General features: G+C 39.9%; 2 protein-coding genes, 3 long non-coding RNA genes and 1 other non-coding gene across 8 annotated transcripts; 2 read left to right on the forward strand and 4 right to left on the reverse strand.

Annotated features, from left to right (window-relative positions):
• Positions 1-6435: 6435 nt before the first annotated feature.
• On the reverse strand, positions 6436-14353 carry LOC144334849 (uncharacterized). The gene is made up of 2 exons (XR_013405089.1): positions 11288-14353; positions 6436-7880 (listed from the first exon to the last, which is right to left on the reverse strand). It is a non-coding gene; the product is annotated as an uncharacterized LOC144334849 (long non-coding RNA).
• LOC144334875 (uncharacterized) lies at positions 8647-10876 on the reverse strand. Its single transcript, XM_077966712.1, has 3 exons — positions 10832-10876; positions 9960-10134; positions 8647-9368 (listed from the first exon to the last, which is right to left on the reverse strand). The coding sequence occupies exons 1-3, from the start codon at positions 10874-10876 to the stop codon at positions 8719-8721; spliced, it is 870 nt and encodes a 289-aa protein (XP_077822838.1). The 3' UTR covers positions 8647-8718.
• A 21625-nt stretch (positions 14354-35978) lies between the features above and the next one.
• Positions 35979-103162, reverse strand: LOC106993624 (uncharacterized). The gene is made up of 5 exons (XR_013405090.1): positions 103008-103162; positions 96787-96864; positions 37685-37846; positions 37082-37144; positions 35979-36152 (listed from the first exon to the last, which is right to left on the reverse strand). It is a non-coding gene; the product is annotated as an uncharacterized LOC106993624 (long non-coding RNA).
• Positions 67239-73867, forward strand: LOC144334850 (uncharacterized). Its single transcript, XR_013405091.1, has 2 exons — positions 67239-67475; positions 73629-73867. It is a non-coding gene; the product is annotated as an uncharacterized LOC144334850 (long non-coding RNA).
• A 28899-nt stretch (positions 103163-132061) lies between the features above and the next one.
• Positions 132062-142760, reverse strand: TLR4 (toll like receptor 4). 3 transcript variants are annotated; one of them, XM_077964983.1, is made up of 3 exons: positions 142530-142760; positions 138347-138544; positions 132062-134718 (listed from the first exon to the last, which is right to left on the reverse strand). In XM_077964983.1, the coding sequence occupies exon 3, from the start codon at positions 134376-134378 to the stop codon at positions 132498-132500; it is 1881 nt and encodes a 626-aa protein (XP_077821109.1). In that variant the 5' UTR covers positions 134379-134718; positions 138347-138544; positions 142530-142760; the 3' UTR covers positions 132062-132497. The 3 variants fall into 3 exon arrangements, with proteins under 3 accessions (XP_077821109.1, XP_014972446.3, NP_001032169.1); XM_015116960.3 differs by lacking the exon at positions 142530-142760 and adding an exon at positions 138797-138918 and having other exon boundaries at positions 138378-138544; NM_001037092.1 differs by having other exon boundaries at positions 132498-134718; positions 138378-138544; positions 142530-142622.
• Positions 139010-139116, forward strand: LOC114672972 (U6 spliceosomal RNA). Its single transcript, XR_003723485.2, has one exon. It is a non-coding gene; the product is annotated as a U6 spliceosomal RNA (small nuclear RNA).
• Positions 142761-144179: the final 1419 nt, after the last annotated feature.

Here is a 144179-nt window from a genome sequence, read left to right on the forward strand (position 1 = left end):
CATAATCATTTTACAGATAAACCTCCACTCTCTTTGGGTTTCTGTATCTCCCAACTTGAGATACAATTGTGACAATCACGCTTCAGGAGGGAGTAAACCACTCCAGAAGAAGTTGAGTAAGACTGGAGGCCTGTTAACACTGTGAACTAGGGAAAGTTTCTTCATTAATGCTGGCAGTAGTGGGGGCCTTATATCTGGAAAGAGTCAATAATGCATTACACTACTTAAGCTGTAGAAAGAGTTCATCGACTATATCTTTTTAAAGGCTCTCTTCAAGGGACTTAACCTAGGGAGGCAAGAACTCCTTCAGTCCCAAATAGACTAAATAAGGTAGAATATTGGCTGTGGGGACCCTGTCCTAGAAAAAGCATAGGAAGGGGAACAGAACAAACACAGGGAGTTGAAGAAATTGTGTAAAATAAAAGAAGGTAAAAGTAGAAAGTGGGAGTATATGGCTACAGAAGAGGGGACAAAAGTAGACACTAATATGGACATCATCTTTGGACATCAAATGTGAGATGCTATTAATACAAACATATTAGAGTCTAAGACGTGGTAGTATCAGAAGAAAAAAACAGCCTGACGCAACTAACCTCCAGGAATAAATACTTATCATGTCTGACAAAGCCTGATTAACCCCAGCCCTGCCTACCTGCAGTCAAACTTTCCTTACTAGAATGTATATTCCATTAAAGCAAAAATAGTTGGTTCTCCATGTCTAGGATAGTTCTTGACACTCAATAAATATTTCTTGGGGGAATAAATAAAAAGATAAAAAACAGAAAAACAGATTTTTAGGAAAGTTAAATACAATTAGTCTTGTAATAAAGTACTTTACAGAGTCAACTGTCGATTACCCAAAGATCACCAGAAAAGTCTATTGATCAAGAAAAGCTCAGTTTATTAGATTTACTGCAGGAAAGGAGATAGTCTTAGTAGTGTTTCAAAATAGAAATGTATACGGTTTTGGGGTCAGGGGTGACTGAATTAAAGGAGAGTCTTACAAGATAGAAACTATTTGGGATTGAGCAGAGATTATGCCATGATAGCTTTGGATTGATGGTCACAGTGCGGAGGGTCTTGAAGTAATTCTGGATGAGTCAGGTGTTATTCATGATAAATAAGCTGTTTAGTTAGTTCCCATTCTTATCTTCCAGGAGCAGGTATTTCCTAGAGCAAGGAGCTAAATTATTTTTATTTATTCTCAGCATTGCTTAGCAAAGAAAGAGCTAGAATACATCATCCTAGAGTTGTTTAGCTCAGAGAAAGGGAAGTATGCCTGTTTCCAGTGTCGTCAAACACAGGGACAGAGAATTATTTTGGTTTGCATTCTTAGTCCACCTTTTAGTTGTACTGTAGCCTGAGCTTAGGAGTAGATTAAAATTGTCTTGAGATGTGATCAATCCAGATCTTCAGTGCTGTTTGATTGTTGTGTCATCTTATAGAGTGTCTGGTGATAGTCTTTTTGATATTGAAACGTATCAGATTATCTTTTTTTTTCCTTACTGGAAGTTTATTTGTCCTCTCATTTGATGGGACAGTGGCTTCATGTGAGCACAGTGACACAATTGTGAAGACAAAGATTATAGTTAGATGGTGCAGTTGAAACTAGGCCTCATAAAACTTAGAAACTAGGCCTCATATAGAGAAAAAATTAACACCAGGTGGCTCTGGATAGGGTCCCACCCTGCCTCGATAGGGTCCCACCCTGATAGGGTCCCACCCTGCCAATTCCGGGAAACAACCTCATAGGGTCCCACCCTGCCAATTCCGGGGGTCCCACCCTGCCTCGAAGTTCCCGGAATCAGCAACTCCAAGAAAAAAACCTCATAAGGTCCTGCTCTAACCAATTAGAACAAGACACCTTGCTCAGGTCATAGCTAGACCCAATTACCACGCGCCTAAAGCTTTGTTTGAATTTCACGCCTTAAGCTGTGTTTGAACTTGTGTTTGCCTATATAAACAACCTGTAACAAGCACTCGGGGTCCCAGGGCCAACTTAGAGCTTGGGACCCTAGCGCGCTAGTAATAAATAACTCTCTGCTGTGAATCTTGTGTCGGTGGTCCTTCGCGGCGACCCCTGCCCAGGAGGGAATCGACAGTTCGGTTCCAACACAGTCCACTTTTAAACCAGGAACAATGATGCCTGAATTAAACCAAGAGAACAGATCTCATCCCCATTTGAAAGAGCCCACAAAACTACATGTGGGGGATTTTGATAAATAATCTAATTTTAGCTTATTTGCTCCTCCAAATCCCACCTCCAATATATGACTATAAATACTCCAAAATCTTTTCTTTACATTGCCCGATTATTCATATTTAGATTCAATCCTGTAAGCCTTGAGGACTGTCCCTACAAGAAATACCCAGGGGAAGAAGTTAGAGAAAAAGGAAATTTGTCTTTTGAGAACCTACTATGTGCTGCCATAGCAACCCTGTTAGTTCTGACAATAAAAATTGAGGCATAGAAAAGGGAAAGAATTTTCTAGAAATGGGGAAGGTAATAAATATTGAATAATGGATATTAATCTGAGTCCCTCCAACTCCAGAGACTGTGTACGTCCCACTGTACCGTAAAATTTCCTTTGGAGGAATAACACCACAAGCCATTATCAGTTAACTCCATATTTTTTTTCCAATAATATAGTTATATCACTCTTGCTTGATATTTAAACAGTTTATCTTTTGAACGATAAATGGGGGCTTGGATTTTTCTTGGAAGCAATGGGAACCCACAAGAGGGGCTGAGACGGCATTCACAGGATCAGTTTTGCTCTTATTGTAGCCACAAGTGGGATGATAGCAAACAAAACTGGAGTCAAAGAGATCTCTAATTATGCCCATAGAGGGTTAAAAACAAACTTTTTCTCCTTAGAGAGAAGGGTATCAACATAGATTCATTGTCAGATGGGATGAGCCGTTGTTTCCCAACTTTAAGAAAGATGCATAATTTAGGCCAAGATAATCACCAGTGATGCATACAGCAGAGATTAATTTGAAAATTTAATATCAGAAGATTGGAGGACTTGCTTATGAAGCCACAGCTTCTAAATTATAGTGAGGCATTGGCTGGTAACAAGTGCTCAGGAGCCTCAATGTGCAGAAGAATATTAAAAGATACCACATGTCCTCTAATTAAAATCACGGCAAAATGGAGTAATGATTGCAGATATAATATTAGCAAAGGGTAGGGGGACGATTAGAAAGCAGTGCCAGGAAGGCAACAGGGGCTGGAAACCATGGCCTCCATGGGGAGAGGCCTTTTCCAAATTGCAGCCAAATCCCTGGAAATTAGTAAGAGCTAGAGGGAAAGCAAATGCGAGTTGCTGGCATTATAGGAAATAAAAATATTGCTCTATCACACATGATTTGGACAAAGGTTTGGTCTGTTTGTTCAGTGCAAAGTGACAATTGGGAATAATTAAAAATGGAGCCTGAGTTTGCAAGGGACTCACACACAATAATAGCAATCAGGATGGTCACATGGACCTGATGCTTTAGGAATGTTTGGCTGGTTGATGTAATGTCTTTTGTTGTTTTTGTTTGTTTGTTTTGTGATTTTTTGTTTAGTTTTATAAGGGGAGGTTAGTGGGAAAAAGCCAGTAAAATGGGAAAAGTTTCCATTCATTCTTAAAAAGACAGTATTGCGGCAAGTCAAGAGGACTGGCAGACTTTGTACATTTATATCTATCCTTTTATGAAGCTAGAATAAAAAGGTGTGTTATTAGAATGTGCCCAGAATTTTAGAGGCATGGGTTTGTAAGGCAGGGGAATGTATTTGGGCTGGCTGATGTCAGAGAATGAGGCGCGAGGCTTAGTCCTTCTTTTATTTATTTTTTTTGGAGGGGGGTGTTGTGTGTTTTTTGTTTGTTTTGATTGTTTCTCTACAAATTCATGAAACCTGATTGGAATTAGAATGAACAACAATGGCTAACGAGATAACATGAAGGCCTTTGAGAATAATCATTCCTCTCTTCATCAACCCACCCCTATTTAATCCTCCTAACTGAATGCTACTCTTCTACAGTTTGTACTTATCAGGGCCTAGCCAAAGAATGCCGTGAAGCCCAGAACAAGACCATACTTTGTGAGCAGGCTATATTGCCATTTGATGCTCACTGCAGATATTAACAATCCATTACAGCATGCTTTTCTACTGACTCCAAATAAATCCTCAGAATCCTTTTCAACAGAGGATCCCAGAAATCACTATCAGTATTCACATGTGGAATGCAAGATGCCAGCCTCTGCTAGGGAAATTCTGGAAGTTTGGGAGATTTCTGAAAACTTCACATCAACAGGAAAGGAAGACGGAGAGTAAGGTGTAGGGAAAAGAGCCCCACATTAGCTGTCAGAAGTCTGGAGCTTCTATTTCCTCTTCGGTTTACTATCCTTGTAATTTTGGACAAGTAATAGAACTTCTTTGATTGTTAATTGCTTCACCTATAAAACTGAAGTAATACGTACTAGTAATAGTTCTGAAAGTAATACAACAAAATGCAGTAATTCAGTAATATATCATGAGTCATGTGATGATAGGAGAGAGAGCTGTTGTTAGTATTAAACTGAAAATCACTAATTCTCAGTTGCTTGTCTCTTTTCTCAGTTGCAGCAGAGCAGCTGGCAGAAGCACCTTTAGCCAAACTTCTATTACTTTGCCTTAAACCACATTCCCTATTTCAGTTATCCTCAAACTTGAATGGCCAAAAGAATCACCTGGGGGCACTTGTTAAAACACAGATTGCTGGCCAGGTGGGTGGCTCACACCTGTAATCCCAGCACTTTGCAGGGGAGGCGGTGTCACCTGAGGTTGGGAGCTCAAGACCAGCCTGACTAACATGAAGAAACCCTGTCTCTACTAAAATTACAAAATTAGCTGGACATAGTGGCGCATGCCTGTAATCCCAGCTACTCCGAAGGCTGAGGCAGGAGAATCGCTTGAACCTGAGAGGCGGAGGTTGAGGTGAGCTGAGATCAAGCCAGTGCACTCCAGCCTGGGTGACACGAGCAAAACAAAACTCCGTCTCAAAAACAAACAAACAAACAAACAAACAAACACAAATTGCTGCCCCCGCCCCCACCCCTCAGAATTCTGATCCAGTAGAAATGAGGTGGAGCCCAAGAATTTGCAGTACTAACAAATTCCCCCGCAATGCTTATAGTTGCACTTTCAGGGACAATACTCTAGGAACCTCTGCATCACCTATATTCTACATTACAAGGTTGAGATCATTTTCCATATATTTTAGGAAGCGTCTGCAATAAACCCAACCCCAGTTCTCATTTCTCAGAACTACTATACCACCTACAGTTTTCTTCCATTCCTGTGAGGCTTAGCAGGCTTATGTTTTTTAGGAATCTTTTCATTTGTATTTGTCTTGCCTTCCCAGAGAGACTGGGAAGTTCCTCGAGGCTTCAGCTTTATGAATTTTTGTAGCTTTGTCTCTCACTAGTGACACTGATCCAAGCACTCATTTAAAGTACTTCTCTCAACACATCTCCTGGATGATTCTGAAGACCCCCTAGGCTGTTGCCTAAAGAGTGCAGAGCACAGCCCGCCACCCCCATCCTTTTTTAACCCCTGTCACTCCTGTCACCACACAGCTGCCAAGTCCTCAAGAAGTTATTCTTCCACTGGACATAGCTGCCCTTTGTTGGTGACCCTTCTGCTGCCATCACTCTGCTCTCAGTAGCACTGGTCCCGCAACTCCCAGTCTCCTTTACCTTGAGATCCCCATAATTAGGTCTGACCCTTTAAAAAATTTTCTTTAGTAGCAGATAGGAGGCTATTCTGACGTAAATGATTTATCTAAAGGGATAAAATATATACAAATAAGTAATTGCAAATGTGTTGGAACCGAACTGTCGATTCCTTCCTGGGCAGGGGTCGCCGCGAAGGATCACCGACACGAGATTCACAGCAGAGAGTTATTTATTACTAGCGTGCTAGGGTCCCAAGCTCTAAGTTGGCCCTGGGACCCTGACTGCTTGTTACAGGCTGTTTATATAGGCAAACACAAGTTCAAACACAGCTTAGGGCGCGAAATTCAAACAAAGCTTTAGGCGCGTGGTAATTGGGTCTGTCTATGGCCTGAGCAAGGTGTCTTGTTCTAATTGGTTAGAGCAGGACCTTATGAGGTTTTTTCCTGGAGTTGTTGATTCCGGGAACTTCGAGGCAGGGTGGGACCCCCGGAATTGGCAGGGTGGGACCCCATGAGGTTGTTTCCCGGAATTGGCATGGTATTGTTGGGTCAGAACCATAGCATGTACTATGTTTATTCTATTTTTAATAAGGGTGAGTAAGCGGTTGAGTATGCATGGCCTGAAAGTCAGGATGAGCGTGAGCAGGATGAGGGGTCTTAAGATGGTGGAGATTAGGGTGCTAAGCCAAGGGGATTGGTTGTACTAATTTTTAAACTAACTTTGTTGAGATTTTCTTTTTTTTTTTTTTTGTCTAATCTTTTTTTTAGTTTTGCCATAGAATCTTTAACTATTCTTGAATGATCTGCATAAAAACAACATTGCTCTTTTAGGGCTGCACAGAGCCTGCCCTCTTTCAGAAAGACAATTTCTAGTCTTCGTCGGTTTTGTAATACAACTTCAGAGAAGTCAAGGACTCTTCAAGTTTTGTGATAGATTGTTCTATGGCTCTAAGGTCTTTATCTATGGCTACTTTAAGTTGTTGCAGATGATGGTTACCATGCACTAGGGCTGCTGTCCTGGTCTTAACTCCAGCCGCTACCTTAATTCCTAACATGTCGGCGAGGGTGAGGGAGATTAAGGGCGGGGAAGTGCTTTGAGGAGTTTTTAGTTGGGGCTTCTCCGATATGGAAACCGGGGGCTTCTTAGCTTCTAATAAAATCTGGTCTGGCCTTACTGCAACAGGGGCAGTGTCTGGATTGACTAATAGTCTGATTTGGAGGGGAATTTTAGGTGGGTTGTGCTGGTATAAATAGAGACCTTATATTAACCTTGTTGTTATTTATCTGTTATCAGATTTTGCCGCATCTTCAAACTTGATGTGAACCAGGTTGCAATTTTCCGAATATCGGGTTGTGGTACAGGGCTGGACAAAGGACATGGTTATATACTAAGGTTTTGTGGCCTATTTCTACTCTCTATTATTAGTAGTCACACAGGACCAGCTTTTGCAATACAAGTGAGTCAGATCTCTACAAGTTTTTTTCATTTGTCCTGTCCTGAATCCGGGACAGGCATAAAACCCGTTCCAGCTGATGGACACCTTTCTAGCCTGTCCTTTCCATTCTTGTCTATCTTGAGGAGTTCCTAATAGGACTCCTGTGGGACCAGTAAACTGGGGGCCTGTGTCTTTTATCTTTTCTGCTATATTTTTTTTTTTAGGTTGAAATAGAGGTCCGGAAACCAAGTCTTTATAGGAGCATTCTCGGAGGTCTTATTTAAGACCTCTTGATTATTAAAATTAATTATCTGTCAGGTCAGGCTAAATGGCCGGTGGGGGTTAGCGTCAAAAACTACACTAGAGACGGCGCAGGGAAGAAGGGCAAACAATAAGCAAGGAGTTAGATACGAGAGAGTCTTATCTTGAGCGGGTCCACGGAGCGTCGGAGTTTCCATGTCTCAGGTGGTGTTGGTCTGGACGTCTCTGGAGCAGCCTTGGCGTGGGATGCGTGGATCTAAGTGGAGATTCCGTCAACCTTTATGGCTGTGGGCGTGGTCAGGAGAACAATGTAGGGTCCTTTCCACCGAGGCTTTAGTCCTTGAGTACGGTGCCGTCTAACGTAGACAGAGTCTCCCACCTGGAAGGGGTGACTGGTCTGTGGATGTCCTGGTTGGTACAGTTCTGCCAAGGGGGCCCAGATTTGGGCCTGTACTGCTTGGAGTCCTTTTAGCCGAGCCTGTAGGTCAGTTTTAGGATCGGAGGGGGAAAAGGAGTTAAGCAAGGTTGACAAAGGGGGAGGTCCTCCGTAGAGGATTTCACATGGAGTGAGCCCAAAACGGTTAGGTGTATTTTGGGCCTTTAACAGAGTTAAGGATAGGAAGCGTCTCCAATCTTTTAAACCAGTCTCTAAGGTCAATTTAGTAAGGGTCTCTTTTATTGTTCTATTCATTCTTTTTACCTGTCCTGAGCTCTGGGGTCTATAGGCACAATGTAATTTCCAATTAATCCCCAATATCCTGGCGAGCCCCTGACTTACCTGAGAAATGAAGGCCGGCCCATTATTTGACCTAATTACCTTGGGAAGTCTGAATCTAGGAAAGATTTCTTCTAAAATTTTCTTGGCTACTATGTGTGCCGTTTCTTGCCGGGTGGGGTAGGCTTTTACCCATCCTGAAAAGGTATCTACAAACACCAGTAAGTACTTATATCCAGCATAGTGAGGTTTTACTTCAGTGAAGTCTATTTCCTAATAGACTCCTGGGCGGTTACCACGAGTTCGTTTCCTTTCTGGCACTCGGGTAGCCCCAGCGTTTACCTGCTGACAGACCTTACAGGCAGATGTCACTTGTTCTACGAGGGTACTTGCCTTTGGGATTAGAAAGTCAGTTTTTTCAATCAGTAATTTTAGCTTTCGATTACTCAAGTGTGTCCAGGCATACATCTGCTGGATCATTGCCAGGGCCTCCTTTTGGGGAAGGACTATTTTTCCTCCTTTTTCCTAGTTTTTAGTGTCTTTGTTCTTTATAGCCCTTATGGCTTTTGCTTTTTCCTGGTCTTCTGGGGTATAAGTATGTTCAATAGTTATGTGGCTGGTTTCGTCCTACTGCGACTGGATCCTGTCCTTTCTGATGCCCGGGGCAGTGAATTATAGCCACTTCTTGAGGAAGAAAAAGGGCTTTTAATAAGGCAATTATTTCAACTTTGTTCTTGATTTCCTTTCTTTCTGAGGTTAGGAGACCTCTTCTTTCATAGATACTTCCATGAGTATGAGCCGTTGCAAAGGCATACCGGCTATCAGTATAAATGTTAGCTTTCTTTCCCTTGGACAGCTCTAGGGCCTTGGTTAGTGCTATTAACTCAGCCTTTTGTGCAGACGTGCCAGGAGGTAGTGATTGTGCCCAAATGGTGTTGTGGCCATTTACTACTGCCGCTCCCGCCCTCCGGGTACCTGAGTCAAGGTAACTGCTGCCGTCTGTGTACCAGGTGTGATCCGCATCTGGGAGTTCTTGGTCTTTAAGGTCTTCCCGTGTTCCATGGGTCTCAGCCAGTACTTGCTGACAATCGTGTGGGCTTGGTTGGTCTTCTGGTACCGGCAGCAGCGTAGCAGGGTTTAGGGTGACCGGAGGGCCAAACTGGACGTCGTCCGTGTCCAGTAGGAGGGCCTGGTAGTGGGTTAGGCGTGCGTTGGTTATCCACCGGTCCGGGGGCTGCCGCACTATGGCCTCTAGAGCATGTGGGGTAATAACAGTTAGTGGCTGCCCAAGGGTTAACTTAGCAGAGTCCTTGACCAGCATAGCGGTGGCTGCCATGATGCGAAGACACGGGGGCCAGCCGGCCGCCTCCGCTTCTCTCCCTCTCTCCCTGGTCCTTTCTCTCTCACAACTGCCGCCAGGATTTTTGTTAAATGCTTATCCTTCACTCGGTTCTTACGATCCTCTCGCTCTATCTGTTCCTTCGCTAACCTGGCTTCCCTTTCCTCAGGGGTTTCTCTCTTATTTTACGCTTTTTTTTGCCTCCTTAACCAATTCCTGTAATCCATAGGTTTGGATTCCATCTAGTCTTTGGAGTTTTCCTTTGATATTTAATGCAGCTTGGTCTATGAATGCCATAGCTACGGCAGCCTTATGTTCTAGGGCCTCTGGGTCTAATGGGGTATATATTTGGAACCCTTCCAGAAGCCTTTCCATGAAGGCTGCCGGGCTTTCATCCCTTTCCTGAGTTATGGTCCTTACCTTGGCCAAATTTGTGGGGTGCTTTCCTGCCCCTTTGAGACCCGCCAACAGAGCCTGGTGATAGATTTGGAGACTCTCCCTACCTGGTGCCGTTTCATAGTCCCAGTCTGGGCGGGTGAGGGGAAATCCCTCGTCTATTTTATTGGGAAGTTGGGTTGGGAGGCCTCCTGGTCCTGGCACATTTTTCCGGGCCTCTAAGAGGACCTGCTGCCTTTCTTCAGTGGTTAGGAGGACCTGCAAGAGTTGCTGGCAATCATCCTAAGTGGGCTGGTGAGTGAGGAGAATGGATTTTATTAACGAGGTTAGGGCGTGGGGGTCTTGGGAAAAGGAAGGGTTATGGGTTTTCTAGTTGTAGAGGTCAGAGGCAGAGAAGGGCCAGTACTGGACTGTGCGATTGACAGTACGGAGGGGAAAAAGGGAGGATTGCTAAGTGGAAGGGCCTTCTGGGTCCTCAGTCCGCTGCAAGCGGAGACGAGGAGGTGTCGGCGGCGGCGTCCAAGGGGTGATTTTGGGCGGGGCTGGAGAAGGAGACGGGGTGGAGGGAGGGGCTGAGGGAGAAGTTGGAGAAAGGGTAGGGGCCGAGGCGGTAGAGGAAAGAGCTGGGGACAAGACAGGGGGCAAGGGTGAAGCGTAAGGTGGAGGTCCCAGAAGGGGGTTTTGAGGTGGAGGAGGCAGGGGATCAAGAAGGAGAAGGTCCCTCTGGGGTTCATCTGGGAGGACTGGCTTATGCGGGTCCGGATTCCGATTCTTCGGGGCTTCTAAGGCAAGGAGGGTAGATTGGGATGGGGAAGGGGAATGGAGGAAGGGTTTCACCCAAGAGGGAGGGTTTTGGACCAGATCCTCCCAAGTAATTATGTAGGCCACCTGGTCTGGGTGTCCGTGTGGCCCAGGATCCATCACTGTTGCTTTAACCTGTAAGATAATTGGGAGGTCAAATGTTTCGTCCCGGGGCCACCCAACATGGAGGGTAGGCCACTCGGACGAGCAGAATTTTCGCCATCGTCCCTTACGGACTTCTATGGAGAGGTTGTAGGCTCGAGCCCGAACGTCAGGGAAGTGAGTCAGGGTCAGAGACAAAGAAGTCGTCAACGTCTGTCTTATTTCATCCACGTATAACAAGGACAAAACGAAAGTAACAAAAACAAAGACCAGACAAGTAAGGAGAAGCCGCGCGGCCAGAGAGTGGCGCCACAAGATCACAAAATATTCAGACGGCAGGGGCGGCCTGCCTACAGATTTGAAGAGGCTGACTGAATCGTTAGCCTTCTCCCAGACTACCGCCAGGGCGTCCCCCAGGGCGTAAGTGGGAAGGTGCCGGACACGTCTGTCCCCCTTCCCCACTTAATTCAGAAGGAGTACTCCCCAGAGTTCAGAGTTAGCCGGCAAGACAGACAGAACAAAACGAAAGTACCTGGTAGGTCCGTTCAGTCAGCAGTCCGTGGCCCGGGCCAGATGGGTCTCCGCCGGATGGGTCGGGGGTCCTCGGACGACCCCACTTCCCGGCCAACGCACCAAATGTTGGAACCGAACTGTCGATTCCCTCCTGGGCAGGGGTCGCCGCAAAGGATCACCGACACGAGATTCACAGCAGAGAGTTATTTATTACTAGCGTGCTAGGGTCCCAAGCTCTAAGTTGGCCCTGGGACCCTGACTGCTTGTTACAGGCTGTTTATATAGGCAAACACAAGTTCAAACACAGCTTAGGGCGCGAAATTCAAACAAAGCTTTAGGCGCGTGGTAATTGGGTCTGTCTATGGCCTGAGCAAGGTGTCTTGTTCTAATTGGTTAGAGCAGGACCTTATGAGGTTTTTTCCTGGAGTTTTGATTCCGGGAACTTCGAGGCAGGGTGGGACCCCCGGAATTGGCAGGGTGGGACCCCATGAGGTTGTTTCCCGGAATTGGCAGGGTGGGACCCTATCAGGGTGGGACCCTATTGAGGCAGGGTGGGACCCTATCCAGAGCCACCTGGTGTTAATTTTTTTTAAGTTCTTTTTTTTATGAGGCCTAGTTTCTAAGTTTTATGCGGCCTAGTTTCAAATGTTAATTTATAACTACAGCTCAGGCCCACACTATAATCTTGGCTGTCTGATTTGCTCCCTGTGAGTTTCCACTTGGCTAGGTCCTGCTACTCACAAGAAGTAATCCTATCTTCTTTGTAGCTTGGACTCCCAGATCCAGGGAACGAAACACCATCCCCCCTCACTACAGTCCTAGTCACCCTAAGTCCTGGTGTTCCAGCCGCTATCTCTTCCCAGGACTCTTTGAAAGTGGTAATAGCCCATTTCTACAGGGAAAGCCTTGCCTCTACCCAAAAGTAATAAATTGGCTCCATAGCCCTGCTGATGTAGTCATAATAGCTGGACATCAGTATATCAATACAGTTCCCAAATACCTATTATTGATTCTTAAAAACCACCACATATACCTCATAAATATGTATACAATTATTATGTATCAATGAAAACCTAAAAAAATAAAATATGCAAAACATTTTTTAAACTATATTTTTATTTAAAATATCAACGGCCATTCCTTTTTCAATTTCTCTTTACCCAGATTTAAAAAACAAAAAACAAACAAACAAAAAAAACCTTGGTGTTCAATTTCACCCAGAGTCACCTTATTACATGCATTGAATTGCATTGAGAATGTTTTAATGAATAAATGCATATACATAAATGCATATTAATTTGATCTATTTGTATTCTATAGGCCACTGTGTGTTGGGAAACAGATTTAAATAGCTAAAACAGAACTGTAGAATCTCCGGTCTTTCCTCTGCTCCTAATGTTCTTCCTCTTTACATGTAGCCAACTCCCACTGTATCAAGGTAGTTTTGTAGCAGATGAAAGTCCTTGAGCCCATTTGGTCACACAATAGGCCAGCCCTTTACCAATTCTACTACCCTACTGAATAATTCTCTGCTTTGCATGTGCCAGTGTTGTTACCCAGGCACCCGCAGGTCCTTGCTTGCAAGGCCCTGCCTTGAGCGAAGATTGCTGGTTTGAGCCAGAGCAGTTTGTCCCTGTTGCTTGTTTGTTAAGATGAACCTGTCCATCTGTCTGCATGCCACAGACCCTGGGTGGCAAAAAGCAATAAAAGGAAAGCACTCTTTGACAGCCCTCTCGGCATAATGCCGGCTTGAACAGAGGTTATTATCTTGTAATGCCACTGTTATTTCCAACAGCCCCCAATGGATCTGCTGACTGTGGCTAGACAAAAGGAGAGACACTGAACACAGCCCCTACACTTCCTAGGGGCAGCATTGTGCTGGGCTATCAGAGTGACTTTTACTGCCTATTGATTGGTGTATCGACTGCAATTAAGGGCCCCTTCTCCCATTGACGTTGTCACTGGTATATTTATTTAATAAATCCCAGCTTGGTCCATGACCACTGCAGGGCTGACCTAGCTAGCTTCTGTGCTTCTTGATACACTGGGGAGACAAGTGGACTAAAAATGTGAAGATGTCCTCTAGTCCCAGGCTTGCCACTAAATTGCTATATGACCTTGAATGAATCACTTCTCTCTGGGTCTAAAGTCCCTCCTCTATATCCCAGGTCTGACTGAAGAAGAGTCTACAATTCTGTGATTCTTATTTCAGACGTCTAGCTCCCATGGGTTGTGGCATGAACTGGTTGAGAAGGCCCCCAAAATAGCAACGAAGTAATTGCAATGTATATTCTAATAGCAGCAGCTGTAGTAACGGAGCTGCCTCCCTCCCTGGGCTTCCTCTTTAGGGGTGATATGCCAGAATGAGAAACAAAATTACTGTGTCTGTTCAGCAAATTCCTCCTGACAAAATCTTTAAGCGTTGACAAGAGTAATATACTGAAAATTAGTTTAGAAGTGTTTCAAGTTTCAAAAATCAATCAAAATCAAATTAGGTTCTGAAGATGCTGTCTGTTGAGTTTTAGGAAAAAATAAAGATTCGCTTCAGCAACTCAGGAAAGTGGCTTTGACCCCGAAAGAGGTGACTCTTTCACACAAAGTGATTGTTCTTCTTTACATCTTCCTTTAAGGCCTTTGCCAAGGACTTGACCAAGTATGTCCTTGTTCTATTCTCTCAGCCATTTGTAAATAACTTACCAGCTGACCTACATTTTAATCCCATTTCTCTCTCTTCTGTCTCCCAACCCCCAAGGCCCATCGAAAGCTAAATAAAGGAAAAAAATTAAAAAGTAAAAAACCTAGTCTTATTTCCAAGGATGGTAAAAAGGCCTGGAGGTGGTTGGGAAAAGGAATTAATAGCCCATGGCCTTTCTTAACTTGGTCTAATTGTCAAGTGCAAAAGAGCTATATTCAAGATGTAGGTATACATGCCTCTGTGGGGTTAAATGATTAACAGGAGTTTCAACTTTGGCTTCATTCTTTATCCCCATATGTAACTTAAAAATCAGGGTCTTTTATAGCCTGGGAGGATAATAATAATCACTTTGACATTTACACTTCAGTGACAGTGGCTTATTGTTTCCCACATACAATGACTTATCCCACCCGCCCTACTTCCCCTTCTTCTGTTCTTAGTGGTTTTGAGGCCTTTACAGAAGGCTTACTACATATCCACAAATCAGGCTGGCAGCCATAGTCACCACAAAGGGGCCCTTGTGTCTTTTTCTCTCCTGTTTATCAATGTCTATTATCTATGAAGCTGTCATACCTGACATACCTCTTGAAAGCTACCATTGCCTGGGCCAAAGGTGTCATTACCCAAAGTTTCCAAAGTCTTTTATCCTCTGGGTAGAGCTGAGAGAATGGCCTCCCCCTATTCTGTGCAATCTGGATCTCCAAGCATTTCTGTTTGGATCTAGAATCTCTTTGTTCCCAAATATTTTGTTAAAACAGTACATTTAGTTTCTAGCAAAACTCCTCTAACCATCAAGACTCAGACAAGGATTGACAGGATAGGTATATGTATGTAGAATGTGTATGTGTCTATGTGAGTGTGTGTGTGCACATGGGTATATGGTTGTGTGTGGACTGAGTGACTAGAATTGATATTCTGCCTTGCTATGACCACTTCATTCTCATCTAAGCTCAAAGCTTATTTTTGGATATATTAACATGGGCTATCTATAACCAATATAAATGGTTGGCAGTGGAGTTTTCTTTGTGTGTCATAATAAAGCTCTTTCAGCTGGTCACTTGAAAAAAGAGAACAGTCTGCTCCAGATAACAAACTTCTTCAACTATTGAGGAAAAAAACAAAAAAAAAAAAAAAAAAAAAGAAAGAAAGAAATGCTGCCTATTTGGAAATAATAGATTTCCAACTTTCAAAGTCCCAACAATCTTAGGTCTTTTAGAACCAAGTTTCAGATGTTGCCTCCATTATATATGAGATCTCTATGGTGGCCTCTTCATGGCCAAATCAGTAGTTTCTAACCTATTCATTCAGAGCTGCAGGCTCTGCCTACTCTCTATCCTACCCCAAAGGCGTACACCTACACACAAATGCACCTGCACACAGAAGGAGAGTTACATTGTCAGATTGGCATCTCAAACTACGGACCCATCATTTCAAATCATCCTCTCTCCCTCTCCTCTGCATAGTTGATATTTCTGAAGATTCCACTGATGTTTCAAGTTAGTGACAACTTCCCTTAGACTCACATAGTCCTCACGTTCAGTATGTATCTCAGTTTCTTGTAATTCAACACATATGTAGAATTAAATGAGTTGTAGCTTCTCTACTACACCAAAGACATTTACCCTACCTCTTCCCAAGACTACAGCTGTTACTTCAGATACATGTGGAGGACTTACCTGTTGGCACCTCCCATCTCTCCATAGCTAGCTCTATTTTTTGATAAATATCATGAGAGGCAAATGACCCTTCTTTTTGTCCTATTGTGCTTTCTTTCTTCAGCAAAATCTGGGGCCACTGTACTGCTTTATGCTGGTTCTCCATCAGTGCCTTCGCGGCTGACAGCACCTAGAGGGAGGACTCAATAATTTGCTATGTTCTGTCCCAGCTGCCTAGAAAAGAACTTGGCACACAATATATATTTGATCAATATTTCTTGATTAAACTAATGGAATGAAGGGAAGAAGGAAGGAAGGAAGGATAGAAAAGTGAATGACAAAATTAGTATGTATTTTCTGGCAATAACAATCATAATAGTATCATGTTAAACAAAAACCTGCCCTATTAAAAATACAATTTTGTCTGCTTAGTAAGCACCACACGGGCATTTGGGAAACTCAGATATACAGACAAAACTAAAAGTTGCAATTAATTCACTGTCCAAATAAAACTGCTGTTAAAATGTTGTGTTTTTATATGTCCATTTTTCTATAAGTATCAGCAACACGCTTTCCTTAACAAAATTCTTATTAATATATTTTGCTTTATAACCTCCCTTCTTTTTCTATGCTTAACTTACACATTGGGAGGTTTTTGTAATCTAATATGTTTTGAAGTTTTCTTGTAAAATATGATTTTTACTGCATAGCATTCTGCTCATTAATATACTCAGATTAATATACAAGGTATATTGAACTAATTTCTTGTTCTTTGATATTTTGATTTTTTATTTAAGTTTATACACTTGAGTGCATCTATGATAGTTTTTAAATAAAATATTAGGTCAAAAGTTCTAAAGGGTAGACAGATGTCATGCAGGTAAGTGCCAGTATTAGACATTGCCACTTTTCTCACATTTGGGTTCTCTTTGATTGCAATGGAAAAATGAAGACGACTTCAATTATAATAGATTTTTATAAATCAATTACTTAAACATTATATAAATAGAATGAGACCACAATTTCCCTGCAGTTTAGAAGCTGGGCATAATTTTGATTCCTCTATCTCCTTTCCTGACATATAATGAATCATTAAGTCCTTTCTGTTTCACTTTCATAGTGTGTTTTCAACCTTCCTTCTTCTCCAACCCATCTGACACTGTTATAATCCAGGTCCCATGTTTGTGTTCCTGAGTTTTCAATATTGCTCTTTGTTTAGGTTTTTTGTCTCTTACTTTCTTTTTACTGTAACATTTCCCAAGTGTTTTCCATGAGACACTGGTCCCATGAGATACGTGACCAAAGAAGTCCCATGACAAACTTATGCAATCTTACTTATTATCTTCCCTCCTGGGGATACACCAAGCATATCAGTTTGCTAGATTTTCTAGGAAGTCCTAGAGTTAAACAATCAAAACCAACAAAAATAGTAAGAACATTTTTATGTAGCTTGCTTGAACATAAAATATACTAATCCTGACTCACACATTCTTTCAACAAATCATCGTTTGTATGATTACCATGAGTGATGGCCAGTTGTGTGAGTGTGTGAGTGTGTAGGGGTGTGTGTGTGTGTGTGACATCTTTTAACCACCAGTTGAACCTGTGCCTTAAGCAAACACTTTGGGTGTCACTCTTACATTGCATTTCACACAGCTGATGAAGTCATTTTTTAAAGACTAGATAGAATTATATATTTTTGAAAAAATTATCCAGTAAAGTAGACATTCCAAATGACTACAATGGCATTCAAGATCCGTTGGACTTTCCCTTAATCATAATGTCTTAGTCTGAGGTCCCATTGTGCCCTTGCATCATCAGAAAATCAAAACATATCAAAGTTCTATCTCCTCTCCAAATATGTCATACTTTCCCAGCTTTTTATACCTGATTTCTGCTATTTCTTCTGTTGATCTTTTCCAGTGATGATATGTGGTTTATCACCAATAGCAAATATTAAAATCTTGCAAAATCATGCCTATCTTCTCCAGTGGTCACTTCACTCATATCCTTCAAATTCCAATGATGGCTTCTCTACAAAACATTTTCTAATGCCCTGAAAAAGCTGTCCCTCCTGTCTTAACAGCCTCCAGGTAGGCAGACTGGTGATGTTCACCTTCCTTTTATAGATGAGAAAACTGCATAATTGTGGGTTCTCTGCACATTCTGTGATCTTTGCTAACCACCTGGTTACATCTCAAAAGATAAGAGGTTAGAGAGTGAAGAGGATGGAGGGAGGGAGTGTCCAGGGACCTCTGGAATCTCAAAAGGGATGAACACTTAGCTAAGACACAAGAGGCCTTAACTAAATCCCAAGTTTGTTTATGGCCGTCAGAAATGTACCTGGCACGTTCAGTTCTGATTTTCAGGGATTTAAGTTTAGCTGGCAAAGGAAGTTGTATAAACTCAGGAAATGGGACAGGAAAAAATATGAAAGAAAGCCAGCTAATCAGAACCTATTAAATTCATAAAAATGTGTTGGCTTGAATTATAGTTTTGGGGGAGATATTAGTTATAGTTCACTATTCAGTAACTATTGGCATTATGAGTCCCTAAATTAGCTGTTTACTGACTTATTTAAGCCAATCGTTAAAATGTCCACATTCTGACAAACTGCGAGGATTTTAGGGCAAGCATTATGAGTACAATTATTAACAGCCTACATTTTATTGACGTGTAACACTATGTAGAATGGTTTTACATCTAGAATACTCACCATAATACCCATTTTATAGAATGGAAAGCTAAGACTAGCTTCTGATAATGTTAAGTGATTATTCAGAGCTAACAGAAATAGGAATGACAAAGTTAGGGCTTGAAGCCATATGTTATAAATCCTAGTGATGTCAAGAGGGCTCACATAGCATGGAGTGATTTAGTAAGCACCTACTTCTCAGTTTTTAGGACTGCCAGGCATTGAGGAAGCCGAGGCATCCATGAGACGGAGGGAAGTCAGATGGCATGAAGCCCTGCAGACATAACGTTGAGGGCAAGGATGGGAGCCAGAGCCTGTCTTCCTGGTTTGTACTTCCTGCTTCTGGCTCTTGTCTTTTATCAGGAATGAAAGTACTACCTGTGTTATCTGAACAATGGTCTAATCTCTTTCAGTACCTGGTACTGAGAAAGATTTGACTAGAACACTTTGGGAAGGGATTTATGTAAGACTTGAATATGTTATTAACTGTGGGTAGCTGGAGTTTTAGATAAATGATGATGAATACATGTTTATTATCTTGATCACTTATTTTATAATGTTTCTTGAAAGTTTACTCTGTGTCAGATATTATGCATAGCTCTCAGCTGTATGAAACAGGCGAAGCCCTTTGTATTTAAGGGGCACAGACTCCAACAGACATAGCAGTAAGGAAAATCTTAATCTTTCTGGGGCATCTGGAACATTTCAATAGACAAAAGTTATGGATATGTTTTCCTGGAAACATAGACACACACATATGTGGACTCACACTTTTACTTATGGGCATGAGATGAGAAATTCAGAATCTATTTAGACTTCTCTAAAGACCAAACATTTCCCTCCTAGACATCCATAAACCTCAGGTAAAGTATTCTAGGACAGAGCATCATTAATGTGAACAAATTTTTATTGCTTCCTACAGTATTCAGGGCAGTAGGAACAAAAGGGTAATGTCCAATTGACTGTTGTCAACTCACATCACTACCACATCCTTCTAAGTCTCCTTGACATTGTGGAAAGGCAAACAAATTACATTCCCAAGGATATTTTTGCCCACTGTGGTAGTGGTTCTAGGTTAGAGCTTGATAGTGAGAGACATTAGATCTGGAAAGCAGAAGGGAGTAAGAATCCATTATCAACTGAGATATTTCTAGCCAGTTACATAAGAAAGTCATGAAATTTACAATGACTTGCCAGGAAGCTTTTAAAAAAACACATATACTCAGTACCATGGACTGAGATGGATGGCAGGAGCTTCCCAGTGATTCTTTTGAATTCTAGTTGTGTTCTGGATAATGTCTGAGAACAAGCCACTTCTGTGTTTCAGGATGAGGTCTACAATGACAACTTTCTGATCCTTGCTCCCTTAGCTTCCAGTGGTTGGGTAAGCCATTAATTTCCTATTTAGTCCTTCTTACATGAAATACATCAAATTGTTTCTGTTTTCTTGACTGAACACTAACTGATACATGGAGTACGGTATGGTCTCTATTTTTGTTCTCCAAGGTGTAAACATTGTTTTCTGTAAAGAGATAAATAGCAAATATTTTTGGCTTTTCCTGGCAGACTATCCTTTTTGTAACTATTCAACTCTGCCATTGCATCAAAAAAGCAGCCATAGACAAGATGTAAACGAGTAAAAGCAACTGTGTTTCAATAAAATTTTATGTATCAAAATAAGTGCTGAACACCTACATCAAGAAGATAGAAAGATCTCAAATTAACAATCTAACGTCACACATAGAGGAATTGGAAAACAAGAATAAACTAACCCCACAGCTAGCAGAAGAAAAGAAATAACTAAAATCAGAGGAGAACTGAAGGAAACTGAGACTCAAATATTTGTACAAAGGATCAACAAAACCAAAAGTTGTTTTTGAAAGGATAAACAATATCGATAGACCGCTAATTAGATTAATAAAAAAGAGAGAAGATCCAAATATGCACAATCAAAAATGACAAAGTTGACATTACAACTGATTCCACAGAAATACAAAAGATCTTCAGAGACAATTATCAACACCTCTATGCACAAAACCAGAAAATCTAGAAGAAATGGATAAATTGCTAGAAACACACAGTATCCCAAAATTCAGTCAGGAGGAAATTGAAATACTAAACAGAACCAATGTTGAGTTCTAAAATTGAATCAGTAATAAAAGACCCACCAACCATAAAAGTCCTTGACCAGATGGATTCACAGCCAAATTATACTAGACATACAAAGAAGAGCTGGTTCCAATTCATCTGAAACTATTCCAAAAAATTGAGGAGGAGGGATGCCTCCCTAACTCATTCTATGAAGCCAGCATTACCCTGATACCAAAACCTGGCAAAGATGCAACAAAAGAAAAGTGCAAACAAATATCCCTGATGAACAGAGGTGCAAAAATCCTTAAACCAAATACAACAGTTCATCAAAATGTTAACTCACCACAATCAAGTAGGCTTTCTTCTTGGATAGTACAACATATACAAATCAATAAATGTGATTTATTACATAAGCAGAATTAAAAGCAAAAGCCATATGATTATTTCAGTAGACACAGAAAAAGTTTCAGATAAAATTCAATATCCGTTCATGATAAAACCCCTTAAAAAATCTGGGCATAGAAGGAACATACTCAAAATAATAAGAGCCATCCATGATAAGCCCACAGTCAACATCATATTGAATGGGCAAAAACTGGAAGCATTCTCCTTAAGCACAAGAACATAACGAGTATGCCCACTTTCAACACTCCTATTAAGATAGAATAGAATAGAATAGAATAGAATAGAATAGAATAGAATAGAATAGAATAGAATAATTATTTGGATTCAACAACCCAAATAAGAAAAGAAAATGTCAAATTATCTGTCTTCACTGATGATAGGATTTTATACCTAGAAACCCCAAGAAACTCCATCAAAAGTCTTCTAGAACTAAAAAATGCTTTTAGTAAAGATCTAGGATACAAAATCAATATATGAAAATTATTAGCATTTCTATACACCAATAACATTCAAACTGAAAGCCAAATCAAGAATGCAACCCCATTTACAATAGCCACAAAGAAAATAAAATGTCTAGGAATAAATTTAACCAAGGAGGTAAAAGATCTCTACAAGAACAATAACAAAACTCTGCTGAAATAAATTATAGATGGCACAAACAAATGGAAAGACACTCTATGCTCATGGATTGAAAGAATCAATATCATTAAAATGACCATACTGCCCAAAGAAATCTACAGATTCAATGCTATCCCTATCAAATTACCAATGTCATTTTTCAAAGAATTCGAAAAACAACTAAAATTCATATGGATCCAAAAGAAAAGCACAAATAGTGCTTTTTCTCAGCAAGAAGAACAAAGTCGGAGGCCTCACATTACTTGACCTCAAACTATACTATAAGGTTACAGCATGGTACTGTTACAAAAACAGGTACCTAGACCATTGGAACAGGTTGGAGAACCCAGAAATAAAACTGCACGCCTACAATCATTTGATCTTCAACAAAGTCAACAAAAATAAACAATAGAAAAAGGACTCCCTATTCAATAAATGGTACTGGGATCACTGGTTAGCCTTATGTAAAAGAATGAAACCAGATCCCTGCATTTCATCATATACAAAAATTAACTCAAGACAGATTAAATATTTAAATGTGAGACCTTAAACTACAAACTTCTTAGAAGAAAACTTGGACAATACCCTTTTTGACACAGGCCTTGGCAAATAATTTATGGCTAAGTCCTCAAAAGTGATGGCAACAATAACAAAAACTGACAAATGGCACCTAATTAAACTAAAGAGCTTTTGTACAGCAAAATCAACTATCAACAGAGTAAACAGACAGCCTCCACAATGGGAGAAAATATCAGCAAACTATGCATCTGACAAAGGTTTAATATCCAGGATCAGTAAGGAACTTGAGCAACTCAACAACCAAAATACAAACAACTCCATTAAAAAGTGGGCAAAGGACTTGACTAGACACTTCTCAACACACATGCAGCCAACAAACATGAAAAAATATTCAGCATCACTAATTATCATAGAAAATGCAAATCAAAACCTAGACCAATGGAATAGGTTAGAGAACCCAGAAATAAAGCTGCACACCTACAATCAAAACCACAATGAGATACCCTCTCACACCAATCTGAATGGTTATTACTAAAAAGTCAAAAAACAACAGATACTGGCAAGGCCCTGGAGAAAAGACAATGTTTACATACTGTTGGTAGGAATGCAAATTGCTTCAACCACTGTAGAAAGTAAGTGTGGAGATTTTGCAAAGAACTTAGAACTACCATTCAACCAGCAATTCCATTATTGGACCGATACCCAAAGAAAAATAAATTCTTCAACCAAAAATACACACGTATGTTCATGTGTATGTTCATCAGACCACTATTCACAATAGCAAAGACATGGACTCAACCTAGGTTCCCATCAACAGTAGACTGAAGAAAGAAAATGCGGTGCATAGATACCACAGAATACTATGCAACTATAAAATAGAATAAAATCATGGTTTTTGCAGCACATGGACAGAGCTGGTGGCCATTATCCTAAATGAATTAACACAAGAACAGAAAATCAAATACCTTATGTTCTCTCGTACAAGTGGGAGCTACACATTGGGTACACATTGGCATACAGATGGGAACAATAGGCACTGGTGACATTATAGAAGAAAGAGTGGGAGGAGGCAGTGGCTAAAAAGCTACCTATTGGGTAGTATGTTACTACCTGGGTGACAGGCTCACTCATACTCCAAACCTCAGCATCATGCAATAAACCCATGTTACAAACCTGCATGTGTACCTCCTAAATCTAAAATAAAAGTAGAAATTATTTAAAACAAAACAAAACGTGTTGTACTCTACCCAAAATAAATTTGGCATTGTTTGTTATCATAATTGTAGTTAGATTTTAGCTCTGCATCTTTTATATTTCATCATGTTTTGTTGAGTTTAATTATAAATCCATACATACTTGTTAAGAAAAGCTGGCTTGATATTTTCCAATGGCAATTACATTTTATCCAAAGGAATAAAATGTCTTAGAATAAAAACTGCAAGAAACTTTAAACAAAAACTTTATATATAAAAACAGTTAGCAGGCCAGATTTGGCAGGCAGGATACATTTTGCCAACTTCTACTTTAGAAGATTGAGTTAATCATAATTCTCACTACATGGCTTACAGTCCCATTGATCCATGAAAGCTCTCTCTTCAAATTTCCTCATTTGATTTTTTTTTTAATTTATATATTTCCTATATACCTATTCACCACTTTCATTCCCTTCCCCACTAGTCATTCTGAGATAGATAGATAGATGATAGATAGATAGATAGATAGATAGATAGATAGATAGACAGAGATAGACGGTCAGATACATACATACATACGTACGTACATACATACATAGGTAAAAGATAGATGATAGATATAAAATGGGTATATATTCATTTTAACATGTTCAGTATAGATTTTTTCTTAGTGTAGGTCTTTACAAAACATGTATAGGTATTTCATATATTTTAACTTTAAATGAAATTAACTTTAAATGAAATTAACTTTTATGTCATATTTTTTTTCATACAATGTCATGTTTTTAATAGTATATTATACAGTTATAATGTATTAATTTAGTAGGTTATCTCTAACTGATAAATAGGTAGGAGTGGTAGATGTTAGTATTATTCACCAATACCTAGTTCTCATTTCTGGAGTCATCAAAAGAAGTGATTGTTGACCCAGAATGTTTGTCTAGACACTCACTGGACTCTGCATCAGTGAAAACAAATATGTTAGTGTTCATTTATTACCATAGTATTACCTATCCTATCCTTGTATGTTGCTTTTATGTACTCCATAGTGTACGTCTAAAGCATCAAACCCATCTACTGTCTTAGGAATGGATCATTGGTTTGCTTAGGCAGCATAGCATAGTGGTTAAACTCACAGTCTCTGGAATTCAAGTGTTTGGTTAAAATCCTGGAGCCATCACTTACTAAATATGTAATTTAGGGCATGATTGCTTACATTTTTGGCTTCAGGTTCTTTGTCTGTTATATAGGGAAATTTATGATGCATACCATGTGGGGTTATCCTTAAGATTAAATTATTAGAATCATATTTTGAAACCTTAAAGTAATTTTTAGCATTTAAAAATTACACACTCTTTTAAATTTAAAAAACAAAATAAACTGCATGTCACCAACATTTTTAAACTTAGGATTTAATATGTAGGGCCCTTCTGTGGTAACTATTTCATGCTTGCAGGGGATGAGCAGGGTAGGTATTGTTGCCCACAATTTGCAGAAAAGAAAACTAAGATTCAGAGAAGTTAAGTCAGTTCTCTAATATCGTGCTGCTTGTAATAGCAGCAAGATTCGAACCTCTCTCCCTGGCTCTAAAAGAGTAACTCCTGAGTTTCTTTGGTCTATAGTAACAGGGGACACTATGTATGGAAAAGTCATTCAGCAGAACCTCTTATGATGGATATTAATGCAAGAGCTCCAAGTGGAAGACTTGCTGAATTCTAACCAGGCGGTGGTGGAGGTGGGGAAGTGAAGGGAGGGAGAATGAAAGACAGGCGTGTGGGAGGGCAGAAGCTGCCAGTGAGGTGAGGAGAGATGTTTCCCCAAGGATAGAGGGAAGGAAGGTTAAAGGCATATTGATCTTGAGTGGGAAAACATTCTCCTGACTTTTTATCCTGCCTTCAGATCATCTGGGATCAAAAAAGGGTCTGTTACCAAGCTCAGCTTTGGAGATGGGGCAAAAGATACAACAGAAGAACAACCATTTACTGACATGGAGGGCACCAATGTGGTTTTTGATGATATGAGCTAAGCTGCAAGGTAGAGGCGATGTGGAACCTGTTAAAATATGCTTCAAGTGGCGGGCAGGCAGCTGCCAAGCTCAGGCATCATCTCAAAAAGAACCCATTTCCTGACCTAAATATGGGTCTGGCTTTCTTTTCAAAAGAAGTTGCAAAACCACCCAGGTCAAACCCGCAGGGGCAACAGAGCATGTTATAATTTCCAAGGTGCTTCCCCAACAATTACCTTCTAGAATTCTCAGAGCTATCCTGTGATAGTAGGTTGGGCTCTGTTTATTGTTCTCGTTTTACAGATGATGAAACTGAGGATGAGAAAAGACAAGGACGCAGGACTACAGAGACAGTGGGAGAAGTAGGAGCAGATCACGGCTTCCTTATAATTGCCCGATAATCTTCGCACCAGAGCACATTATATCCGGCCAAATTGACTTTTCACAAGGTAGGGTGATGGTGTCCCTGTATGAATATATATGAATATACCTATCAACCTAACTCAATTATATATATGTGTCTTCATTTCCCATTCATCTTTATAATCTATCGCTTATGATCAATTCCCATTACCTGTTAATATTTTCATAATTATCTGTATCCAAGTAGCTGTAAATTATCTGTCTATTACATCTCCTGATTGGTCATCTTTACATAGTTTTTACACTGACTCATGTGTTGTATGTATGATTAATCACACCATGAAGGAAAGCACAAGAGCATTGAAAACATCAATCTATGGTTATAACCCTTGTATTCTTAACATTGTCTCACTGATTTACTTAACCTCCCTGAGTCTCAGTTTTCTTCCTTGCCAAATAGAGACAGAAATGCCCCTCTCGTGGGGCTGGGAAGATCTCCTAAGATAGTGGTTCTAAGATGCTGGGCATAGTGTCTGGATCAGAGTAGACTCCCAGATGTAGTTCTTCCTTTCTGCTTGCCTCGACCAGAACCTTGTTTTCTCTTCTGTTTATTTAGCTTTTCTATTGTTTCCAGTTGGTCTTCACTGGTCTTATCTCTGAACCTCAATGTCACATATCATATGAGTGGATTATTTCAGCATTTGTCACACAGTTTTGAGAATTACCCATTTTAGGTCCAATGCCATGACTTGGCAACTGGCTGTAAGCTTCTTAAGGGTAGAGCTTCCCATTTACCATTTAGAAAACCAAGAAGTCATCCTGAATTCCCTACTTTGAATCAGGGCTTCACTCCTAATCAGTGTCAAGTGAATATTTAATAAATTAGATAAAGAATATTCTCAAGGAGCATATTTGAACTCAGGAGAAGACAATGTAGGAGTATAGGCATGCCGGGGTTGATTCTCCACATACATACAAGAACTGGGACGGCAGAGTCCTCAAAAGTTTTCCCAGAATAATTATTTAATGAATTCCTCCAGTCTGTATTTCTTGACCAACTAATCTATGCTGGGTCCTGTGATATGTGCTGGGGTTATAAAGCTAAACCAGACACACGTCTGCAACGTGAACAATAACGAAACAATTCCATTCCAATGTGATGAGGGCTGGGATAGACGGATGCATGGGGAACATTAGAAGCAGAAAGAGAAAGAGGGCATGATGTTGGGCATCTGATATTTTTCTGCCAGTACTTTTTTTCTCCCTTCACCTTGTAAGACCACATCTTTATTTTGAAGAGCTAAGGATCCACCATTTAATAGTATTCCTGGCATTCTTGTGGCCACAGGCTAATTGTAAACTCCTCCTCTTGGCTACAATCATTGGCTCAAACATTGGTGTGTGATCCAACATGGTCCAATAAGAGTCCTTCCCTGGAAATTTATAAGCAGATACTAACAGAAGCTCTTTCTTTCCTCTGGATGACAAAAGTCACTTAACAAACCAGGAGGTATGTGCTGCTTGACCCACCACTCTAGCCATTGCATGGAAAGCCTCTTCATTATATAAGAAAATGAAATCAATCCATAAGGTGAAGCAGGTAATTGTGATAAAGAATAAACAAGTTCTGGATAATTTTTAAGTGTCTAGAACTCCCTGAGGTCATTCTATCTTTGTATTTCCCAATTACATCAGCCAGTATACTCTCATATTGGTTCAAAATTTGAATTTCTTCAAACTTCTACTTCAAATATGTATAGTATTGTGTACCATTATCTTGTTTTAATCCCAAGACAATATTGTGAGATCAGTTGGTATTACATCGTAATACTATTTTCATAAGAAAACTGAAATCAGAAAAGTAATGATGCAGCTGAGTTTGGTGAAGGTAATTGTACCTGAATCTGAGAGATAAATAAAACTTTCTGGTATTTAGGGCAGGATTCTAATCTTATTCATCCTGAGGTATGATTACCAGACCACACATTTTAGTGTTTTTTCCTGGCATTAATATGAAGCTTATCACAATATCCTACTATTTCTTATCCAGAAATATTGGTTGGAGTTCAGTTAATACTTCTACATTGCTAACAATATGTGGGATTAATGTTGCTCTCTCTCTGTTTTTCTCATATATATGAGATATTTATAAGATATGCACACTTGTATGAGAAAGCCAGAGAGATGGCATATATGTACATGAGATACATATAAACACATATGTATATGTATAAATTACATATATAATATATAACAAAATAACACACATGTAAAATACATATATACTGTATACATATATGTATAGTGTGTATTATTTGTGCACATACTATATTTACCATTCTGACTCAGAGAATTTCATTAAGAAACATGCATTAGAGGTGTTGATCAGAATTCCCTAGATAAGGTCCATTGCAAATGCCACTTGATAATGATGCATTTATTTTGTTTCCAAAATGTGAACTGTCAGCCTTAAATTGAAACAGGTTGATGCAATGTGATCACATTACATCAGTTTGACTTTAGATAAAGTGGTATGTTTGAAATGTAAACATGTGATTGGTTTTAGCAATGCCTTTTAAAAGCTTGTGATCACTTGTTTTGTACAACCCAGTTTTAGCATGTCTTTTAAAAGCTTGTAGTCACTTGTTTTGGACAACCCAGTTTCTGACTTACTGGATATGCTTGAAGTACCTGGTCAGCCCATCACTGACCATTGTTGAAAGAGGCCAATTACTTGATTGCAAATGATGTCAAAAGGCTTTCAACTGACCTCAGTCCTGGGAAGAAGCTAGTTTAAAAAGTTGTTATTGATTTCTTCTTCCAAATATTCTATCTTTGAATTTTTATTAATTAGACTGTCAGAATCTTACTAATTTAGAGAGCATCCATATAAATTGATGCTGTCTTTTACAGTTTTAAAAATATGCATGTATCTATTAAGATTTTAATACCAATATCTGCATTATCGCTGTTGCTACTGTTATGTGGCTGTGCGGATGGGAGTTCCTTGTTGGTTTGTTTGTTAATGTAAGGCAAGAGTATGAGAAAAACACACTCCTAGAAGACTGATTTTTTTTTTCCAGTCAAAGCCTTGTCTAAGGCATAATTTAAAGTGCTGTTCATTGACCCTTGTGAAACACCCAAGTGATAACGTCTATCTAATGTTGCGTATCAGAAAATAATTATATCAGGAATGGATATGCTTACTCTGTCAAGTCAAGCTTTACCTCTTCTATACTACATTACTTGAAGATGAAATACACATTTAATGCTAAATAGTAGGTTTTTTTCCCCAAACTAATTTACTCAACAATTACTATATCACAACCAGCACTCATCGAATGATGACTGTCTGCTAAGCACTTTGCTGATTTCTTCCATTCATTATCTCATTTACCTCCCTGATGGAAATTTGTTTGGATTTTTATTGTAAGTTAATCCAAATATATACATACCCATGGTTTGAAAAAGTGATCAGAATGGTTTATGACGAAAAAGAGTATTGCCATACCACATTCTTTATTCCTGCTACTCAAAAGGAATCTCATTTCTCAAAGTCAATGCTGGCATTATTTTCTAGTATTTAGCAGCATACTTCTAAAAGTTTATGTGCCTGGTAATATTGTTTGACTTATCAACCTTAGGCGTGTTTTTCTCCACACTTAACATCTTTCCACAAAGTAAGCATAATTATAATACAGTTTTATTTAAAATAAAATATATATGTTCATATTGTCATATTTACATAAATGAACATAAAATTTGCTTTTTGTTCCTCGAATATTTTTGAGTATTTTAGTGGAGTTAGTAATTGCCTATCTTTACTTTCACAGTATTTTATAGGCTAACATCATTTTTCTTTTTGTTTATTTTGAGATGGAGTCTTGCTCTGTCACCTAGGCTGGAGTGCGATGGCGCGATCTCGGCTCACTTCAACCTCCACCTCCTGGGTTCAAGAGATTTTCCTGCCTCAGCCTCCCAAGTAGTTGGGATTAGAGGTGCCTGCCACCATGTCTGGCTAATTCTTTGTGTTTTTAGGAGAAATGTGGTTTCACCATGTTGCCAGGCTGGTCTTGAACTCCTGACCTCAAGTGATCCGCCCACCTTGGCCTCCCAAAGTGCTGGTATTACAGGCGTGAGCCCCTGGTCCCAGCCGCATCATTTTTTAATACATCATCACATATACTAAGTACTAAATGATCATTTCACATCATCTATAGTTTTTTTGTTGTTGTTATTTTTTTAACTCCGTGTGTCAGACCTATCTTACCTTGTTCTTTTGCTCCATTTTGAAAAGTTTGTTCCCTGAGCCTGATATAAAACGATCCATCTAGAACTTCCTTCCAATATAACTGTAGGATTTCCTTATGAGATTTTTCTAAAATGGAAGATGTGTTTCATGGATCTTATTACTCCCACTTTAATATTTAGTCCTTCAACCTTATAGGAGCATATCTCCCAATAGCTTACTAAACAAAGATATGGGAAGTAGTACTTACAAACCTTTACTTACCTGAAGTTATTCTTTCATGTTTACTGTATGTTTATAATTCAGCTGGTTGGAAATGTTGTCTGTCAAATTTTTAAAAACATTATTCTTTGTCTTCTAACAATTCTGCATAGTCTTTGAGAGGATTGATATATCCTGATTATTTTTTCTTTTTAAAGATGGTCTTCCCCATCCAAACTGGAAGTTTTTAGACATTTCTATTTACCCTTTCATTTCAAGTCATGAAAATGTATGATGCTGTGGCCTTTTCAGGATCTTTTCTTTTCCCTTTCTTTCTGTAATCTGGCCACTTACTGGAAAATTTCAATCTGGAAACTCTTTTCTCTTTCAGTTCAAGGAATTTTATTTATTTGTATTTTAGAAATACCTGTAATACCTATTACCTATAATCATTCTTTCTAAATTGGTTCTTTAATATGCTTGTCTTTTATCTCCCACCACAACCATTAGGTCCAGCCAAGAGGCAGTACCCACACAGTAATTTTAACAGGGAACATTTAATATGAAGATTATTAATTAAAATGGGATATTGTAGTAATGAGGAATTAGCTAGTAAAAGGTAAAGATAACACGAGAGAATATAAGAATAGCAGGCATAGGTAAGGGCCACAGTCCCTAAGGTTATAATAGAACACTAAGGGAAAATCCCTCCCCTATTTCTAAGGTGGATCTCGATTCCACTGGAAAGGATGTGATCATGGATAACTGAATTACCATTCACCTCAGAGAAGTTCACTGAGGTGCTTCACCAGCAGGACTTACCACAGTCTGTGCTCTGCACTGCCATGACGTAGCCTTCCACAGAGAGGTTCCATACCCAAGAACACAACATAAAATGACACAAGAGAGTTCTGGGGAAGTGAAGCAGGTCCCATGTACTGCTGACCACTGGGCTACTACACTCTACAGGGGCTGGGTGCTGTAGAAGCTGTGTGCACTACAGGAACCTAGGGAGAAGAGCAAACTAGAGCCTGGAGGAAAAGACCCTTCATTCTCTAGTTTTCCTCCAGTTTCATGCCAACTGGCAAAGAAGAAACATTCATAAGGCCCATCTCCCTTGTCTTAGAGAAGGCTATAAATGGTGCATGTAGAGCTTACAGGCAATACTTGGAAAACTGTCCCACATGCTTTTTATCTTTTTGTCATTTTCTCTGTCTGAATATTTTCTTAACTTTGTCTTGCAACTTTTTATTGGAGTTAAAATTTCAGTCAATGCATGTATAGGTACATATATACATATATACACACACGTAATTGATAAGAATTATTTTCTGTTTTTTATTATCTTTTATACCAGCCTCTTCGTTTTTTTCAGATACAACGTCTAGGCTTACATTATTAATAGCTTTGGTTCAGAAGTTTTATTTCACTCCCTGTCATATCTGTGTTCTTCCAGCTTTTCCTTTCATATTTATTGGTTTAGAATTTTCCCAGTCATTTTGGATGCCTGTAAACTATCAGTTGATCCTTTACTGCTTTTTCACCTTCTAGGTACAAAAAAACTAATTTGACGCTTTGAGCAGATTGGACGGGTTTATCACTGGGCTTTATTATCAAAGTGAAGGGGTGGGAAATCACTACTTTCACTGACTGACCACCATAACCATATTTGAAAGTCCTTTTTCTAGGGCCATTCAGATTTTTCCATCCTCCTGCCTCTGGTCTCTGGGCACAACTGCTCTGTGGTTTACGAGAACTCAGGAGATGGAGTGATGTTCAACTCCTTCATACATAGACATTCAATCAGCCCCCAAATTTTTACCATCCTCGTATATCTGTTATTCTATATTGACTTCTTAGGATAAGTTGGTTTGTTTTTCATCAGTATCTCCCTCTGCAGACATTTATTTTGTGGTTCTGCCTCTGTTTGTTGAATCTTCCGTCTTCAATTCCTAAAACTTGTTGAAGTTTCTTATGTAGTGCCCTTTCTTCTTCCATTTTTTTTGGTTCTTGTAGATTTATACAATTTTTTATTTCTTTACTATCACTTGAGAGATGCATTCAGAAAGGAAAAGATAAATGTGTTCTATTGCATTTATTTTCTAATTTAACAGCCTTATTGAACAATTGTTTATTGAAGTCAAAAATTCTTCTTAGAAATAATCTAGTCACAAATAATAAATAGTTTTAAAAATTAACCTTGAGAAAATGATAATGTGGGACAGTGAGAGAATACATGAAGAAGAAAAAAGTTGGGTGAGTGAATGAGAAAAGGAATGAAAGCAGAAATAAACAATTGTATATCGGTGGAGAGCAGGGTGTAGTAGAAAGGACAGTGAGCTGGCGGAATCTGAGTCCTCGGTTTGTGTCTCACTTGCTGTAAAGCTGTAAAGCCCTGCGCAAGTCAGCTCTTCAAATGATCTGAATCTTCTCATCTGCACAGTGGGTCAGAGAAGGTTGAGACGAGAAATATGAAGGATCACTTCAGGACTTACAGTCATCTCTGCTCGCTCCTTATCTTATCTTCGTTTTTTTAAAAAAAAATAATAATAATAACAAATACATTTAAGAATAAGGGATCCCAGGATTTTCTTAAAGCACTGGTTACCAGGGTGCCACAGGCCCCAGTGAGAAGCTGATAAATCTGATGTGGTCTTTAGGAATATGTACATATACAAGGAAATACTTGGTTGAGAATTTCAGAGAGTTCTCAGGCATCTGAAGGCTCACAAGAGGATTGCCATTGCCGTGAGGGAATGTTGACCTTAGAACTTTTGTTCTCCTCCAAGGTGACCTCTGGACTTTGTCTTCTGCAGGGGACTGCTTATGTGTGTTTCCTTGGGATTTTGAGGCATCCCAGAACATAGTGAAAAAATTGGAAAGACTTTCCTTACATATAAACCTTGTTATTCAGGTGAACCAATTTTCTCTTTGTAAATCAGGACATTTGCAAATGATTCATTAGCTTTGGCCCAGATAACTCCATAACAAATGCATTTGCTGCGTGGTGCAGATGATGTATCAGCACAAACAGCTCACTGGGCCCCTATTAATTATATAGAGAGAATGAAGGAAGTATGAAGAGGCAGTCACAGAAATTCCAGTTAGGGGTATATTTCCCTGGAAGAACTAGGTACCCTATGTTGAAAGAATCCTATAAGCTATCTGATCCTTTTTTTTTTCAACAAACATGACAGTGAATCCTTCATTCTTTGTTTCATTTAGTCACCTAATATTTACTGAGCATCAAGCAAGGATGCTACGTGCTGGAGATAAATAAATAAACAAAAGAGATACACCCCTTGTCCTCATGGAACAAATGTGTGGAGGTGATAGTAAGAAAAGGATCACAGAAAAGAATATACAATTACCGTAATTATCAGGAGTTGTGAGAGCAGTTAAAAGGTTTAGGGGGTAGAACACACCTGGTAAGGAGAGGTCAAGGACATTTTGGCAAAGGAAGTGATTTTAGAGCTGAATTGTGAAGGGTAAGATGGAAGTAAACTGGCTGAAAAGTTGGGGAGAGGGGAGCTCAAGAGTTACAATACATTGGGCTGAGGCACATGCGCCATATTTGTTGAAAAAAAAAAAGTCCAGTGACGCGGGAGGATAAAAATATAATTAGAAGAGGTTGGAAAGGCATAGGGGTCACTCATACAGGGTCTATAAACATCTGAATATTTTGACTTTTAATGCAGGGGCAATGAGATGCCTGTGGGGGAATTGAAGGGATGCAGAAATTAATCAAAACACCAATGCAAACAATTTCAGGTTAAGATTTGGCATGAGAAAAGCATTTACTGAATGTTTCCTGTGTGTACCATTAGACCAGCAATAGGCAAACTTTTCCACCAAGGCCAGATAGTAAATATTTTAGGCTATGTGGGCCATGATGAGTTTTTTTTTTTTTTTCCTTTTTTCACAACACTTTACAAATATAAAACCAATCTTCTCTCAAAGACAATGTTAAAATAGATTAAAGGCAGGATTTGGGCACCCAGTGTGTGCTCAACCCCTGCACTAGATGACCATAAGCTCTATGATGAAAAAAGATAATAGTTCTCTTTCCCACTATAGAATTTTCAATGCTCAAAACAGCAGCAGGCACATAGTGAGTACTTAATGTAAATTTATTAAATTAATTAGTAGCTGAACCAGGTGTTTTAATTATGTAATATATCTATTGATGAGAAAAACAAATGATATGCTGATATCATTGTCATTGACTTTTTCATTATTGTTGCCACTGTTATTCTTGCTGTCATTATTCACAAGTCAAAGATAAGAAAATAGTTAACTTTGCCCAAAATCATATAGACAACAAGTGACAGAGCCAGAATTTAAACAAGTCTACAAAATTTCTAATCCTATGCTCTTTCTTATGATTACACTGCCTCTTTTGTAAATGACACATAAACACTGTGTAATATTAGTAAACATCAGATGACAGAAGCACCACCTAATACTAAGGGGGAAATGTGCCATTTTCAGAATGGGGGACAGAGAACATGCACCAATCTCCTCCTTTCTCCTGAGATGATGGTAAGTGTTAAAGACCTGGAACCAACCCACATGCCCATCAAGGATAGACTGGATTAAAAAAAAAAAAGTGACACATATACACCATGGAATACTATGCAGCCATAAAAAAGGAAGAATTCATGTCCTTTGCAGGCACATGGATGAAGCTGGACACCATCATTCTCAGCAAACTAACACAAGAACAGAAAACCAAACACCGCATGTTCTCACTCATAAGTGGGCATTGAACAATGAGAACACATGGACACAGGGAGGGGAACATCACACACTGGGACCTGTCAGGAGGTGGGGGGCTGGGGGATGGATGGCATTAGGAGAAATACCTAATGTAGATGATAGGTTGATGGGTGCAGCAAACCACCATGGCACGTGTATACCTATGTAACAAACCTGCACGTTCTGAACATGTATCCTAGAACTTAAAGTTTAATTTTTTAAAGAAAAGAAAGAATGCTTACAGGCCGAAAACTTTAACAAAAAAAAAAAAGAAAGAAAGAAAGAGAAGGAGATGGAGGGAGGGGAGAAGAGGGAAGAAAGGAGAGAGCACGGGAGAGAATAAAACAAAAAAAAAGCATCATGGATGAGAGAAGTCACGCTTTTCAGGATCAGGTGACACTGTTCACTAATGAGGCAGAGTGTGTATGTATGAAAGAGATTTTCACTAAAGTAATAATTACCTGCCCAATAGGTTACAGATATGAATCTCTCTCATAATCTCCTATGACCAGGTGTTACTGCAAGTTCTGTGGATTTTATCTATCAGGGAAGGAAGGTGTCTGTCTCTTCTTGTAAGCATTTCAAATATTTATGTTATTTTCTTGGCTTTCCTATTACTTGGCTTGGAAGATATTGAGAATTTCCTTTTTCTTGTCTTATGGAAGAAGAAGAGAAAACAACTTACCTAGAAAATTACGTTTTTCACAATGGCAGCAAAAACCCAGGTTACTCTAATGTCTGTCATCCCCTTTACCTACCCTAGTCTTCTTATGCATATTGAGGAATGAGGAAGAGGGATGCTAGTGTTCCTAACAGGAAGGTTGCTTGCTGGTTCCTTGCAAGATCTAGGGGTCAGACATGAAGGAAGCCAACCCAAAGTTGGCTATTTTTAGGTTTCTATTTAGAATATAAGCGACAGGATATTTTGTCTTTAGCTTTGGGACTTAGATACAATTTAGACTATACAAATAAAAATGTCATCAAACGTCTTATTATAGCAATATTCAGTCCAGTTTGGAAAAATAGCACTGAAAATTACAGGAGGACATTTTCTGAGGGATATTGATGGTGGGAGCGATTTGACAGACACTCTAGTATAATTGTTAGCTTGGAGAGACTTAGAGATATCATAAAAGGACAGAGCACAAAGAAAAAAAGATAATCAGAAATTTTGGAAATAAACACATAAACCAAAAACAATAATATGTTTAAAATATGAAGCTAACTAAAAAAATATATGAAGCCAACTAAAACATGACATAATTTTGAGCTATTTTATCTTTTTTATTAGCAGAGTCTACAATTTTACTGGTGTTCTGAACATCCCCCTTGGCCTGATGGTGGCCAATGCCATTAGGAGCAGTGTGAAGACAGAGTCGTAGTATTTTCTTTGGCTCTATATTAATTCAGTTTTCAAATTCAATTGTTAGAAGCAGCCTAGAAACACACCACAGAGGACTGAATTAGGGGACACTCTCAGGGTACAGGTTCAGCCCTTGCTCTACTTTCGTTCTTAAACTTTGCCCCCTTATTACCTTGCTTGCCTGTCCTTAATCCCAGTCCTGTCCTAGCATTCCTAACCACTCTGCAAGGCTGCATTATTTTATCTTTCTATCATCACCATAGCAAAGTGACTGGCATCATGTAGGTCCCTGCCACTCAAAGAGTGGTCCAAAGACCAGCAGTATGAGCTTCCCCTGTAATCTTTTATGAAATGCAGAATCTTAGGTGCTACCCCAGACCTGCTATAAAAGTATTTGCATTATAACATAATCCCTAGATATACTGTATGTTCATCAAAATTACAAATCACTGCCCTAACTCAATTTTCTTCCTAATGAGGACCTACCTGCTCTTATACCTATTTAAACTAGTTGTTTGGATTTTTTTGTGTTTTTTTTTTGTTGTTGTTGTTGTTGTTGTTCTTATTGTCATTTTAAAGCTGTCACTATAAAATACAGAAAAACCTCAGAACGAGAACTGGAGAGAAAGAGTGATACAATGGTGACGATCACACAATTTGGAGTGGGACAGCGTTGACTTCAAGTTTTAGTTTCACCACTATATAGCTGGACACCTATTTACTTTTCCTTAACTTCAGTCTTCTCAAATGGGCACATTAGTCAGTTCAGGCTTGGCTACACTGTGTAACATACAGATTTCAAATTTCAGAATTCACGTCTATATGTCTATGTATGGCTATGACTCTCCTCTGTATTGTCTTTGCTTTGACAAAACTAGGATGATTGGGCAGACTCAATCTCAGACTTTGTTAGTCTAATAGGCAAAGAAAAATCAGATATGACAAAGCCCACTCAAAATCTTGAAGCTTCTACTCAACAGTGACATCTGTCACTGCCACTCACCTTCTGCATCGCCTAGTCAGCCTTCAGTGATCAAGAAGCATACTCCTCTCACAGGGAGAGCCACTGCAGAGAGGGAAATAGGGGTGTTAGGCAAAATAGTAATCAACAATGGAAAGAATAACAATACTATCTCCCTCTCATATTAGTTTGAGAACTGAATGCCTTAAGACACAAGAAGTCCTTGATCCTTTATTCCATAGCTGGGTAGCTATTGCACCCTTCTGAACTTCAGTTTCCTTATCTGGAAAATGAGAATAATAAATACCAGCACATAATAAAGCTTTAAAAGGCACGCCTATGTGACACATAGTAGTTATTTAGCAAAAAGAGACTATGAAAATAGCAGAAATAATTATCATCTTTTATGCTTTCAGAGGTAGAAAATGCCTAATCTTCATAAAAAATTTTGAGTTAGAGATGCTGGGCGAGACATCAAAAAACTGAGAGTTGCTGCATTGTCTCTTTCCTCTGGGTCTGCATCCTTCTTTACAATAGCTTGTCAGGAAGCCTGCTATCCTTTGGAAGCACAGGATGGAAGAGAGTGTGTGTTTGCAGAGATAACATGGAGCGAGTTCAGGGGTTACTAATTGGGTTTCTGCTTACCTTTCATATTTATTCAGAATCCCAACCAGAACAGGTGTTACAGCAGCCTCCCTCCATCTTTCTCGATCCCCTCTCCCATCTGCTGACAGCATGCATGTCTCTTCCAAAGTCACTTCCCCACTTTAATTGTAAGTCTAATCAAAAACTGATGTGGCTGCAAAACTGGGAAGAGACAAACATGTCGCCTATGAGGATATTTTGAGATTGGATTTGATAGTACAATAAAAGTCCATACGAGGAGTGTTTAACTCTCTCCTGGAAGTGGAGTCTGACAGCCCTGACCCCCTACGTGGCCCACATACTTACCCCTTACAGTCTGATACTGGTTCAGGGGATTTAGAAAATGATGCCCAATTGCAAAGTTTTTAGAGTCTAAGAATTGCTTCCACGCAGTGCAGTTCATTTAATCCTTCCCAGAACCCTAAGGAAATGAATGTAGCCATCATAGTTCTGTTTTACAGATGAGGACACAAAGAGTCAGCAAGGTAATGTGACACGCTCTCACGGGCACAATTAGAAAATGGTGAAGGTAGGGGGAAAGCCCATATCTTCTACTCCCTTGTCCTTCACGTGGTGCACACATTCTCTACACCATTTTTCCTTCAGAATCCCGTTACCCTTTGGTGCAGAGTTAAAGCAGAGTTTCTGGAGCCATAAACCTGAGAGAACAGACTCTAGACAGCACTCACCCCTGTAAGTCAACCCCACTACTCTTATGCTCCATTTGATGAGGATTTTCATTTTCCCATCACCTCTGTCACTACTGCCATTTGGCCTCCTGGCTTCCAGCCTTGACTATCCTTATCCACAGGCAACCAGAGGAAACCAGAGGAAACTCTTGAGTGCAACTCTGACCATGTCAATTTCTTCTCTATTCCTGCAAAATGTTGCTTTAGAAAAAGGTACTCTGTGTCATGACCTACAGTGCTTGTTATTTCCTGCTCTCCTTTCTAACTGTGACCCTCTCCATTACACCATTCTCACTTTTGCACTTAAGCCAGATTGAACTGCTTGAAGAATCTGGATTAAATCAAGTTTCTTCTCTTTCACATCTTGCAAATGCTGTTCCCTCTGCTATATGGTCCTCCCTTCACTTCTCTTCTGTTCATTGAGGAGTCACCTACAGATACTCTGCAAAGGTGGTACCTAGAAGTGTCCATGATGTGCTCCTCATCAGGGAGGGAAAATATCCTGAAAGCACTCGATGTCTGCTGCAACTCAGTACTTCTTGTTGCACTAGCAATGTTCCTCTGCAGGCCCTCTTTCCCTACCCTTAGCAGACACACTAGACTGGAAGATCCTTGAAGGCAGGAACTTTTCTTACCTATTTCTATACTCATAGCTTCTAGTGCAACACTGAGTAAAGCCCTGTATCAGTCAATCTGTTAAAACTAAAAATTCTTAGCATGAAAGATTCTTCTACTTACTCCAGATCACAGAAATGTAGAGTGCAAAGCTATCTCAGTCTTTATGTAATTCCCCTGCTTCAAATCATCCAAACTGCCTTGAACTTAAGGCTTAAGAAGACTTATGCACAATCCAGCCTTCCAGCTTTATCTTGCTCTCTCTTCCTTTATCTATCACATCATCTATCTGAATAAGGGGCACATATACCCTGTGAATATCTTGAGTACTTTTTCTCCTGTTTGCTCACTGCTTCATTTCTAGAACCTAGAAGAGTGTCTTTCAACTGCATGTTATCATTGCCTAGGAGGCTTTTAAAACATACTGATGCCAGAGGCCTACCCTATGCCAATTAAATAGAATTACTTGGATGGGCCAAAGATCAGTATTTCTTAAAAAGTACACTAGATTATTTTAATACGCAGCCAGGATTGATAAACACTGGAACAAAATAATGCTTGGCACAGAATGGGTATTTAAAAAGCATTTGCTCAAAGAATGAATGCATAAATACATAAACGTCCTGTGTTAAGATGTAGTTACTAATGTGCATTCGTTATCAGACCTAAGCCCCAAGCACACGTGCATATACTGGCTGGGAGCTGCTTGAGGGTGAACAAGCTGTATTACATATTTTTGCTTCTTCAATTCTAACTTATAATAGAAGCTCAATGTTTATTAAATGAATTTGCTGTTATGTATACCCAGGACAAGAAGCAGGAAGATCTACTGGACAGATGGAGAAGAGTGATGTAAAAGAGGATGCATGGAAAGAGGACACTTTGGAGTCAGATGTATCTGATTTTGAATTCCAACTTTATTACCTACCAACTCTGTGAACTCTAAGCAAGTTGCCTAATTTGTAAATGGGGGTAGATTACCCCTCTCAGCATGATTGTGCATCTTAAATGGAAAAAACAGCATGAAAGTATTTATCCCAGTACCTCATACATTAAAGATACTTAGATAATGTCTCTTCCCTTCTCCTTTCTTTATCTTCCCTTTGACACAAGTCTAGCTAGGCTGATTACGTTGAACCTTTGAGAGATGATCAGAGAAAAATGGAGAGAGAGAGAGAGAGAAAGAGAGACAGAGAGACAGGGAGAAAAAGAGAGAGGGAGAGAGAGAAAGAGAGAGAGGGAGATAGAGAAAAAGACAGAGGAGGGCAGTGGGCAAAGATAGAAGTGAGTCAGAGGAAAATCTGATGGTGGTTATAGAATAATGAAATAGCTGTTATTGACCACAGCCAAAACATAGCCCAGTCTTTAAGCCTCACACTAGGCATTCTTTTTTCCTCTGCCCAATCCAGACCTGCAACACAGCCATCAATAACTGTTCTTCATAAGCAACAGACAGTAAGTGCCATGAGCACTAGTGACAATATTTATCACCAGGTAAGCAGTTCCACATAGGGGTTGCTTGGGCCAAGCTCCTAACCATTTGGAAGAACTCCCAACTCTACTGATGCCTTCTGTCCTAGTCTTTCTTGGAATAAGGGGTGTGAAAACAATGCCGGCCAGGGAATGTAAGGCAGCTGGCTTCTAGTTCACCTTTTATGTAGTCACAAATGTATTCACCTATACAACGGAGGCAGGGACTCAATGAGATTGTCACTTGATGTCCCTTCTAGTGTTTCATAGATCTGGGGCTCATTGGAAGTGCATTTTCTCTCATTTAAGCAGTTAGTGATACATTTGACCAACCATACTACATCTAAGGAGATTTTACTTGATCTCACCTTTGGAGATGCTGAGACAAATTATTTTTTTGTAATGGGTTGAGCTACAAATTTGAGGTGGAAATAATATCTTTTTAATTGTTCTAACGATTTGCACTAGTTCCCAGTTGCCTTAATAACATGAATTGTAACTTTTGAGACTTCTCTCTTCTGATTTGTTTAAAACTGACAAGACTCAAGTGTCCCAAAAAGAAAAGTTAGTCCAAGGTATAATATAAATCTGAAACTCTTCCAAGGGGTTATTTGTTACTAACTTCATCCTTAGAGGGCTGTGAGCATTTTTCTTTGAAATCCTAGAAGCAATTTCTCTGTCTCTCTTACTCATCTACCTTATATTTCTCCCTTTTAAAAATCTTTCCTTAAAAATGCTATGTTAAAATTTCCCAACCTTCACCAAACTTGAAGCTAGGCAGAGCCTTGGAAATACCATAGGTTGACAAATTAGATAAGCTAAACTCTTATTCTTAGGGAGAAAGTCCTTTATCTCCTATGTATCTTTCTTTGAGTTTCTCTTTGGACGTGGCTTTTCTCATCACAAAGGTGATGCATTGGTATAGGCAAAAGTAGTCAACCGGCCGGGCACGCTGGCTCACGTCTGTAACCCCAGCACTTTGGGAGGCCAAGACGGGTGGATTATGAGGTCAGGAAATCGAGACCATCTTGGCTAACACGGTGAAACCCCGTCTCCACTAAAAATACAAAAGAAAAGAAAAAAAAATTAGCCAGGCGTGGTGGCGGGTGCCTGTAGTCCCAGCTACTTGGGAGGCTGAGGGAGGAGAATGGTCTGAACCCAGGAGGTGGAACTTGCAGTGAGCTGAGATTGTGCCACTGCACTCCAGCCTGGGCGACAGAGCGAGACTCTGTCTCAAAAAAAAAAAAAAAAGGAGTCAACCACGTGACCCACTTTAGCTCACTATGTAATCATTCTGGAATTTTGAATAAAGAATACCTATAAAAATACTTTGTTCCTTCTCTGCCTGTCCCCTGTGAAAATATACTTTTCTTAGTGCTCTCATGGGCACTGGCTGGGTCAAGAGAGAATTTCAACATTCAAGAATCCTGGGTTGCATCAATTGCCACCATTCCCACTATAATTTACAGATACTGAAGACTAGAAAGTGTACGTATGCACAAATGACAAGGATTTAGAAATCCAGTTCATATCCAAATATCTTTCCAAAGAATGTATTCTGCCCCACCAAAGAAATACTCTACAAATCTTTGGTTTTGTTTTTTCATTGCAACCTGCTCTCTCTTACACTTGCTAAAGCATGCATAACCCCCTCCTCCCAATCTCTGTTTCCTTCTTCTTTCTCTAGACTCATCTCCCAACATACTTCCCTTGCCCAGACCACCCCAGCCACACATCCTCTCTAGTCCACAAGCACTCCAAACTCTTTCCCACAATGAGGACCTCAAGGCATGCTTTACCCACTGTGGTGGAATATTTTAATGCTACTTTCCCTCCCTCTACCCGAACATCTACTCCAAATAAACACAAATTTTTGTCTGGATCCTTTGCTCCATGAGGACTAAGATTTTTCTCTGTTTTGTTGATATCGTTTGCACGTTTGTCCCTTCTAAATCTCATGCTGAAGTGTGATTCCCAATGTTGGAGGTGGAGCTTGGTGGGAGGTGATTGGATCGTGGGAGTGAATCCCTCATGAATGCTTTAGCACCATCCCTTTTGTGATAAGTGAGTTCTTGCTCCATTAGTCCATGTGAGATCTAGTTGTTCAAAAATGTGTGGCACCTCTTCTCTCTTTTCTCTTGCTCCTGCTCTCACCATGTGATGTGCCTACGGCCCCTTCACCTTCCACCATGATTGGAAGCTTCCTAAGGCTTTGCCAGAAGCAGAGGTCAACACCATGCTTCCTGTACAGCTACAGAACCATGAGCCAATTAAGTTTCTTTTCTTTATAAAGTATCCAGCCTTAGGCATTTCCTTATAGCAATGCAAAAAGGACCTAATCCATTTGTTATTGCTATATCTCTGGTGTTTAGAAGACTTTCTGGCACACAGTAGGTATTTAACACGTATGTATTAAATGGATGAATGCTAGCACATTTTCTATTTAGGAAATAAGGCAATTTGGCAATTGCACAGAACTTTAAAACGCATAAATACATTAAGACCAGGCAGAGGCAGCTGGGAAAAGGAAGACAAGCAGACAAGCTTGGAGGTCATCTGTTCAGCCAGAAGGCCATTGTTGGGAGTGGAAGCTCGTCCCTACTACCTGGCACCAATCAGAGCATCAAGACTTCTTTTCAAAGGCAGCAAATTCCTTTGCAAATGAAAATAAATAAAACTTTATTGAAATATTAAATTGCAAATGGAAAATGGCTGGTTGGGGCCCTTTGCTGCAACTATGCAAAAGGCTTTCATTTGCTTGTTTTTATATGCAAGTAAAAAAGATACTTTATTTTTGTAATTTATTTGTTTAGGGACACTTAGCAGAGCTCAGAGGTTTGCATGCATCTTGGCAGTCTGATTCATCCAATTTTCTAATCAGCTGAAAGGACAATGTGGTTTCATTAAGCACCAAGATTCTTCTAGTGTAGGAAGTGACTGACTCCTTAACTTTGATCCCTGTTGATTCTACAGGTTGATAAATGTCACAGTCAATTATTAAAACAGGGTCTCCTTTATACCATTGGATTGAGTATATTGGTGCGGTAGTAACAGAAAACTGCACACTCTTTACTTTCTGCTCTCCATCTGATCTCATCTTACCTTCAAACTGACTAGCTTTTCTCTCCAAATCAGGAAGTTTATCATTAAAAATGGGGTTTGAACCATAACATTGGGTATTATGGTGACAGTGCTGGTTATTCGTATGAGCTGTAGCCAGTTATTGTAGTGGCTAAGATAATTATCCCTGGAGTCCGAAGGACCTGATTTTAAATTCCAGTTCTGCCTCTTGCTTGCTACAGGGCTTTGGGCATATAACCCAAACCAAATCTCAGCTTCCTCATTGGTAAATAGAGATAACACTGAGAAGATGTATACAGAGTGAGTGCTTGGCACATAGTTAACTCCACATTGCTGGTAGCAGTAAAGAGTAATGGTAGAAGCAACATAAGTGACATACCGAAAGGAGCAAAATTTTGAAGTTCAGAGAGACCCTGTTTATACCCGGAATCAAGATGCTTCATGATTTTGGACAAGTCATTTGATCTTGCTAAACTTCAGTTTTTCTCATCTATAAAATATTGACAATAATATCTAACTTTACAATGTTGCTTTTGAGATTAGCTTTGATGCTTGTCGAGTTTCCTAACTAGAGTCTGACTTACAGAAGCTACTAAAACTAAAGGGAGTTGTTGTTATCATCATAGTTACCATCATGATCATGCTTCCTCAATACTCTCTGTGTGCCTTAGTTTCCTTCTTGATAAAATATAATGGTGATGAAAACCCTGTTCCAGTGCTGCAATTTGTCTACTCCATGATTCATCCATCCCAGATGTAACTTCACTGCTGAGAGCACTGGCCTTCAGCCCAGACTCTCTGCTCCTATTTTACCCTCTTCCCCTGTGCTCTCATTAACTACTACTCTTTACAATTAAATTGTGCAATGAATGTCGAGTACCTGGCTGGAAAGAATTCTAGCTTACCACACTGAGTATAAATTTCCACCAACAGCCTTTCCGGTTGGATCATAATTCAGAGGCCATTAATCACCTACCTGGCCTTCAGGACTCAGCAGAGGCAGAGGAGTTAATAAAGACTTCTTTGAGGAAAGAACAAAACCTTACAGCCAGTATTGGAAGATCTTTTGATGGTCATTGAGTGGGCTGCCAATTGTTGGAGAAAGCCCTGGGTAATTAGAGTCCTTAGGGATAGATACAGCACAGGGTCTTCTCGATGTAGCAGTAGTTACTGTCTTATATAAACACATAGACAGTTTCTGTCTATATGGTCTAAATTAAGAGCCGTTTGGCAAGAATATCCTCCTCTAGCCACAAATTTCCCTGCGCCTGCCTGTTACAACAACTACAATTCTACTGATAGAGATTAGTCCCTCTGAATCATTATTAGTAACTTAATTATAATGGTTACATTAATCCTACATCACATTTTAAATCACTTTGTAAACTTCCTTTCAGTTTGTCATATTTAACTGTCAAATCAGGTTAACAGGAGATACTTTCTTTTTTTCACTTTGTAAAGGAAGAAATTGAGGCACTAAATGTTTATGCGGATTTTCCATGATCTCTAAGCCACTAAATGGAAGATCAGAGATTCCAAGCCACACTTCTGGACAGCACATCCATGGCTTTTCCTATATGCACCATATTGTTTAGACTCAAAAATGATTTTCAGGTCTAAGTGCAGTTAAGCACTGGTAATATCAATCTAGGAAGATGGGAGGAGAGTGCTTAAAAAAACACAGAATAGATGGTAATCTCTCAGAAAGAAATTAGCTCTAGCTTTGTGTGCACACAGAGAAAGATCATAAATGCCTCTGGTGCCATGTTTCATTGATTGTCTCCTGAGCAAAAACATGGTAAACTGGAAAGGGAACAGGTCTTGGCTTCAACAGATTTGGCTTTGCTTCTCAACTCTTTTTCTTGAGACGTGGAATTTCAGTTTTCTCAATAAGAGAATAGTGTATAATACCAACCTAGCCTCTTGGTGATGAGACTTAACTGAAATAACTAATGTGAAGTGACTGGTAAATAGTCATTGCTCAACTAATGATAGATATTATTTGTTTTGCTAGACTCTGCTCTTTGATTATTATAGTTTCCCACAATTATATTAATAAGGACAACTGTAGTTTAAGTAACAGAAACTTAACTTAAAGGGGATTAAGTAAATATTTTTTTTTTTTTTTGCCTGACAAAACTAAAACTTCTGAGTACCACTAGATTCTCATGTACATCTGATATTATCTTTAGGACAGGAAATAATTCATGTGTTGTAATAGTCGCCAAATATTCCAAATATCTGAGATATTTCCATTCCTCTCATGTCTCAGTTGCAATAAAGAACCCAGAAATATCTAACATTCAAAGATTTGCTTTTTGGTTTATGATACATATTGGTGATAGTTTAAATTATTGTTCAACAAATATTTCACTTCCCTTTTCCTCCCACTGTGATTGAGTCTATTCTTTACCCCATTAAAGCTGGGCTTAATTATGACTAGCTTTGGCCAATGAAACATTGGCAGGCATCACATGAGCAGAGGCCAAACACATGGTGGTTCAGTCTGGTTTTGGTTCCTGCACTTTTGTGACACACCATGAAAATAACATGGTCTAGATAGCTATTGCCCATCTACCTGGCCCCAGGTTGGCATATGTAGGGCAGTACTCATTTCCTTTGAGGCTGCTGCTCTAAGAGTAAGAGATACCTGGAACAGATCTGAACCTAACCTGCAGCCTGGATCCTCGAGTCCAGCCTAACCCAGCCAAGATGCATTCAGTCCACAGACCAATACATGTTACAATAAATGGTCAATATTTAAACGACTGAATTTTGAGATGATTTGCTATGTGACAATATTGTGGCAAGTCTCATATGGATGTGGGTCAGCTCTTGGTGGAAGAGGCCAACACAGGCTTTACCTTCCTTATGTTTAACAGTTTTATGGCAGCATAATTGACATATAACAAACTAAACATATTTAAATTATACAATTTGATATGCATGCAATTTCTGTCATATGTATCACTACAATCACAACCACCACAATCAAGAAAATAAACATCTCTATCACCTATAAAAATTTAATATCCCTTTGTAATTTCTCCCTAACTCAAACATTTCCTTTACCTCTGTCCCCAGACAATCATTGAGTTTTTTTCTATTACTTAGTTTGCATTTTCCAGAGGTTTTTATAAATAGAATCATAACTGTTCTTTTTTGTGTTTTGTTCAGCATAATTATTTTAAGATTCACTCATGATGTGTGTATCAATGATTTATTCCTCTAAATTGCTGAGTAGTATTTCACTTTATTTTAAAAAACATTTTAATCCACTTATTTCCTGATAAACATTTATTTCTAGCTTTTGGTTGTTATGAATAAAGGAGCTATGAATATTTGCATAGAAGTCTTTGTATGGACATATGCTTTCATTTCTCTTGAATAATACTTAAATTCTAATGACTGGGTTACATTAACTTTTAGCCACCTGCTTTTTCAGATGTGCAACTCATCGACTCATTGTGGGGTTACCACTTACAGAGGATTGGCCTGAACTTACTACCACACTGCCTTGCCTCACTACAGGGGTCTGAGGAAGGAGGAATACACCTATCTTCACCACATCATGCCTTTGTCTCTCAGCATGTTGGTTCTGTTTCTCTTTCTGATAGCTTCTTTCTCAGCAAGGCTCTTATTACAAAATGGCCAGGTTACTACCATGTCAGGTTATCATCTTACTAGATCAGCAACTGTAAGGAAAAAAAAAAGGCACTCTTTTTTCTATATGTTTTAGCAAAGTCCATTGTTCACTTTCACTTAACTGGGGCGATAAGCTTATTTACAAACTGGAACTAGGGAGATGGAATAAGCCAATTGTCAGGCTGGGGACTGGGCATTGGATAGGCCTCGCTAGACAACATTGTCAGGGACTTGGAGAGGGAACATTCTCAAAAGGAAAAGCAATGTCATTTGGCCAAAATAAGAAAGAGATAGAAAAACACATACTTAAACAAAACCCCCAGCTACAGTGATAATAGTGAGATCATGTCAATATTTATGACTTTGCTTTGTATCTAGAGCCTCTCAATGCCAAATTGAATTATGCCACTCTACCAGGCTCTCCTCTTTCTGTCTTCCAGTGGACTGGGATGCTCATTATCATGTTAACATAATGCCTCACTTCAATTCCATCTGTCCCTCAATATCAGTAGGATATAAAAGGAGGCTTTACCAAAATAAAGGCAAAACATGTCAGGATAAATCCTAAAGTCTTATCTTCTACTAATTGTCTATTAATCAATGATTCTACAACTCTTACTTCTGCAACTCTTGTATTTTGCTGTAGGAGTCTCTAATATTGAGATTTCAATGTGTCTCGATTCTTGAGACAGCACATGCTCTTGAGCAGGCCATATTCTTATCTTGTTACCAAGTTCAGATCAGGGGGTTGATACACCCCTTAGGACAGATTGACATTTTGATGTTTCTAGTTAGCAAAAACATGAACTGGGGAAGCTGCATTAACAAGCAAATAAATTTATGGTATGCCAGTGCTAAAACGAATCTTGCTATTTGTCGGCAGCTTTTAAAAAGTGAAATATGTACATTGCTCATAGAACTAAGGAAGATCTCTGTTCAAAAATGTTTTTCTCTTTTACATCTCTACAATGCAGAAAAAAGAAAGAGAAAGTTTCAGATACTGTGTAACCACTGTATTATTGACGAGAGGTTGTTCTAAGGAATGGAGGCAGCCTTCGATTATTGTCTCTGCTTCTAAGTCAGACTATATAGCTCAGACTGGGTCACTAAGCACCTCCTTTGTTCTTTGCACAGATCCCAAAGGATTCACTATAATTCCTTCTCCTCACACTAATAATTTCATACTCAGTCTCTTGGGATTTCTTTTCTACAAGAGGGTAACAAATAGGATTTCTTTTCTGTAAGAGGGTTACATCTCGAAGACCTTTGTTTTTCAGCAACACAGTATTGTATACTGGGCAGATAGGGCTTTGGTTTAGAAGACCTAAATCTGAATCTGTAATCTGACACCAACTGGGCCTTTCAGCAAGTGTCAGTGACCTTATGTGTCTCATTCATAACACCTTCACTGAGATTTAGCGAGCCATCCTAGAAACAATGTTGGGGACAGAAGAAGTGTAGAATAAATGATAATTCTCCTGCATCATTCCTTTCTGTTCCTGAAACTCTTTCCCTAAGGAACTTAAAAATTCTTTAAAGAATGTTACTATGAAGAATAGTAAATGTGTGGGTATACAAACTGTAGAGGTATGTTAAAAAATTTTTCCTCCCTCTCCAACCCCCCAGGTGCTAAACTTTAAGTACTATGTGTTTTCATGCTGTTCAACTTCAGTTGACATGAAATAGAGTGGAGCCCTTCTGCCATGGCATGGTAATCCAACCAACTAGACTTTCTGCAACAATCTTAACTTCAGATATCAATTATTTTATCTAATAAACCAATGCAATATTCCAGAAAATCAAGCATTTCAAAATCTAAACTATATCTAAGACTCATACACTGAAGTACTTCATAAATCTTTTGTGAAAATTTGGTGTTCAGGAAATATGATCACATAGAACTTCCTTTCTTGATGCTTGATGTAAAGAAGTCACTGAAATATCATAATATTGGGCACTTCTAATCATTCTTTTGTTATCCCATTCGATTTTCAACAGCTCAAAGGTATAGATAGGGCAAGAATGTTCTCCATTTTATGAATGAGGAATATGTAGCTCAAATGTATGAAACAACTTTCCCTAAGTCACTTAATATGAGATGGTGCTATGAAAATCAAAGGGAAAGTAATTAGATATTAAATAACTCTGAAAACTAGAAAAAATACATTAATTAGTATTGTTAAAATGTACATACTACTAATGCAATCTACAGATTCAAAGAAACTCCCATCAACATCCCAAAGACATTTTTTACAGAAATAGAAGAAACAATCCTAAAATAAACATGGAACCAAGAAAGAAATGGCCAAATAAATTTTGAGCAAGAAGAATAAAACTGGAGGCATCCTATTTTCTGACTTCAAAATATATTACAAACCTACAGTAATCAAAACAGCATGGTAGACCAATTCATCAGAATAAAGAACCCAGAAATAAACCCATGTATATACAGTTAATTGATTTTTTATGAAGGTGCCAACAATATACAATGGGAAAAGGACAATCTCTTTAATAAATGGCATTGGGAAAGCTGGATATGAACATGCAAAAGAACAAATGAAACTAAATCCTTATGCCATGCACAAAAATCACCAAAAACATAAAGTAAACTAAAAACATAAATCTAAGACCTGAAATCATAAAACTCCTAGAAGAAAACACAGGAAAAATGCTTCTTGACATTGGCTTTGGCAATGATTTCTTGCATATGACACCAAAAACAAAGGCAAAAAAAAAAAAAGCAAACATAAACAAGTGTGATTACATCAAATGAAAAAGCCTCTGCACAGCAAAGGAAGCAATCCAGAATATTACGAGACAACTTACAGAATGGGAGAAACTAATTGTAAACCATATATCTGATAAAGGGTTAATATCCAAAAATCTACAACAAAATAATACAGCTCCATAGCAAAAAAACAAATAATCTGATTCTTTAAATGGGCAAAGCAAATGACTTGACATTTCTCCAAAAAAGACATACAAATGGCCAACAGCAACAGGTATATGAAAAGTTGCTCAACATCACTAATGAAGAAATGCAAATCAAAATCACAATAAGATATTACTGAATACCTGTTAGAATGGTTATTATCAAGAAGACAGTGATAGCTTGTGTTGCCAAAAATGTAGGGAAATCAGAACCCCTGTGCATTGTTGGTGGGAATATCAGTTGGTGTGATCACTACAGAAATGGTATGGAAGTTCCTAAAAAAAAAATAAACAAAACTATTACATGATCCAGCAATCCCACTTCTAAGTATATACCTATGGAATTTAAATCAGAATCTCCAAAAGATATCTGCACTCCCTTGTTCATTACAGCATTATTCAAAATAACCAAGACATTGGAGATTAAATGTCCATTGACAGATGAACAGCTAATGAAAATATGGCATACACATACAGTGAAATAGTTTTCAGCCTTAAAAAAATCCTGCAATTTGCAACAACATGGATTCAATGGGAGGACATAATACTGAGTGAAATTAGCCAGATACAGAAAGATAAATACTGCAAGATAACACTTACATGAGAAATCTAAAATAGTCAAACTCATAGAAGCAGAGAGTAGAACGGTAGTTTCCTGGGCCTAAAGGAAAGGAAAAATTGGAAGTTTTTTTTAAAAAACATGCTTGAGTATAGCATAAATGATCATTATTTTTATTGGTACAAAGTCCACAAAAATTTAAGTAAGATGCTAGAGAAATGTCCCTTCTCAAGTGTGGCAGATTTCAAAATGTGGCCACAAATTTCTCTCTTCCTTTTATGTAATGTAACACTGACCATTTTTCTAGCAGGAGGTAGAGTCTATTTCTGGACCCTTTGAAATGTTGAACCCTTTTAAATATGATCTAGCTTTGTGACATGCTTGGATCAATAGACTACATGATTTGCAATTTCTAAAGATGCCCTCGAGAAAGCTTGCAGCTTCCATTCACAATGTCTTAAAACCCAACTGCCATGTATGGAAGCCTGAGCAAGCCATGTGGACACAGGTTGCACACAGAATCAAAGTGATATAGTTTGGATATCTGTCTCTGCCCAAATAGGTGTTTGAGTCATGGGGGAGGATCCCTCATGTGTTGGTGCTGTCCTTGTGACACTGAGTGATTTCTTGCCAGATCCGTTTCTTTAAGTGTGTAGCACCTCCCACCTGCCCCCTCCCACTGTCTTTTGCTCCCTCTTCTACCCTGTGATGTGTCTGTTTCCCCTTCACCTTGTGCCATGATTGTCAGCTATCTGAGACCTTATCAAAGGCAGATGCCGGTGCCATGCTTTCTGTACACCCTGCAAAACCATGAGCCAATTAAACCTTTTTCTTTACGAACTATTCACTCCCAGGTATTTCATTACAGCAATAGAAGAATAGCCTAATACACAAGGTATCTGAGCCAACTGCCCCAAAGAACTGCTAGACATGTGAGTCATTAGACATCTTCCAGACAACCTATCAATAGACTAGTCAAGAAAATATGCATTTAAGTGTCCATGATGCTTTTAAAAATAGGTCATTTCTCACTTTTTTCTTCTAGCCAGTTTATCAAAATGTATTATGCACAATATTGTTAAAAGTTACTAAATTAGATTCATACAATAATGGAATCTTAGAATTGGAAGAAACCTGAAAAAAGAATGTGTGTAGGGTGACTAGATCTCTTGGAATGTCTACTATCTTCACAAAGTTATGTATCTTTTCTACTTCTCTCATTTCAAATGGATTTCCCTTTGGGAGAATCCAAACTATTTATGGAGAAATCTCATCTATAATATCTGAGGTAAACTCTGCTTGAATATTTCCATGAATGGCTTCATGGCTTCAGAAGCCATTCCACTGTGGAGTAGGTGCTACAATTGATTTAAAGTATTTCCTTTTATTAAGAAAAGACCAGAGCCGGGCGCGGTGGCTCAAGCCTGTAATCCCAGAACTTTGAGAGGCCGAGACGGGCACATCACGAGGTCAGGAGATCCAGACCATCCTGGCTAACACGGTGAAACCCTGTCTCCACTAAAAAATACAAAAAACTAGCAGGGCGAAGTGGCGGGCGCCTGTAGTCCCAGCTACTCGGGAGGCTGAGGCAGGAGAATGGCGTGAACCCAGGAGGCGGAGCTTGCAGTGAGCTGAGACCTGGCCACTGCACTCCAGCCTGGGCGACAGAGCGAGACTCTGTCTCAAAAAAAAAAAAAAAAAAAGACCAGAACCATCATTTGTTCCACTTATCGGTTTCTGATATTTGAAGACAGCTAACTGACTAACTTCTCTGACATCACTAAACTCAGTCTCACACAAGAATACACACATACATACAAAGACAGTTTTCTTCTCTTAAGCTAACAATCCTAAATCCTGTAAAATTTCTCCACATGTAAGAGGTAAAGCCCTCTTATTTTTGCCATCCTCTTCTCTGAAAATAAGATTGTAATAAGATTTGAGAGTTAACCTTTTGACAGAGATTGTGGGTCTCTTCTCTGCCGTTCATACATTGACCAGAAATTTCCCATTTCATGGAATTTTTAACAAAACCTTCCAATATCTTGGCAAGTACATTCCAGTGTCATTGATTTTGTTTATAGGAATACTGAGCAGAAAATTTGTATCTATAGAGAATGGCAAAAAATAAAATGAGTTTATTTATTAATTAAAATAGCAAAACTGTAGCTGGGGCATGGAAATAATTTTTTCGGTGCAATGAAACTTACTGAGACTTTGAAAGAATGTGTAATAGAACACGATTCTCTAGTGAGGGACATGGGCTGCATGGTCTAATAGAACTGAATTTAATCCATTTGTTCTTGTGTGGGTTCTTTAATTTCACTGGGAGGTTACAGACACGTCTATAAAATGCAGATTTTGATAACACCCATAATGCACGGTTGTAATATAAATGCTTAGTACATTATGTGGCATGTAACAACTTTTTAAAGAATGCTTATTTTTATTATTTGGAATTAGAACTGGAAACAAATTGTAAGCATTATCTAATAACTCCTGTAATTTGAAAGTTCCTTAACCTCTTTGAATGTCAATTCTTTATTTGTATAACCAGATAAATACAACTCATAGGGATGTGGATGATTTAATTAAGAGAGTCAAAGGTTGATAAAGCAGACGAAGCATAGAAAAGTTACATACACTAGGAAAGTAAGTAACTTTGACATCAGTCCATGACCGATGGAGCCCTTGTTCTCATGGATTGTGTCTCAGACAAGTAAATTAACATTTTCATAAAAGCTATACTGGGGAAGAACAGGGTACTTTGGGAGCCTAGAGAGGGAAATGATCAAGCAAGATTTCCCAGGGGAAATGATATCTAAATTTATATGAAAAAGATGAGTCAATAAGAACCAGACGAAAAGAAGTGGTGGGGCGTGAAGAACAGAAAGCAATGGCACAGAAGTGAGAGGAGGCTTGGAACTAGAGAAAGCCTAGTAAGTTTGAGGAAATAAAAGCAGTCCAGTAGGTCTAGGGCTACAAGTATGTATCAGACACTACACGAAGCATCTCAAAATTATTATCAAAATTGACCTTTCTATAGCCCTATGAATTAAAGTTATAATCTCCCCTTCAACAATGAGAAAACTGAATGCCAGTTAAAAGTCATTACTTAGGTAAAGTAAAATAAATAAATAAAAGAAATATAAGGAAGAGCCAGAATTAGAATTAAAGTCCTCCAGTTCCAAAGCCAATGATTTTTCCACTGCCCAAGGGAAAAATAGAGCTCAAAAAGAGAAGAAAACTGGAGGAGCCAGTACTCCTAACTCTGAGGTTTCCAACCATTAATCCTGAGAGACAGGGTGGGCAGGTGACCATGGGCCCCCAATGCATGTTTATTGAAGCTGGAAGGATGAAAGAAAGGGGTAGCCAGTGTGGCCTCCCCATGGGAGTATCCAAAGCTTAATCCTTCTGGGAGAAAGGAGTAGTCTTTGGCAAGCACGATTTTCAGATGGTTCAGATGCTTAGGAAACGCTAAAGAAGCTGTGAGGACAGAACAGGCAGACCTCACAGAGAGAAACATGTCTTTAGACAGGATCCTGAACATTTAGACCTGATCTGCAACTGCAGTCTCGCTGGGAATTTGTGTCCCACAGTGAGTGATTACAGCTTTCTGTAAGCACAAGTGGCCTTCCTGATAAAATTCAGCTCCAAGGAATTAGGGAAGAGGCCCTCATTTGGTTATTTTTCAAGGCCCTTCCTATCTCAGGCCAGCAGCTTTATTGTTCTGTGGCTGCTTCAAACGACCTTCTCTGGAAAGACCAGCACATTCTCTCCCTGCGCCTTATCGGCCTCTCTCAGACCCGCTCATTTGCCTAATGGCATCTCCACAAAAGCAGTAGAAAGCTCCAAATCTGAGCTGAGCAACTTCTCACTTTTGGCCAGCTGCAAGAATTCCCCTGGCCTCTGTGTTGGAGGCTCAGAACTCACCGAATATCCCTGCTTTCCAACTTTTGACCTTGCTGCAGTCGATGCAGACATGAGAATTTGCTGGGACTCAGACCTTCAAGACCCACTGGGTTCTCCAACATGTCATGTTCTCCAGTATTCATTAGCTGGCAATGCACCTATTTGTCCCAGACTGCTTGCTGCTTCACTTTCGTGTTTGGACTATGAGCAGGGAGCAGAGGTGGATAGAGACAATATTGTGTGATGGGTAATAGTTTTCTGATGAGATAGATTTAAGGAATCTTACACCTAGATGTTTGACCTTACATGCTACTTAGATTTTCAAAGTTGCATTCTTATTCATAAAACAGTTATACCCACTGCCTTTCACTTTACCCACTCTACTTGGCCATACCAACCTACCTAACTTTCCTTGATTGGGACAAATATGCCAGTGCCCCAGGGTCTTTGCCCTTGCACCTCCCTTGGTCTGATATGCATTTGGGTCTTCTCAAATGTCAACTAAGCCGAGAGGCCTTCTCTAATATAAAAAGCAACTCTGTCTCTCCTACAATTCGCTAAGGCCTTAAACAATGTTTTTCATCACACCACCTATTGCAATCTGCTACACTATTATGTTTTAAATTTGTTGTATTTTTTGGCAACCCGAGAACATAAGCTTTATGTGCACTGGGAATAAATTTCTCCCTTTTTTCTAGTTCTATCTAATTACCCTTTACATAAAATTATAATGCATTTACCCATTTTAATGCATATTTTCATGAGGTTTTGAAAAATAAATATACTGTGATCAGATATAGGATATTTTTGGTCACCCTCAAAAGTTCTCTGTGACACCCACTCCTCATCCTACACAACACATTGATCTGCTTTCTATAACTATAGATTAGTTTTCCTCTTCTCAAATTCATAAAAATTGAAGTATACAAAAAGTATTGTTTTTGTGTGTCTGGCTCTGTTCTTTGAATATAATTTTAAGATTCATTCACGTTCTTCTAATGATTCGCTGTTTATTTCTTTTTATTAGTAAATAGTATTCCATTGTGATGAATATATCACAATTAATCTCCTGATCTTTTGATGAACATTTAGGTTGTTGCTAGGTTGGGGCTACTATAAAAATAGGACCACTAGGAACATTGTGTACAAGTCTTTTTGTGACTATATATTTTCATTTTTATTAGATAAACAACTAAGAGTAGAACTGTTACTAGGTAATAGGTTAAGTGTAGTTTAACTTATCTCTAAATCTCTACTATTTTGCTGATATATCTGTACTATTTAGAACAGTGCCTAGCATGTGCTAGGCATCCAATAAATATTCATCAATTGAAAAACTTTAACAATTAACTATAAGAGCAGATGTAAGTCCAGATTACTCTGCGGCCCAAGTTAGAGCTTTGTCCACTGCTTCAAACTGATAGATGGGGGATATTATTGATGTGTAGCCTCCATCTCAGACTTGGATGGGCAATGCCTATGTGAGCAGCTCCTATGAGTCCCTTGCTGAAACCATTCACGATAGAATGTGAGTGGAGACAACTCTGACACCCTGACATGAGGCAATGTTTCCCTGGCCTTTATATTTAACAGAACTTGCCTGGCTGTTTCCTTGCCACTGGGGAGCTGCTGTTATAATCCCCAGAGTTCTTCCTCTCCAGACTCTCGCAATCCCATTATCCTCCTGCCTGGAGAGACAAGCTCGTCTGACAACACTGCCAGCACAGAGACTCATGTGGATGTATTAAATTCACCACCTGGTGACTATAATTAAAATTCCTCTCCTTTGATTTATTTTGGTTGGGGGAAAGAAATCATTTAAGTTCTTGGAGGTACAGATAAGAGATGATATATGTCCCATCTATTTCCATGATAGTAACACTTCCTGCCGCTAACACAGATGGAAACGCAACTTCAATCACATCCCCACTTGACTACCTGTAGTGGAGGAAAGATGAGGTGGTAGTGGGAAAAAAAGAAGAAAAGAGAAGTAGTCTAGAGGAAGGACATAATGAGAAACATGCAGGATATTTCTGGGAAAGAGATTTCAGCCAAAGAAAGACGTGCATCTGCTTGATACAAAGAATTGTCTTTTCCAACTGAGAATGCTGCCCCTCTTTTCTGTCAGTTGAAGAGTAGGAGATCACCTTGAAGATGATCTAATCCAGGAGCTTTTATCCTGATATCTAGAGGTAGACTTGTAGGGAAATTACAAACTTCCAGGCATTGAGGAGGGCAGTAAAAGTACCTAGCTTTCCTCGGTCTCACAAAGGAGTCTAATGACTACAAAGACATTAACAGACCCAGTCAAATCCCCAAATTTTAAGTTAAAGATATTTAAATCCAGAGAGATAAGGAACTTACCCAAATTCATACTGCTGGGTTATGTCACAGTTGAAACCAGCACGCAAGTTTCCTGACTCTCATATTTGGTCCATTTCATCTTAGTGCTTGCCTGCACACCTGTTAGCAGGTGGCTCTGTGATTTGCTCTGTATTCTAGTTAGGCCCCATAACAACTCCTGGCGATGGACAAGGCAAGTGTAACTAATGCCTTTTGATAGAAGAGAAAAAGAAGCTCAGAGCAACGCAGGCAACTCACTTATTCAAGATGTACTTAGTAGCCCTAAATTGGTGTGGCTTCAGGGATCATGATTCTAATATCTCCTTCAATCAACAACAGATCTTTACACCCTCACGTGTGCTGCTCCCCTATCTCCAGGCCTGCACAAGTGTGGGTATGGCTTCAGAGTATTGGACCAATCAGAGTATGTCACTCTTCGGGTGATTTTGACCCAAGGTGTGAGCACATGTTCCAAGCTGAGCCAATCAGAAACCTCATCTGGATTTTGTTTTTAAACTGAAATTGAAAGTGAGTTATTGATCTCTGATAAATGATTGAGGAAGTGACACCAGATGAAATGATTGCTGCATAGAGAGGGCTAGGAGGGTAAGACTGGCACAGCATGGATGAGGGAAAAAGACAAAATCAAAACAAAACAAAAACAAAATATCTTAACATAAATCCTTTGGTCTTTTTTCCCCAAGGCTTACTTTTCCATCACTTCCTTATCTATGCAATATCCTAGTATGCTCCTAATAATTCTTTTTTGGGAGGCCGTGAAGTAGAAGAAAATGCTTGGATAAACTACATTCAGGGAGATATGCTATTTGCACCTGAGTTCTGCCTAACAGAATGTCTAAGTGTTAGTCAGCTGGCTTATGCCCAGGCCATCTCCCTTGGACTGGGTCTCTTTGAGAAAGCCTTCAGTGTTATTTTCCACAACCACTTACACACCTTCACTGTCAGCAGGGAGCAGGAAGATGTCTGGGGGAATTGGCTTAGCACTAAATGCAGGACCCCGAGGAATAGCGGCTCTCTCTTCCCTCTAATCTCAAAGTTAAGAGGAAGGTTTCTTATCCCTTTTCTTTCTCTCTTTATTTCTCTCTCACTTCCTCTCTCCTTGTACTGGCTCCCTGGCATCTTTTACTATCCGTGGCGTTCTGATGCCCCCTGCTGCTGGCTGCAGGCTGCTGGCTGCTAACTGCAAGAAACACTGGTTGCAGGCTCTGTGTTGGTTGTCTGTGCTAGTTCTTCCACCTCTCATTATGTTTTTCTCTTATGTGATCTAAGACTCTGGCTGTGTTTTCTCACCATCTCTGTGCCACTTGTATCTTTTCTCCCACACACCTCATCTTTCTCATCATCTCTTTCCTCTCTCAGTTTCAGTTTCCAACTTTGTTCTCTCATGCCTTCATCCGTATCTCAGTCTATCTCTCTGAATTCCTAGTTCCTGCATCTCGATCTGTGTCACTGACTCAGCTTCTGTTGCACGCCCTCGCCCACTCATCAGTGGGATGTTTTTTGTTTTTGTTTGATTGTTTTTTCACAGAGAGACTCACCACATGTTCCTCCCATTGTCCTAAGAAAATTTAACATGCAGGTGATTAGCCTTGCTGAGTAGGCAGGGTGGTTAGCTCTTTGCACAGAAAGTTTTCCTAACTGAAAAATAAAGCATTTTTCCAGAGTTCTAGAAAGTTAGATTTCTTCCACAGTTTTGTGTAATATTTGGCTTTTTTCTTTCTTTCTTTCTGAGGTGTAGGATTTTAAAATTTACACCTGGTAGGAACTAGAAGTAGGGAGGAGGCGAATATTGGAAAGCTCTGGGGCATGTTCTAGATTGGAGAAGGGAGTTATGGAAGTTATGGTTCCAGGGCTCCCTGTGAAAGACCAGTGCTTGTCACATTTGTGCCTGAGCTGCTCTGTGTATGAGGTGCCTGCTCAGCAAGTCCTGTTGATGGATCAATTCTTTGGTTCATAGGACTAATATTCTAAGAACTCCACTGGCCTGGGTTTGTTTTTCTACCAAAGGGAGCTATCATTAGCATTTGAGACAAATACCCAGACAACATCCCCAAAGTGTATCTCCATCCATCTGGGTTCACAGGAGGGAGGGCGTATGCTGGTTTATGGAAAGAATATAATTTACACTAGTGCCTGTGGCTCTCCAAAGCGGAATGCAGCTTAGGGGTAGCACGAAAGGGTGTGTACAAAACACCACCAGGCCAGGTGAACTGCATACATTATTACACTGTCACTCACAAGCATCCTGCAAAGGCTTGTTTTCTGGATTAAAAAAACTGAGCTTCAGAGAGGTTAGGTACATTCACAGCCAGTAAATAGCAAGGTTTAAATCTGTCTTTCAGGTGCAAAACCATCAGGAATATAAATCAAAAGCACAGGTTAGGTCATAAGGAGACCTTGGACTAGACTCCACTTCCCTGGGCTCGAGTTTCTCCGTAAAGGTGATGATGGAGTCGTCTCATGATATTCTGGGGTCTCTCTAAACTGTAACATATCAAGGTTCTGTCACTCTGTCTACTACTCACTACTTTCCCTGACAGCTTTCCAATTTGTTCTGTTGTTTAATTTATGAGAACATATATATGTCTATAAACTGTATATTAGTGGGTTTCTCTGAAGGCAAAGATTATGTCATCATCAAGCTTTGGTTTCTCACAATGCTTAACACCTTGTTGTTTTAAATGTAGTAGACACTAAGTTTTTGTTTTATTTTCTGAAAGCAGAAAGAGTGGGAAGGAACAATTCAAGCAGGTAAGCTAGAGAGAAAATACAAAAGACAGGAAGAAAGGAAGGGGAAACATTAGAATGTGTTTTATTACATGACAGGACTCATTTAAGACATAACAGAAGCTTCATTGTTTTTTCACTTTTTGTCTTTAAGTGCTGATTCCTAAAAAGGACCAAAAATATTAAAACAGAAAGAATTAGTAGCCTGCCGAATATCACATTGGGGATGAAAATGTCAACTCTCTCAAATTAGAAAGAAATCCAGGAAGAAGGCAGTACCTATTCTAAAGGGTTACATCTTTGAAATCACCTTTGTAGGTGTACATTTATCCTACAAAGCAAGACGCCTCTGGAGTGCAAACACACTTTTCCCAGCTTCGGGAAAACCACTCAGCATGCCACAGCTCCTGGAGGTGCCCGTTTCCACCATTATCACTGCCTCCCTGCAGAGCAGCCTCTCCAGGACAGACGCTAACAATCGATAGCAAACACCTCACACTTAAATCCAACAATGAAAAAGACTGTTACAATAACAGCAGCGATTTTATGTGGCTACTGATTTCTTTGGGGCCTCCCCAACTCAAAGGTAAGAAATAATAACAGGTCATTTTTCATCAAGACAGACGATGCAGAAGGGCGATTGGAGCAGAGGTGCTTCCAATGAACTGTGTTGCCCATGTGAGCACTGCCAAAAAAAGGAAAAAACCCACCTCCTGGGAGGCTCTTGTGTTTGGGCTGATGAAAAAAGCAACACAATAATCAAGACAGCACCAGGCAATCCCACGTTCCTGGGCAAACCCATCGCTGTGATTTTACCTGAGTCTGCAAATAAGATTCTGTGACTGGTAAAAGGATAACTATTATCCCATTTCACAGATGGACAAAGAGAGACTCATGGGAGAGAGTGGCAGAACTAGGGCTAGACACAGAGCTTCTCCCTCTTAATCCAGTATTTTTTGATTTGCTTTTTTCTCCCTTGAATTGAACAGCAAGGAGACAATCCAGTGATATAGATCTAAACATTAAGCACAACCCAAATTGTGCTTTAGAAGAATATTTAATGACCTGTGGAAATGTTTACAATACAAAATGTAGTTAGAAAATAACTATGTGTGCACACGTGTATTATAATTCCAATTATGCAGAAATTTTATATAGACACATACACACATTATATATCAACCAGAAAGTATCTCTGGATATAATGAATGACTTTGGTTTCCTCCTTAGGCTTTCCTCTACTTTATACATTTCTTACATTCTGCACATATTCCTAATGTTTCTAAAAGTTAAGTTGAATATATAATTTGAATTAATAATATATATGTGTACAAACACACACCCACACACAAGTCAAAATTAGGTCATCTCAAGGGAAAAAAAAATGCTTTGCTCACTTTCTCTTGCTTTCCCTTATGGAGGACATAAAACCAATCAGTGATCGAATCCAAAGTCTTTGCTAGACAATCAACCTTACGACCTAAGTCAAATGCTTCATCCCTCAGGGCTCACATTCTTCATCTACCAAAAAAGAGGCATATTCCTATTTATTGCCTAATTTATATGGTTTTTGAAAAAAGTAAATGAAGAATCAAAATTTTGTGCCTTGAGTCCAAATGTATAGGCAGACAGAAAGCTGGTAGGTGATGAGAGACAGGGAGTCCTTCTCTTGAAACCACAAATTTATTCAGAATTTCTTCCTGTCTTCACCAAGCTGTAGGCTGAAGCAGCCCCCGTGATTATCTCTTCCTAATCAAATGGGTGCCTACCTAGGGAGGCAGATGTAGCTCCGGTGGAGGGGGTGGGAGCCTCTAATTGCAGGATTTACGTGAGAGGAGATTCCCCAGAGGCAGAGAAACAGACAGACTAGGAGACACCACAAGCTATTTCCTCAAGCAGAAAAAGACAAGGAGGCCTTGGGAAGAGGCGACCCTGTTTCTGGCCCTCAGGGTCTTTGTAGGTGGAAAAGGAAGTTAAAATGGAACTGGGTGGAGAGGGATGGGATTAAATTGGAGGTAACTTTATTGAATGGCTACTTTCTGCAAGGCACTATGGGACTAGTAAGGGCGAAAATGCAACAGCAAAGAGTTCAGAAATAAGATTTTTCTAGTGCCTAGTGTGAGTCAGAAACTCTGTTAGAGTCTGTGTTTAAATGACCAAGTTGAATCTTGAAGAATAATTTGTGGGGTAGTGATTAAATCCGCAATATGAGGCACACATTAAGCAAGAGCCTCCCAGAATAACTGCAGGTCTTTCTTTTTTTTTTTTTTTTTTTTTTTTTTTTTATTATTATTATACTTTAAGTTGTAGGGTACATGTGCACAACGTGCAGTTTTGTTACATATGTATACTTGTGCCATGTTGCTGTGCTGCACCCATCAACTCGTCATTTACATCAGGTATAACTCCCAATGCAATCCCTCCCCCCTCCCCCCTCCCCATGATAGGCCCCGGTGTGTGATGTTCCCCTTCCTGAGTCCGAGTGATCTCATTGTTCAGTTCCCACCTATGAGTGAGAACATGCGGTGTTTGGTTTTCTGTTCTTGTGATAGTTTGCTAAGAATGATGGATTCCAGCTTTCAAACATACCTTGCTTGCCTGCACATGGCTTTCTTTTCAACTTGGCTTCCTTACAACATAAATGTTGTTCCTTTTACCTAGGATGCCCTTCCCACCCTCCCGACTTGAACAACACCTTCAGGAATTTGTTCAACTGCCACTTCCTCTAAGAAACCTTCTTGTACCCCTCTACTCTCAAGCTAGTTGAAATTCTGAACTCCTGCTGCACTCTGCATTATTTTTTGTAATTATGTTTGCTTGTCTGAACCCCCGCGAATTGGATATGTTATTTTGTGTTTTTGTTGTTGTTGTTGTTGCTTAGTTTGTTTTCACCCACGTTTAGAATCCCTGGTGCCTAACACAGTGTCCAGAGAAAAGAAAGTGCTCAATAAATGTTTGTACTCTAAATATGAAACTTGATGAAGTCATGGAAAGAAAGCAAAGGGTATATGGATAAATAAATGAATGAGTGAATAAATGATATGTGAATAAATATATCAATGAAAGAAAGTAGAATGTTTCTAATACAGCTCTGAATCTTATAGATACAGACAATGAAAGGAAGTAAAAACCATGGGAACTGAGCAGAGATGGCAAAAACATACAGGTCACAAAGACCAACCTCAAAATAATGCCTCATCCAGGAAAACCATGGCTATTTTTAGCCACCAGTTTCCCAAAAACAGCATCAAATTTCTTGCAACTGACCTGTGCATTTTGAAAATTTCCAGTCATCCTGCCAATTTTGTATCTGATACATCCTTTGGGGCTCATGTAAAAGCTCCAGGCCCCCTAGATCTGCAAGGGGGCAAATAATGTTCTCTGATCCTTCTGAATCAAGTTGTTCATGTGTGTGGCTTTCCAGCTAAATCTGATCATTGCTCTCATTTAGGATCTTCTGTAATGAAAATTCTTGCACCTTCAGCTAATAGGGTTGCTTTAAAAAATAGGAAAAACTTGTTGTGCCAAAGGGAAGGCTGTACTAGAGAAAGTCTTGTATACCCCCATGAAATCTAGCATTTTATGGTTTCATAGTAGTACAACCACCAATCATAAAATAGTATTTCTTTTCTTTTTTCTTTTTCTTTTTTTTTTTTTTTTTTTTTTTGAGATGGAGTCTCACTCTGTCACCCAGGCTGGAGTGTAGTGGTGCAATCTCGGCTCACTGCAAGCTTCGCCTCCCAGGTTCATACCATTCTCCTGCCTCAGCCTCCCGAGTAGCTGGGATCACAGGTGCCCACCACCAGGCCTGGCTAATTTTTTTGTATTTTTAGTAGAGATGGGGTTTCACCGTGTTAGCCAGGATGGTCTTGATCTCCTGACCTTGTGATCCACCTGCCTTGGCCTCCCAAAGTGCTGGGATTACAGGCTTCAGCCACCACGCCCAGGCCCAGTATTTCATTTTTAAAAATGTCTTGCCATTGGCAAAGAGATTGAGAGATATCATGTGCATTTTCTCATGTAATCTTCATGACACCTTTAGTGCAGTGGGCATGATCATCTTTCTTTGAGAGATGAAGAAACTGTGGCTCAATGAGATGACTTACTTTTCTTTTGTCTCAGCTCCTCAGACACTTTGTAGATCTTCTTTCCTTTTCAATTCTCTTTTCTACCATAATAGAGACATGCTCACACATATCTGGTTCTTTTCTCCTTCTGGACACATAGAAGGACTATCCTTCCCAGACCCTTCTAGATAGGAAGGGCCATGTTGCTAATTCTGGTCAATGAGCTGTCAGGAGACGCACATGTCATTTGAGGATATAAAGCATTTCCTTGCTGATGCAGCAGCTTCCAATATCCATTTCCACTCTCCAGGTCACATGTTTCCTTCTTCCTCTATTGGAGTCTCATGGTGAGAAAGTGGAGCCACAAAACCAAAGCCACTTGGAGAGCTTAGCTATGACACTGAAGAGTGGAGTTGATTTGGCATGAATGAGAATTAAACTTTTGTGGTGTTAATCTGAAGACCTTTGGAAGTTATTTGGGGGTGCAATGTAACCCATTCTTACCTGACAAATGTAGATGTTCCTATGAAAAATTGCAAACCTACTCTTCAGTCTCTGAAGCCCACATCACTTAGAGTTTCTGCATCCATACTTTCCAGAGGTTTTTCCAGTTCTTGTTACTTAGTGCCCTCCTAGCGATCCCCTACAGAGCATTAATCGTGGCTCTCTAATCATCCTTGGAAGTGCACTTAAATTTTAGTTCCTGATCAATACTCCTCCCCGCAATGCCTCACTTCTGCTGCCCTCCCCTGCATCACTGAAATAAACAAGCTGGGCTATCCCCAGGTTGCAGTACTTGCCAGCTTCCTATCCATTCCACTCCAGACCCACTGACGTAGCAATTACAGAAAAGACTAGAGTCAGAAGATCTGTTGCAAATTTGAAAATTTTTGGAGCTGAAAGAATTCATCCAGTGGTAGAATTAGGAATATAGGGGATGGAATTTGCCTCCTCCAATGCTTGCATACCCTCTACAGCAGAGTAGGAAGGTTACACTCAAGTTTCCCACAGAAACACCTCTGCGGCAGGGTATTTACTAGCTCACAAAGCATTTCTTCCTTCTTTGAACAATCTGACTCTGGATAATTATTTGTCTTGGGCCTGTGTATTCCATACAGGTCCCTGACTGCACTACTTGAGAGTTAAACAGAGAAATCCATTCTTCTTCCTCATAACAATTCTTTAAGAATTTAAAAACAGTTGCTAGGTCTTCTTCAATCTGCCACCATATCTCCCCTTTCAACCTAAGCCTTCTCAATTTTAACATAAGAAAAATAATTATTAAACAGAAAAAAACTTACCAGGAATGCACAGCTAGTAACTAAAGTTTCTGGCTCCCAATCCAGTGCTCATTATAGCTGTTTATTCATCTTTTTACTCAGTAAATATTTTATAAGCATATAATATATACACAGTGGTAACACAGGGCTTACAATTTAAATATGATTCAACTCCTGTCACAGAAGAGCAAAAATTTTAGTAAAACGTAAGATGTGTGGACAGGTAGCTACTGTAGTTGGAAGAAAATGAAAAAAAAAAAAATTCATTAAATGCTTTCTAAATGTCAAGCACTGCCAGGTGCTTCATATATTATTTCATTTAATTTTCAACTACACTCTAGGGTTGACAGTATCATACCATTTTGCTCATTTAGGAATTGAAACACTGCTCTAGATTTTTTTTATTGCTGCATAAAAGACCACTGAATCATAGTGGTATGAAACCGTTTGATCATGTTCATGAAGTCTGTGGGCCAGGAATTAGAACAGGATATCACAGAAGTAGCGTGTTTATACTCCAAGATACCTGAGGCAGTAGGGAGGTCTCAAATGTCCAGAGACTGAAATCAACAAGAGATTTCTTTATGTACAGGTCTGGAACCTGAGGTGAGTTGACGTTTGGGCTCAGCTGAGACTGCCTGTAAGAGCCACCTACCTACGTAGAGGCCTCTCTATGTACCTTAGCTTTCTGCTGGCAGCTGGGTTCTTCTAACAGTATCTGAAGTCATGCAATCCCACTTCCATTGTAATCTATTTGGTCAAGGTACTTATAAGGCAAGCATGGATTAACTTAGAAATTACACTCCAGTTCATCATGGGGAAGTGAAAAGGTCACACTGCAGAAGAAGCTGTGGTACAGGTGATATCACTGCAGCAAACACTGAAGGCTTACGCTGTATAGCTGGTGTGTGTTGAAGCAGGTTATGAATCCAGGCCACTTTGGCTCCAAGAGATTTCCTATGAAACTTCAGAAGATGGGTAGATCATTATGTTACTCAAGAAGGCTCCATGGAGGAGGTACCATTTGGAGTGGGCTTTAAAGGAGGGGAGAGATTTGCATGTGGAAGCATTCTACGTATGGGGTAAAGTGTGACTAAGTCACACTTTAAGACTAAGGGGGGGATTATGATCTTCCTTCACTGTCCTCAGGCTATTTGCTATTCCAATAAAAAAACATAGATAATTATCTTCTCCCAATGGTAAACAGAAGCACTGGACATAGGAAAGTTCTTGTGACAAAAATGTGGCATTTTTGCCAGATGGCAAGTTTCTCTGAGTGACTATTACCCATGACACAGGGAACAGAGCTTGTGACACAGCCCAGCCACAGGCAGGCAGAGAGGACTGGGCTGAATTGAAGAAGAAAGGAGAAAATCTCACTTTGGGAGACCAAGGGTGGCCTGAAATCCTCCATAATGAGGCAGAGTGTGATGGCAGCTAGAACCCATTGCCCTTGAGCCCCTGGGTGACCAAAATTAGCTCAAAGAGCATTTGAAATGAAAATTTTAGATGTTGTTGACAACGGTGCACCCCATACAAAGGGAGTCAGGCAAAAGGCAGGCTCAAGCCCAAATTATGGTAGAAGAGGCCTTCATGGAGATTTTGTGAGCACCCAGTGGAACTACTTTGCATGGTACTATTCTACAAAGAATAGGTTTTTCTATTGCATATTTTAAACTAGTTGTTATTAGTGTATATGAAAGCTGTGACTTTAGTATACATATTTTTGAAAATGGCAATAATACAGAAAAAAAACCTGAGCACAAAATTCCCAACAATTTTCATTGTCCTCTATCATCAATCGCATCTCCTACATAACACATTTCCACAGCCATGGACACCTACTCCATAACCTGTTACATTTTTATATTTATTTCATTACTTGCTTATTAACTATTACACCTGTGAGAATGCAAGTTTCATACAGAAAGTCACTTAGTTCTGTGTCCTCAGCGTTAAGGTAGTCACTCAACATCATGGTCATGCTTGCATTATGTTGGTCACTTCATATTTGTTAAGTCAGGCCCTAGGGATAGAAGAGAAGGACTGACAAGCTGATTTGTACTGATTTAGAAGTTTTGGCATATTTATTTGAACTTTAAGGTGAAAGAATAAGCCCTTAATCCCATAGGAGCTGGCATGACCATTTTTAAAGTTCAAAGTTCTCTTTACCTAGTTTAGTAATCACTGAGGGCTTTCCCAGGCGAACCGAATCAAATACAGCTTTTAAAAGAAACAACACTGGGTCCTTAAATCCCAGAGCAAAGAAGGGAAGAGAAAGAACCAGAGAGATGCTTAACTTCCCTGCCAACCTGATTTGGATACTTTCTGATGTCCCTTAAGTCCAAGGGAAAAAAAGACCTCTCTAAGGAAAAGAGATCCTGCTCCCGAGACAAAGACCTGCAGTGGTCTGCAACTGGGCAAGATACAAACAGCAGCCATTTCCGCCAGGTAGGCTATAAATCCAGCCTTTATTACCTTTTATTATGTTGTTTCAACAGACTCTTAAAGACAGCACAACGGTCGGTTGATAGCTGCACTAAATCTCTTTCATTTTCTCCCCATATTACTTTTGCCTCCTGAATTTTTTTCTCTCTCTTCATGAGTCAAATTTTATGGGTCTTCTCTAGAGAAGGGCTGTAGAATGGAAACATTGTTTATGATTGGGAAAGAAAACCCAACAACCCTCAAACCTCAAAACTGTGAGCTAGCAGTGAATGTGTGTGTGTAACCTGTATATATAGAAATTTTACATTTTATATGCATATATATATATGCATACACACATATAAGGCAGAATAGCAGAGGAGAGGCACAAATCTAATGGCACAATGGGAGCTGAGATTATGTGTGGAGGGAATGAACATAAGAACCATTTACTGTTGACATATCAAAGGCTGAAATGGAATTAAAATAAACTAAGGGTCACAATTTTTTAAAGCCCTACTTAAAGAACAGAATTCCATTATGGGCTGAAAAAAAGTCCCAAGAATACTGTGAGGTAGAAGTGAGGCAGGGAGGGAAAGCAGGAGAGGAGGAGAGAGGAAGAGGAAGAGAGGAGGAGGAAGAAGGGGAGAAAGGAAGAGGGAGAGGAGGAGAAGGAGAGAGAACAGGAGGCAAGAAAAGGGGAAAAAAGAGTGGAAAGAAAGAAGAAAAGAGGAAAATGGGAATAGAATGAGAATGAGAACAAATAAGGAAAAACTATATTCCAGAATCTTTCTGTCTGGGTTCTGAAGTAAGGCTCAGAAACATTTTCATTGCATTTGATGAAGCAGATATTAAACAGATATTAACCATAGATCTTCAACAAGTTTCTATTTTATTTGTCAATCAAATATTAGTGCCTCTTAGGAAATTGAACACTAGATGCTGATCTCCTTACTATCAGCATACAAACACACAGTGTCCCCACTCCCACTCCCACCGATATTGGCAGTCACCTTTCTTTAAGACTCCATAACTTAGCCTGTACTTATTCTTAAAGAGTCAATTAATGATCCTTCTCATCGCTGAAACTGACCATATCACTCTGATTTTTCTCTGAGCCCTTTGTCCTCTTTCAGAAGTACCTCATGACGTCTCTGGTCCATCAGACTTGGAAGATTTTTTTCATATTTGCCCTGCTTTTTCTTTCAGATCTTATCAACTCCTTGATAACTGGTATCACATGGACATCCTCAAGTTGGGCTCCCTCATTCAAAGCCTGGCTCTACATTTACTAGCTGTGTTATGTTGAGAAGTTACAATTGAACTAGAACCTGTTTCATCATCTGTTAAATGGGGGAATTACCACCATCTACGTCATGGGGTGGTAGCCAGAATCAAATAAGATGATAGATGAGAAGTGCTGGCTCTATCCTGCTATCTAATTCTTGCCACTTTCTAGTTGAAAGGCAATGGGGCAAGCGACCTGGGTTTTGAAGTTTGCTTTTCTCATCAGAAAAAAAAAGTAACAACCAACCATTGGGGACATGAGAAGGTAGTATAATACTGTGGTTCTAAGTTCAGATCCTGGAGCCAGACTACATAGATTCAAATGCAAGTTGCCCTACTAATGTATGACCTTCAGGCAAATTACTGAACTACTCTTTGCCTCTAATTACTTATTTGTTAGAAAATGTTATTATTACCTACTCCATAGTGCTCTTGTGGGGATTAAATGAGTTAATTCAAGTAAGGTGTTTAGAACAGTTCCAGACAGAGCGAGCTTTAATATATGTTAACAATTGTTATTGTGATTTCAGTGAGAGAGTATGCATGAAGGACATGGACACATGGTAGGATTTCATCACGTGGTAATCCCTACTCAGGAGATAAAAATCCTTCCACTCCCAGAGTTAAAGTCTATCAATAGAGACAATACATTGCAAGGAAATGGAATTTTTATCTCCTATAATCTAGGTGAATGCTTGATACCATCATTATCGAGGAATTACTTTTCATTTGTATTTCTTATGCATCAATATTTTGTTCAGGAGAGCACTGGATCAGGGACTTGCGAATTCACTAGATAGAAAACTTCTGTTGTTTCTAATGAGGAAACCAATTCTTCAAGCCTTGTTAGAATTGCCAAACAGGGTTTCCTGCTGGGCGGCTTCATTTACTTGGCATCTCCTACTGAGAAACACCAGTACCATTCACAGATTGGGAAATGGAGAAGACAGACAACTGAATGAGAAATACCAACTTAAATGCTGAAATTTGTCATCACCTTCCAGAGAATAGGAACAGATTGTTTTTTTTTTTTTTTAAGAAAATGAATTTTAGGAGTTAGGCAAATTCATTGCATTTATATCCTCTGAAAATGTCAGAGCTAAACAATGAAATGTAAGATCTCCTACAGTGGCAAAGCTGCAATTGATTGATACCAGCTGCTGGGAGCAGTGAGGAGAGGGTGATTCTGAGGCTACTTCCTAGTTCAGTGGGAAAGTACTATAATCCATTAGTGATGCCTGCCATGGCCACGGAGTTGGACAGTGTTGGACCAACTTGCCATACTCTTTCTGTTTCTGATCTAGTCAAACTTCGTAATGCTACAGATGTTTTCAAATTCCCTACATTGGAAAAAGAAGGGTTTAGACTATGTTCGTTTTTAAATGCCATTTTAGTACATACAAATTTACTGAGATGTGAAGAGCTAAAAAAATAAGAATGATTTGTGTATTCTTGGCAAGCAATTGGACACTGCTAAACAGATTGTATAAACTCTTGAATAATGATGTTATTTCTTGGATAGTTTAAACCGTCTTTTCCCCATCCCCATTGGTAATTCTGTTTTTAATCTTTACTGCCTAGGAAACCTATTTTAAAAAGGCTGACGCTTGTTTAAAATCTTTACTAATTCTATAATAGTAAAGTGTACAAAGAAATTGAACTTTACCAAGAATTTGAGGATAAGCAAAATAAGCTAGCATGTGGTCACCACAAGAAAAACATATTTCATTATTGTGGGCAGTCTTCTAAGAATTTTAACTTAAAGAGAAGTTTTTGTTTTTGTTTTTTTCTCAAGTGGTTCATGGATTCATGGGTTTTGTTTTATTGTTCCTGTTTTTGTTGTTGACCTACTAATGTAATACTAATGATAGCAACTGTTTGTGATTTTTGAGCACTCTCCCTTATTTTATTTCATCCGACCTTCATATTAGCCTCATGAGGGAGGCATAATAAGAACTTTTATTCTCATTTTACAGGGAGGAACTTGAGCTTCAAAGGTAACGGATTGGAAATACCAGTGAAATCCTGTTTTTTCTCTCTCTATCTCTCTCTCCACCTTGGGAAGGAAATTAGAGGTTGAACAAACTAATGCCATTGATTTGATTCAAAATCTGAGCCTCACATATCTCTGCCATCAATCCTAATATCCCTTGACTTAAACTAATTGAGTATCCTAATAAATATTTAAATATAAAATATTTAATGTCCTAACACATAGGTTCAAGACAAGTTGCAAATTGTCAAATGATTGATAAAAAGCACAGGATTCTATAGTACGTAAATGAAGAAAGTTACTCTCAGTGGTGAATTCAGAGAAGGATTCATAAATGAGAGAGACTTAGTTTGATTCTCAAAATTAAATAAAACAAAAAGATGTGAGATGAAAGACATCTCAGAGAAATTTCAGAAAAGTGGTACAAAATCTTGTCTTGAAATTCAGTAGAGAAAAAGATCCCATACAGTTCCCTGGCGTGAAACAAATGGAGGGACATAATTGGAAAATGATTTCTGACTCCTTATGTTTTTTAGTTACACCCATAGCTGGCATGTGGTCACCACAAGTGGTTCTACTGTGGCACTGACCTTGCTCAAACATGCCACATGGTTTTTAGTGACAATCAGTCCTGTGTCTTCATCCATTTTTTTTGCCATTTGCTAGATGCATGGCCATAAGCATACAACGTCACTCCCAGACTTCTTTCCTTTTTTCTTTCTGCTTTTTGCTTAATTTTCCTGGAAGAAAAAACGATGTCTATTTCCCAGGGTTGGCATAGAATCGTGACAACCTACAAAGGGCACCTGGCATACAGCATGTGCTCAGTGCATTAGTTCTCATCCTTATTTCTTACTGTCACAAGCACCTATCGGACTCTAGAGGAAAGAAAATATTTGATTTTCTCTAGGCAGTACCAAGCCTGCAGATGAGAGTATCAGTGCTGAAATTGAACTTCGTGTGTATGTGTGACATAGGGTTGAACATTTCATCAATTTCTAACATTGTTCAGCTAGAGATTTAGGGTAGATCTCCAGGAAAGCATGGAAGTGACTCTAAATTAAATCAACCTGGTAAATTGCTCAGGGATTGTGATGCCTTGCCACCAATAAAAAACAATAAATCACTTCTAGTCTCTAATAGTTTACAGCTTGATCTAGCAGAAGTAACTTTTCAGAAATTTTACTAAATGTTCATTTAATGAGTGTGAGGTGAATGACACAATCTAGTATGTATGAAAACAGATAATGCTTATTATACTAGACCGTATTTCTTAGAATAAAACTTAATGCATATGGACTCAATGTGATTAGGCAAAAAGTGAAAACCTTTTGGATTTCGTGAAGAAAAAAACATATACACATACATCTTTACCCATATCTATACTTACATACATATGTATGTATGTACTTATATAAGCATGTATGCACGCATTTATTTTTGAGTGTATATGGCAATCCTACCTACTGTACCAAAATATTTCCTCATGAAAGATCCTTGCAGCATAGATAAGGAACAATTATAGTTAACACACCAATTTATACTATGCATGTGGATATTTCTAAAGTATAGACAAGTAATTTTTGCTATTAAGCTGTTTTACCGTAGCTTACCCCACAATCATTTTGTTTGTTTTTGAGATGGCGTCTCACTTTGTCACCCAGGCTGGAGTGCAGTGGTGCCATCTCGGCTCACTGTAGCCTTTGCCTCCTGGGTTCAAGAGATTCTCCTGCCTCAGCTTCCCAAGTAGCTGGGACTACAGACAGCTTCGTGCCACCATGCCTGGCTAATTTTTATATATTTTTAATAGAGTCTGGGTTTTGCCATGTTGGCCAGGCTGGTCTCAAACTCCTGTCCCCAAGTGATCCTCTCACCTTTGCCTCCCAAAGTGCTGGGATTACAGGTATGAGCCACCACATCTGGCCCTCACAATTATTTTTAATGTTGTATAGTTTGCTAAATAAAACTCTTGTAATAAGATCTGTAAAGGCTTAGTTTAGCCAGCAAGCAATACTGCACAAGCTGATCACCATTATGGATCAATGTTCAATCGAATGTTAGAATAAAATTTATCTTTACAGAGGTGACATGTTGATCTGCCATTACCGGTTAACATCATAACTTGAAGTGGCTTATTAAATATCATCAAGGCCTTAGGAACAGAAAATACAAGGAGAGATGATGTTTCTTGCTGAGGATGGGTGGAACATAAAAGCTACCTAGAGAAGGTCAAGTGGTTGGTAAGGGGAGCTTGTGATGGCGTTGATCATCTAACGTGGAATAGGAATGGATAAGAGGAATTAGCTCTGGAAACAGAACTACATGATGGGCAAAGGTGCCCGAGTTTCTTTCGCGTAGTCAACAAAATGTTTGAGCATATACAATGTAGCAGTGTATATGTTTATGCAATAGCATCTGCATATAAAAATAGCAAATGTGAAAGGCAGAGCCCTTGCCTCTGGAGATTATGTGTAGCGCACTCTCTCTAAAGGTGTGTGACCCCCCCTACCAGCATCATCAGTACCACCTGGGAACTTTTCAGAAATGTAAATTCTTGAAGTCCACCCCAGACCTACTAAATCAGAAGCACTGGGATAGAACCCTCTAATCTATGTATTTAGGAGATTTTTAGAACCACTGGTCTAATGGAAAGTATTCTAAAACTTCTGTTCCTCAAAGCTATCCTGCTCCAGCAAGTGTGAGAGGGAAATAGCTTAAAATGGCAGGAAAGTTATTGATAAGGCTCCTTGATTCCTGACTGTCTCTTTGCCTACACAAGTCATTTGATATATCTGTGATGTTGCCTGGTGCATGCAGTCCCAAACTTTCCTGCTCACCAGAATTACTAAAGAGTCGTCTATTCATTCATTTATTCATTCTTTTTTTTTTTCTTTGAGGTGGGTCTCTCTCTGTTACCCAGGCTGGAGTGCAGTGGCACAATCTCGGCTCGCTACAACCTCCACCTCCTGAGTTCAAGCGATTCTCCTGCCTCAGCCTCCCGAGTAGCTGGAACTACAGGTATATGCCACCACACCTGCCTACTTTTTATATTTTTAGTAGACACAGGGTTTCACCATGTTGGCCAAGCTAAACTCTAGGTCTCGAACTCCTGACCTCAGGTGATCCGCCTACCTCAGCCTCCCAAAATTCTGGGATTACAGGCGTGAGCCACTGTGCCCAGCCTCATTTATTCATTCTACGAATATCTGGGAAATATTGACATTAGGCATTCATATAGGCATGAAGATGCAGTTGCAAAAAAGACAAGCATTATCTTTGTTCTTAAGGAGTTCAGAATCGGAATGGGATGTCAGAATATAAACAACATAAAATAATCATAAAAATTGCAGAAGCAAATAAAGTGTTACAAGACAGTCTCTATGTGTTGTATGGTCGAGGGTGTAACTTAATCAGAGTCAAGAAGTACCTCTCTGAAGAAGTGATATTGAAGCTGAAGGATGAATAGACATTACCTGAGAAGAGAGACCAGCCTTAGCAAAGTTCTAGAGAAAGACAAAACCTCACTGTGTTCAGGGAACTAAAAAGGGCAAGCATGAGTAGAGTGAAGAGAACAAAGGAAAAGCTGTCCTGGTTTGAGATTGAAATGGTATAGGTTGTTCGAGACCAAAGCAAGGTAGCCTGGGAGGACACCAAGAAGAACAGAGAAAGGTGAAGACTCAATTCAAGTTAAGATGGTCGCTATGGCCTCAAAAAAAAAAAAAAAGAAAAAAAAAAAAAAAGAAAGAATTGGATGAGAGCAGAGCAATGAAGGCTGGAAGACCAGTTAGGACGATCTGCTGCTATAACCCAAGTAAGTATCCAAGTGATCGATAATGGCATGATGGGGTAGGGGAGTGTCAGGTAATGCAATAGCCTACAAAGCAGGGATCACTCCATTTAGAATGGGTTGTCACTCACAGGAATAGCTTTCAAGCTATTTGGACCCAGAGATAACCCTGGACTTGGCAACTAGGTAGAGAGAAGGGGTATTCACCTATGTCATACTCTTTCAGTGACCTTAGGCAAGTCCTTGCTCAAAATATCTCCTCCTTTCTGCCACCAATCCACTCTTACCCCTTAGTTTCTTTTTCCTAAGTGTTGCACTCCCACTGTTCTTTTAAAGTGCACATGCCCTGAGGAATTAAAGCTCTGAACAGTCTTTGAGAATGCTGAGCACATCAGTTCCTTCCTGACAGTGAAGGGTTACAAGGTTCCTTGGTTACAAGGCTAACGCTCTGCTGTGACCCTGGTTTTCCTCTAACCCAGGTCAGGACAGGGATGTGATGTGACTGACACTTCTTACCCCACACATGGCCTCTGGTGACTGAAAGTTGACACTTTCACCAGCCCTCCCCCCAGGGTGCCCCGTCATCTCTCCTCCTAAAGCTGACAGCACATTGGCATTGCTGACAAATGACTCATTTCCAGCCACATAAAGTGGCTTCAATCTTCTCTTTTTGAAGTCTCACAGATTACCTCCTCCGCCTCCTGCTTTTCTGACAACTTCGCTCCAGCAGTGCATTATGTTAAAAACCACACTTATTATGCCAGAGTGGGTCTGGTACAATTAGAGTTCAGTTTCTATAACAGATGTTGATATGCCTGTAATGACCTGCTTGGCTCAATGCTCCTGCAGGCCTGTGACCTGTACAGCTAGTGTCACAGGACCCAGTGTCCTGCCTGCAGAAATCCCATCTCCAAAGGGAGAAGAGACTGTCCCTCCTTCTGCATTCTTTTAATTATATTTGAATGTGGGGTGCCACCATGAACTATCACCCAAGTCAGAAACCAAGGTGCTCATTCAGATCTCTTCCCCACCTTTATCCCTCTTAGCCAGTCACCAAGTTTCCTTCTTTCTTTTGCTTTGACATCTCTCCAAAGGCCCACTACCATGCCCCTGGATCACACTACCATCACCCTTCTTTTAGAATATTGAACAATCCTCCATCCATATCTCTGCCTCCAGTCCTGCCCTTCCAAAACAGGCTCCAAAGTAATGGTTCTAAAATGCAGAATTATTCATCTACACTCACTGCTCTCAATCCTTTAATAGCATCGCATTGACCTTGGGATAAAGGCTTCAGCTTAGAATTCAAAGTTCTCTCCAAAGGCCTCTCCTGCTTCTTTACTCCAGACCACCTTCACCCAAAATCTGTTATGCAAGTAGGGATCAAACTATCTGGAGGTTCCCTCGTATACCCTGTTCCTGGGTTCCTTTATATCTTTGCTTAAGCTTGTTCTTACCTGGAATTCCTGGTTTTCCTTTTTCTTTGCCTCACTAATATCTTCTCATTCTGCAGGGCTCATTTCACCTCCAGGTAATCTTGCATGAAATGCCCTCCTCAAAGGTATTAAGAGCCCCTTTCTGAGACTGAAAGAGTCTATGTTCCCCTCTATCCTGCCATGAATCTCATTAATATATTGGTTCTTTTGCTTGTCTTCTGTCCCACTGAACTATGAGCTCTTTGAAGGCACAAGTGGTGCCTTAGGCAACTCAGCACACCCAGAGACATACAGAGCAAAAGGTAATTGACTATGGAACTCATCCTTCCAGCCTGCAGTTCAGCTTTGATAATAGTTAGTGTGTGCATCGTGGTCCTCCATATATGACACATTTTAGCATCTGCCAGCCCATTTAATCTTCACAACAAACCTGTAAGGAAGTCATTTTAACTGATTTTACAGATGAGAAAACTGAGCCTCAGGGAGATGGAATAACTTGCTTGTTTTCACACAGCTAGACAGAAAGCAGTGCAGTATTTGCTGAGGGACATCTACATGGATTTGGGTAAGAAAACATTATCACTATAGAGTTAAGCCACAAAGGATTGGAAAGAATTTGTCAGTTGGAGTAAAGTGGGGTAAGTGGGAAGGTTATTCCCAAAAAACAAAAAGTGTATTTCTAAATATCGATGTCATCATGAACAAAGGCACAGAGCTATGAGGGAGAGATGTGATTAAAAATAAAGTCCTAGTCTGAATACATTTCTACCAATTACTAGCTGTGTGATCTGGAAGAGTTGCCTAACCTCAGATTTTTCATATGTAAAATGAGAATAATAAAAGCTCCAAAGCCTTTAGATTAATATAAAGATACAATTAAATACATGTGTATTACACATTATATACAACTGTGTGTGTGTGTGCACGCGGGTATCTTCCTAAGAAAATACTCTGACAAGCAGCAATGGCTCAACACATGTTAGCTATTTCTAGTAATGCTATTCCAATTATCTATTGTTATGAAAGAAACTACTCCAAAGCATAATACTATCAAACAACCATTGCTTTGTGCATCACAAGAACTCAGTAGAAGAGTTGTCTCCGACCTATGCAGCATGAACGGGAGCACCCACTTCCAGGATGACTTATTCACTCACTCACCTGGTGCTTATGGACTGGGTTGTCATCTGTGTAGGAAAAAGGTGGTACTTGTCAGCCAGGTATCCAGCTCAGGCTGTTGACGAGGGTAGCGGCAAAGACCAGATTGATCAGGATGTTCTCTCCATGTGTCTCAGGCTTATCCCTGAGTCGTGACTTGTTTCCCAGAGGGGAAAGAGACATGAGCAGAATCTACAGGCTTCTTACGAGATAGCTTCAGAAGTTACAGAAAGTCCCTTCTGACACTTCTGTTGGTCAAATAAGTAGGACAGCCATCCCAGATTCCAAGTGAGACTATTAGATTCTACCTTTCAATGAGAGGTTGACAAGGAATTTGTGGCCATCTTCAATATACCACACAACTGGTACTACTAGTGGTGCTACTAGAACTATTATGACATTTAGAAGTGACTGCAGTCATTCCACTGCGATGAGCATGTAGAGTGTACATAAAAAAGGGATGACTGGGGGATGAAGCCGCTGAGAAACTGCTACACCGACGTGGTAGAGTAGAAGCAGTAACATTCTAGTCTCTTCACTACACCCCACAAAGCCAGTGAGAACTAAGCAAGTGAATTTCCCAACCCCAGGGGGTACATGTATAAACCAGGGAGTCAGAAGCTACACTCTGAAAAAGAGTGAGACCTCTAGGAGCATCCCTGGGATTTCTTTTCTGACTCACCTGAAATGAAGCAGCCGACTCTCCCTAGCCTCTTTCTTTCTCTTACCTGATGGAGGTCACACTGAGTTATTTTTCCAAACTTTGGAGGTAAGAGAATCAAAGGTCTCGGCTATCTTGGCCATCACAAGCCAGAGTTACTCATGGGGAACAAGGCAGGAAGCATAAAGAGGACACAGCAAAGCGGATGTTGTACATAAAAGACACTTTCCAGCACAATGTAGTTCACATTTCTTCCCTTACTTACTGTGCTGATTTTTTTTAACCATATGGGTTTTTGTCAGCACAAGATATGTATGACCTCTTTTCTCAGTTCATTGATCTGGTAACACACACACACACACACACACACACACACACTTATCTTTGGGGCCGACCTGTTCTTACCTGTTAATTCTATTAATGTCCCTGTTTAAAGGCTATAGTCTAAGAGACATCTATATAATTTAATGACATCTCCTGTACTTCCGTTCTTCTTCTTAATTCCTGACACCAATAGCACATACAAAATTAAATGCATTTTTAAAAGTACATTCAAAGAACACATACAAAATTAAATGCATTTTTAAAAGTACATTCAAATACATCCTTTCACACACACATATATTTCATTCTCAAACATATCCCCATTTGGATGATAAATTATATGTTTGCATAACTGTCAAACATACAAAGTACACCTCTGCAAAACATACCATTCACAGACAAGCACACAAACACATAGAAACACACTGAATTCCCCTTCTCCTTGCAAATACACACAAAGATAATAAACCATTCTGAAAAGCACACACAAACACACACACACACATAACACAGAGATGCCCTCAATTTCTAAATGCACACTTTCAAATCCTTGCCTAAATCATCCTCCCTGTACAAATAGCACACACCCATTCACATATTAATACTAACAGACTCTCATACCCACAAACATGCAAGAGAGAAATCTAGGAAAACAACACACACACAAAAAGAAAATATATATATATATAAACATGTAGACTAATGCACTCTCTCAGTATTCCCTGCACATATGACACCTCTAAGGAGGCTGTTGATGGATCCTGGACACACAAAAATGCCCATGTTCAAATGAACTTCTCCATACCCACATATTACAGACAAATCTAAGCATATCCTTTTTTTTAATTGTGGTAGAATCAAGCATCTACTTTCAAATACAAAATCACACATAGAATATAATAAATAAAACATATTCATGCATAAGCACACACACACACACACACACACACACAAAACTTCTGACCTTAAGTTCTCTTCTTCCACCAATACTGTCTCTCATTTCATCTTAAAGACCAGCCTTCACTCAGAAGATCATCTTTATGGAAATCTTCCCATAAACAAACAAGTCCTCTCTTTTTAACACAAATGTCCTAGTGCAGACAATCCCTCTGCCCGAGATGGCTCTTGACTCCCTCGTGTCCCAGACTAACTGTCCTGGCCACCAACAGACTCTAGAAACACCATTGCAATTCTTTAATTGGCCTCAATTTAGACAGACTAATAGCTCTAGAAATCTCAGAGGACAAAAAGATAACACTTAATAAGGCTGGCTGCTTAAAAAGGCACAAGGTCATGAACTTTGCAGGGACAAGGATGGAGCTCGAAACCATTTTACTCAGCAAACTAACACAGAAACAGAAAACCAGACTCCACATGTTCTCACTTTTAAGTGTGAGCTGAACACATGGACACAGGGCAGACAACAACACACACTGGGGCCTGTTGTCGGGTGAATGGGGGGTGGGAAGAGGGAGAGCATGAGGAAAAATAGCTAATGCATGCTAGGCTTAATATCTAGATGATAGATTGACAGGTGCAGCAAACTACCATGGCACACATTTACTTACGTAACAAACCTACACATCTTGCACATGTATCCCTGAAGTTAATATAAAATAAAATAAAAAGGAGGACTGCTAATACTAAAAGCAAAGGGCCAGGTGCTGAGGGAAACATTTGAACCTTGAGTCAGGACGTCAGCTCTAGTCTTATCTCTGCCACAAATTTGCTGGGGGACCTAAGACAAATTCCTCTCACTCCCTGGCCCTTGTCTCTTCACCTGTGAAATTAAATTTTGGACATGAGGTTCTGTTTTCTAAGATCTTAAAGCTGTAATCCAAAGTATGTGAACATTTCTAGACCAAAAACTGCTAACAGGTAAAAACTGTTATTTTGATTAGAAAAGGGTATCTGAATCCTTCTGCCTAAGTGGTATAGGAAAAGGTGTGCAAAATTCGGAATTAAAAAAATCTCAGTTCTTTGGAAGTTCTGGGTAGGGTAATCAGGCAAGAGAAAGAAATAAAGGGTATTCAGTTAGGAAAAGACAAAGTCAAATTGTCCCTGTTTGCAGACAACATGATTGTATATTTAGAAAACCCCATTGTCTCAGCCCAAAATCTCCTTAAAGCTGATAAGCAACTTCAGCAAAGTCTCAGGATACAAAATCAATGTGCAAAAATCACAAGCATTCTTATACACCAGTAACAGACAAACAGAGAGCCAAATCATGAATGAACTCTCATTCACAATAGCTTCAAAGAGAATAAAATACCTAGGAATACAACTTACAAGGGATGTAAAGGATCTGTTAAAGGAGAACTCAGAGAAATAAAAGAGGACACAAACAAATGGAAGAACATACCATGCTCAAGGATAAGAAGAATCAATATTGTGAAAATGGCCATACTGCCCAAGGTAATTTATAGATTCAATGCCATCCCCATTAAGCTACCAATGACTTTCTTCACAGAATTGGAAAAAACTGCTTTAAAGTTCATATGGAACCAAAAAAGACCCACATTGCCAAGACAATCCTAAGTCAAAAGAACAAAGCTGGAGGCATCACGCTACCTGACTTCAAACTATACTACAAGGCTACAGTAACCAAAACAGCATGGTACTGGTACCAAAACAGAGATATACACCAATGGAACAGAACAGAACCCTCAGAAATAATACCACACATCTACAGCCATCTGATCTTCGACAAACCTGACAAAAACAAGAAATGGGGAAAGGATTCCCTATTTAATAAATGGTGCTGGGAAAATTGGCTAGCCATAAGTAGAAAGCTGAAACTGGATCCTTTCCTTACTCCTTATACGAAAATAAATTTAAGATGGAATAGAGACTTAAATGTTAGGCCTAAAACCATAAAAACCCTAGAAGAAAACCTAGGTAATACCATTCAGGACATAGGCATGGGCAAAGACTTCATGTTTAAAACACCAAAAGCAATGGCAACAAAAGCCAAAATAGACAAATGGGATCTAATTAAACTAAAGAGCTTCTGCACAGCAAAAGAAACTACTATCAGAGTGAACAGGCAACCTACAGAATGGGAAAAAATTTTTGCAATCTGCTCATCTGACAAAGGGCTAATATCCAGAACCTATAAAGAACTCAATCAAATTTACAAGAAAAAAACAAACAACCTCATCAAAAAGTGGGCAAAGGATATGAACAGACATTTCTCAAAAGAAGACATTCATACAGTCAACAGACACATGAAAAAATGCTCGTCATCACTCGCCATCAGAAAAATGCAAATCAAAACCACAATGAGATACCATCTCACACCAGTTAGAATGGCAATCATTAAAAAATCAGGAAACAAAAGGTGTTGGAGAGGATGTGGAGAAATGGGAACACTTCTACACTGTTGGTTGGACTGTAAACTAGTTCAACCATTGTGAAAAACAGTGTGGTAGTTCCTCAAGGATCTAGAACTAGAAATACCATTTGACCCAGCCATCCCATTACTGGGGATATACCCAAAGGATTATTAGTCATGCTGCTATAAAGACACATGCACACATATGTTTATTGCGGCACTATTCACAATAGCAAAGACTTGGAATCAACCCAAATGTCCATCAGTGACAGACTGGATTAAGAAAATGTGGCACATATACACCATGGAATACTATGCAGCCATAAAAGAGGATGAGTTTGTGTCCTTTGTAGGGACATGGATGCAGCTGGAAACCATCATTCTCAGCAAACTATCACAAGAACAGAAAACCAAACACCGCATGTTCTCACTCATAGGTGGGAACTGAACAATGAGATCACTTGGACTTGGGAAGGGGAGCATCACACACCGGGGCCTATCATAGGGAGCAGGGAGAGGGGAGGGATTGCATTGGGGGTTATACCTGATGTAAATGATGAGTTGATGGGTGCTGATGAGTTGATGGGTGCAGCACACCAACGTGGTACAAGTATACATATGTAACAAACCTGCACGTTGTGCACATGTACCCTAGATCTTAAAGTATAAAAATAAAAAAAAAAAAAAAGAAAATGTGGCACATATACACTATGGAATACTATGCAGCCATAAAAAAGGACGAGTTCATGTCCTTTATAGGGACATGGATGCAGCTGGAAACCATCATTCTCAGCAAACTATCACAAGAACAGAAAACCAAATACTGCATGTTCTCACTCATAGGTGGGAATTGAACACTGAGATCACTTGGACACAAGAAGGGGAACATCACACACTGGTTCCTATTGTGGGGAGGGGGGTTGGGGGAGGGATAGCATTAGGAGATATACCTAATGTAAATGATGAGTTAATGGGTGCAGCACACCAACATGGCACATGTACACATATGTAACAAACCTGCACGTTGTGCACATGTACCCTAGAACTTAAAGTATAATTTAAAAAAAAAAAATCTCAGTTCACATTTTTTTCTCTGCCCTGAATTAATTAAATAAATGTTATTTATTTAGCAGTTACCTTGCACCAGGTGCGGTGTTGAGTACAGGACAAGAGACTCACCTGAAACAACCTCTTGTCTTTGCAATTCAGGTGAAAGAATAAAGAATAGGACATCAACAAAGAATCTGGATATAAATTATTCACAAGCTGTGAAAGAGATATTTTGGTCATATTATCACGCCTTACAAAATCAACTTTCATCTGTTTTCGTGATTCCACTTTTGACTCTGGCTTACACACATCTTGACTTACCAAAAGCGCAGGGCAAGCTCGAAAGCTGCTTCCCAACTCATCTATGTTTTGACAATGAGCCTTTATTTGTGATATGGCAGGAAGAGCTGAGCAGCCCATAACCTGTTCTTGAAGTTGTGCAGTACTGCACAGCACTGATACTAATTTCATTACTTTTATTCATCCAGCCTTGGGTACTTCAGCTCGTTGGGTTCCAGCGGCGATTAATTGGTAGAGCTCCCACTGACTCCTGATTAGCTGCTTTTGATTAGGGCCTAATGACTTCATTTGGTCCCTAATTCAGGGGGATGAGTTGCAAAACTGCCTACAAACTGCTCAAACAGAATTACATTTTTTTCCAAGCCCTGAAGACATCACTTAAACTCCGCATACACAGTATTCTCCCTCCCTTGTTCCTCTTCCTATTGCCTCTGGACCACCCTGCACAGAAGCAAGACAAAAAGGAACCTTGTGACCCAGCTCCTGGCTGCTAGAGCAGATGTCACACAAAAAAGGCCTGGAAGTCGACAGGCTGGCTCCTAGGAGGAAGTCACCCTCTACAGCACTAACTCCTGCCCAGCGCCTAAAGGAAAGTCTTGGTATGTAAGAATTTTTTTGAAGTCTTCACCTGCCACATTTGCTGCTTGCCTTCTTCGGAACAAGATCCTCTCTTGATCTTTGCCTTAATCTTCTGCTACAAACACCTGGAAACCTTCAAGCCTTCAACCTGTAACCTCTAGCAAAGGTCAGAAAACATAAAGAAAACAGTTTCCATCCCAGCATCCCAATGGACAGTTGCTGCTGGTGGTCTGTGATACTGGCTCTGACTTCCAAGACCACAGATCCTAACATTCTGGACTAGGGAGCAAGATAGTCACAGATACTCAAATCCTCTTGGGGCGCATGTTTAATACACAGATACCCGAACTTCGGAGGTCCATCTCAGAAGGTTGCTTAATTTAACACTCTTTTCTACAGATTCATTTATTTCTCAAAAGTAAGCAGTTTGACAAACATTTATTTAACTTTTACCATGTGCCAGATGCTATGTTAGTTTTCAGGTAAACACAGGTGACCAAGACTCCATCTTTAGCATCTGAGAGCACATTGTCTACTGTGGAGGCAAAGCCTTTGATTGATAGGTAAACGCTCTACAGTCAGTGTCTGGAGTGTAATAAGTGATAATTACAATTATATATATATATGTATGTATATGTATCTTTATGTATGTATATATGGTGCATATACATTTGTGTGTGCATATATAGTGTGTGTATATATATCAATATGCTAATATGCAAAGCATTCAAAATGCTGTAAAGAAAGAAGTATCCTGTCTTCCCTCAGCCCTCAAAGTGCTCTCCCCAGAGGCAACTGCTGTTAGCAGTCACTTGCGTTCACCTGCAAACATTTCATAGTCATCTGTACACAGTTTTAAATGAGGAAAGTAAAATTAAGAAGGAAAAATATGACTTGCCCAAAGTAGGGTGACAATGACAGAGACTTTTATGGCTCCTGTACTCTCAGTCGTGCTCTCTTCCAAGAAACTTTTAATGGCATTGCCTGGCTCAAGAGACTAGTCCAGAAAACTTATGTTGGTTACATGCAGCCTCAAGAGAACTGTACCTTGCAAAACCAACAAAGAGCTAAAAGAAAGACATGATGGGGACAGAGGGTGCTAGGAGGCAGATCAAAGAACTTCACAGGACCTCCTAGACTATAAGACATCACCCACACAAATTCTTCCAGAACTTCCAAGAGCTGTCCCTAATTCCTGTCCCTTGCCTTCTTATCAAGACTGAACCAGGCATTGGGCAGGTCCTTAGAATCTGGTGCCCACCACTCTCTGGCCTTGACTTCTGCATTTGACTCTGACACAGGCCATCCCAAATGCTGGTTTTCCCTATACCAGTGATTGATGGTACTTGATTCATGCCTCCTATATACTCAAAATCTTCAGCTCCTGTTTGTGATTCTTTGTGCATGTCTGGGTTTCAACAGCTTGCAAAGATCCTTTAAGTCAAGTGACTGTTATAGCAAGCAATGATATATATAGGATGCTCTGCAGTGAGTGAGGTAGCACAGTGGGAAAATATGAACTTCCTAGACATACAGACCTGGTCTCTGATTTCAGTGATAAACATTGGGTAAATTACAGAACTGTAAAATTCAGTTTCTATGTATAAAAAATGAAGGATCATATCTGCTTATCAAACTTTTTGCAGAATTAGGTGACATAAGGAACTTTTAATGTGTCTGATGTGTAATAGGTGTTCCAGGTGGTCCATAAATAATAAACACTATTATATTCTCCTCCATTTTATTTATTGTTAGTATCACTTAGTAAAACAAACAAGCCCCTGTGGCCAGTGACTATGTCGTTTCATGGATATTTGTATGTCCATCATCAAACACTGTGGCTGATAACACAGAACATATTTAATAAACATTCACTAGAAGAAAGAATAGATAGAAGAATGAACAAATTGTGTCTTTTGATTGTTAGCTACATCTTAACTAAAATGATAACTCTTGATTTGGGTATCAGAGAAAAATAGAAGGCATTTCAAGCCAAGGGAAAGTTACAAGCAAAGGGAAGTTAGTATGGGGAGCCACAGCATTTAAGGGTCTGGGTGAAAATCAATGTGTCAGGAATCAAAGATTGATACACATCACTCATGAGTGAGATGTTGCCTATGACAACATTCCGTGCAGAGCAGCTTTTCCATAGATGTTTGATACATAATGCTGAGAATAAACACACACCAAAATGATGAGAAAGACTGAAGCAAATCCAGCAATTTTGTCAGATTTATTCAAAATACTCACTTGGGAAAGCCATGAAATGGGCTCACTTTGTGTCATTCCTTGGAGCCCCAAATAGGCTGACATGGAGTTCCTGGTCAGTAAGTGGAGGCTACGCATGCCAGGCTGTGATCAGACAGATGGAGGTGCAGGGGTTGCAGCTGAAACTGGCCAAAGTATAAGCCTGCTTTTAGGTCTTGTAGAATCTTAAACATGCTATAAGTTGCTTTCCATGTCTTTACCTGTTATTTCCTGCACAAATTGGGCAAAGTGAGGTGGCAATAAATTGATGTAATGTACCAAATTGCATTTTCTTCAGTTTGCTGAATTTCTTTCCCAGCAAATGAAATTAGGGGGATTTCAAGCAAGCATTATCCTTGGGGAATTAGTGATGTACTCTTAGCAAATTGGGCACAAAACACTGGTATTTTTTGTGATGTTTAGAGATGGGTGGGGCAAGGGGCATCATTGGAGGGATGGGAGAATTTAAAAGGTGCTGCTGCAGATAAGGGGTTTTATTATTGCCAAACCTCTGATTCTATAATGCTACCATGACACATGTCTTCTTCAATAGCATTATTTGTAATCATACCTGCCATTTATTGAGCACTTGCCAAGTGCTAGGAACTGTGCTAAGCATTTCACACACATTATTTAATTTAATCTTCATAACTATCCTGTGAGGAATACATTATCACCTCCATGTAACAGATAAAGAAACTTCAAACCAGAGAAGACAGTGAACTTGCCTGGTGTCACATTGCAAACTGGTGACAAACTGCAGTGCTAACAGAGGTCTCTGTGATTCTAAACATTACATCCTAATCCTTTCACTTTATTTATTTCTATTTCAAGGCTCAATGTGAGGTCCTGCTTTAGGGCAGTGTGAGACTGTTTGCTCCATAGTGAAACAAACAGACAACGGCGAGGAACTGCTTGTCTCTATTCTACTTTGTAATCCAGCAAATTTGAGGCAGCTTTCGATAATATCTACAATGAAATGGAAAACTACAAATACAGGCAAAATAGAAGATCTAGACCAAAGTAAAAAGTACTGGAACCTAGATATGCAATGTCTACCATTAAAAAATTATTAAATATAAACAGTAAAATCAGCATTGAGCATCCTTTCTGCTGGAGTGAAAAAGAAAACATAATTTGTTACTTGTTGTCCAGTATCTATGAAGAAAAAGCATATCCATTCTTTAGAGTAAGCAAAAGCTTATCATCCCATAAGCTTGAGAGTTCACTACGTGTCAATCACAGAGTGAGTGGCTAGAAATATGGTGGGAAACAAAACAAGCATGATACCTGCCTCTTGGAGCCTGCAGTCTCGTGGGAACACAGCCCTTAAAAACACAGTCAAATTTTAACTATACAAAGAGGTATCAAGACAACAGCGTTACTTAACCCAGTCTGGGAGGAGTGATGAAGATTTCCTAGTGAAAGTGATATTTAGCCGGGGCAGAAATGATATTCAAGCAGAGGTAGAAGAATGAATGTTAGACAGATAAAAGGTAAGGACTTAGGGCATTAGGCAAGCAGAATGTGACTGACAGAGGAATGCCATTTGCAAATGCCCAGAGCTGTGTGATACAGTTTGGCTATGTCCCCACCCAAATCTCATCTTGAATTGGAGCTCTTATAATTCCCACGTGTTGTGGGAGGGACCTTGTGACAGGTAATTGAATCATGGGGGCAGGTCCTTCCCATGCCATTCTCGTGATAGTGAATAAGTCTCGTGGGATCTGATGGTTTTATAAAGGGGAGTTCCCCTGTACACTCTCTCTTGCCTGTTGCCATGTAAGACATGACTTTGCTTCTCCTTTGTCTGCCATGCTTGTGAGGCCTCCCCAGCCATGTGGAGCTGTGAGTCAAGAAAACCTCTTTCCTTTATAAACTACCCAGTCTCAAGTATGTCTTTATTAGCAGCATAAAAGAGGGCTAAGATGCTGTGTGAGAATATTTCACATTCAAGAGTGACAAAAGTCCAGTGTGGCTATAATACAGTAAAAGACAGAATGGGAGATGAGATTAGGACACATATAACCAGGAGGTGGTACTGGGGCCAGTTCATACTAGCTGGTGACAGCCTATTGTGCCTCTCTTTTCCAACTAGGGTAGTAGCTTAAGATCAACCACAGTGGGGATATTTATACTAAGGAAACAACAAACAGCATATATGAGGGCTGTTTATTTCCTGCACCAGTATTCAGCATCTCACCACTGCATTTGACCATATTTTCAGGTGGTGATAGTTCTGCCAAGAAAGTAGCATGGAGGGAAAAATCAGCTATGACTAAGAACAGGGAAAACTTCACAGAAGGATGGCTTTTAGACTGATACCAACAGTGAGCTAAAGTCCAATGCAGCAGGTTGGGACACTGAGTTTGGATAGTTAGTCAGCAGCCAACAACTGGTAGGGAAGCAGAAATGTTTAACCTTAGAGAGAGGCTATGTGGACAGAGAGACGCAATCTGGAGAGAATCTGCTAACTGTTAGAAAACAGCAGTAGGGTATTCAAAAAGAAGTCAGGGGCCAGGCACGGTGGCTCACGTGTGTAATCTCAGCACGTTGGGGAGGTCGAGGCAGGTAGATCACATAAGGCCAGGCGTTTGAGACCAGCCTTGCCAATATGGTGAAATCCCACCTCTACTAAAAACACAAAAATTAGCTGGGTGTGGTGGTGAGCACCTGTAATCTTAGCTACCTGGGTGGCTGAGGCACAAGAATCACTTGAACTCAGGAGACGGAGGTTGCAGTGTGCTGAGATCTCACCACTGCATTCCAGCCGGGGCAAGAGAGTGAGACTCTGTCTCAAAAAAAAAAAAAAAAAAAAAAAAAAAAAAAAAAAAAAGAAGAGTCAGTATTAGGAGAATAAGTAGGCAATTAGCACTTACTAATCAGTGTCTAGTATTCCAGAGGAGGAATTTGATCCACTGGAAACAGGAGACAGGACTCTGAGACACCAAGTGAGGCTCAGTCCTGCAGTACATCAAGCCGGGCAGGTAATTTAGAGAAAGACCCAGGGATGACATCTGGGGCCCCAGGTGAGGGTCTTCCTCTTAGGAAAATACAAGTGCTCAAGAGCTGGGTCATAAGGGGACAAGCATATAACCTTACTAGATACAGAATGCTCTGTTTGCCATTCTGCCTCTTGTTCACTTTGTGATGCATCAAATAGCTTGGGACTGAGCTGCACGCAGGCCTCCGGTCACCCCAGGTATGTGGATAGAGGAGACAAAAAGCAGAAGTAGGCTAGGATTCCTTGATGTGAGGATACGGATGACAACAAAGTGGTAAAGGTGGGTAAGGGGAGGGGAAAGAAGAAGAGCAGCTTTGCGTGAAGAATGGCAGTTCTAGGAGATAAAGTTGGGAAGGTTAATTAGAGCCAAGATGTTAAGTCCCTTAAATACTCAGCTAAGATGTTTTAACTTTATCCAGCAGCAATGGGAGCCATGGAGAGTGTACATGCAGGGTCATTAATGACGTGTCCAGAGCCACACTTTGAGACTAACCTGGTGCTGATACATATACTTGGTAATGGGTGGGAGAGGAGCTGGGGGTCCTAGAGCACTGAAGTAGCACCACATTCACAGAGGGCACTTCTAAAATGTAGTGAGGAAAATGGCATTTGAGTTTGGTGACATCATTTCTCACTAGCGTAAACTCTTTATTTTTCTCATGTACCTCTCTTCTGCCCCAACCCACCTGCCAACGTATTGAATTCCTTTTCACTTTCAGGAGATTGTCTTATGAGAAACTATTTCCCCAGAAAGTTTGACTACCTTCAGTTTTCCTCAAAGTTTAAAATTTTACTCTGTATAAATGTGACCATGATCTTCTCCAAAATGCATGTGCTATTTTCTGTTCCCCTATGGTAAACTGAGACAACATGTTGGAGATGAGGTGGTTAGTTTGCAAAAAAAAACAAAAACAAATGAACAAAAAAACAAACACCTTTAATTCCTTCAAAAATGCCATGTCCTGTTCTATTAAATTTTAGTTCTGTTAAATTTCTATTAAATTCACTAAAGAAACCTACAAGAAACTTAACCTCAAAACTCCATCCTTAGCAAATGTACATCTCAGGACCACAGAGGTGATTACTCTCCTAAAATTGAGCACTGATGAGTCTAGTAATATTCCTACACCTGAGTCAGAAGAGCTCAATTTAAGTTTTGGTTCTGCCACTTTACAGTTATGTGATTTTAGACAAGTCATATTGTCGCTATAAGCCTCAGTTTCTCCCTCTGTAAAATAGGACTGAAAATCTCTGTATTGCCTGAGAGAATTATTGTGAGGATCAAATGAGATAATGTACAGTAAAGTTTTTTTTTTCTTTTTTTAACTGCAAAATACTGCTCAAATGACAAGGAGAGAGTCCACCATCTGTGACTCCTTTTCTTTGGAGATTTTCATGCACTTCCAAGTCTAAATGGGAAGTTCCCTATGGCACAGTGTAAGTTAACACTCATTAGATGGGCTAGTTGACCTTGTCATTGACTGCTGGTAAACCATAATTTTCCTTTCCTTTTGCACAGATTATTTTTTTACTTGAAAGGAGGGTTATGAGGGAAAGATAAGGAAAGCAGCCTCAGATAATAAATCCCAGCTTGCCTGACTCCAAGTTGCAGGTGGCTAAGGAGGTGATTGGCCCTGGTTCTGGAAGCTCCCTCCTCAGTCACAGTTGGCTCTACCTTTTGTAGCCTCACCCTTGAAGGCTGAGGGAAGAGGAAGGTCACACTCTTCGAATCTTCCTGTCTGATTAGATCTAGTAAGGACATTGTAAGCTTTCCTCCCAAGATGAGGCAGCTCTGTCAGATCTGAGAGACATTTATCTTCCTGAAACACACACTAACTAATCTGTCAGTCACAGATGAAGATAAGGGGATAATGAGCAGGAAGGGAAGGGGAAGTGGCCATTTTGATAGGCAGGGAGCACATTCTTAGGGTCATGCCTCCTCCCATACTTGGAGAGGAAAGATAGCTGATATAACATTCATGGAGGAGAGCAGGGAGGCATGCAAAGCCCTGCAGTGTTTATGGGAGGAAGAGTTCAAAGACCAGAATGCAAATTGCAGCCTGGTCACCTCTCAGCTGGGTGACTTCTCTGAGCTGCAGTTTGCTAGTCCATAAAGTGAGAACACTGATGGTGGTGATGATACTTTCCTAAAAATCACAGGATTATCCGACAATTCAGTAAGACAAGAGGTGTGACAGCATACTTCCCCCTGCCTTCCTTATGCCTCCTGCATCTCATATCCCACACCCCATGCTCTTTCCATCAAAACTGACCTGTTTGTGTAGTTGATAAATTTACCAATCCCTGCTGTTGAACATGTTGGTGCAAACAGTTGATATTTCAACCTTCTGATGAAACTGGGTTGCTTTGTGCATTGTTAACAGCCTCGTGATGTCTTCAATTATTTAATTTCTGTACTAGAGGGAGGAATTAAGAATCCCTGGAAGGCTGCACAGGGGAGGGCAACAGAACTAGAAGAGCCTGAATAGGCAGGCTTCATGAGTTCAGCTTTCACTTCAACTATAGCAAACCCCTTATCTATTTTACAAATTGGATTTCCTCAAAGGATGTACCTGAATAGAGGAGAGCTTCTTCAGAGGAGAAAAAAAGAGATAATAATAAAACATTAGGCTGGAAGCAGTGGCTCATGCCTGTAATCCCAGCACTTTGGGAGGCTGAGGCAGGCAGATTGCTTGAGTTCAAGAGTTCAAGACCAACCTACACAATATGGTGAAACCTCATTTCTACTAGAAAAAAAAAAAATTAACTGGTTGTGGTGGCATGTGTCTGTGGTTGCGGCTACTTGGGAGGCAGTGATGGGAAGATTACTTGAGCCTGGGAGGCAGAGTTTGAAGTGAGCTGAGATTGCACCAACCACTGCACTCCAGCCTGGGTGACAATGAGACTCTATCTAAAAAATCAATCATCATCATCACTGATATGGTTTGGCTGTGTCCGTAGCCAAATTTCATCTTGTATTGTAGCTTCCATAATTCCCACATGTGGTGGGAGGGACCCAGTGGGAGGTAATTGAATCATGGCGGCAGGTCTTTCCCATGCTGTTTTCATAATAGTAAGTAAGTCTCATGAGATCTGATGGTTATTATCAGGGAGTTTTCCTGCACAAACTCTCTTTGCTTGCTGCCATACATGTAAGATGTGACTTGCTCCTCCTTGCCTTCCACCATGACTGTGAGGCTTTCCCAGCCACATGGAACTGTATATCCAATTAAACCTCTTCTTTTGGTAAATTATCCAGTCTTGGGTATGTTTTTATCAACTGCGTGAAAACAGACTAATATAATAATGATATTTAAAACTAAGAAATACAGTGACAGAAAGGGGATAACTTAGGGCAAACCTGTCCAGACCCCCTGTAGCTTGCCCAGAGCTTAGAAGGTCAAACATAAATATGATACAAACAGATAGATGAGTGAATGATCAATGAATAAAACTGTTTAAGTAGGGACTGCATCCCACGATGGAGGGCAGGAAGTGGGACAATACTGACCTGGTCATATGTTGCTGCCATCATGCACACTCTCACCTGTTTTTCTCGCTTTCCAGATATCACCCCCACTGTCCTGTAGACATGACCTTCCAGCTCCCCTACAGGGGCTGATGAAGGAGAAATTGAAAGCACCAGCAGTTTCAGTTCCTGCTTAAGGCTACCTCAAGAAAAGCCCATTTTCCAGGTTTTAGCTCATAAGAGCAACAGAGTATCTGTGATTTCCCAGAGGATGGAGGACCTCATCTGCTATCCAGATGGGTCTCCACCAACTTTTTCCTTCACGAATGAACAGCTGTAGCAGTCATACTAATGACAATGCCAACCATAGCAATGGTGTACCAGGCCCCGTGCTAAGTACTTATACACATTACCCCTTTTCCCAAGATTATTCTGCAAGATAGACATTAGCACCTCCCTCTTATAAATGAAAACAGCAAGGCTCACAGCAGTCATATATATTGCCCAGGGTCATATGTTGCTAAGTAACAATGCTGAGATTCAAACACAGGTCTTTCTTTCACTCCCAAACCTAACTTTATTATACTGTGCTAAGCTGACTTGGAGACTATACTACGTTGGAACTTCACACCAGCCCTGGATGAACACTTCTCAGGGTTTGCAGAAAGACCACTGTTTCAGCCCTCTCCAGCCTTATATTTCCAGAGTAATTGTAATCTCCTTGGTGTAATCACCTGAAGACTAAAAATTGGACAAATTGATGAGTGAATGATTGAAGAAATGCATAGGTAAATGAGTGAAGGACAAAGTAAGTGAATGAATGAGTGAATGAGTGAAAGAGACATATTTTAAAACACTGAACTCCAGCTGTTAAATCAGTGAGTCAAGCAGTTGAGGCTGGGGTCTGGGATAGGTATTAGAGAATTGTACTGGGGGTGCATGTTGGGACAGTGTGTGCAGTTTTAGAAGGGAAGAGTAGAAAATCTCACAGAGATATTTGAAAGCTGAGGACAAGGCTTGTTTTATAGGACAGGAAAATGAAGGCAGAGATCAAGTTTGAGGCCGCTTCCAATGTATCCCACTGATAAATATACACAGGCAGAGCATTAGACCTGGTGAAAAGGAGGGGAGGGTAGCAGTATAACATCCTGCTTGGTGCCTTTGGCGCAGGTCTCACTGTAGGCTTTATTCCAACTTGTGTCATCAGAAACAGGATGCAGGTAATGGGAGAACCACAGGTCCTGGGAAGATCAAAGGTATACATTTTATGCCTCAATTAAATTTCCCCTTGTAAGGCTTTCAAACACAATTTAGCCTTTCTCTGCTGGGCTGGGCCAGACACAAAGACATGCACTGGGTCTTTTTGGAACACAGGGCCCATGAGCGACTATAATTAACAGTTTCCTCCTGCTAAAGGGAATAGGGTTTTGGTACACAACACGGCCTGTTTGTGAGAATGGGAACTGTACTATTCATCTCAGGGTGCCCAGTGGGCTGTCTGCCCAAGAATGCCTGTCACAGCCCGATAAGGATTCCAGGCATAAAAGTTTGAGGTAAAGAATCAAGATATAGAGTTCTAGACAGGAACGGAGAGGAAAAGGAGTGGATATGCAGAGGATGAAAACTCACCATGCGTGGTATTATGGAAACAGCATCCTCTTAAAGTCAGAAACCTATGTCTTGTATTCTGGCTTCACTACTTTCTGTGCTGCCTTGAGAATTCATAGAGATCCTTAAATCCTACTTTCTTGTAAGAAAGGAATATTAAGACCTCTCTCAAGGACTGTCGCATTAAATCTATACTCCCTGTCTGGGAAAGTTTATGTCAATATGCTTTTCCAGGATCATACTGACTCATTGATAATCCTCCTATGAAGCCTTGAATAAGTAATCATCCTTCCAAATAAGTCATCGTGGAGCATTTTCTCTCTAACCCAGTACAGTGCTGAATGGCTATGGATGTCCTATGGGCGGAACCATGCTCCTAAAACAGAAGCTGCTCAATATGACAGGGGTGACTTTCAAAAAGTTGGGTTTATCAAAGTATGTAAGAATATTACTGTAAGAATATGAAGATGGGTATAACAAAGACGAGCTCCACAAATGACAGCCAGTGTGAAGGAAAGCACTGGAGATCTGTGAACTGTTAGAAATTCAGCCTTTGTGCAAGGAAGGGGTGACTCAAACAGGATTCAGAAGCTTGTTTCATTTAGCATAATGCCCTCCAGGTCCCTCCATGTTGCTGAAAATTATAAGATCCTCTAACTAACAACATTGTATTATATATTTAAACTTTACTAAGAGAGTGGATATTATGCTAACTTTTCATACCACAAATAATAATAAAAGGGTGGGAGAAAATTTTGGGAGGTGATGGATATCTGTATGCCATTGATGGTGGTGGTGGTTTCACACCTATATACTTATCCCCAAAGTCATTGAGTCACACACATCAGGGGTTCCCCAACCCCCACCACAGACTGGTACTGGTCTGTGGCCTGCTGGGAACCAGGCCATACAGCAGGAGGTGAATGGCCAGCGAGCAAGTGAAACTCCATCTATATTTACAGTCACTCTCCATTGCTCTCATTACCACCTGAGCTCTGCCTCCTGTCAGATCAGCTGCGGCATTAGATTCTCATAATAGCATGAACCCTATTGTAAACTGCACATGGAGGGATCTAGGTTGTGCACTCCTTATGAGAATCTAATGCCTGATGATCTGTCACCATCTCCTACCACCTCCAGATGGGACCGTCTAGTTGCAGGAAAACAAGCTCAGGCTCCCATTGATTCTACATTAGGGTGAGTTGTATAATTATTTCATTATATATTACAATGTCATAATAATAGAAATAAAGTGCACAATGAATGCAATGTGCTTGAATCATCCCCAGAACCATCCCCTTCCCTCCCCCCAGTCCATGGAAAAATTGTCTTCCCCAAAACCAGTCCCTGGTGCCACAAAGGTTGGGGACCACTGATATACATTATATATGTACAGCTTCTAATATGTCAATCATAAATCAATGATGTGATCTAAAAAACAAAAACAGGAGTCAGAGGAAGCACAAAATACAAAGGCTAAGGTCCACCCTCTGGCGCTGCATCCTTGAGGGAAAGGGCAGGAGGGTTGCTATGTGCTGGACACCTTTACAACGTTAAGTGACTGCAGAAAATCCAGACCCCAGCTGTGTGGTTACAGAGTCTGCATTCTCACCATTGAATCTTCCTACCTCCTTTCCTGTAGGGACCAAAAATCCCCGGGACCAAAGGAGAAAAAGAAAGGTTTGGTGGCTGCGACTCTCTCCCTTTTCTAATAGAAATGGGATTTCCAAACCTCCAACGGGGTTGGAACCATCCTGTTTAATTCTACATGTATTCTTATGTTCTTCCTCACCCCAATCGGTTCCCTAAGTAAAATGATTATCACAGAGTTTTGAAAGCGAGGGGGGAAATTATATACATACACACACACACACACACACACACACACACACACACACACACACACATATTTATATCTATCTATCTATCTCTATATATATATTCCAACAAAACACCTTCAATGCTCTCACTTCAAATAGCCCATTCATCTCCCAATGGCCAGTGAGAACTCCAGGAGTCGGAACATTTCTTCTGTAAATAAAGGGATGGAAACCGTGTGCACGAACACCCACCAGACAAAGTCTGCCTTTCATTCTCGCATAAACGCAGGCGCGAGCCACAGAGGCAGGCACGTGTGCCAGGCCATCCTCCCTGAAAAAGCCGAGTTCCGTTCTCCAGTGCGGAGTCAGGGGAGCCCACCCTTTCAAAGCCCCCTTTTGAAAGCAGCCGGCGACTTGAAAGGAGGCTCAGATGTCATTTGCGCGGCCGCGCCAGCTGCACAATGGGCTGCGCGCAGAGCCGGGTCCCCGCCGGGCTGCCCACACCCTGCGAGCGAGCGAGCGAGAGAGCGCGTGAGCAGTGGCCGCAGCTCCCAGAGCCCTGCGCAGCCCTGCGAAGGCGCAGGCGCTCCAGAGGCTCAAAGGCGGGAACCCCTGCCTCTCCGTCCTCTGTGGCGCTGATCAGAACGGCCTGCGCTAATGAGTTCCACCAAGTTACTGTGGCTAGGCTGCCCACGGGACTTCGGGGCATCGGGCTGAGTTTTCAGTTCTTCTTTTAAGCTCACTTACTTCAAAGTTTTCCATGTGAAGCTGTTGAGACAGCCTGATAGACGCCAGAGAAGAAAGGGCAGCAAAGAAAAGAAAAGAGAAAAAAAAAAAAAAAAAAGACTGAAAAATGCTTCAAGCAAAGAAAAAAAATAAAGATAATTTTTAAAATAGCTCAAGTAACCGAAGATAACGATAAAGACATTAAGCGCTTCTCCACCCATACCTGATTCACTACATTCTGACTTCAATGAAAGATAATTCAGTGAAAGATGGAAGTCTCGGGCTTACCAGGAACTGAAATAAACAAACCCAAACCAGGGGAATTAAGAGAGGCAGTCACTGACAAGAACTGTAGTGGTTTGTTAGAATAAACCACATATTTCCTCCTTGGGCGTTTTGCAGATTGACAAGTAAATGTGAAAAGTATTCATCCCCAAAGATTCCCCAGATAATTAGCTTTCTCGATGTCATTGATGAGTCTTCAAAAACTGGTTTTCATTTGCTTACATCACAGATGAGAAAACCAAAGTCCAGAGAGGTTAGGTGACTTACCCAAGCTAACACCCTCTGTACGCCTGAGGACTGGATGATTCGAGTACAGCCCTGGTGTTTTTCAACATGCCATTCTGCCTGTAAATAAACAATAGATCAACAAATGAGATAAAGAAAAAGAAAAAAGTTGACCAAGGAAAGGTTTTAATCCAGTGCTCTAAAGAAATTGGAGCCTTAGCACAGATCCACAGTCCACTGTCCATACAGCATGGCTCCATTAAATAAGGGAGAATCATTTCATTTATCAGCCAGCATATGAACAGCATCTGTTAAATGCAAAGGCCATAGAACGCTTGACAGAGAAAGTACTATGAAATCAAACAAGGTTGATCTCTGAGCTCTGGGAACTCAGTAGAGAGGTAGTACATGCAGTCATACCTATAGCCGAGGTAGGAAGGAGAGCAAAGAGTACAAGCTAGCATTTATTGAGAGAAAGGATGAAGTGACAGTAAAACACAAATGATGGCCAATGCTGATCAAACCTTAGGTGACCAGTGATCAACAGCATTGGCTCAGGGTCCTAGGTACATCAGGGTACTAGGCTACCTTAGGTACATCAGTTAACCTCTCAGTTCTTTCATATCATATGAGAATTAAAATAAATAATATGTGTGAAATGCACAGAACAGTTATTGGCACATTTTAAGTACAGAAAAAATAACCTGCTGTAATTCCTGTTGCAAATACTTTGCAGTTATAACCTCATTAAGTCTTCATGACATTTCCATGGGGTATAGGAAAGTAGCTTCATTTTATAGATGAGGAAACTGAGGCATTGAGTTCCTGCCATCTGCCCAAATTTATTCACCTAGTAAATAAGGAGTTAAGCTCTAGGCTCAGGGAAGTCTAATTCAGGTTCATTCTCTTTATAACTGTAAAACGTTGCTTCCCAGGACTCATACCAGAACTACAAGTTTAAATTTTACTTGATCCAAAGGTTTTCAAACCTGAGTTAACATTTTCCCTATGCCAGGTATCTATCTGTTAGCTTACCGTGGATATAGAGAAAAACAACATAGATTCTAGCACCAAGTTCCAAAGAGAATGTCATAACTATCATATCTCTGTGGCAATTAACGACTTAAAAAAAAAAAGTATTCGAATTTTAGCTCTCATAGCTTTCCAATACATGGCCTTTACTTCAAACAGACTTTAATCTTGAGGCCAGTTTGCCTTCCTCCCACCCACTCCTCCTATATCATCTACCAGATTGAAAGCTTTGAAGTAAGCCAAAGATAGTAGTAAGACAAGGACCCTAAGGATGGGAAGTTACCTATCCAAGACAATTTTAATAAACCTCCCATCTAATACAAAGATTTTTCTAACAACATCCTCAATGGTTATTAAATATCTCTAGAGACAAGAGACTAACTACATTTGAAAAAGCATCCCTTTCCATAGGCATACAATTGCAAGTCCCAGATATGTCTTTTTATATTAAACTGTAAATTCCGCCCACAATTCTAATTCTGCCCATTAGGATACACAAAATAAATCTGATCTCTTTAATTCTGGCTCTTTTCTAAAAAAAAAAAAAAAAAATTGCACCCATTCCCTGACTGTATTCAACATCTCTGTTACACTAGATTCTTCCTCAGAGAATATGGCTTTTAGCCACATCCCAGACACTCCCCTGGATAAAGTATAGAGCTTGTCAGTCTCCACCTTAAAGTAAAGATGCCATACAGAGGCTGACTTTTGGTCCCATGAGAGCTTTATAGCTAAACTTCTGCTTGAGCGTTCTAGCTTTATGAATGCTGTCTGAGTTTGTATTAGCTCTCTTCCACCTTGGGAAGGGAGAAGTCAGTGCCAGCAGCAATATCGTTAGTTCATCTGCATCCCTGTTGGGGACCAGAGAAGCAGGTAATTAATTGTTTCTCTTCTGTGCGAAGCAGCCGGCTTTCTTTGGAAAAGTGCATTCCTCATCCAGCAATGGCTTCTGCAATTAAAGTTATCCACAGCCAGGAGTTTGATTAATAGCTGGGAGGTTTCTCCTTTGCTGACAAATGAGAAGAAGAGAAATCAGATAGGGAGAAGCTGAATGCATTTGCTTAGCACAGGGCCTGGCTAATGCTCTTTCCAGTGAAAGAGCTGTAGTAATTCCAAGGGACTGAGAGGAAGAGAAAATCTCTTAAAAGTTTGCACGGTAATGGATCCAAAGAACCAGATGTGCCTGTTCCTCAGGAGATGAGCAGAAAGGGCTATAGTCGGCAGTCTCTGGAGCTGGAGAGGATTTCTCCACACAGATGGGAAAAGCAGGGCCCAGAGAAGGAAATCTGATTTTTCCAAGGTCGCACAACCTGCCAAGAAAATCAAGGCCAGCTGCAGCCAAACTTCACATTTCACAGTCATAGAGTCACTTTGCTCAAGCTGAAAGAGCAATGGGAGAGTGGGCCCAACTATTAAAATGGAAGAGACTAAACCCTGAATCCAGAACCCTAAATCCCCAGGCAATCTTCTCTCTATGGTGTCACAGTTGCCCATGGCAGAAGGTATATTTAGTGATCTAGAATAAGACATGTATGAGAGAAATTGGCCACTTCATAAATTCTACTTATGGTTCCTAGTTTTACCCTCCATGACTCTACTGAATAATTAAAATTTCCTGATTCCTTGGAGATTAGAAGACAGTGATTCTCTCCCTAGAGCGTTGGAGTATTTGTCTCTCCCCACTGAGCTCTCCAGTTCCCAGAACTTCTCCTTAAAGAGACTCGAGCAGGTGGGAGATGGGGAGTGGGAGCTTGAGAATCCCTGGACGGTGAAAAATGTCTATGGATGACGGGGCTAAACCGTCAGCATCAAGGCAGATCAGCAAAGGCAAGGAGGAGACAACGGCAAGGCAGGCCGGAGAGGTAGTAGATGCAGGCTAGAATGCTAAGGGAACAGCTGTAGTCAGGAGACAGTGAGTGAGAATGTGGCCCTATGTAGTCCAAGGCAAAGGGCAAGTCAGAGGCTAGGACCAACAGGGTTTATCGGGAGGCCTGGGAGCTAGGCTGGCATCAGTCAGTTCCAAGAGAATTCTTGTGGACATTGAGTCATTGCAATCATTGCAATAGGGAAGTTTTTGAAAGTCCTGGGACGTATCCCACACGTGCACCATTAGATTTGATGGCCCAGCCCTCTGAGAATAGGGCTTGAGAATCTGGTGGACATAGAGACTCTCCCAGGTCAGAAGCCTGGATAGTTGATGAGAAGAAAAGTCATACTTTGTCTGTAACAATTGGAAAGATCCTGGATTTAAATGTCAGACATTCTTACTAGCTATATGACCTTGAACAACTCAATCTGTGAGCCTTGTTTTTCTTATTTATCAAATAGCTTTTGGTGATGATTAAATAAGGTTATATATTTAGTGCTTAATATAGTACTCGACACACAATAAATGATAAAAATCACTGTCAGTAACGGTAGCAGTATTTAATGCTACTAATGTAGCAATAATGTAGTAATAACGATAAACTAACAAAGGTAATAATAATAAGAAAATCGACTAGTGTATCATGCACAGTTGGTTGCACAGATTAAATGAGGAATTGAAAACTATGGCCTACAGGCCAAATCCAGCTCACCACCTGTTTCTGTGCAGCGCATGAATGACAAGGTCTTTTACATTTTTTAAGGGTTGAGAGAAAAAATCAAAAGAAGAACACAATTTCATGACAGGCAAAAACTATTCCACATTCAGTCATCAGTGTCCATAAATAAAATTTATTGGAACACCGGCTGCCCAGTCATTTACATTTTGTCTGTAGCTGCTTTTTTGCTGCAACAGCAGAGTTGAATAGTTTCAACAGAGACTGTGTGGTCCTCAAAGCCTAAAATATTTACTCTTCGGCCCTTTACAGAGAAAGTTTGCTGACCCCTGGATTAGATCCTCTTCTCTTGTCTCCTCCCCGCCATCTCTTTTAGGCTGAGTGCAACCTTGACCTTCACACTCTAGAGGCTGTCACAGGCATGTTTTGCTAGCTCTGAATGTGCGTTGCAACCACCAGGCTGCAGCCCTATTTCTGCATCCTCTGACACAGGCACAGTGATAATTCTCCATGTGAATGTGGACTGATAGACAACTCCCTACAGGGACTTGAAATAACTATTTTCCCCCAGAGTGCATCTTCCTCCTCCCCTTTGCAAACGCACGTGCTCTTTGCAAAGACCTAACAATTCAAGTCATACTGGAAGGGAATCTCACCTATTTTATTGCCATAGTTACCGAGATTGCAAGTTTAGATGCTGTATTAGCAGTAAGTGCACGGTAATAATAGAAGTCAGGGAGGAGGGGACGAAAAGGATCCTGGCTCCTGTTTCTCCCTACAGCATCCTTCAGGGCAAATATACCAGAAACAGTTTGCATTAAATTGCAAAGTTGGCAGTTTTCTTAAAAAAAAAAAAAATCCAAATAATTGCTTTAAATTCTCTTCTCTTCCCCCGACTGGTTAACCCTCACGCAGCCCACCTCATTCTGAAACAATGAAAAGGAGGTTAAAAGAAAAATAAGTGGCCAGGGTTACCATGGAAACCAAAGTGGAAGGCAAGTGAAAGTCAATTTAAGGTTTAAATGCATATGAAGCAGATGTATGTGTGCGGACATATTTGCATATAGATATCCATCTCCCCTCCTCTCTGCTATCCATAATGTGTTCTTCCTTCCAGGCCCACCTCCAGACTGTCCACCTCCAGGGAAATTGTCCTGACAATTTCAAGCCCCAGTAATCTCTCCCTTCTGGAACTCTATTTGAACAGCAGTTTGGACAGAGGATCGACCTCTTAGTATACACTGCCCTGGAAAGGAACCGGAAAAACCTTTGAGGTCACTGACTACTCTGTGCTGGCTTATCTCTGTGTCTTTGCTCTTGTTAATGCCACCTGGAACGTCCTTGCCCACTCCCTTCCCCTGAGTAATTCTTATTATCCCCCAAGTCTCCGTGTCAACAATGATTTCTCTGCAGTGCTTTTCTCAATTGCTTGCCTCCTTCCAGTTGCCTCGTGCTCGGTTACGGATGCTTCTTTTACGCTCAAATAGGCCCATCATGATTAATTACACTAAGTTGTAATTGCTGCTTACAGAATGACCACCCCTCTCCAGACTATGGAACACTGGCAGACAAAGGCTGTTTTACTCTGTGTACCCCTATTGCCATAGATGTAATATTCTAATACAAATCACTCGAATCTCACAATCTAGGTCAAGACATCCCTTTCCACATGCAAGAAACAGTTGCTAATGTTGTTATTAATGTTGCTAATTGTTATGATTACCTTCAAATGCACAATATTCAACTTTCCCTTGTTGCTTCGAAGGAAAATCTTGAATACATGAGGTAGGTGCAGAAAGGGGAAATGGAAGGGCTGGGATGAGGGAAAACTTACCATTTAAAAAATGGTTAAAGGACTCCGGAACTTCTGGCACAGATAAGAAGCTCAAAAGATATGTTTTTCTAAATTCACTTCTCACAAGAGAGTCCTGGGACAGAACATTTTCTGCAGGACTCCAGGGAGCAGGTGCAGGGGAAAATAAAAGTTATGGAGCAGAGTTTGTGTTTCATAAGAAAACACAAGCAGAGTTTTCAAGCTGTTCAACATAAGAAAAGGTTGTCACGTAAGATAGAGAGTCCCCCAGCATAGGAGCATTCAAGTGGGCATTGCATGAGTAAATATATCAGGACATCAGGGAATGAAAAATATGATGTATGTTTAATAATTTGCAGAGAGAAAACTGGAGTTTGAGGTTATAGAGGTGGCAGTGACCAGAAGAGATGAGGAATATGCAGAACTGAGTGGGAGAAGCTAAAACTGTAGCTTACAGACTGAGCACAGAAAACAGTGTTTTGCATTATTTTTTTTTTTTTCTGCAGGAATTGGGGACCATGGAAGGATTTGATGTGGAAAGTGACATGATTATTGATATGCATTTGGGAGTTTACTCTATTGGCTATAAGCAAGATGAGGTGGAGGAAACAAGCCTGGAAAATATTACGCAGCTACTACAGTAGTCCAGGTGAAAGAGGCCTGAATTAAGGCAGGGGTAGAAGGGATGATGAAGAGCAGGGATATTAGGGACATAGTGCAAAAGTGTAAGGGAGAGGCTGTATCAATCAGTCCTTCCAAGCAGCTTCCACTCACTGTCTGCCGCCCCTGTGTCTGCCCTCCTGGAAAACAAGTCAGCCTTCCTTGTTTGCAAGAGCAGACTCAAACTGTCGCTAGGCTGCGAAGGTTGCAGTCACCTTGAGTGGATTCCCCACGCAGCTCAGTGAGAAGCAGAGCCTTCCCTCCGCTGCTCTGTCAGCTCCACTTTGCATCAAAACTGCTTTGTGTGTCACCAAGTTATTAAAGTTGCGGATTGCAGTGCTGTGTCAGGCGATGTTGTGCTAAAACTGGGTCAGCGAGAGCTGTCTCTCCGGCAAGACATGGGCTCCTGGTGTCCCCGCATGCCAGCCCTGGTTGCAAAGACTCCTTGGCTGCCTCTCCCCAGCTGGCTTTGAGAGCAGGACATAATAACCCCGTAGCTTGGCCTTTGTATTTAGCAGCTCCAGTGCTAAATAATTCCCTACAAGAAGATTGAAAAGGGCTCCTCTGTTCTCTCGGTCATTCTTTGTGTCCATAAAGATGACAAGGTCGTGGTTTTTCCAATTCTCTTTTGAATCCTTTCTTTTCACAGATAGAACAGCTATAGAAAGTGAAGAATCAGCTGTTTCAAAACCCAGGGCACCCAAGTTTCCCCTCTGCTGTTCCAGGCAGCCCAGGGACAAAAGGGAAACAGAGGGGTACAAACAAACAGAAATATGTTCACAAAGGGTGAAAGGGTGTCAGGAACAGACACAAAACTCTATTGTGACACAAAAGTCTACTTGTCCATGGACCATGTCTCAAGTAATGATCTCATGACAAGGGAGACACAGAGGTGCAAGTTTGGGATCAGAAGAAGAAATAAGTTCCTGGACAGAGGAAGCTCCCTCAATTCAATTCAATTCAATCCAGTGCACATGTATTGAAGACCTGGACACTATGTCATAGTTGTGGATACATCCATGAAGAAAATAAACAAAACAAAGATCCCTGTCCTTGTAGAGTTTATATTCTAGCAGAAGGAGAAAGACAATAAATGATAGATACAAATAAAGAATTTATTACATAAATAATTACATAATATTAATCATATGGCATGTTAGAAGGTGATAAACTATGGAACATTTTCATAGGTAAAAATCCATGTAAAAATCTATGGAGAAAATAAGAGACAGAGAATGGAAAAGAGGAATGTCAAGGGACAGGACTGTAATCTTAAAAAGGGTGTCTAGGTCTCATTATAAAGGTAATATTAAAAGCAAGATTGAAAAATGTAAGTAAATTATCCTAGTGGATTATCTGAGGGAAGCATGTTCCATGAAGCAGGAAGATCCATTTCGAAGACCCTAAGTAGTAGTAATGTGCCTGGCAGGTCCAAGGTACAGCAAAGAGGTCATTGAGGCTGGAGCTACATAGGTGACAGGAAGAATATAGAAAATGAAGCCAGAGCAAGATGAGAGAGAGCCTATAGGTCTATGTAATGACTTCAGTTTTTACCGAGTGTATTATTGAGTCCTTGCCCCAGAAGTTCATGAAAGCTCAGCATAAAGTAGAACATAATCTAGAAAAAACATTCTAGAATAATGGTTCTCAGATGAGGATTATTTTGCTTCCCAGGGGATGCTTGGCAATGTCTAGAGACGTTTTGGTTGTGACAATCAAGGCAGATATGCTACCGGCATCTAGTGAATAGAGTCCAGAAATACTCTTAAACATCCTACAATGGACAGGACCAGCCTGTACAGCAAATAATTGTCCAGCACATATGTCAACAGTGCTGAGGCTGAGAAACCCTGCTCTAGAAGAAAGTAGAGCTTCAGTGGCTGGCAGGCTACACGTTCTTTGAATAAAATGTACCATTACTTTTAGGAGAATCTAACAGGCCAACTTACCCTTTAGGTATGGTAGGCATAGTGCTTAAAATCCATATTTTCAGAGGGCCACAATAAGTTTTAAATTTTTGATATTAAAAGAAAAATATAGAGTAGATTTTGCATTATATTTATCTTTATTCCAAAACAGTCATAATGCTTTTTTTTTTTTTAGATGGAGTCTCACTCTGTCGCCCAGGCTGGAGTGCAGTGGCGTGATCTTGGCTCACTGCAACCTCTGCCTCCAGGGTAACTGGGAGCCTCCAGCTCCTGCCTCAGCCTCCTGGGTAGCTGAGACTACAGGCATTCCCCTGCCTCAGCCTCCTGGGTAGCTGGACCTACAGGCGTTCTCCTGCCTCAGCCTCCTGGGTAGCTGGACCTACAGGCGTTCTCCTGCCTCAGCCTCCTGGGTAGCTGGGACTACAGGCACGTGCCACCACGCCCGGCTAATTTATTTATTTATTTATTTATTTATTTATTTATTTTGTATTTTTAGTAGAGATGGGGTTTCACCATGTTAGCCAGGATGGTCTCAATCTCCTGACCTCATGATCCGCCCTCCTGGGCCTCCCAAAGTGCTGAGATTATAAGCATGAGCCACCGTGCCTGGCCTTCAATTTTTTTTTTTTTTTAATGGACCACAAGGAACTCATGAAGGGAAAGGTGCTTAGGGAAAGGTGGCCCTAGAACTCAGCCTTCTCTGCCCTTAGATTGGAACTTGTCTGTTCTCGAGTCCTTCATCCATCAACTGTGTTCCCAGACCTAAAGAACTCAATCTTGTCCTGCTCTCTTTCCTTTCCAGGTGTGTGGAGTTCTAAACATAACTTACTACGAAGTTCAGGCCAGCAGAAGTCATTTTCATAGAACCACAGAAGAACGCTGTCGGAGCTAAAAGGGTCTTTCGTGCTTATCTTCTCTGGCTGTCTCATTTTATAAGATAAGGAAAGTGAGTCCCAGACAGCAGAGACAAACTGATTAATTTGCACCAGAGTTGGAGCTCAAGGAATCATCTCAGGGCTCATTTTACCAGCTTTCATTTTCTAGTCTCACGCTTGATTTACACCAATTTCCTCAAAATGAGTCTCACGATATCCAATGTGAAAAATAAAAACCCAAAACTCTTAATGTCATTCTGTGCCATTCCATGACACTTTTCAGTTTTCAAAGCTCTCGAGTACACTATTTCATTTGAGCTTTAAAATTGCCCTGTGAGATAGAAAGAAGGCAACTTTTTCATGCTCATTTCTGAGATGCACAAACTGAGACTCAGGGGGTCCACATGACATGTCCCAAATTACAGGGCTTATACAGGGTGGTGGTGCAGACTGAAATTCCAATACTCCGACTGCTCTTTTAGGACTGTCTTTCAAGTCATCACTTTTTATTATTCTTGTTATGTCATATGGTACCTAGAACACACTTTGCATTCAATAAATGCTGATCGAGTGAATAGTTGAACTGTTGTGTTTCATAAATTAAATTACATTCCCAGAAACAGGTAAAAGCCTGATACATTGTAATAAGGTAGATGTTAGTCTTGCCCACAAAAATGTCAGCGAAGAAAAGGGAAGTAGAGAGGCATTTGTAATTTTAGTTCACTTGAAACAGAAACAACATTATATTTTATTGTTTCCCTGTGCCATTTTTGTAAGAATAAGTATGAGAAAATAAGTGCAGATATGAGGAAATAAAATGAAAGATGATAAGGTGTCAAAACTTCAGATTGTCTGGGAATTTCTACTGAAGGGAGCCAAATAAACAGATTGTTCTATGGACTTGCTGGTCTTCCTGCCCTGTATTGTTCTTATCTTTTAATGTGGAGCCATTCAACTCTAGAGGTTAAAGAAAAAAAAAAAAAAAAAAAAAAGCCCAATCTACTTTGTACTAGGAAACAAGTAGGAAGAAACAAACAAAATTGGCTGGTGAGCCATTTTTGACCTGGTCCTACACACTGGGGTTCCCTGGACGTCCTGAACATATGCTCCTGCCATATGGCCTAATTATAGAAACAGGGTTTTTTCCTCATTCATTCACTCATCACAATCTGACAGTGAGCACCTACCATTTGTCCTCATCGATTCTTCCATTTAGTAGCAAATATATATTGAGCACCCCCTATTTGTTAGGCATTGTGTCTGGTGCTGAGAGATTGAGGAGAAAAAGCATAGTCTAGCTCTATAGAAGCTCACAGTTCAGATTGAAGTATAGGAAGTGCACGTGTAAATAAACTGACAGCTACAAAATCAGGTGATTAGACCTAGAAACAGAACATGGACAGAGTCCTCTGAGAACAGACAGTGGGGAGTGACTGGTTCTATTTAGCGAAATGGGGTGATTGGAGAAGGCTTTGCAAAATATGCCAAAAAAGAGGCATGGAAGAGACTTTAGAAGGAAGTGAAAGGACGCTCTGGGTAGAGAGGGCAGCATGAGCAAAGTCAGACATATGTAAGAGGCCATGCCACTTCTAAGAAAGCTAATAGTATCCCAATAATAATAAATTCCAGTCCTGATTGCTTATGAAGGGCTAAGCCATGGGTTATTTTACACACACAATCTTACTGAATCCTCCCTTCAGTGCTGAGATTTGCCTGACTATTTCATGGATGAAGAAGCTCTTGCCATCGAGAGGAAGTGGGTGACCTACAATTGCTCTTATAGCATAGCTAGTAAGGTGAGCCAGTAATTGGACACTGATCGGTCCATTTCCAAAGCCCCTATACTGCACCGCTACTTCATTTTATTGATGGGAAAACTGAGGTTGAAGCAGGTGAAGTCCCTTGCTCAAGGATCACATGGCTGTGACAGTTAAACCCAAAACTGGGTCAGGTCTGTGTACTTTCCACTGCCCCACCCTGTCATTCTGAGCAGGGACTCATTAAAGAGATTTCAGGGTGGAGACAGAAGTGTTTGTTTTGTTTTGTTTTTCCACCTTAGTGACAAGAGCTGAGCTACACAGCCTCAAAAATAAATGTTACCCTTATGGTGTGAATAGAGATATCAATACAAATTGCCTCTGAGTCTTTCGCATCATGAAAGGAAAAATATACTCAGCTGGAGGAGTTTCAGGAAAAAAAAAATGAAAGAGAAAGAAAAATAATGGGCTGATTGAAGAAGGATGTGAACGTCCTTTGGGAAGAAATGGCAAAATAAAGGCCGAAGATTTTAGGTTGAGGCAGTGAGAGCACTTGGGAGTTGCGGGAGAGGGTAGGCAGAAGCCAGGAATGTACAAGATACAAGAAATAAAGAGGACGGTGAAGGCTGCTCTTGTGTAGAGAAGCAAACAGAACACACATCAGTAAGACGGCTTTGTCTGAAATCCACAGAGGAGAAATGAGGAAGAGTATTTTGAGAAATTAATGGAGAAAAAAGCAAAGAGTTGAGATTAAGAGTCCCACTGGTGATAGAGCACATATCCCAGAAGCAGGAGAAATGCATAACTGAGAAAGTTAGAGTCTAAGAAAAAAAGTAGTAACACAAAGGAGAAAAGCCTAGAGGCTTAGAAAGGAAGCCTTGAAGGATGACAATGGAATCACACAAATACAGAGAAATTACAAGCTATCATAGGGGGCATATAACACAACTAAGAAACAAAGAATATGAGCCCTGAGTGAAGAGGAAGTGCAGATAACTCGAGCGTAAGAATGAAGGCGATGTGGGTTGATAAAATATAAATGATTCATGAAGGGAGCAGGGGTCGATAGCTAACACTTATTGATCATCTGTAATGTGCCCAGTATTTTATGCATGGTCTATTATTTAATTGTCCTAACAGTTCTATGTTGTCAGCATGTTTAGACATATGTTCCCAATCCAGGAGAGATCAAGTGCTTTAAACAAGGTCACACCTCTCGCAGTGCTAGAGCAAGGGCAAGGATTGAGCTGTGCTTAAGTCCAGAGTCACTCCTTTACCTGTATTTCGACCTGCCTTCATCAAGATTGGTGGGCTATACACTGGTCACTAAAGAGCAACATGCTTGGAAATTCTATTTAGTATACTCTCAGATGTTAAAATATAACAAATGCTGTTATTAAACTATATCAAGTGATTTTCACAGTGCTAGAAACACAGAGATCACTCCATAAATGTTGGTTTTAATGATTACACTTAGACAGAAATTGGACCTGGAAAATTGATGTGATTTATGTGTGAGAAAGAATAGAGATTTAAAAAGAAAGAGGGAAAGATATTACAATTTCTCTGTTGAGAGCTGATGGTAAGCATCTTTTCCCAATCCCACATTTATTGACATGATGTTGGTATCTTGAAATTAGCCATGGTGGGAGTATTTATGCCATAGAATTTGGCAAACAGAATCAAGGCTTTCTGTTCCCCCCTTCTCACTCCTGGAGAACTGGTTGTTAAATATTTGCCAGCATACCAGTCTATATGTCCCATCTGGGTGGCTGCGTGGGAAGATGTATGATCTTAATTACATTATAGGAAAGTTCAAAAAGCATGTTTTTAAATAAATTTACCTTCCCCTCCAAATGCACACTAAAATATGCTTGTAGAAACAAGATTTTTGTCTTTAAACAAGAAAAAGAATTATTTGAAAGAAGATTTTAAATGTCTTAGGGAAAAAGTATGATGTAAGGAAGTGGCTATGTATGACCTGTGAAGCTGCATGTTAAAACTTGGACCTGGACAACAAATATTCAGACACATGTGCTAAAATTCAGAAGCATCAGAGAGCATGTATGAGAACAGCTTTTGGGATAAATGCATTGGAGTTTAAATTCTGGCTTTGCCACTTGCTAGCCATAGAATCTTAGGCCAATCGGTTAAGTTCTTGTTGCAATTTCATCTGTAAAATAAGGATAACTACAGTGATTCTCAGAGGAAGTCCACAGGACTTGGTGAAGCAGTGCAGGTCAAGCAATTTGCACAGTGCCTGACACACGGATTCGTCATTACATGCTGGCTTCCATAACTATACCTAAGCAGAAACTGGACCTGGGAAATTGCTACAGTGTATGTGCATGAAAGAATACAGATGGTAAAAGAGGAAACACTGCCCTCTTTTCTGATTCTTCTAGGGTAACAAATACAATGAATTCCTCAAATGCTGAAATATTTGACTATAACACATAGGGGATCATTGGAGACAACAGAAAATACACAGTGGAGATATCAGTTTCCTTCCTGTGGAACAAGGTGAACAGGCTTTATCAGTGCTTCTCAAATCTGCTTAATGATCAAATCACCCAGGGAATTTCAAACAATATATACTTCCTCTTCATAACTTAGAAGTCCTTCAAGGTTGGAGTCCATGAACCTCTCTGTTTTTTAAAGCACCCCTCTCCAGGAGATTTTGGTTATTAGTTAGGTTTGGTGACCACTTAACTACATCTCGATTCTGTATGGGTCAACCAAAGGTAAAATTGTTACCTATCCAATTGCAGGCCCAGCCCCCACCCCTGGATGTTTCTCTTGAGCTAGCTGCTTGCCCCAGAATTGGGGGCCCCCGACCATCAAGGCAGGTCACAGTTTGGGAAGTCACTGCCTCCCAAGGAAGTTCATTCAGTGTTGGTTAAGTCTGGTTCCCCTGAAAACTCAGGCTTAGGCTAACTCCACACCTGTCAGTGCCCTATAATGTCCATCTACCACTGTGCTCGGGGTCAAGTAGAATCTATGGAGGACATACACCAGCACACAGCCTGGCATCCTGTGAATGCTTGGGAATATCCAAGGAACCCCTGTGGGCCCGAAATCCTACTGGAATTCAGTGCACTAGCAAACACTGGTTGATGCTCTGGTCAGAGAAGACTTCCAGAAGAAATGAAGTTTTAGCTGGACTTTGAAGGATAGAAAGGGCTTAAGGAGATGGAAATTAGGTGTTGGGAAATGTTGAAGCTCCTAGCAAGGGATGAGATCAGAAATGAGTTTCACATCTGTCACTCATGGATGGTGTGGTGGATGGATTAAAGGGGAGAATACGGGAGGTAAAAAACCTCCCTTGCATGGTCTGTGCACACAGGGAGAAGCCAATGGGCAGAGTATGGATGGTGGCAGGATTTGAAGGCCACAAGGGAAGCCGGGGCCACGCAGCCACAGAGTGGGGAAATAACATTTGTAAAGCTCCTACTGTGTGCCGATGGTCTACCTCCACTATTTAACTCCCTCCGCATCCTAATCTGAGAAACCAAACATCTTTTTCCCCATTTGGCATGTTAACAAACTGAGGATGACAACGGTTACATAACTTTCTTAAGGCTATTCATGCAAGAAGTGGTAAAAATCAGGATTTGCACCCAGGCTGGCTTGTCTCTACATATCAGGAACAGTAAGACATGTAATTAAACCACAGATTTTTTTTTTTTAAAAAAAAAGGGAAATGGTGACAGAGTAGCCATTTGCAAAGGAAGCAAAGAGAGTATCTAGATAAAAAATAGAAGGAGAGAAACACACACACATACACACACACACACACATACAAACACAATTACAATCTAAGTGAGCCTGTCCCCTCATCTTCTGGTTAATATATTCTGCGGCAAGTTTAGGGGATCTAGGAGAGAATGACTTGTCAGCTCATAGGAAGTGAATGATAGCATGAGAATTACCGATAATCTTATTCTCCTCTTTCAAACCCACCAAGGGACTAAGACGCATGTATTTTTTTTTTCTTTTTTCAGAAGAGGTTCGTTTTTCCTTTCATAACCACTGGCCTAGATTGTTTCTCTTTTCCCTCTGGTGTTTGGTCAAATACAACCTGATACGTGATGAGACTGAGCCTTTGCTAGGGGATTAAAAAAAAAAAAAAAAAAAGCCAAAGTTGTACATGTTAGGCATTTCCATTCAGAAGGACCTCCTGTCTCTTCCACTTGGGGCTTTTGCTCAAATTAAATTACCTTCTGCCTGTTGTCACCATGGTTCTATATACATCTAGTGCTTGAGCTATTGAGATAAATGAGTGGAGCCCAAGTTGTTGGGTCAGGTCACAGGAGACATCACAGTTGCTTCCAACTCTCTAAAAGAACAGATTGTGTTTCTGGCCCTGAAAGTCCCACTCCATGCTTTATGGGACAGAGCTAAAAAGGGCTATAGTATCTATGTCTTCTGATTTTTGAGTTCCTTTTGCACCAAGATCAGGAATCTCTTTGACATTCATCAAAGCAATTGAGGGTAAAGTCTCCATGTTCTGTTGATGGGTTCCTAGGGCCAATCTTTTCCATTTCAATCCACCCACCACACCATCCCCTGACACCTCATTTCTGATCTTTTTCCCTCCCTAGAATAAAGAACTTCAGTACTTCTAAACACCTTAGGAGACATTCCAGGCCCTTCTGGATCTTCCCTGCTGCTGTCCTTCTAGTTTTTGTCTTCTTTGTCTCACCCATGTTTTTATTATTAAAAACAATCGTAATAATAGGTATCATAAATTTAAGTGCTTACTATATGATGGTGTGCCACTTAATTTCTATTCATCATATTAATGTATTTTATCCCATTATAATTCTCTGAGGCAAATATCTGCAGTATCCTCAATGTACCAGACTGATGATGAAACTTAGGAACAGAAGGGTTAAGTAGTGTAACCTGCCCCAGGTCACACAGCTTCTATGTGGTAGATCAGTGATTTAGGTCCGTCTGTCACCAAACCCCAAATCAGTAATCTTTACCTCATGTATGTCACACTACAATGTAACCACATGTTTACCTGTCTGTCCCTCAGTCACCTAAATCATCAGTTCCTACCAAGAGATTAAGAATTGTGCTTTTTTTTCCCATCGTTTTTGTCCCTGGCTGGAACAGGGTCATGGTGGCCACACAGTATATATTTCCCAAATTTTAATATTTTTTACTTTAAAAACAGGAGGGCAATATTGCCAATGGATGGTATGAAGTTTTTTTTTTTTTTTTTTTTTTTTTCCCTGAAATGGAGTCTTGCTCTGTCACCCAGGCTGGAGTGCAGTGGTTCAATCTTGACTTACTACGACCTCCGCCTCCCAGATTCAAGTGATTCTCGTGCCTCAGCCACCTTTGCACCATGACACCCAGCTAATTTTTGGTAGAGAGGGGGTTTCACCATGTTGACCAGGCTGGTCTTGAACTCCTGGCCTCAAGTGGTCTGCCCTCCTCAGCCTCCCAAAGTGCTGGGATTACAACTGTGAGCCACCATGCCTGGCCTCCTAATTGTATTTTATTTTATTCTATTCCCTAGAAGTAGATAGAAGTATGGTAAGAGCTCAAATCTGTCTCCAGATGAGTTCAAATCCTGCTTCTGTGACCTCTGGATTTGTAATGCTCTAAGGTGGGGTTCTTAGCTGCACTGTGCCTAAGTTTCCTATCTTCAGAGTGGAGTAGATTAATTAATTCACTTAAGCACTTTGAAGAGGGCTGTGCATGGAGGAAGCGCTCCAGAAATGCAAACTATGATTGTCAGTTGGCTGCCAGATGACCCAATATACTTTGCATACACTTTTAGGAATGTACCCAGGATACTGCTCTTCCCTGTCTGCACAATTAGACGTGACTGTGACCCTCCTGAGCATGGAGGCCATACTTTATTTGGATTTTTGTGGCATTCCTGTTCAGGGGCTGGCAGGTAGTATGAGCTCAGTCAACATTTTTAACTGAATAGGCAGTGTTCTGGATAATGTCTGTCCTGCCATCCACGCTATGGCAGTATAGGGTATAGGGATTCTCAGTTGCTTTTTTTTTTTTTTTTTTTTTTTTTTTTGAGATGGATTTGTGCTCTCTTGCCAAGGCCAGAGTGCATTGGAGCAATCTCAGCTCACTGCAACCTCTGCCTCCCAGGTTCAAGTGATTCTCCTGCCTCAGCCTCATTAGTAACTGGAACTATAGGCATGTACCACCACGCCTGGATAGTTTTTTGTATTTTTAGTAGAGATGGGGTTTCACCATATTGGCCAGGCTGGTCTTGAACTCCTGACTTCATGATCTTTCCAGCTGGGCCTCCCAAAGTGCTGGGATTACAGGTGTGAGCCACCGAGCCTGGCCTCTTGGTTGCTTTTCTAGTTTCCATGCCTATGAGAAATTCATTCTACTGCCTTCTTTAACACTTGCTTATCAGCTAGTTCCTGAAGCTGACCACATGTTGAGACCACGCAACACGTGTCAAGCACCATGCTGAGTAGATGACATCCATCACCCATTTCGTAAAAACACATTGTATTCCAGTACCCCAGTGTACTGGGAGACACCAGTGAACCCATATGAAAACATTTCCCATGGCCCTTACAGAGGAGGGGATATCTGTGTACATCCATTTAACATTTTCTATCTCCCAGAGAGCTCGAGTAGCACCTTACTGAGGGTCAAACAAAGCTGAAAAAAAAAAAAGAGAAAGACTCGGCAGGAGGCTTCTCCTAGACAGAATATTGGTGTTGCTACCCCAGAACAAAGGCTTTCTGCTCCAAGCCAGCCAGAATCTCCTGGTGAGCAAAGGGCAGGATCCAGCTCCAATAACAAGCCTTTATATCATATCCAAATACATGTAAAGCAACAACTCTTGGTTCTTATTCCATATCACAAGTGAAAATGATAGGCCAACTCTCATGCATGGGGGACTGATGTGGTAAGTTTATGTATCTCCGTCTTTATATCTGTCATCAGAACTGCCAAACAATAAATGAGACATTTGAGGAAAATAATCAGCCCTATCACTGGATTTTTTTGCATAATCTGAACAATCATGCTTAAGAGATATTTCAGGGTATGTTTTAAGAGCTCAGCTTTTGGAATTAGGCACATATGGGCTCTAATCTTCCATCTTACTATCTGTAATTTACTAGCTAGGTTGTTTGGGTGGATGAGTTCAACCTCCCTTAGCCTCAGCTTCCTCCTCTGCCAAATGGTGATGATGAAGACACCTGCCTCACAGGGTGGTTGGGAATATTAAATCGGATCGTGCATGTGAAACACCTAACATAGTGCCTGGTTCATGGAAACTGCTGAAAGACTGTTTCACATCGTATAAGCGGACTTAAGAATGTTTTATTTTTTCATTATTATGATCTTTATTGTCATTGTTTTATGATAGTAGAAAGAATCCCTATAGTGGATAGAATGCTGAGCAGAAGTTTTGGAAATGACAAAAACAAAACAAAACAAAAAACAAAAGTTAAGATCACAAAAGCTAAACTGTCAACAAGAAACCCAAAACATAAAACAGAATTAAGTAGAACTGCTCCAATTGATTCCTCACTTGATTCCCCACCCCTTTTCCTCCATCTCTCCCCTTTTTTATTATTATCGGTAAAAGTAGTATTATCAATAGAATTTCACTACTGCTACTACCACCACCACCACTAGCCTGGTGGCTCCTTCATACAAAGTCAGCATGGTGCAGTGGGAGCAGGCAGATCTGATTCAAATCCAGACCACATCTCTCACTGTCCTTGTGACATCAGGCAGAACAGGAAGCTAGCTAAGAGGACAGGGAAGGCCAGGCTGAGTCTGTAGCACGAATGTGTCCCATTGTACAGAGTTCTTTCTAAGGTTTCACTTTCTGGTGCTTCGCATTATGTCTTTACTGATTGCCTGCCCACTTGGCATCTCCTTGAGGGCAGGAGGCAGTTGTATCTTCTCTTTTCACCATCAGGTATAATACTTTGCATTCAAGGAATAATCTAATTTATGTTTCTATAGCTGCTAATTTCTAGGTAATGTATTCTATCCATCTAGAATGCCTACTCCAGGGAAGCAAAACTGCCGTATCTTGAGGCTTTCACTCACTGGCATAAAAATAAGAGAAGAAGGTGGACGGAGGGAATCATGATGGATAGGAGGCAGGACTAGATTGCAGCTCCAGACAGAGCAGCATCCAGAGACTTGCATTGTGAATTTTAGCTCCAGATTGATCAGAAGAAAAAAACCCAGCATTCCCGAGAGGACCCACAAACCCTGGGAAGGAAGTGAACTGCTCCTGCAGTACCCAGAAGACACCCCAAATACTGTGAGTGCCTCAACTGTGGAATTGGGAAAGGGAGACCCTCCTCTCCTGAACACACACACGCCCACTGGAGAAGCTGAAGGTCTGTTTGAAGGAGAAGTTTCTGACTTTACTTGGAGCTGAGTCAAGTTAGAGAGCTGAGTGAAATACAGGGGTCGAGGAAGCTGCAGAAAGGCACTGGGAGCTCGCTGGGTCCCCAAGCAGCCCATTCCTGCCTGGCACCACAGAGATCCATTGGGAGGGTGGCCAGAGGAGCAGGAGGTAAAACTCCACAGGGAGAGGGAATTCTCTAGCTGAACTTTATAACAATTTGAATGGGACAAGAAACCTCCTGGCCAGAACTTGAGTGGGGGCACCAATCCAGCATGCAGACTTCACAGGCAGGAGAAGAACTAAAGCCCTTTTATTTGGCAGATGGGAGGGGGATAGTCTCAGGCAAGTTTTCAAGCCTGTCTCGCCCTCTGCCTGGAAACAGACCAAGGGATGTTGGGGGTGGGCACTGTGGCAGTGAGACCGGCCTTTCAGTTTGTGTGGGAGCTGGGTAAGGCCTGTGACTGCCAGCTTTTCCCCACTTCCCTAACAACCTGCATGACTCAGCAGAGGCAGCCATAATCCTCTTAGGTACTCAACTCAAGTGACTTGGGACTCTCACCCCCATCCCCAACAACAGCCTCAGCAAGACCTCCCCAAGGAGAGTCTCAGCTCAGACACACCTAGCCCCAACCCCACCTGATAGTCCTTTCTATCTACCCTGGTAGCAGAAGACAAATGGCATATAATCTTGGGAGTTCTAGGGCTCTGCCATCTCCAGTCCCTCTCCACACTACTGCAACTGATGCTTTCTGGAAGCACCACCTCCTAGCTGGAGGCCAACCAGCATAAAAATAGAAGATTAAACCACCAAAGCTAAGGACTCTCACAGAATTCATTGCACCCTCTTCCACCTCCAATAGAACTGGTGCTGGTCTCCACAGCTGAGAGACCCATAAACGATTCACATCACAAAACTCCTCAGCTGAGAGACCCATAAATGGTTCACATCACAAAACTCTGTGCAGACAACCCCCGGTACCAGCCCGGAGCTGAGTAGACTCACTGGGTAGCTAGACCCAGAAGAGAAACAACAATCACTGCAGTTCGGCTCATAGGAAGCCACATCTATAGGAAAAGGGAGAGAGTACTACATCAAGGGAACACCCCGTGGGACAAAAGAATCTGAATAACAGCCTTCAGCCCTAGACCTTCCCTCTGACAGAGCCTACCCAAATGAGAAGGAACCAGAAAACCAACACTGGTAATATGACAAAACAAGGCTCTTTAACACCCCTGAAAAATCATACTAGTTCATTAGCAATTGATCAAAACCAAGAAGAAATCCCTGATTTACCTGAAAAAGAATTCAGGAAGTTAGTTATTAAGCTAATCAGGGTAGGACCTAGAGAAAGTTGAAGCCCAATGCAAGCAAATCCAAAAAATGATGCAAGAAGTGAAGGGAGAAATAGTCAATGAAATAGAAGTTTAAAGAAAAATAATAATAATAAATTCAGGAAACTTTGGATACACTTTTAGAAATGCAAAATGCTCTGGAAAGTATGAGCAATAGAATTGAAGAAGAGAAGAAAGAAATTCAGAGCTTGAAGACAAGGACTTTGAATTAACCCAATCCAACAGAGATGAAGAAAAAAGAATAAGAAAATATGAACAAAGCCGCCAAGAAATCTGGAATTACGTTAAATGACCAAACCTAAGAATAGTCAGCATTTCTGAGGAAGAAGAGACTTCTAAAAATTTGGAAACCATGTTTGGGGGACTAATCAAGGAAAATTTCCCCAGCCTAGCTAGAGACCTAGACATCCAAATACAAGAAGCACAAAGAACACCTGGGAAAACCATCGCAAACAAATCTTTGCCTAGGCACATTGTTATCAGGTTATCCAAAGTTAACATGAAGGAAAGAATCTTAACTGCTGTGAGACAGAAGTACTAAGTAACCTATAAAGGAAAACCTATCAGATTAACAGCAGATTTCTCAGCAGAAACCCTACGAGCTAGAAGGGTTTAGGACCCTACTTTCAGCCTCCTCAAACTAAGCAATTATCAGCCAAGAATTTTGTAACCAGTGAAACTAAGCATCATATATAAAGGAAAGATACGGTCATTTTCAGACAAACAAATGCTAAGAGAATTCGCCATTACCAAGCCAGCACTATAAGAACTGCTAAAAGGAGCTCTAAATCTTGAAACAAATTCTGGAAACACATCAAAACAGAACCTTCTTAAAGCATAAATCACACAGGACCTATAAAACAAAAATACAAGCTAAAAAGCAAAAGCAAACAAAAACAAAAACAAAAACAAAAAACCAAAGTACACAGGCAACAAAGAGCATGATGAGTGCAGTGGTATCTCACATTTCAATACTAACATTTAGTGTAAATGGCCTAAATGCTCCACTTAAAAGATACAGAACCGCAGAATGGATAAGAACTCATCACCTAAATATCTGCTGCCTTCAGGAGACTTACCTAACACATAAGGACTCACATAAACTTAAAGTAAAGGGGTGGAAAAAGGTATTCCATGCAAACAGACACCAAAATGGAGCAGGGGTAGCTATTCTTATATCAGGCAAAACAAATTTCAAAGCAACAATGGTTAAAAGAGACAAAGAGGCACATTATATAGTGGATGGCAAAAGACCTTGTCCAACAGAAAAATATCACAATTCTAAACATATATGCACCTAACACTGGAGCTCCCAAATTTATAAAACAATTACTAATAGACCTAAGAAATGAGATACACAGCAACACAATAATAATGGGAGACTTCAATACTTCACTGACAGCACTAAACAGGTACTCAAGACAGAAAATCAACAAAGAAATAATGGATTTAAACTATCCCTTGGAGGAAACAGACCTAACAGGTATATACAGAACATTTCATCCAACAACCACAGAATAGAGTGCATGGAACTTTCTCCAAGATAGACCATATGACAGGCCATAAAATAAACCTCAATAAATTTAAGAAAATTAAAATTATATCAAGCACTTTCTCAGACCACGGTGGGATAAAACTGAGAATCAACTCTTATCCTTCAAAACCATGCAAATACAAGGAAATTAAATAACCTGCTCCTGAATGAGCATTGGGTCAAAAACAAAATCAAGATGGAAATTTAAAAATTCTTCAAACTGAATGACAGTAATGACACAACTTATCAAAACCTCTGGGATACAGCAAAGGCAGTACTAAGAAGAAAATTAATAGCCCTAAATGCCTACATCAAAAAGTCTGAAAGAGCACAAACAGACAACCTAGGTCACACCTCAACGAACTAGAGAAACAAGAACAAATCAAACCCAACTCAACAGAAGAAAGGAAATAGCCAAGATTAGAGCAGAACTAAATGAAACTGAAACCAACAACAAACAAATACAAAAGATAAATGAAACAAAAAGCTGGTTCTTTGAAAAGATAAATAAAATTTATAGACTATTAGCAAAATTAACCAAGAAAAGAAGAGAGAAGATCCAAATAACCTCACTAAGAAACAAAACAGGAGATATTACAACTGACACTACTGAAATACAAAAGATAATTCAAGGCTACTATGAACACCTTTACACACATAAACTAGAAAACCTAGAGGAGATGGATAAATTCCTGGAAAAATACAACCTACCTAGCTTAAATCAGGAAGAATTCGATACCCTGATCAGACCAATAATAAGCAGCAGGATCAAAATGGCAATTTAAAAATTATCTACAAAAAAAGTAATTTAAAAATTATCAACAAAAAAAAAGTCCAGGACCAGATTGATTCATAGCAGAATTCTACCAGACATTCAAAGAAGAATTGGTACCAATCCTTTTGACACTTTTCCACAAGACAGAGAAAGAAGGAACCCTCTCTAACTCATTCTATGTAACCAGCATCACCCTAATAACAAAACCAGGAAAGGACACAACCAAAAAATAAGCTACAGACCAATATCCTTGATGAACATAGATGCTAAAATCCTTAAAAAAAAAAAAAAAAATAGTAGCTAACGGAATCTAACAACATTTCAAAAAGATAATCCACCATGATCAAGTGGGTTTCACACCAGGGGTGCAAGGATGGTTTAACATATGTAAGTCAATAAATGTGATACACCACATAAACAGAATTATAAAGAAAAACCACATATCAATCTTAATAGACGGAGCAAAAGCTTTAGACAAAATCCAGCATCCCTTTATGATTAAAAATATCAGCAAAATCAGCATACAAGGAACATACCTTAATGTAATAAAAGCCATCTATGATAAACTCACAGCCAACATAATACTGAATGAGGAAAAGTTGAAAGCATTCCCTCTGACAATTGGAACAAGACAAGGATGCCCACTCTCACCACTCCTCTTCAACATAGTACTGGAAGTCCTAGCCGAAGCAATCAAACAAGAGAAAGAAATAAAGGGTATCCAAACAGGTAAAGAGGTAAATAGTCACTGTTTGCTGATGATATGACCATTTACTTTGAAAACCCTCAGGACTCCTCCAGAAAGCTCCTAGAAATGAAAAAGAATTCAGCAAAGTTTCTGGATACAAGATTAATGTACACAAATCAGTAGCTTTTCTATATACCAACAGCAACCAAGCAAAGAATCAAATCAGGAACTCAACCCCTTTTACAATAGCTGCAAAAAAAAAAAAAAAAAAAAAAAAAAAAACAAAAAAAAAACTTAGGAATATACCTAACCAAGGAGTCGAAAGACCTCTACTAGGAAAACTACAAAACACTGCTGGAAGAAATCATAGACGATACAAACAAATGGAAACACATACTATGCTCATGGATGGGTAGAATCAATATTGTGAAAATGGCCATACTGCCAAAAGCAATCTACAAATTCAATGCAATCCCTATCAAAGTATCACCATTATTCTTCACATAATTAGAAAAAACAATTCTAAAATTTATATGGAACCAAAAAAGAGCTTGCATAGACAAAGCAAGACTAAGCAAAAAGAACAAATCTGGAGGTATCACACTACCTGATTTCAAACTATACTATAAGGCCATAATCACCAAAACAGCGTGGTATTCATGTAAAAACAGATACATAGATCAATGGAACAGAACAGAGAACCCAGAAATAAACCTAAATACTTAGAGTCAACTGATCTTTGACAAAGCAAGCAAAAACATAAAGTGGGGAAAGGACACCCTTTTCAACAAATGGCACTGGGATAATTGGTTAGCCACAGGTAGGAGAATGAAACTGGTTCCTCACCTCTCACCTTATACAAAATCAACTCAAGATGGATTAAAGACTTAAACCTAAGATCTGAAACTATAAAAATTCTAGAAGATCACACTGGAAAAAACTCTTCTAAATGAAATAACCCAGGAATGGAAAACCAAACATCGTATGTTCTCACTGATATGTGGGAGCTAAGCTATGAGGAGGCAAAGGCATAAGAAGGATACAATGGACTTTGGAGAATTGGGGGGAAGAGTGGGAGGAGGGAGAGGGATAAAAGACTACAAATATGGTGCAGTGTGTACTGCTTGGGTGATGGGTGCACCAAAATCTCACAAGTCACCACTAAAGAACTTACTCATGTAGTGAAATACTAATACCTTATGGAAAAATAAAATAAAAAATAGGAGAAGAAGAAATTGCACAACTCTGTAATGCAATTTAACAATTTTGCAGTAACAAGATGATCACTTAACAACAGCTTCTTCAACCCTTATGTTGTAACATTCTAGGATGTTTGTCTATTTCTTGAAAGGGAGGGTAGGGTCACTCCAATTCTCGGAAAGCTTTTGAAGCTGAAGAACAAGTTGTATTATGTCAAGACTGAGTTATAACTTCCTAGTGTCACACAGCAAGTTTATACCAACACCAGGATGAGGACTTGAGCCTTCTAAATGCAAGGCACCACAAACCAGTGGGCTTAATGCTAAGAAATTACCTAGGCTTCTGTCTGGCTGTATGCTCCCCATTTCATAATAAAAGCACACACACACAAAAAAATAGTATTTTTGATGACTGTTAAGTGCCTTGCACTGTTTTAAGCACTTTGTTTGTATAAGCGCCCATTTAATATACATCCTTAACTGACAGATAAGCAAATTGAGACATAGTCCAGATAAATGTCTTTGCCAGGGTCAACTGATGCAAATTAACTATTAACTTCCATGTAATTCAGTATTTATACTATATTGTTTCTTTCCTCCACTCTGCTATAGATGGTCTTCTACTTATTACTTCCCAGATTTATCATTTACATTTTTGCTCTTCTTTTAGGTTAAGAATTTAAAGATCCATCTGCAGAGCTGTTCTTTTACAATTTCCAGCTCAAATGGGCCCTCCTCTGTAAAGCCTTCTCTGATTGCTTCTAGGAAGAACAACCCTCTACCCCCCACCACTCTGCATGTTGGCATAACAGTGTGTGTGTGTGTGTGTGTGTGTGTGTGTGTGTGTGTGTGTGTGTGTGTATTGACATGCCTCTCTTGCCAAAATGAATCTGAACTCCATAACTTTCAGGGCACTTCTTGGTCATTTACTTCTGCAGTTTTATGTGCCTTTTCAACCACAGAGTAGCCTCTTCATAAATATTAGATGGCCAGATGAGTAAAATAAAGAACACTCTCAAGGAGAAAAGAGAAAGTGAGAACTTTATTTCCCTGAACTAAACTGCCAACAAAACTGAGAGGTAGATATTATCCTCATTTTAAGCTGAGACAAACAAGACAGGTACCATAAGACAGGATCAGAACACAGATCTGTCTGATCCCCAAAGCTTTTGTTCTCTCTAATACATGAGAAGAAAGACAGGCACATTAATGGTCACATGCAGAAGCAGTTATTGGAGTTCATAGATAAGAAAGGAAGAAAGAGAGAAAAGAGAAAATGAACATCAAAAAATAAGGAAGTTGGAATACTGACAGGTCAAAGCAGAGAGAAAGGCAAGACTCACTAAGCAAGAACTAACTTAGTGCCCAATAAGAAAATGCAAAGGAAGGAAGATTGTGGTGACATTTAAAGAGCTTAGAATGGCAACAGAATTGGGCTTCAGATATTTGCAAGAGTTTCCTTCAAAACTGTGGCAAGAGCCAGAAAAAGTGAAGGGCAGAGACAAGGGCCTGCAGCAGGCAAAGAGGAAGCATGATTTAGAGACAGATGCCACAACTCAGGAAGGGAGCGGCTTGACCCTGCTGCTTGAAAAGGGGCATGCCTGGGAGTGCTGGCACTAAGGACACTGTTGGTTGCTATTTGCAGTGGCATATGGATGAAGGATGATAGCAGCCCCACAGTCATACAAGGTACCATCATGAATGGCATTTCAAGAGAGAAAGCAGGAAGGGATGAGGAACCAGAGTTCTCTGTTTTTATCAATCCACAACTGTGAAATTTATGGAGAAAGTTTACTCTCAACTGACAAGAATTCACATATGGTAAGAGGCACAACGGGTCAAATGGTACCTCTGTGACTAACAGTGTAGGAGCCTGGGAGATATCACTTTAAATGTCAAGTATGGGAAAGAAGAAAGAATAATTGCAAGCATTAATCCACAAAAGTGCTTGAATTTAGAAAAACTGTATTCTTCTCCTTTAAGATAATTAAAACTGACCAAGTATACACATTGCTGAAATAGAGGAGAGTCCTGTAAGAATGACACGTAGCTTAATTTAAAAGCTTTTGGAATATGTAGGCAAAACGGAAGATATTCTTGGGTTTATAACATGGGGCAAAAGAGAAACTCCTCCTTGGAGGAGTTTTCAATCTGTTATCATAATAACTCCTTCCATTTATATAGCGCTTCCCTAAATTTTATTGGATCCTCTGTCTCATTTCATTCTCAAAGCCTTCACAGAAGACAGTGTAAAAATAAAGTTATCTCATAGATAAAGAAACACAGACCAAAGAGCAAAGAGATCAAGAGATTTGCCTTTGTTCAACAGCTTGTTAGTGGTGGAGCCATTTCGCTATCAATGTCTTGTTTCCACAGCCTTTCACCTACAACTCAATGGGGTTGATAGCTTAATCCTTTTCAGAAATGAGGGAACATGGGAAATATTAGAAATACATGGATACATCATGACTTGATGAATGAGTCTCCCATTTTGATATAGCATCATCAGGTTTAGAATGCTAAAACCACATGTTAAGGATGCTAGAAAATCTGGATGATGGAGTCACATATCTAATCATAGAATAGAATTTCCTGGAATGGACATTTACTACAATCCCCGCAATTTATAGGCAAGGTAACAGCCTTGGAGACGTGAACATGCTAGAATGTCAGAGAGCTGGCCTGACCCTCAGCAGCTGTTTCGTTCATTGCTTTCTGATTGCCAGTCTTTCTTGTGACACCTTCAAAATTTTCCAAATCTGCATACTTTTTATATAATTCATTTCATCCCCTGTTTTTTCCCTAAGTTGGCCTACATTGTAAACTTAAATATATTCTAAAGAGATAATTGATTCTTAGCTAATCACATAATTTATTATAAATAAAGGTAACCATGAAAATAAACATATAACCATTAAAGTAACACACTCATCTGTCAACCACATAAAATCATCTTATTTACCAACATGTTATACTTTTGAAAATGCTGATCTGACCTAAATGTCCCATTTTACAGATGAGAGACCTAAGTCTCTCAACTGGGTGGGCTCCCAGTGGCAGACCTGGATCCTAAACCATACTACCTCTGCTTCTGCTCACTTATCTAATCTCAGTTGTTAACATGACAGAAACTGGCAAAGGTATTCCCTGCCTTTAGTGGTGCCAGACTCTCAGGCTTGGACAAGGAACTAAAACCACAGCTAATTCAGCCAAAGATGATGTGTAGAGAGGACTCAGAAGGACCCAGCAATAACTCAGCTGAGCACAGCACTAGCCGGATATTCATCCCCTGCCGTTAATTTCAAAAGTCCTCTTTGCAAGCAGGAAAATTTTGACAGCAGATATTTCCCACTGGGGAGCAGTAGACTCCTCAGAAGACTCAGGGTCTCAGTTTAAAGACCAAAACTAGTGAATTTCAACCGTCAGTGATCACTTCCCCAATTCCCCTCAATGATAAGGAAAAAGGAGTTTCTGGGAAGACTGGCAGTGGGCCAGCAAGTCTTTGCAAGGAAATCCTGTTTTTAGGGAAAGTCATTTTTGGAATCTTAGTACTCACGGCAGGATGAATACTTAGCAAAAGTGGAGTTAAATTTTACTTTGATATATTTTGGACTGGACACAAAAAACAACATCACATTGACAACAGATACCTCAGAGAATTTAGAGAAGACCACAACATTTTTCTGGTATACATTTATGTGGGGTGTCAGCTACCCAGGAGGATAAACAAGGGAAACTGACAACATAATAGATAGAAACTAGGAGAACTAAAATGATTGCCTGGACACAGCATCTAAATGGATGTAGTGAGCTCACCATCAAATAGGCCAATCCTAGTATCCCAAAGAGTCTGATCTAGTTGGATTGAGAAGAATCAACTATACAGTGTAAAATAAAAAGACATTATCTGACCAATGAGATGCCTTTATTTTTTAACAAGAATGATTCCATATTCCATCCTGTTGACCTTGCCTTGGCTATTATGAATCTTAGCAATAAATCTCATGAACAAAACCAATAACCATATTAAATGTGGGTTGTTCTTCTCCATTTTCCATTATAACAGTAATTTCCAAAACTGTGTATGAAAATTACTGGGAGAATATTTTAAAATATAAATTCCTTAGGACTAGCCTCTGATATTGAACCAGAATTTCTAGCAATAAAGATCATAAAGGTAGATAATTAGTACGTAGATACACAGACACATAGATAGTAGAATTAAAGTCCTTAAGTGTTTCTTAAGCCAAGCATTTGTTTACAAGTGAGAGTTTGGGGCCTGGTCAACTTTGTCTTCTTCATATATGATTTCCATTTTATTAGTTCTATTGAAATAAAATCAGATGTAGACTGCCTGGAATTCTTTGTCAAAATGAAGGCTGAAAAGGAGGCTAGAAGAAGACAGAAAAAATGTAAGCGAGAGAGCAAGTGATCTAGAGACACAAGATCTAAGAACTGATCTTGGAATAGAAAATACTTTTCTCCAGTTCCATCCATGCTCTCGCTTACGGGTGGAAATTAAATAATTTGTAGATATGGACATGGAGAATGAAATAATAGACAATGAAGACTCAGAAAGGTGGGAAGGGATTAAGGGATGAGAAAGTACCTAATAGGTACAAAGTATACTGTTCAGATGATAGTTATGCTAACAGCCCAGACTAAAGCATCATGCAATATATTCATGTAACAACACTGCACTTTCACTGTCTAAATCTATAGAAATTAAAATAAATTTTCTAACCTTGAAGAGAGTCTTTCTTGCCCATCCTTAAAAAAATGAAGTCAGAGTAGAAACAACATGAAGTTGTCTTTTTTTTAATAGATTTTTTTTACTCTATTTTTATATAGTGTCTCCCAGGGAATCCCATAAATAGAAAGAGTGCTTATTCCTTTCTGAGGAGGTGAAGAGACCTTCCAGAAAGAGTCTAAAGGGAAAGACAAGGAGAGTCCCAGGAAGAAGGGTCATGCACTAGCATCTCATGGCTGAGCCCTACGAAGACAGAGGGGCAAGGTCCTGGGATGGCTGTGGATAGAGTCAAGCTAGGTTATTTCAGGTCAGTCCTGCCTTGCTTGGCCCATGGGAAATGGAGTGTTGTTAGTATGAGTCAAAAGCTCAAATTGGTAACTGGCCGGTTTTGATTTAATTACATAGTGAGATAGTTTCCTGGGAGCATACAACACAATCCTTTCTCCTAAACGTGAGTTTAATTTTCAACAAAACACTTCTCTCATAAACATCACGTCGTTTCTAAACCCTTATTGCCATTCCCAGAACTGCTTGCAGCCTTTCAGAAACCCATTATTTTATAATTATAATCAAGACTATTAGGACAGGACAATTTGTGCCAAAAAGCGCATTTACACTCAGAATTGTCACTTAGCACTGTCACAGGAGGGATCATCTTTATTTCTGTAGAAATCAAGGAGAGTTGCAGACTCTGCCTTTTAAACTTTTAATTTCTAGATGGCATGGGAGTTACTGACCTTGTCTAAATTATTCTCCATTCACTCCACTAAACACCTCTGGCAGAGTAGCCCAGGACATCACAGCAAGAAATTATGTTATGGAAAGAATGCAGCCCCAAGAATCAGGCCAACCCCAGTTCATATCCTGATTCTGCTCCTTCCAATTGAACAAGTCAGTCCTTTCATCTCAGTTTCTTCATCTGTGGAATGGCAAAGCTACAAATACCTGCATCAGAAGGTCATTTTAACAATTAAATGAAGTAAACTAAAATGGTACCAGGCATGCACTAAAGGCTTCAACTTAAAAAAAAATACAGAAGGCGTGGCAAATGTTATCGTGATTAATATAAGCTGTGTGACCTACGGCAAGTTACTCGTCCTCTCTGGGCATCTCTTTTCTCATTTCTAAAATGAGAAGAGTAGCCTTTAACTCACGAGGTAGCAATAACAATCAGATGATCATGCATGGTGCTCAATATCGTTGGTTCCTTTTGATCAACCATTTACTCCACAGATTTTACTTTGAGTTGAAAAGTTCGGTGATCTCCATAGGGGCAGCCAGTGTGTGTGATCTTATTCCAACCATCTGGGGAAAGTCCTAAGCTTTTGGAACTTCCCCCATAACCTCTGTGTTTAATCACAAATCTGTGATGCCCATCAGGAAGTCAGACCAACTATAGACATGATAGAGCAAGCCTAGGCATGTTATTCAAAGAAAGGCCATCATCTAGTGGGCCTGATTTGTTCACTGTTAAAAAATCTTTAATCACGTAGCTCTTTGATTTATTTTTCCTGGCTCTTACAGCTGTAATATAAATAAAAACAAGTAATAATAATAATACTTCTCTTTGTTTAATATCAGTGAAAATTATAATGGTGAGATAGGAAGTTTTATGCATTTTGTGAGAGTAGGGTGCTCTTGGCATAGAACAGTATTTAGAAGCCCTGGGGAAGTGGACTTAGAACCTAATCTCAGTGCTGCCACCAATGAGCAGGTGACAGTGGACACATGATAGAATGGCTCCCAGACTCAAACTCCTCATTTGTAAATTGGAAATACTTTAGTATCTTTCTAATTCATTGATGTGACAAACTAAATGAGATAGCACAAATAAAGCCCCTGCATAAAACAATCGATCAATTAAATGTAACTATGTAACTATCAACATTATCATTTCAACCAAGTGAGGTCTGCCAACAAGGTATTATTACCTCCATTTCGTGTATTAAGACCTGAGCCTCAAAGCATTTCAGTGACTTTCCCACAATCACACAAGTAAATGGAGACACTGGCTTAGACTTTGGTTTTCACTCTTCCAGGGAGTTCATTGTCACATACTGTGTGAGTTCATTTAAGCCTCTCCAGGAGCCTGCTGATGCTTTCTAAAAAGTTTATAGAGTCCGGAAGAAGACTGGGGTCTGACAATCCCATGAGTCGAGACCGAATCAGAAAGAAATGCTTAATTTTACTTACAGTCACTTCTGTGGTTCCACAGGCTGGAAAAGCAGCAATTACTTTAGTGCTGTTACTGAGAAGACCTCCCAGTGCTTCTCCTAGTGCCCTCTTTATAAAGGCTTAGAGGAGTACTCACCCATAAGGACAGTGTCCCTGTATTGAACATAATACATGATTTTCAATCCTTAGAGAAACGTTACAAAGTCATATTTCTATTCTCATTTTACATTTGAGCTAAGTAGACTCAGAGAAGTGGAGCCAAGGCACACAGTTGATAAGTAGTGAATCTGAGTTTTGACTTTCTCCAAAAGCCACACTACCCAAAGCACCAGAAAAGTGGAAAGCACTGTGTTAACGCTCATTCTCGGTGTCTTTCTCTCCTCTTTTTGTTCTATGTCCAGATTTTCTACTTATTATTGATTCACCCTATTGTTCACGTATCCCTTGTTTGAAGCTCCTTCAAGTCCTCTATGGAAAGATAGGGTTATAAATGAATCATTTGGTGTGTATGACATATATGCATATGTATTGGCTTAATGATTCATGGCTTCAGTTGAGAAACCCTTGACTAGTGTCAACCACACAGAAAACTGCAGGAGTTTCACTTCCTGTTTTGCCAACTTTAAGCATGAAGCAATTGGGTGTGGAAGAAAGAAAGTGTCCTTGAGTGACCTGGAGGCCCAGGCTCAGGTTTTGTCACTTTCCTACTCTGTGGCCTATTGACAAATTTACTTTATCGAACTTCAGCTTTGCCATCAATAAAATGGAAAAAGTAATTATTGATTTGCTACCTCACTCAGCTAATGAGATATTCAAATATGGTTATAGTTTTGTGAATATGTTTCAAGTTGTAAGAGATCACACAAATTTAAGGCATTATAATTGGCATTAATTTTTGCTTATTCCACCCTTCATCCCTCTTAAATCCAGAGGATTTAAAGAGCTACAAAGAGGCTGTCTGAGGCCTGACTTTACTCTTTCTTCTCCTTCTGTTCTATGCATATAATTTCTTTCCCTTCTTGTCCACCTCACCTGCCATTTCTAGAATTTCCATCTGGGAGAGGGAATTGACAGGAAGAAGGCCAATGTCAGCCTTGAATATTTCAGCCCTGAAATACTCCAAGTTGTATGTTGATCTTCCTTCTCAGAGCCTTGTACATTTGCTTGAATAAACACATTTATGCAGAATTCGTATTCAAATACAAATAGAACCACACTTACATGTAGCATGGATATACACAAAATCACACATTTTCAAGCATACTAAGAAATTGATGCATACATCTATAGACAAACAATCATGTATGTATGTTAGTTCCTCACTTATCCACAGTTTCACTTTCCCAGGTTTTGTGGTCAGTTATCATCTGAAAATAGGTGAGTACAGTACAGTAAGATATTTTGAGAGAGACAGCGAAAAAGAAAGAGATCACATTCACATAACTTTTATTACAATATATTATTGTAACTATTCAATTTTATTATTAGTTGTTAATCTCTTACTGTCCCTAATTCAGAAAATGAACTTTATCTTAGCTATTTGTGTATAGGAAAACATATTGCATATATGAGGTTTGGTACCATCTGGGGTCTCAGAGACCCACTTGGGGTCTAATAACATATCCACCAAGCATATGAGATAAGGGGAGACTGCTGTACAAGCACAAGAGTAGAGAACCCATCTCAAACAGCCATAGACATCCACTTCAAATGGATGTATTCTTCAAGAAATAGAATCACACTCTGTACTATACAGATATGATCATGGAGACACACACTTTCAAATACATACAGCCCTGATAAGGATACACAGGGAGATGTGCACAAATGCACACATCTACTTTCACTAGTACATGAGACATAGAAACACACCCAGGGATGCTCAATCACCCTAGACCTGCTCAAACCAAACACACTCCGAAACACTCAGTAACAAACACTTCTGAGTGTGGTCATATTTCCAGTTTTGACAACTGAATTTTGTTGTCTTCTCTTTTTTATAACTTCATTCAGATATAATTGATATTATAAAACTGCATATATTTAATGTATATAATTTGATGAGTTTAGACATAGTTTCACATACCTGTGAAACCAACACCACAATCAAGGTAATAAATATATCCATCACCTCCAAAAGCTTCTTTGTGTATATATATATGGTAAGAACACTTAACATGAGATCTAACCTCTTAACAAAATGTTAAGTGCATAATACACTATTGTTAATTATAGGAACTCTGCTATACAGCTGATCTTTAGGGCTAATTCATCTTGCATACTATAATTTTATACCAATTAGACAACTCCCTATTTCTTCATTTCTCCCTTCCTCCTTTTCCCTAGGAACCACTGTCCTATTCTCGCTTCTATGAGTTTGACTATTTTAGAACCTCATATAAGTGAAATCAGGCAGTGTCTTTCTGTTACTTGCTTATTTTACATAGCATAATGGCCTCCAGTTTTATTCATGTTGTCATAAATCGTAGGATTCCCCCTTTTTTAGGCTGAATAATATCCCATTGTGTATGTATGCACATTTTCTTTGTCCATTTATTTTTCAATGGAAATTTGGGTTGTTTCCATAACTTTGGAAACAGTGATTGTGAACAGTGCTGCAATGAACATGGGAGTGTAAATATTTTCTTGAAATGCTGATTTCAATTATTTTGGGTATATATACAGAAGTGAGATTGCTGGATCATATAGTAGTTCTATTTTTAATTTTTGAGAAAACTCCATACTATTTTTCACAATGGCTACATCATTTTCCACTCCCTCCAACAGTGTAGAAGGGTTCCAATTTCTCTATATCCTTGATGACACTTCATTTTTTTTTTTTTTATAGTAGCCACTCTACCTGGTATAAGGCGATATCTCATTGTGGCTTTTATTTTCATTTCCCTGATGACATCCTCATTGTCCTTTTCTTGAATGTTCTGTTTCTGGGGAAGCTGGATGAACATTGTTTTCTGGGAACCTTCTTTATATGAATCCCATTAATTCCAGACACATTGTTTTCTCAATGATAACATCCACTCTTCCCAAAATGTAGTCAAGGAGCATTGCCCAACAGAAAACAGCAATGTATACTTCCTACCTTGAATCCCTTCACAAATAGTTCTCCTGGCAGTGAAGAGGGTACACAGGAGGGATCCCAGCCCTCTATGTCTCTCTGCAGAGATTCAGAGATCCATCAAACATCACTTGTTCTGAAAAAAACAAAATAGACTTCTACTGCAACTCATTTCATGAGGTCACCCCAGGTTTATCAGTCCATGTTTCTGGAATCAAGAAAAAGTGACCTCCTGAGGTCATCCCACTACCTTCCTGCCTCTAACCCAAATTGTCCATGATAAGAACAGGAAGCAGAAAATTTCTTCCCCTGTTAAAAAAAGTGCCCCCTTTAAACAAATTATTTCAATGCTGCTTTCAGACAGTCATAACTTAGTAGGCAATAACTTTGCAATGACATCGAGTGACAAAGTGACAGAAGGTACTTTACATACTTCCTTGAAAAATAGTGGTTAAATAAATGTGGATATTTGAAGCAGGTCTCGAACAACCTTATTTATGATATTGGCTTATAGGCAAGACATAAAAAAATGAAAACTTGATATATACAAATAAAAATATATCAGGGGTGATTAGTGAAAAAATAGAACATGCTCAAGAATGACCAGGATGGTTGTGGGCATGTGTTAATCAGGTTTCCTTAGGAATTAGCCACTAGACCTTAACCTCTGTAAGGAGACTGGCTTAAAATTGAAGGGGCATCTTGCATCAGGAGCCCACTGAAGTCATCAAGTAGAATTTAAATTGTATTCAATCAAAAAGGAAAAAGTGAACACTCAGTTCAGTCAAAACTACCAAAATGGTTTTATGATGGCTATAACATAATACATAATATAATTTCCATTCAAAAGACTCAGGAGAAGAACAATGTCTCTTTCTGCTTTCTCTGTCTTTATTCAACGTGATGAGGTAAGAGTTGAAATGACTTTCTCTGTCATAGGTTCCTTGGCTGAGTTGGTTGAAACGCCCACCTGGAAGGCTCTGTATTTTAATCTAGCATGTATTCCCTCTGCACTGGAAGCTCCTTGAGATTAGCAATCCCGCATATCTTGTGCACCATGGAATGACTTGCCCTTAGCATAAGGCCTGGCATGTGGCAGCATTTAATACTTATTAACTGAACGAGTGTTGGGCCCAGCTGGGCAAGAAATGCCTCAGGAGTTTTTTATTTTTCCTCTTCAGATAGTTGTTGCTTCTCGCTAATTGCATCCTGTACCTACTGTTCTTCTGGATTCCACGATCTGCCATCCAACAGGGCTTTTCTGAGTCGTCTCCAGAAGATGTGCTGCCCCAGGACACTGTCCTCCCACTCCAGGTAAGTGTTCCTGCTGAGAAGGCGGTACAGCTCCACCTGCTGCCTGAGCAGGGTCTTCTCCACCTTCTGCAGGACAATGAAGATTATGCCTGCACGACTGCTCAGAAACTGCCAGGTCTGAGCAATCTCATATTCAAAGATACACCAGCGGCTCTGGATGAAGTGCTGGGACACCACAACAATCACCTTTCGGCTTTTATGGAAACCTTCATGGATGATGTTTGCAGCAATGGCCACACCGGGAATAAAGTCTCTGTAGTGAAGGCAGAGCTGAAAGGGAGGCACCCCTTCTTCTAAATTCTTTACTAGTTCATTCCTTACCCAGTCCTCATCCTGGCTTGAGTAGATAACAAAGGCATCATAGATGTTTTCACCTCTACCATACTTTATGCAGCCAGCAAGAAGCATCAGGTGAAAATAGAACTTATAGACCAGAACTGCTACAACAGATACCACAAGCACACTGAACACAGACACACCAATGATGGTCTTATTCATCTGACAGGTAATATTCAAACTCAGCACCGGCATGCCCTGTTTATCTGAAGGTGTTGCACATTCCATTCGTTCAGCTTCCACCAAGAGCTGCCTCTGGTCCTTGATCCACTGCAGGAAACTCTGGTGTTCACAAGTACAAGCAAAGTCATTCTGAGTAAGATTTAAGAAAGCTAGACTACTTGGAAAATGCTGTAGTTCCTGGTTGTTGGAAGTCATTATGTGATTGAGACTGTAATCGAGAACCTGGAGGGAGGGCAGACACTTATAAGGAAACGTATCCAATGAAAAGAAGTTGTTGTGGCTCATATTTAGTACCTGAAGCTTGTTGAGTGTGTCAAATGCTGTTGGAGACAACTGCTCCAATTGACACTGAGAGAGGTCCAGGAAGGTCAAGTTTTTCAGATCTGTGAAGATATCTGGAAGGAAGTTTTCCTGGAAAGAATTGCCAGCCATTTTTAAGACTTTGAGACTGAGCAAGCCATCGAAGATGCCATTGAAAGCAACTCTGGTGTGAGTATGAGAAATGTCAAGGTAAATGAGGTTTCTGAGTGATAGGAATACTGAAAATTGACTCATCTGTTTCAAATTGGAATGCTGGAAATCCAGATGTTCTAGTTTTTCTAAGCCCAAGAAGTTTGAACTCATGGTAATAACATCATTGAAGCTCAGATCTAAATACTTTAGGCTGGTTGTCCCAAAATCACTTTGAGAACAGCAACCTTTGAAACTCAAGCCATTTCTACTGAGATCTAGAAACTCAAGGCTTGGTAGATCAACTTCTGAAAAAGCATTCCCACCTTTGTTGGCAGTGAAAGTAAGCCTTTTGAGAGATTCGAGTTCCAATGTGGGAAACTGTTCAAATTTACAGTTAACTAATTCTAAATGTTGCCATCTGAAATTATAAGAAAAGTCTTCTACCCTTTTAATACTCACACTCACCAGGGAAAATGAAGAAACATTTGCCAAACAATTAAATAAGTCAATAATATTATCGAGGTAGTAGTCTAAGTATGTTAATCGGAATTCTTCAATGGTCAAATTGCACAATCCCTCCAGAGAAGATTTGTCAAACTCTTCCAAGTTTCTTTCATTTCTAAATTCTCCCAGAACCAAACGATGGACTTCTAAACCAGCCAGACCTTGAATACAAGTTTTCATTACATTTAAATCATCAAAATTACTTCTCAAAGTCAGCTTATGAAGCCTAATTTCTTTAAATGCACCTGGTTGGATAAAGTTTATAGGGTTCAGGGACAGGTCTAAAGAGAGATTGGATAGGGGCATTTGATGTAGAACCTGCAAGTCTTTGCAATAAATATTTTGAATCTTGTTACTGGAAAGGTCCAAGTGCTCTAGATTGGTCAGATTAGAAAAATACTCAGGTAATTTGAAAGACTGGATAAGATTGTGAGCCACATTAAGTTCTTTCAAAGTTTTGAGATGTCCAATGGGGAAGTTCTCTAGAGATGCTAGATTTGTCTCCACAGCCACCAGCTTCTGTAAACTTGATAGTCCAGAAAAGGCTCCCAGGGCTAAACTCTGGATGGGGTTTCCTGTCAATATTAAAGTGGAGAGGTGGCTTAGGCTCTGATATGCCCCATCTTCAATTGTCTGGATTTCACACCTACAGGAATAAAAATACATTGATTATATAACATTTCTGCTGAATAAGAACCTAAAGTAGAATATTAATCCTAGTCATCCAGTTCTTCATACGGGATGTGATGGGTCAAAGACATCAAGCAGGACAGATGATGATGGCATGAGCAAATAAGGAGCCCCACAGATTGAGTATTGTCATACTGGCTGCAATGATAGGCTCTTTTTTGTCATGTTAGGCATACATGATAAACAGAGGAGAAAATCCATAAGAAGGAAATCAGTTAAACGTCAATAATTGACATATATAAAGATTGTGCAGTTGATAAAGCATGTAATAGCCTTGGATCAAGTTTAGCCATTTTCTGTCACACAAAATTGTAATTATACATCTGATTGGTACAGATAATATGGATAGTTGTTAGTTGTTAGCCAAGATAAATGACTAGTAAATATCAATTTCAGAGATACGAAAAATTACACATAAGTGTCATGGATACTCTTAATGTTTATGAAAAGTGCATACATGATAGCTCGATACTTGAAAGTTGTTGTTATCAGAGGTAAATGTTTGTAACCTGTGATAGCAGCGAGTTTTGTGAAAAAAAGTGAAAATCATGTGCTATAAGAGTTCACATCCAGAGAACTGTTGTGGACGAAGAGAATCAAAGTAGGCTTCTCTGAGAACACTTAAGCTGAAAATTGAAAGATGAGTAGAAGTTAACGATAAAAGGAGGTGAAGTGAACAGCAAACACAAAAGCCCCAAGGTTGACAGCGAAAAATGACACACAGACTAATCATGACAAATAGCTTCCATGGTTGGAGTACAGAGATGAAATTGGAGTGTACAATATGGAGTTGTGGAGAAAGAAGATTTCCAATTAGGCAGAGGTTTACCACCCAGATGAAGGGTTTTGAATTTTATCCCAAGAGAAATGAAAGCCATCCTACATACAATGTTCAGGGACATGTCCTAGAGATAGGGCTTTGATGCAGCCAGCAAACAGCAAGCCATCACGATAAATGATAAATTCCTTTATCATTGCAGGTGCTTGTCAATTACAACGTACAAATAAGTTCTTTCTTAATCCAGTCTGAATTACATTTATAATATTCCCCACCCATTTTAGCTTCTTCAGGAGTTTCCTAGATAATAAAAGCATTGTGGTCCAAGCTTTTGTTATTTATTGGTAACTAGATAAAGGATAAGCAGTATACTAGAAAGAACACTGGAAGAGTGGACAAAAGAGCTTGGGTTTGGTGCTTCTGCAGTGCTCTCCTACTGGGTGATCTTGAATACCTCTTTTCCTCTCTAGGTTTTAGTTATCACATTTATAAATCAAACAGCTGAACTTGATTATTTTTGAAGTTCTCTCTTTCAATTATATGATTTTTACAGCCCATCATTCTATCTCTGCATTGCTGTATACATCAGGCAAGAATTAAAGGGTCTTGCTGTATCTCTATATCATTACATTGGTGATAGTCACTTTAGAGAAGTAGAGTATTAAGACAAAGAGAACAATTAAGTTGGATTCTGGAGATGTGAACTTAAATCTTTGGTCTGTGGCTAACAAGCAATGATAATGTATATAAGTCACTTAAATTATTCAAGCTTCAGTTTCTTCATCTATAAAAAGAAACATACATATATATTATAGATTTCTATGGGGGAAGAAGGCTGCCTGGTCTATCACAAAGCATTCTTACAAGACTAGTTGAGTTATTGTATGTGAACACTGTATGAAAAGGCAAAGGATGTCTATTGTGCTATTATTTGTGCTTGCCCTAATTCAGAATCTCCTATGGGCTAGCTAGAAGGGAAGCTAGCCTCTCTATAAGCACAGATTTAAGGTTTCTGGGGCAAGTTTCTTGGGTATCTAGTGGATTGAAGATGAATTACATAACAGACATTGTTTGGTGAAAAACTACTTGTTTGAAAAAAAAGCGGGGGAGGGGGGGAGAGGTGGTCTACCTTAATAGAGTATGTGACAAAATTTTCATGCAGCAAACTGAAATTTAGAACATAATGGCATAGATTCAGCTGATAGCCATTATCCTAAGCAAATAAACAAAGGAACAGAAGGCCAAATACCATGGGTTCTCACTTTATAAGTAGGAGCTAAACATGGGGTACACATGGACATAAAGATGACAAAAATAGACCCTGAGGATTACCAGAGAGGGGATAGAGAGAAAGCAGCAAGGGTTGAAAAACTAACTACTGGGTACTATGCTCAGTACCTGAGCAATGGTATCAACTCTACCCTACACCTCAGTATCACACAATATAACCATGTAAACCCCTGAATAAAAATAAAAGTTGAAATTATTTTAAAAAATGAATGAAATTCTGTAAGAAAAATACTTTATGCTTACAAAATATACTTTATAAAAATTTAAATATATACAGCATATTAATATTTATTATCACATTTAATCCAGCAGGATAAGTTGCATCATTTCCATTGATCAGACATGAAAACTAAGACTAAGGGAGATGAAGTAATATGCCTAAGGTTACATGGTTATAAACGTTGGGGGTAAACTTGGCTCCAGTCTTCTGACCCCAACAGGGCTCTATGCACTATACCACTGCCTTTGAATTGTTCCATTACCGCTTTGTTTTACCCTACCTTTATCCAAGTTAGGGTATAATAGGTCGTATGTTCACTCTTCTACAGAAATGTCTGCTCTAAAAAGGATTTTCATATTGTGACCTTAGTCTTTATCAATAATTTCTATAATAAAAAATAAGTAAAATATTTTGAAATGTTTTACAAACCACTGCAGAGAACATTTCCATTATCTAGTTCGATTTGCAAATAAGGCCCCGATGATGAAAACCCTTTTAGAATTTTGTTCCCTTAAAATATCATGATGACAGTTTCACCTGCCACAACAAACGATATACTTCCCTGCATCAGAAAAGAAAATCTTAGCCACTATTCCCTGCCCACAGCAGATGTTTTCCTTTAATCTTGACATCTTTCTCCTTGGATTACTTGTCTTTTCCTAATTCCCTATCCTCTACCCTACTTTTAATATTCTAGACATTGTTTGAATCTTATGCAGTTTATGAAATCTTTCTTGACTACCCGCCACAGAGAAGTCCCTCTTTTGAAAAATACAATTTGTTACCTTTAGTTTAGATATAGTTTATCACCTATTGTTATATATTGCTATATTTATATCAGCTTCAAGATCCAAAAAATCGTAATTAAATTGTGTTGAAAATATGCTATGTACCCAGGACCATACCCAGGACTTTAAGGTATTAACTCTTTCAAGAAGATATGCCTCCTTAACAACAGGGGCTGTGTGTTATATATCAATATATGCCTGTCTTCTTGCAGAGTGTATAACATATAGTAAGTAGTCAATAAATAGCCACTTATGAAAGAATTTAAGCTAATTTTCTCTCCTGTCTTAAAAGAAAACCTAAAAATTAGAATTTCCCTTAGAAGCTGTCTTAGCCAACTGCCTATTTCACAGATGAGAAAATTGAGACCTGAAGAATAGAGGTAGCATGGTCAAGGTTATATAGTTAATAAGACATCTGTTGTATGAATGAATAAGTGAATGCAGATGAGACTCCACCAAGCAAGCATTCCACTCCAATGATGAAATGATAGGACAATGAACATCTCACCTTGTGCAGTATGTAAAAGTGCATTCATTACCTGGATAAATCCAGCACCTGCAGTTCTGGAAAACGGAGGAAGCTATAGCTGCCTAAATGCCTCAGGGGATTAAAGCTCAGGTCCAGGTTCTTGGTTGAGAAGGGGATGTTGTCGGGGATTTTGTAGAACTTCAGCTCCATGCATTGATAAGTAATGTTAGGAACCACCTGCAATGATTACACACAAAATGAAGTGTCTTTATTGCATAGTCTCCCAACTCCCCTCTCCTAGACCAGAGATGGTGCGGGGGCGGGGAGGCTCTTTTTGTGCAAGCACAAAATTCAGTCGACCTTTTTTCATCCATCTGTCCATTCTTCCATCCATCTATCCATCCATCCATCCGCTCAATTCATACTTATAAAATATCTTAATCTAGATTAGAAAGTAAAGAGCAAATACTATGTGCTCAGCATTCTAACCTCTGTGATAAAATGGCAGCATTTAGCAAGAAGCAATGGAATCAAGGGGTGAAGGGCTGAGGCTCCGGAGTCTGAAAGCTCTGGGTTTCATGCCAGCAATTCCATGTGGTTTAGGGCAAAGTCTTTTAAAACAAAACAAAACAAACAAAAGAAAAACCTCAGTGAGCCTCATTTTATCAGATGTAAAATGTAGGTATTAAAATATCCAATATTGTGCTTGCTGCAGTAGCACACATACTAAAATTGGAAGCATACAAAAAAGATTAGCATGGCCCCTACACAAGGATCACACACAAATCCATGACACGTTCCATATTTTCATGATCTATGCAGCAAATCACCATGGCACACATTTACCTATGTAACAAACCTGAATGTTCTGCACATGTACCACTGAACTTAAAATAAAAGTTGGAAATACAAAAACTAAATAAAATATCCAGTATCATTCTAAATACCCCACATCATCGGGGAGACTGTCTGGCAGTCAAGATGTCCAGACCTTCGTTAGTCATGGCCCGGATTTTGACAGCTGCATTATTTTTCTTGGCTCATTGACCCCTGTTGTAGAAATAGGGGGAAATCTTTAGAGTGCATGGATTCTCATGGTGGAACCTAGTAAATAAGGTCAAGTGCTTTATGCTGTCTTCGTTCTTACGCTGCTTTCTAGCCTACTTTCCCACATTTTTTGTAAGCCTAATTCTCTAACGCTCCCATCTAATTTCTGAACGCTCTCATTTTCTCTGACAAAATTCCTTGCAGAAGCCAGCTAATTGTAGTTTTCTGTTGTTTGAAACCAGTAGAATCTGTTTGAAGGATTAAATGAGATACAGTGTTTAAAGAGCTTATTTAAAAGCCCACTGCAGTATAAGTGATCAATAGATGTTAACATTAATTATTATTATCTATTATTAATCCCTTACCATATGCCAGCATAGCTCTTGTTTGTTGTATACTTTCACTTAATCTTCAAATAAGCATTTTAAAGATGAGGAAAATGGAAATTCAAAGAGATGAAGTAATATGCGCAAAGTCAGAGTTCAAACACTCAGATCTTCATTTGTATGTCTGCTTAAATGTTACAAGCCATGGAGCCTCAAAGACAGTACTGCCTAATAGAAACAGAGCCAGGCACTCTTTCTTTGCCCTCTTTTATTCCCTTTCACAGGATGCACCACCATCTAACATTATGTTGTCTATGTGATTGTTGCCATCGGATTGTTCATCTCCTGTACTCCATTGCAAGTTTCAGTGGGTTTGCCCACTGCTTTGTCTCCGGCACTCAGAATGGTGTCTGGCAAATGGTTGATGCTCAATAAATATTTGCTGAATCAATAACTGATTGAATAACTGATTAAATGAAGGTTTACTTAAGTCCACATTGTAGACATTTTCTGCCAAGCGCTGTGGGCATTACAAAGAAAAATACGATGTGGCTCCAGACTTCAATGGACTCACAGTCTAGAGTAAGAGTTTAGATGGGAGCAAAGCTAATACTGTCTCAAGGGGCCGTAAAATAGGCTTAGAAAATTTGTCCTGTGGTTCAGAGAAAGCAGAGATCGAGTCCGTATTCAGGAAAGGCTTCCCAGAAAAGGAAGATTTTAAAGTGGGTCTCGGAAGATGAGTAAGGTTTAGATATGTGGAAAGGGGAAGAAAAAACATGTCGTAAGGAGAGGACAACATGAGCATGGAAAGAGTGGAAAACAAACTTAGATTAGCTGGTGAGTGGTAGGAGTGGTGAAACCTAAGTAAGAGGGCAAACCAGATCAGGAGGGCCTCAGACTTTGTCCTGCAGCAATTATTTCAATCATTTATCACATATAAATTTAGTGGCTACTGTGTGCTGACCACTGGAAATATAGTGGTCCTTGCCAATTCCGTTACAAAGGAAGAGAGAGAAAATAAACAAAAAAAAAAAAATATAAAATGTTGTGCTCCGGAAAAAAAAAATAAAGCAATAAAAGGGAATTTGAGGCAAATAAGTGAGGCTGGAGAGCTCTACATGGGGCAATCAAGGAAGACTGCCCTGAGGAGGGGACATGTAAGCAGAAATCTGAATGGAGTGATTAAACCATGAAAATGACCAGGGCTGCACTGACCAATACGGTAGTCACTTGCCATACACAGTTATTAAACACAAGAAACGTGAATAGTCTAAATTGAGATGCATGGTAAATGTAAAATATATACTAAATTCCAGATTTAGTACCAAACAAGGAATGTAAAATATCAGTAATAGGTAAATATATATTAAAATTTTAAACATTATTTTAAATATGCTAAGTTAAATAAAAATATTAAATTCACTTGTTTCTTTTTTTAATGAGGCTACTAAAAACTTTAAAAGTACATATGTGGTTCACATAATATTGCCATTGGATAGCACTGATCTAGCATTCTAGGTAGAAGAAATAGCCAGTGCAAAGGCCTTGTGGTAGAAACCTGTCCTAATGGCAATGGAGAGTTATCAAAAGTTTTTAAGGAGATATTTTGTTAGATCAAAGCTTAAGGAAAAATAATAACAACAAATGCAAATACATAACAAACAAGAACGTGCAGAATGAATTAAAGGAAGAAGACTGGAATCAGGAAAGCAGTCACTGTGTAAGAGTCAACGCCAGGGGAAATGAGGGCCTGCCGTACAGTGGCAAGAAGGGGATGGGCAGGTATGGACAGGCTTCAGGGACTTACAGGAAATCGTACATGGGGAAAAGAAGAAGTCAAGGTTGGCTGTGGTTTTATCTCGCAGTGAGCCTAATTAGAAAATCTATCTCCACTAACCTAACAGCAGAGGGATACAGAGAAGAAGACAAGGAGGAGGACTATGGGCGGGGAATTGAGGGAAGGGATGGCTTTGAGATAATGAATTGGTCTTTGCTAAATATTACTTGATTTTCTCCCCTATCCTCAACTTCAGGACTGCAGCTGGCTTTGCCTCTCTTGAGTTTCTGACCCTGCCTCACTGTAAATCATTTTCTTAGCTGTTCGGCTCTACTATGGGTTTCTAAAGCAACTGTGAAGTCTGTGCAGGGGAAAAACAAAAAAGATCCATCATGAATAAGATTATCAACCAGCTGATTGGTATTTCACCAAGAAACAAACTGTTGCAATAGCTGATATTATACATATTTCCCTCTTGCTTTTTTCTTCTCTCTCTCTCCTTTCCTTTTTCATTCTCTTATTTTTTTCATCCTCTGGACTAAACTATATGACTGCATACAGAAATCTGACACCCACTTAGAAAGTTCTTTCTGTAGAGACACACACACAAAAGCCATCTTCTTCCTGAGATTAACAGGAGCAGGGGGACTGCTTGAAGCTGAGTGTAAAGACCACCGGTGGGAAGAAATGACACTGAAGCAGTCTGTTTATTCTCTGGTGAAGAAGGTATTATAATTCTCTTATAGATGCGAAAGCTAGTCTCAGACAGGTTTGATAATTTTTTCACGCAGCCACAAGGTAGCAGAGCAGGGACCTTACGCAGATCTACGTAACCTAATGCACTCAAAATCTCCAAATGGAACAAACCTGTTAGCACTCAAAATCTCCAAATGGAACAAACCCCCATTGGCTGCCTTTAGTGCCCTTTAACAATGAATTACTTGATCTCTGTGGCTTCTTGAGTCTTTAAGGTAATTTAACTCTTTTTTTGCAAAAATAAACCAGGGCACACAGTGAGAAGCTCTGGGCAGAAGTGAGGGAGAGTTCAGAGGCGCTGACTCCAGCCACATACCTCCACGCAGGGCTCCCAGCTTTCTGGTCTCACGCAGGAGAGGAAGGCCATGGCTGGGATCAGAGTCCCAGCCAGGCGCAAGGCAGACGTCATCCTGGCATCATCCTCACTGCTTCTGTGAGCGACAGTGGCCCTGTGAACGCGTGGCTCGCTCACCGTTTCACCGTTTCACCGGGCAGTTTCTGAGGCACTGGTGTCTTCTCTTCCTCAAGCCGGTGCCCCACAGCAATTGGTACATTCAAAGCAGTTCTGGGCTACAGGGTGAGAGGAAGTGAAAGTTGCAACCTTAGCATTCTGGACTTTTGTTTGTCTAATAGTTATCTCTTTTGTCACAGGAGAGGAAGTTAGAAGGAGAAGAAGAAAACGCCTGCAGACCAGTGGCTAAAGAAACAGCAAGAGGAAGCTAGTTGGCTTTTATCCCAGGAAGTCATCTGACCTCTGTCTGGGCTTGGCGAATTTAGGAAAACCATCAGATGCTGTTAAAATAGCCCTTGCAACTCTCTAGGATGATGGTGATTTTCCAGTTTGTTTCAGCTGTGGAAACACTATTTGTATTAGTTTGCTGGGGCTGCCATAATGAATTACTACAGACTGGGTGGCTTAAACCACAGAGATTTATTTTCTCACAATTCTAGAGGCTTCCAGTCTGAACTCAAGATGTCAGCAACTGTGTCTAAATTCTAATCTCCCCTTCTTATAAGGACACCAGTTATGTTGGATGAGGGCCCACCATAATGACCTCATTCTACCTTACATACCTCTTTCAAGGCTTTCTCTCCATATATGGTCATAATCTGAGGCAGGGGGTTTAGGACCTCAATATATAAGTTTTTGCAAGGATGCAATTTGGTCCACCTCTTCTTGTGAAGAAACTCACATATAAAACTGAAAATAAAGCTCCAGTGAAACACTGAAAAGTACAAGAAGATTGGGAAAAGTCTGGGACTTCAGAATTGAATATACTGAAGTTCAGATCTCAGCTGGGTGACTCATGGCCTCGAGGCATTGGTCAAGTCACGTAAACTACTAAGTTTTACTTTCTTTCTTTTTTTTCCCCCCATTTTCCTTGTTATGGTAAAATCACATAACATAACATGACATGACATAACATAACATAACATAAAATGTATTACCTTGACCATTTGTATGCGTACAATTCTGTGGCATTAATTACGTTCATATTTTTGTACAATCACCACTATTCATTAAGCAATAACTCCCCATTTCTCCTTTCCCTAGCCCCTGGAAACTATGCACTGCTTTTTGTCTCTATAATTTTGACTACTCTAGGTATCTCTTAGAAGTGGAATCATACAGTATGTGTTTTTTTGTAACTGGTTTATTTCACTTTGCATAATGTCTTCAAGGTTCATTTCTGTGTAGTATAGATCAAAGCATCCTTCCTTTTTAAAGCTGAGCAATATTCCATTCTATGTACATACTACATTTTGCTTATCCATTTGTCTGTTCATGGACACTTGCATTGTTGCCACACATTAGCTATTGTGAATAATGCTGCTATGAACATGGTTGTACAAAATATCTCTTAAAGTCCCTGCTTTCAGTTCTTCTGGATATGTACTCAGAAGTTAGATTGCTGGATCATATGGTAAATCTATTTTTAATTGTTTGCACAACCACCATACGATT

Source organism: Macaca mulatta, chromosome 15 (assembly GCF_049350105.2).
Source record: "Macaca mulatta isolate MMU2019108-1 chromosome 15, T2T-MMU8v2.0, whole genome shotgun sequence".
NCBI lineage: Eukaryota > Metazoa > Chordata > Mammalia > Primates > Cercopithecidae > Macaca > Macaca mulatta.

Bases quoted from the DNA above. Each gene is read 5' to 3' on its own strand.
- LOC144334875 (XM_077966712.1), bottom strand. From the start codon at position 10,876: ATGGCGAAAATTCTGCTCGTCCGAGTGGCCTACCCTCCATGTTGG. The intron at 10,135-10,831 runs GTGGCCCCGGGA...CAGCCCACTTAG, and splicing joins TGGCCTACCCTCCATGTTGG to GATGATTGCCAGCAACTCTT. The intron at 9,369-9,959 runs GTAGGGAGAGTC...CACATGCTCTAG, and splicing joins GGACTATGAAACGGCACCAG to AGGCCATAGTGCGGCAGCCC.
- TLR4 (NM_001037092.1), bottom strand. From the start codon at position 142,622: ATGACGTCTGCCTTGCGCCTGGCTGGGACTCTGATCCCAGCCATGGCC. The intron at 138,545-142,529 runs GTATGTGGCTGG...TAATCATTGCAG, and splicing joins GCTGGGAGCCCTGCGTGGAG to GTGGTTCCTAACATTACTTA. The intron at 134,719-138,377 runs GTAATGAATGCA...TTATTCCTGTAG, and splicing joins CAGGTGCTGGATTTATCCAG to GTGTGAAATCCAGACAATTG.